Source organism: Capra hircus, chromosome 2 (assembly GCF_001704415.2).
Source record: "Capra hircus breed San Clemente chromosome 2, ASM170441v1, whole genome shotgun sequence".
Lineage (NCBI taxonomy): Eukaryota > Metazoa > Chordata > Mammalia > Artiodactyla > Bovidae > Capra > Capra hircus.
In genome coordinates, this window is record NC_030809.1 from 14,416,272 (window position 1) to 14,541,643 (window position 125,372).

Consider the following 125,372-nt stretch of genomic DNA (forward strand, 5'->3'; position numbering starts at 1 on the left):
GCCGGCACCGGGGGCCTGGGCAGGAGTGTTTGTTCTGCCTCCCACCTGTTGCAGGAGGTGGTGTCAGGCCTTCGCCTCTGACAGAGGCTGTGGCCTTGTCTCTACCTGGGTTAGAAGGGTTGCCCTACTCTCCAACCATAATTAGGGGGTGTTGTCCTGCCCTCTGCCCACAAAAGAGGCTGTGACTCTGCTCCCTTAAAGACACCGGGTTGTCCTGTCTGCTTCCTTGAACAGCCTGTTGTCCAGCAGACTGTCTGTAGGAGGGGTCTTAGCCTCCCCTCTGCAAATAATAAAGCTGTTCCCCATGCCCTGAGATGGCATGGCTGTGGTTCCATTGTGTGGCTAGCAGCTGTGTGCCCCTGGTATCTATCTATCATCGTATCTGCCCTCCAGTGATTTTACAGGGATGTTGTTCCCCCTGACTCTGAGGGGATGTTACTTTTGCCCTCTGACTGTAGTGCAAGGATCACCTGGCTCTCAGACTGATAGCCGTGCAGCTTGCCCTTCACTGAAAGCTGAGTGGGTGTCTCCTTGCCTCCTGCTCACTGGGGCTTCAAGGCGGCCCTTGAATCTCTGGTCCAGGTGCTCCCTGGACGGGGGGCGGAGGAAGTTCCATCCAATATTCTCCTCTACCTCCGGGTGCCACCTTCGGGGTGAATGGGGCCTGGACTGGGGTGAAAGGACCCTAGAGGGCTGAGAGGCAGGGGGCGATGGCAGCAGGAAGCTTGGGGTGCTGGAGGCTTGCGGTTGGGCTGCTGGGGCCCGGTTGGCTGCGGAGCCCTCAGGAGGAGGCAGGAAGTCAGGGTGGGACGTGGGCGCGGGGAGACAGCCGGTGGCTACGACGGTGAGGGGAGCCGAAGCTGTGTCTGGGCAGCCGGGCTGGGCCAGGAAGACCATGTGAATGGGGCCAGGGGGCTCCTGGGCTGGGCAGGTAAGGAGTACCGGGAACAGGGGCCTAAGGGCTGGGAGTGGGACCTTCGAGCAGAAGGCTGCAGCTGGGCCTAGGGTCAGGCTCCCCTGGGATGCGCAGCCTATCAGGCTGGGGTCAGAAACACCTGGAGGTCAGGTGGGAGGCAGGCTGAACAGCCAGATCGCCTCTTTCCTGTGTAGTTGTTGCCTCCTGCCTCCACCACACTGCCTGCCATCAGAGCCCACCTCACTGGGAGCCTTTTCCTTGGGGATCTGTTAAGTACTGAAAAGGCCTTCAGAAATCCCTGCATCCAGCCCCTCATCCCATGATGGATAAGCCTCCTAAGCCCCGGACTGGGCAAAGTGCTCCCTCCCCATAGTCCGTCAGCAACGCAGAGGCAGAGAGGGTGATGGCCCTGGGAGAGGTGATGGCCTAGGATGTGATTCCCCACTGGAGCAAGGTGATAGACAGGCTTGAGTCAAGGGTCCCAGGAGTCCTTCCACTTGCTGGTGTAGACCCCAGTGACAAGACTCTCTTGAGAGAGCGAGGGGAATCACCCAGAGCATCCGGACAGACACGTGAGGAGTGACTTTAGCCTCGACCCACACTGCTTGAGAGAAGGAGGGGGTCTTCCTTTGGGAATGGATGGGCATGCAAGGGAATATTTATCATCTGGGATGAGGACTGGGGCGGAAGTGTCTGACAGGACTCCGGGATGTTGGGGGGTGAGAGGATGATGGGAGAAGGGAAGAGGAAGGGCTATTTTTATCCTGGACAAGGGTGCTGTTGACCCTGGGCAAGGACCGTCAGGATTTCCATCTGGAAAATTGCCACGCCTGCCCCTGCCAAGTGTCCACAGGATGTCCTTTCCTCTTCCCTTTGCTCCTTCCTGCCCCCTACCCCCGCCCCTGCCACTGCCTGATTAGGGCCAGTGGGTCCTGCTGGTTCCTGCTTCAGACCCCAGGAAGGTGGAGGCCCAGGGAGGCAGAATCAGCTCCTTGTCCATCCCCTCAATTTTAGCTCTCAGCCTGTAGTTTATGAGGGTAAATCCCCACCTGAGCCACACTTTCCAGGTTTCCCCTGCCTCCCCCACCGCCACTGGAGTTTTTCTTGAAACAGTTTCCACTGTCTCAGCCATGTCGCAGTCTTTCTTTCGTCCCCAGCTCCAAGGCCTGCAACCTCTCGTGGGGTCTGGAAAACAAGCTGGGTCTTCCCTAGACTCATCCAGACCCTGGACTGGCATCAGCCGTCCCCCACCCTAGCCTGTGCTGAAGGATGATTCAGGGTCCCTCGCCCTCAAGGCTCTGGGACAGAGGCTCTTCTCAAAGGGAAAAAGGGCCAAGTGATGGAGCAAGAGAATGAGCGGAAGCTCCAGAAGTCGAGAGGAGGCCTTGCTTGGGTGATCGGAAGGCTTCCTGGAAGAGTCAGGCGGCTATGAGAACAAAGGCCCATTTTGCAGAGTACCTAGGATATGCAGCTAAGGTCACTGTCTCTGGGTTGTTCCTTGGATCCTAGGAGGGCAGAAACTTCAGGGCAAGACCAAACACAAGAGAGCCAGAGGGTTTGGTGTAGCGCAAAGGACATGCATTTCACAGTCAGGCTGACCCAGGCACAATTCTGGTTCTGCCATTTCCTTGAACAAATGACTTCACCTCTCCAAACTCCAGTTCCTTTATTGGTAAAGAGGCAATAATAAATCCCTCCTTACAGAGTGCTGGTGGGAAATCAAAGAGAAAATGGCTGTGATGTGCTGTGGGTAGTAACTGGCATGCCGAAGGTGCTTAACAGAGGTTAGGCAACCACTTCTCCTGCAAATGGTGCACCCAAGGGTGTGAGTGTGGTGGGGGTGTTGGGGGGTGCTGTCCGTACCCGGAATTACTCCTACTCAGCACCTTGGTAGGCCAGTGGGCAGCCCATTCCTTCACACTTGTGGTGTAGCTTTGCAAATGAGCTTGTTTCCTGTGTGTTCTAGTGGGTGTGAGAATTTTAGGCTGGGCCACAGGGTCTATATTGGAGGAGAGTCCCACACATACCTTCCTACAGACACATAGATACACACACACACACACACACACACACACACACACACACACATACACATGATCCTTCCCTTCCTAGCCCAAATACCATTCATATCATCACTGGAAAATGTAGGTGTGCATGGATGTTCAGAGGCAGAGGCAGGGACCACATATATATCACACATCAGTTCAGTTCAGTTCAGTTCAGTCACTTACGACTCAGCAACCCCATGGACTGCAACACACCAGGCCTCCCTGTCCATCACTAACTCCCGGAGCTTGCTCAAACTCATGTCCATTGAGCTGGTGATGCCATCCAACCATTTCATCCTCTGTCACCACCTTCTCCTCCCACCTTCAATCATTCCCAGCATCAGGGTCTTTTCCAATGACTCAGTTCTTTGCATCAGGTGGCCAAAGTATTGGAGTTTCAGCTTCAACATCAGTCCTTCCAATGAACACTCAGGACTAATTTCCTTTAGAATGGACTGGTTGGATCTCCTTGCAGTCCAAGGGACTCTCAAGAGTCTTCTCCAACACCACAGTGGGATCCTATAAATCCATGCACACACCCACAGACTGATGGCTTCAAGGCCAAGCTCAATTCAGTGAAAGCAATACTGAGGGGAGCTGAGTTTGTGGGTGGGATGGAGGCAAGTGGGGCCTCCATCTGGGTGTTAGTTGGAAGGTATCTGAGCTATATTTCCAACGCTTGGTCTAAAGAATGCTAGTCCCACGAGGCGCCCAGAAAGGAAACACTTCTGGGTCCAAATCAACACTGCCTCAGCTATGAAGTGTCCCATGTGAAATTTACCATCAGTGTTGGCTTGTGGAAACTCTGAAAGTCTCCCCAGAGAAGGCGGCTGTTTGCTTTTGTCTAACCCGGTGTTCCTCAGACTTCGGTGGTTGCAGAACCTTTTTTCTCGTATCCCTAGTTCCTCGCCTGCATCTCTGGAGAAAAGGGGAGCAGTGGAAGGACAGCTGTAAGGTTGATTCTTCTCAAAGGACTATGTCTCTTACCAGAGTTTTTGCGTTGGTGGGGATTTGGTTGTTTCTGTTTTTCAATTATAAAATTAGCACATGGCTGCTTCTAAAAATTCAAACAGTAGGGACTTTCCTGGTGGTCCAGTGGCTAAGGCTATATGCTCCCAGTGCATGGGGCCCAGGTTCAATCCCTGGTCAGGGAACTAGATCCCACATGCCACAACTAAAGATCCTGCATGCTGCAACTAAGATTCTGTGCCATTAAATAAAATTAATAAATATTTTTTAAAAAAGTTTAAACAGTACGGAGACATATACAGAAATATAAGAAATGCAGCTCCCTTCAATCTCACCCATGGGCTATGCTCACTGTGAACAGTTTGGTGTACAACCGTCCAGATTTTCCCCTACGTGGCCATTAAAAAGTGTATTAGTTAAGAACTTAATCCCTAGAGGCAGATAGCCTGAGGTTCAGCCACTTATTTCTATCACTTATTTGTTATGAAGCCTCAGACAAATAGCTTTACCCCATTTGGGCCTCAGTTTTTGCATCTGTGAAATGGAGATAATAATAGCACTTACTTGATAGGATTATTATGAGAATAACATGAAGTCATGCAAATGAAGGCTTAGCACAGAATCTGGCTGAAAAGAATCCCCTAGGTATCCATATTCAAATGCAAATAGGAGGATTCCCTGGTGGTCCAGTGGTTAAGAATCAGCCTGCCAATGCAGGGACACAGGTTCTATCCCTGTGCCCCCATACACATTTGCTTTCACATGCTGCTGGGCAATTGGACAGCAGCCCCCACTCTCCATAACTAGAGAAAGTTTGCACACAGCAACAGAGATCCAGTGCAGCCGAGAATAAACACACAAGTAAATAAGTGTAATATTAAGAAATGAATGCAAACAGGCTTATACTCTACTTTCTGTTCTGTGACTTACTTGTCATGTTATCTCTGGAACATCTTTCTATGTCTATGTGGAGATCTTCCTCACCTTTTCAGTGAAAGTGAAAGTGAAAGTGAAGTTGCTCAGTCGTGTCCGACTCTTCGCGACCCCATGGACTGCAGCCCACCAGGCTCCTCTGTCCGTGGGATTTTCTAGGCAAGAGTACTGGAGTGGGATGCCATTGCCTTCTCCAAAAACCACCTTTTCAGTGGTTTTAGCTAAATATCGTTAACTTGGTTAGTGGGCAATGTGGTGATTTTAAGATGCTGCTCCCTGGACAGTATTGCTGTTTGGCGTTGTTAGTGTTGTCAGGAGTCCCAGACATTACTGATCAGTGAGCTAAAGACAGGCCTTACTGCCTCCTGTGAAAATAGAATGACCCACCAGAGGGGCACCCACCTCTGTCACAGAGGGCAGAGTCAAATGGACAGGAACCTCTGACTATTCACCTGTGTGTCCCCAACTCTAGATCAGAGCCTGGCACATAAGATATACCCATTAAATTGTAATTGGTAGGCTGGCCAAGTAAGAAAGTCGTGCCTCCTCTAACCTACCAAGCGAGGCCTAAGCTCAGAGCTCTGTTTCACAGTGCGGCATTTCCCCAAATACCTCATCATTGATGCAGGTGAGTGATCTTAGGGGGTCATGAATGAACATGTGCAAATGTGAATTTAGGTATCATACCATGTGTTTATTTTAATATACACTGATTTCCATTTATAGATGGTGATACTAATTTTCCATTTTTTTAAAAAAAAGTACATTTGATTTACCGTGTTCTGTACTCGTTTTCCATTTATGGTAGCAAAGTTTTCATTTGAGGTAAATATATTAAACGTGAAAAATGGTCTGTGGAAGTGCCAAAAATCAAAAAGGAAAATGAATATGTTTAAGGCTGGGGTCATGAAATACCCATGCTGGCCTCAAATAACAATTTTCACTTACTTAGTCCTTACTGTGTACCATGTTAAGTACTTTATTATATGAGGTCATCTATAGACCACATATTATGTTCACAACAGCCCTGGACTCAGGTCCATTTTTAATTTACATTTTGAAGATAAAGGAACTGAGGGAGGTTTACGTTCTTTTTCTTTTTGGCCACTCTGCGAGGCATGCAGGATCTTAGTCCCCTGGCCAGGGTCCAGGGATTGAACCTGTGCCCCCTGCAAAGGAAGCACAGAGTCCTAACCACTGGACCACCCAGGAATTCTCTGAGGGAGGCTTAGACAGGTGTAGTAACCTGCCCAGAGGCCCTCTATCAGTGAGTGACTGGGAGGCCTTGGGAATGAACTTGGGTGACTGACACGGACATGGTGAGCTGAACCTCTCTGATCGGCAGACTCCCAGAAACTTTAATAGAGTGGTGCAGATTGCCAAATTTTAAGTAACACTTCGTCCTGATAAAACCCACATGATGCAAAATACAGACAGAGGTACATAAGGAAGGGGACTCAATAAGAAGAATTACTCAATATTTACAAGTTACTAGTTGGAGGACCTCTACCCAAAATACAAGCTTTAGAATAATCACTCTATTGCCCTTGTTTATGGCAAAAACTAACTAGGAGAATCAGTTTTGTGTTCAAACCACTACCAGTTTGTGAGACTAAATCCATCTTATTTGCATATAAGAAAAGACCCATCCTTTTGTTCTCCGTTTTTGTGAACTCTGTGAACTCACAGGGTTTATTCCAAACCAGTATTATATCAAAGAGGAACACGTGAAAAAGGAAGGAATTCAGGATGCATCCCTGTTTTACCCACTAGAAATTACTTGCCATGCCTGTCAACCCTGATTCTCAAGTACCATGCTAAGGGTTCGGCAAGAGCATCCACAGCCCAGGCTCTTCACTGAACATATGCATCTTCGCCAATAATCAAATCTTGACCAAAGAAAAAGGCCAAGAAAATGCTTTAAATTATTCCCAACAGATTTTGCCACAATGTGGCCCAGAGTACGGCAGTAGCCTGGGTCAGTGAAATAGCTTGCCTGCTCTTGACATACGCATTGCCCTAGCAAGAAGCTGGCACACATTTTGGACAGAATGTTCAATAAATGAATAGGTTTACAGTTCAGGGGAGGGAAAGTCTCGTATTTTTTTTTTTAAGGGGACAAAACACATTCTAGGCCCAGTCAGGTGAGACAATGTCTATGGAGCTGGTAAAAGTGAACGAGCTGGCAAGAATCAGAGCTTGTTATGGTTTTTTGTTGTTGTTGTTTTAATACTGATGCTTTATTATTAACTAAAGTTCATACTATATTCAGGTTTAAAAAGTAATGAATTAATTTGGCTGAGTCGGGTCTTGGTTGCCACACGAGGGATCTTTAGTTGCAGCGAGTGCGATCTACTTCCCTGACCAGGGATCAAACCCAAGCCCTCTGCCTTGACTGCTAAGTGGAGTCTTAACCACTGGACCACCAGGGAAGTGCAAAATAGAGCTCATTGTGGTATGATTCGTAAACAACCCTAGGATCGGAAAATTTGGTCCAGGAACTTCATGAAGTCTGGGATTTCTGATCAGTTCTACACAGAGTATGAGCAGGGAGATTACATGGGTGGAGGAGCCTGGCAGCCTGTAGTCCATGGGGCCACAAAGAGTCAGACACCACAGGGACGAAACAACAACAATGATGAGCAGGGCACTGTGTGTGTCGGGCTCTGTGAAGAGAGACAAGAAAGATGGGACCTGAAATCCAGCCCTCGCTCCACTCTCCAAGTTTGAAACCCCCGGGAGGGCTGGCCCTTTATAACTGGCACAAAGCCCTCTGTGGACCGTGGACAGATCTTGAATTTGACCAAGAACATTACAAACACCAGTCAGAGAAGGTCTAGAATCTACAAAGTTCCTCCTATTGACCTTGAATTCTTGAGTTGGGAGAAAAGAATGTCCTGTTTCATTCACCCCAGAATCTGCCTTTGTTACTGATTCTGGGAGTCCCGGTGATTCTCTGGATCTGCTTCCTCTTCCTTTTTCTTTCTTTCTTCATTCCTCTCCTCTCTTACTTTCAATGAGAAATTTATATTAAGCTTTAATTTTTATTTTCTTTTTGCTAACCTCATTTATTAACCTGGTTTGATCAGACTAGAATGGGACCCATATTTTGTACGAAGAAATATATGCATATACAACCTCACAATTACATAGGGACCTGTACAAACCATATACGCCCCCATTTCATTGTACAGCCATCTGCATACATGGACTCCTACACACCCATGGGTATGTACACATGACATGATGCTCAATGATTAATGTGCCTCGGTAGGCACAAACTTGTATTCACCAGCCAGAGAAATGTATACTCAAAAACATGCATTTTAGGGGACTTACCTGGTGGAGCAGTGGATAAGAATTTGCCTGCCAATGCAAGGGACATGGGTTCAATCCCTGGTCCCAGAAGACCCCGCATGCCGAGGTGTGACTGAGCGCATGAGCCGCAACCGCTGAGCCCACTCGCCTAGAACCTGTGCTCTGCCACAAGAGAGGCCACTGCAGCGAGAAGACCACACATCGAAGCGAAGAATAGCCCCCACTCACCGCAACCCAGAGAAAACCCGAGCAAAAAGCAACGAAGACCCGGCACAGCCAAATACCTGAGAAATAAATAAACCAAAAACATGCATTCGAGATAGATGGAGAACTGTCTTGGAGGGAAAGGCCTCTTGACAGCGCAATGTCACATTTCTGATGGAGAGTAGACTCTATTCCGTCAGACCTCCTTCCCTGCTCCTTTTTCTCCATCACCTCTCAGGATTCCCTACACTCTTTAGATTTTCCAGGAAGTGAAGAACAGAGCAGAGTACCTGAACAGAGGAGGTAGGGGACTGATTGGAATTCTGCCTCTGCCAAGAGCCCTCATGTGCTTTGGGAAAAACCACTTAGCTCCTCTGCTCTGACACCATCTCCATCTTTAAAATGAGGCTGATGAATTACACTAGTGCCTCTTCTTTTATTTATTTATTTATTTTGGCTGCGCTGGATCTTAGTTGCAACTCTTGGGAGTTTAGTTGCAGCATGTGAACTCTTAGTTGCGTCGTGTAGGATCTAGTTCCCTGACCAGGGATGGAACCCAGGACCCCTGCATTGGTAGCAGGGAGTCTTAACCACTGAACCACCAGGGAAGTCCCTACACTCTTACTTCTAAACTCTTCCCTCTAAGGAGTTACTTGCCCTTCCCCTGTCTTACTTTTCCCTCTTCCCCATGGCTCTCATGATTTTGAGGGTTTTGCTGACTAAATTACCTCATTTAGGTACTAATTTTGTTGTTTCTAGTTCAAATGTTAATGAGAGACTTAACTAAGTATGCACTGTGTGTGTGTGTTCAATGACTCAGCCGAGTCCGACCTGCATCCGACTCTGTGGGACTCCACAGACTGTAGCCTGCCATGCTTCTCTGTCCGTAGGATTTTTCCCAACTGGAGTGGGTTGCCATTTCCTCCTCCAGGCAATCTTTCCAACCCAGGGATCAAACCCATGTCTCCTGCATCTCCTGCATTGGCAGGCAGATTCTTAACCACTAAGCCACCTGGGAACCAAGTGGCTAAGCCACCAAGTATGCATTGAAGAAGCAATAATGCAATTTGTCAAACTGAGAAGCAAATCACCTGCAAGCCTTCAGTGTTATTCTGGGGCCTCATCGGCGCATGTGGCTGAGCCACTCAGCAGAATTATGTCTGACACTGCCAGGTCTTGGGGTCTTCTGATTGCTGCCAGGTCTTATACCCCAAGACTCACAGTTCTGTATAGGGCAGGGCCTGAAACCTGAAGCCAGGGCTCCGTGGGCACTAAGCAAGTCACAGAAGAAACACTAAGGGTCAGCTACCCAACAGAGTTACCAAGTACCATTTTCCTTTATTTAACACAGCTTGGCTTTGTCTCACTCCCGGCCCCAGTCTTTTATTTAATCGACGTATAGTTGATTTACAATATTGTGTGAGTTTCAGGTATATAGCAAAGTGATTCAGTTATGCATATATCTATTTTTCCGGTTCTTTTCCATTATAGGTTATACAAGATACTAAATATAGTTCCCTCTGCTATACAGTAGTCTTTGTTATTTATTTTATATGGAGTGGTGTGTATCTGTTAATCTCATATTCTTAATTTATCCCTCCCCTCCCCCACCCCTTTCCCCTTTCGGTAGCCACAAGATCGTTTTCTGAGTCTGTTTCTGTTTTGTAATAAGTTTATTTGCATTGGTTTTTAGATTCTGTATATAAGTGATATCATGAAATATTTGTTTCTCTATTCCTGGCTTACGTCACTCAGTATGATAATCGTAGGTCTATCCATGTTGCTGCAAATGGCAATATTTCATTCTTTTTCACCTGGTCCCAGTCTTCAGGGACGTCATCATGTCCTTTCTGGCAGGTCCAGATTTACCCAGGGTATAGGTCCTGCCTGCATGTTTTCCTGGCCCCTCGCCCAAGGCCAGGTGGCTCCTCTTCTCCCCTCGTGTGACCCCAGCCTGGACCACGTGCAGTATTCAGCCCTAGATTCATCATAGATTTCTTCTGCAGGTCTGCCAGCCTCTCCTCACTGCTGCACCCCAGTTCATCCCATTTTCTCAACCCCAATCTTTTCTCATCTTGCTCTTACCCTTTCCAAAGCCCCTGAGAATGTCAGGCCTAGAAGGGACTTACTGATCCAAGTTGACATCTTATCTGGTGTTGGTGTTCTCTGTATAGTATAGCCAACTGGTGGTTTTCCAAGGGCTGTTTGACTATCACAAAAAACAGGTTGCTCAGGACCTCAGACCCTAGACAGTCAGCTCAACTAAGGCTGGTTCCAGAACATAAACAGTTCTTTTCTGGAGGCTTTTGCTGTTAATCAGTTCTAAGCCATAATAAAAGTAGCAATCGAAAAAATAAAAAAGCCATTTGCAGCCACAGAGCTGAGCAAGATTTCTCAAATGGCTCCCCAGGACTCCTAAAGTAGGAGGGGAAGAGTATATGTGCGAACACCTTTCCTTGAAAGTCTCTTGATTTGGCTTAAAATTTCGTGTACACTTTGTATTTTCCTCTATTTGTAATAGATCTTTTTGTTTAACTATGTGAATAAGGTTTAACTATGTGTTTAACACTCATGCTTTGAGAGGTATACACCCTTGACTTCCGGTACCCATGAAAGGTTATAAGTATCTCAGTTCGAAGAGACATGAGCTTATCAACTATACTCCAATATAAAATAAAAATTATATATATATTAAAAAAGAAATGTGAGCTTAAAGCCAAGAGGATTATTTACCAGTCATATTCTTCCACTTTCCAAAGCAGGGCTTGGTAGGGCAGAATGAGCACTCGTGGAAATCTTTCTAAGCTCTAAATCAAGCCAGCATTTATCTAAGCTTCTGAGGAAGGGATGACAATTCCCGGCTGACAGAGAAGGCAGAATGAAACTAGAAAATGATTTCAGCAAAGTGACACATGAGTATTATTCCCAGAATTTGAACATAACTCCAGGGACTATCCTTGAATCTTTTTTTTTTTCTTTTTTTCTTTAATTGCATTCTAATTGAATAGGTCCTTAAGTCTTACTAACTAAAAAACCACCACTGCTCCCTACTTCCAGTTGACCTCAGCATGGATTAGCAGCTCTAGCTTTGTTCTTCCCGTAACAGTTGTCTGAGTTTGAGCAGAACTTTCTGGTCCTCTGTTTGCTCATCTAAAATCTGAGGTTAGACTTGGTGGTTTCTAAGACCTTTGCAAATGGGAGAATCTGTGCATTAACCCTCCACATACCAGTCAACATTTATTAACAAGAATCGTCCTGGGTGATGGGACATTCAGGCAAATAACACACAACCTCTGCTCTTGCTGAATCCCTAATCTCACCAAGCAGGTAGGAAAGGCACATAAATTAGTGTCATCTTGGCACTTGGTGGAAGTTGATGATTGTGGCTGGTGAGAGTGGAATGTCGTAGTACCAAAGAGCAGTGGGGATTGGGGAGGTTTCACAGAGAAGATGATGTCTGAGCTGAACCTTGAAGACTGAGCTAGAGTTCAATAGATGGGCAAGAGTATTCCCTGGCAGGTGAACCACACATGCAAGGCATGTTGTAGGAACAGTGTGAGCTTTTTGGAGAAGAGAGATTCTGCGTGCGTGTGTGTGTACACGTGTGTGTGTGTTGCAGAACAGACTGAGGAGATGGATTTGATCTTGATATTAAAGGTTCTTGAATGCATAAATTAATTTATCTGAGGACTGGTATTTCCAGGCAGTCCAGAGGACCAGCCCTGGGGGAGGAGGTACTGTAGGGACTCCTGGGGACTTCGGGGTGAGATCCCCACTCTGCTTCAGGCAGAACAGCTTCACTTTTACCTGCTTTATCTACGGGTTCCGCTCGATTTCATCTGACAAAAAGTTTCCACTGCTAAAGCAAGCAAACAAATACAAAAAAAATATGTATGGCCAATAGAGCCATTGAGGGGTTTTCTGCTAGGGAGAAGCAGAAAGAAGCCTCTGAAGCAGACTTTGTGGGGCTTTGGGGGAGCAGAGGCCTGATGGCTGACATTCAGCAGAGAGGGTCCCTCATTCAGCGTCCTTGGCAGCAGGGGGTACTTGTAATTAGGAGATGAGGCACACACCCCTGACTGGTAGGGGAGGATCAAAACTCAGGTCTTCCCTAGGGCTGGGGGAAGTGTGTGTGATCTCTAGTAGGTAGTCCCCCAACTTGGGGGATGGGCTGAGAGAGTGAGAGAGGGGAGAGGCAGGAAGTGGGCAACTAGACTAACAAAGGTGCCTGTGGCGGTTTACCCAGCCCAGGTGGGAGGGCGGGGCCTAGGTCTCAGCAGGGGGCCACGTGTGACTTTATGGGGAGCTAGGACCCCATTTCAGCTTTTCTGCGCTGGAGAATGGCGGCTGGGGGGCTGACAATCTCGGGCACTTCTGGAAGTTCCCAGGGCTAGGCCCTAGCATGTCTGATGTTCGGGGAGCCTTTTCAGCCCCCTCTCCATTCCCCCAGGGACCATGGGCTGTAGCTGCAGCTCAAACCCAGAAGATGACTGGATGGAAAACATCGATGTTTGTGAAAACTGCCACTACCCCATAGTCCCACTGGATGGCAAGACCACGGTAAGAGGCAAGACAGGGGGCTTGGTGAGGGAGTCGGGTGGGATGCAGGCGTGGGGAGAAAGGAACAGATCATCCCTACAGGTCCTGGAGATGACAGCGAGCCCCCTGCCACACAGAAAGGAAAAGAACCCCAGAGAGGGAAAGCGACTCTTCTAAGGTCCTACAGCAAGTAGTGGGCAAATTCAGTGAAAAGATCCAGCCAAGCTGAAGTGAGGGAGAGCAGGAGAGTGGGGAGGCAAGCCAGGGTCTCACCCAGTCTTCAGCTCTCGGACTTCTCTCATCCCACACCCACAGCTGCCCATGCGGAATGGCTCTGAAGTGCGTGATCCACTGGTCACCTACGAGGGATCCAACCCCCCAGCTTCTCCACTGCAAGGTGACCTCAACCAGCAGGGCCTGAAAGACAAGGCCTGTGGATCCTTGGTTGTCAGGGTCCATATCCTCCCCCATCCCCAACTTATAACTCCTGAACTCACCCTCCCAGTCTGCTCCAGAAGTCTTCTCCCTGACTGCCCCTGTCTTTACAGACAACCTGGTTATCGCCCTGCACAGCTATGTGCCTTCTCACGACGGAGACCTGGGCTTCGAGAAGGATGAACAGCTCCGTATCCTGGAGCAGTGAGTGACCCCCTTCGCCTGCCCATCCTGGGTTATCTCCAGTACCGCAAACCCCTGCGGTCCCGGCTTGCAGTGGGAGCTCTGCAGACAAAAATGGGAGGCTCCGGGGTGCTGAGCTGGAGGGTGGGGTGGCATGGCCTAACTGGGGGCTCCGACGGAGGGTTTCCAGCCGAGTCCCAGGCTGTGCAGACCATGCTAAGTGCCGCCGTCGCGCAGGAACGGCGAGTGGTGGAAGGCGCAGTCCCTGACCACCGGCCAGGAAGGTTTCATCCCCTTCAACTTCGTGGCCAAAGCGAACAGCCTGGAGCCCGAACCGTGAGTGGGGACGCGTCGTGGGAATGGTGGGACGCAGATCCAGGGATCTCGGAGCAGAGGAGAGGTGCTAGGGGTGGTGGCCGTGAATGCTTGAGGGTAATGGGGGAAGACCGGACCAGAGGACCCATGAAGACTTCGCTTCTGCCTTGAGCAGCTGGTTCTTCAAGACCCTGAGCCGCAAGGACGCTGAGAGGCAGCTCCTGGCGCCGGGGAACACGCACGGCTCTTTCCTGATCCGGGAGAGCGAGAGCACTGCGGGTGAGCGAAGGGGGCTGCTGCGGGGCGTCGGGAGGGGGCCGCGGGCTGGGGCCGCTAGCCGAGGTCCGGGGTGCGAGGAGCCCGCGGGGATGGGGGGCGTGGGAACCGCGTTGGCGGAGGGGCGACTCGCTGGAGGCCACCCCTCCCCGTCTTTTGCGTTCCTTCATCCCTTCTTTCGTTCAGGATCGTTTTCACTGTCGGTCCGGGACTTCGACCAGACCCAGGGAGAAGTGGTGAAACATTACAAGATCCGGAACCTGGACAAAGGCGGCTTCTACATCTCGCCCCGCGTCACTTTTCCCGGCTTGCACGAGCTGGTCCGCCATTACATGAGTGAGCACGCACGGCAGGACTCTTCACCTGGGCCCTACCCTATCAGCCTGTCTCCCCCACTTCCTCTCGGGGTCCCCCTCCTCTCCCCCCACCCCGCCCATCTCTCAGCATGCTCCTTCATTCCCCCCACCCCCACTCAAGTGGGTGAGGGGCGGTACCTTGTAGCCTCAGGGGTCAGGTGACAGCCCCTGCCTGTCCATTTCCCCCGGTGGGGACTGAGTGAGCCCCCCACCTCCCAGTTCCGCCTTATTGACAGCCCTTCGCCCCTCCCTCGACCTCATAGATACTTCGGACGGGCTGTGCACACGGTTGAGCCGCCCCTGCCAGACCCAGAAGCCCCAGAAGCCGTGGTGGGAGGATGAGTGGGAGGTTCCCAGGGAGACTCTGAAGCTGGTGGAGCGGCTGGGGGCTGGCCAGTTCGGAGAGGTGTGGATGGGTGAGTGAGGCCCTCCAGGACTGTGGGCAGGGGGGGAGGGGAGGCGTCTACCGAAGACCTGAGAGTTCTACGACAGTACCTTGTTTCAGGGCAGCTGCCTGGCTCTGGGTACACGGGCTGCGAGTGACCCTCCCAACCCTTTCCTGCCCTAGGGTACTACAACGGGCACACGAAGGTGGCAGTCAAGAGCCTGAAGCAGGGCAGCATGTCCCCCGATGCCTTCCTGGCCGAGGCCAACCTCATGAAGCAGCTGCAACACCAGCGGCTGGTCCGGCTCTACGCGGTGGTCACCCAGGAGCCAATCTACATCATCACGGAATATATGGAGAACGGTGGGCGCCGCCGCCGTGCGCGGCCGCTGGGGGGCGCTGCCGTGTCCTCTGCCCCCTCCCGGAGTTGGGAGGAGATATGCGAGGCTCTGCACTGAGGTTTTTCTAGAGGAATTTTGCTGAGCCCTCAAAGACTCACCTTCAGGGGCGACCAGAGGGTGTGTGGAGAAGAGGGTGTGCTGTTTGAACCGTATCTGGGAGCCCAGCTTGAGGTGGCAGGCTCTGGTTGTTCAGCCGCTCAGTCGTGGCCCTCTCTTTGCAACCCCATGGACTGCAGCATGCGAGGCCTTCCTCTCAGGTTGTGGAAGAGGACTTAACGCCCATTTTCTCTCACCTGCAGTACTGTTTGCCTTCTTCAAAGCCTTATCTTGATCTAAGGATGCTTGATCTCAGGAGATGAGTAGCCCCTTTTCTATATATTCTCCCCCCAGCCTTGGGAGGTCTGATCTGTTCCAAGGCCCTCTTTTTCAGTTCTTGGTGAGCTTCTCCCTGACCCTTCTCCCACTGTTGGACAGATTGAGAGCCCAAGGAAGGGGAGTTTAAATAAATAGGAATTTCTAGGCCCAGCTTTGGGCCAAGTCTCTGTCCCGCCTCTGGAGCTCAGTTCCCCCAAGAATACCACCAGAAATCTAAACAGGTTTATCCAGAAAATAGTAGTCATTGAGGGCTCTGACTTCTTGGGTTGGAATCCTGGCTTGAGGCCTGTGTGGCCTTGGGCTGATCACCACTTCTCTCTGCCATGGTTTCCTCGTCTGTAAAAATGGTGATAATAATGCAATAGTAACTTTCTTATAGGATCTTTGTGAGGATGAAAGCTAATGCATATAGAGCAGTTAGACAATGTCTGCTGTATAGTAATGGCTCAGTAAGTTTGTTGTTATCTGGCTCTGATTCTTTGGGAATATAAGATCTATCCTTCTTTCAGGAAGGGAAAAAAGCTAATTGGTTAATGGATTCTGAAGATGGCAAATAGCAGGCCACCTTCGATTGGTAGTTGCTTGGAGCTCTGTGTTGAGAAGGATTCTGAGGTTCATTGGGAGTGAGCACTGGGATTGATTAGCAATATCTGCCATGGACACAGTGGAGGAATGACAGTGTCTGTCCACATATTCGCTGCCTTTGGGTGAGGTTTTGTCTCAGTGACTAACTCAGCACTCAAATGGGGACATTCAGGTTGTTGTCATCTTCACACAGGGTTTTAATCTCTTGAGAAGGGCCAGTGGTTACTAGCTCTGTTCCAGCCACTCTAATCCCTGGTCTTCTCCTAGTTATCCTCTGCTACCAGAAAGATGGTCCCTCACTCCCTCATGATACCTATTTTCATACTCCTCTTTTCATATATTCAGCATACATTTATTGCTGTTTACTGTGGGCTAGGAGGAGCTTCCCACATGCTTCAGTGGTAAAGAATCCTCCTGCCAATGCAGAAGACGCAATTTTGGTCTCTGGGTCAGAAAGATCCCCTGGAGGAGAAAATGGCAACCCACTCCAGTATTCTTGTCTGGAAAATCCCACAGAAAAAAGGAGCCTGGTGGGCTACAGTCCATGGGGTCCCAAAGAGCCAATACAGCTCAGTGACTGAGCATGCAAGCACTGTAGGCTGGGAATATTGATGGACAAAATAAGAATCTTGCTATCAGAGAAAACTTGCTTTAATTATGCACCCTAGGAAAACCAGTTCATGCCATAGGAAAGTCTTAGCAGGTAGATGATGATGATGATACAATTTATTATTCTTAGTACAATCTAGAGAGGGTTTTTAAAGGAAGAGTCCAGCTGAGCCATGGCCAAAAAGAAACTGTAGCAAAAGAAATTTGACAAAGAGACTTTGGAGTGGGAACCCAGTGGTCTATGAGGAAAATCTCACAATTATCTAGGATAGATGGAGTGAAAGAAGCAGGAGTGGAGGGCAGAGAAGAAACTGCAGATGTGGACTATGCAGGGCTTGGATGCCTGGCTGAGTTCAGGTTCCACCCCACTGGTGACAAGAAGCTTGCAGACCCCTCCAAGTGGCATCTTAGTCCCCAAGAAAAGGGCATCACACATCTTAGGCACCCTTACTCTGAACACACACTCCTCCATTTTCAGCTCTTACTCTTCCTTTTCACACATCAGACATGGCTTCTAGACCCCTAGTTAGGGGAGAAGGGTCTGGGAGCTTTCCCCTGGGGCAATTTGAGTCAGCAACTCTTGCTTCTGTCCACAGGAAGCCTGGTGGATTTTCTCAAGACCTCCGAAGGCATCAAGCTGACTATCAACAAACTCTTGGACATGGCAGCCCAAGTAAGGAGACTGGGGAGGGGCTGAGCATGGGCACAGGGCGATGGGATCCAGATGTCTGGCCTAGGACTGCTGACCTGTACCTGGTCTGCAGATTGCAGAGGGTATGGCATTCATTGAAGAGCGGAATTATATCCACCGTGACTTGAGGGCTGCCAACATCCTGGTGTCCCATAGCCTGAGCTGCAAGATCGCAGACTTTGGTCTAGCACGCCTCATTGAGGACAACGAGTACACAGCCAGGGAGGGTAGGTATGGGATATGAGGGAAGTCAGGGGTCTCCGGGGTCTGGCCTGGCAGACCCAGTGACCTCACTGCCCTCCCTCCAGGTGCCAAGTTTCCCATTAAGTGGACAGCACCAGAAGCCATTAACTATGGGACATTCACCATCAAGTCGGACGTGTGGTCTTTCGGGATCCTGCTGACGGAGATTGTCACTCATGGTCGCATCCCTTACCCAGGTCGGGGTCCAGGCAGGAGCTGAAAGGGTGATGGCAAAGGGCAGCAAATTCATGTCCTTCTACTTCCTCCTGGGCTCAGAATATGAACCTTTCCAGCTGCTTCCCCTCTATCCTCCTAGGGGTGGCACTTGTGCACCCCCGATCGGGTGCCACATCTCCTAGGTCTGGCTTCCATTTCTATCCCTGAATCTCTCTTCCTTGAATAATCCCAGCTCTTTTCTTTAACTCTAACACAGGCAGCCTAGTAGGTAGAAGAGGATCTGGTCTGAGAGGCAAGAGGCCTGCTTTCTTTTTGCATTTTTTCCCAAGTTTTATTTCTTTATTTTTTGGCCACACCTTGCAGCATGTGGGCTCTTAGTTCCCCAGCTGGGGATCAAACCTGCACCTGCTGCATTGGAAGGCAAAGTCTTAACCACTAGACTACTGCGGAAGTTCCCGGAGGCCTGCTTTTTATTACCATCTGCCACTGATGGTTTCTGTTTGACTTTGATCAGATTATTGCTTCTTTCTCCACTTGTAAAACGTGAGGTTAGAACAATATTTGACCCATATGAAACACTCAAGAGTGTTAGGTTTTATTATTAATCACTTTGGGCAAGTGACTTTGGGCAGGTGACTTTACCTTTCTGAGCCTCAGTTTCATGATATGAGAAGCAAGATTATTTTTGAAAGAGCTTGACTCATAGTAGATGCTCACGAAACACTGACTTCCTTTCCCTCTGAAGCCTTCCATGTAGAGTGAGAGAGATGTGTAAGCAGCCAATTCCCACTCTCTCCCACTCCTCCCTCTATCTCCTCGACAAAGTTCTTTACTGCTGAATTCAGCCAGGACAGGAATGGAATTTTTTTGGAAGGAACTTGCTAGGAAACGCTGGGGAAAGGAAACAGAACACAAAGACAGGGTCGGGAGCTCGTGCAGCCCGGTGGCCAGACTTGGCAGAAGCTTCCCACATCCTGAGCAGTGTGCACAGAACTTTGCTCCTGGGAAGGTAAAAACACCTTAGAATTAGGTGTGAGTATGTGAGTATGCAGGCCTTCCCTGGTCTGGACTTGCCCCATCGAAGAGTTCAAGGGCAGCACTGGGGCTAGAAACATGTTCTTGTCATCCTGCCAAGAGCTCACACTGCTCCCTTAGAGAATTTTTCTACCAGAAGAATAAAGGCAATGAAAGCACGATGATAAATGGCAACTGACGCACAGTTTCAGGGTCAGGGAGACTATGGGGAGTAATGGGGACCTGGGTAAACTTGCGTCTGCGCCAGCAGATGGTTGCTATTAAGACACAGGGGCCCAAAAAGCAGAGCTGTGTTTTTTCAAGAGAAGTCAAAGCTTGGAGTTTTAGGAAAATTTGCCCATTTCCAAATATTGGTGATGATTCAGATTGTTTAAAAACACAATAAGGGGCCAAGTCAAAGTAGGTCTGTCTGTGGGCTATATTTAGGCTGGGTGTAGCCAATCGGTTTGCACCCTTGACTCTATCCATCAGTGTTGTTTCCTAGCCTGTCTTTCCATGCCCTGATTTTTAAATGTGAGGGCCACATAGCTAGAGGCTCCCCAGGGGCAAGGCCTGAGGAAGAGAGGTCTCTATCGACTAGGTTCCAGTTTGAAGCTTTGTAGGAATAAAACTACTATTTTGCTAGGACATCTAGGAGTTAGGCTTCTCTTCTCAGGAGAATGAAGGAGAAACCAGAGGCCACACAGGTAATTTAGAAACAGGGGGCCTATTTCTGCTGTGACCATTCAGTTCTCCAGAGCAGCATCTCTTGGGGTCCACATGTAATGGGCCTTGCTGGTGGGGCCAGGATCAGTACAAAGGGAAGGAACTGGTCCAAAGATGACTTCATCTGGGTCATAGAGGGGCCTAGTGAATCTTCTGTGCCCAATGAAGGGTCTGCCTTGCTGAGGCCCAGGATCCACCTGGCTTCCTGATGTAGCATCTCATGTGCCTGTTTCCAAAGCTGGAGAAACTTCTTCATTGTCCTGGCTGTGGGCCCTCATCCTGCGCTAGGCCCTGATGGCTTCATCCTTCCCCACCAAATAATAATCATCACAGGTGTTCTTTATGCTCCATCTCCTCCTCCAGGCACCATCCTCAGGGCTGTGTACACACTTTCTCATTCAATCCTCACAACATCTCTAGGAGGTAGGAGCTCCTATTATCCCATCTTCCAAATAAGGAAACTGAGGCTCAAAGAGGTTCAGTGAGTCACTCAAGGACTCACAGCCAAACACGTCTGTGTTACTGCATGTTTAAGCCATAGCAGACACTCCAAGTGGCATGACTGACCTTTCGCAGGTACTGCCAGTATAGCCTTACTATCCTTACCATCGATGAAGACCAAGATCCCTTTGGATTGGTGCTCACACCATACCTGTTGTCAAATATCTTCTTAACCATCACCCCTGCCTCTGGGCTTCCGAAGCCTGGAGCCTTGACGTCAGTTCTCCCATCAACCTCTAGGGATGACCAATCCTGAGGTGATTCAGAACCTGGAGCGAGGCTACCGCATGGTACGACCTGACAACTGCCCGGAGGAGTTGTACCAGCTTATGATGCTGTGCTGGAAGGAGCGCCCGGAGGACCGGCCCACCTTTGACTACCTGCGCAGCGTGTTGGAGGACTTCTTCACGGCCACGGAGGGCCAGTACCAACCCCAACCCTGAGGGGCCTAGGTGACTGGGGCTTGCAGCCCTCCCACCGTCTAGCCAGCCTGGCTGGGGGAGGCGCAGTTCCTGTGTCACAGCCATGTGGCCTGTGCACATTTGGACTCAGCATGTGAGTCCCGCCCACGTGCGACACATACGCTTCTCATGTCTTGTACATGGGATCTGTAGCTGGGTGGGCTCTGCACATGTGTCTTGTACCTGTGTGGCCTGTGCATATATGTCTTGGACACTTGTCCAAGTTGTCCCTTTCTGGGCGCCCCCCTGACTTCCAAGACCACCAAAGAGAGGAGAGAGGCCTGTGATTAGCACCTGCTTCTCCCTGTCCCCCTTTCTGTTCCCCTGGTCATCAAGATGCTCTCTGAGAGCTGAGACCTTATCTAAAATACCTCTGTGTGCTCCTCTTTCGTGTTGGCACACATAAGGAGCTCAATAAATACCTGTTGGTGAAGATTGTACATCTTTCTGCTCCCCATTCCAGTCTCCTCTTCCTTGCTGGGGGGAGTGGACATTCAGAAGATAGAAACTGAGGCACCCCGAATTGGGGTGAAAGGTGGGAGGGATGAAGGGATGTCTGAACTTTTTCCAGCCCTGCTGATGTTGGGTGCCAAGAGGAGGTCCTTATACTTTGCTGTATGTGTTCTTTGAACCCCTTCAAACCTCCACCCCAAAGAATTATGGGCACCCTACCCAGAACCTCCTAGAGAGTAAATGTGTCCCAAGACCCTTCCTTTCCCATTGTATAAGGGTGACTGCCTTTTCCTTTTTACAGCTACTGATTCAAGAGCTATATGTTCTGATTCACCTTTAAGGTGTTTTTAAACACTGAGTTAATCCACTCACTTAACAAATATTTATTGAACATTGTGCACTAGGCCTGGAAAATCCCATGGACAGAGGAACCTGGTGGGCTGCAGTCCATGGGGTCACGAAGAGTCGGACAGGACTGAGCGGCTTCACTTTCACTTTTCACTTTTATGCATTGGAGCAGGAAATGGCAACCCACTCCAGTATTCTTGCCTGGAGGATCCCAGGGATGGGGGAGCCTGGTGGGCTGCTGTCTATGGGGTCACACAGAGTCGGACACGACTGAAGCGACTTAGTAGCAGCAGCAGCAGCATACTTCTCCCTTCATGTCTAACAAATCATTGGTAAAATTTACTAGGTTATAGATTTGTAGTTTACTAGATTATAGATCTGGAGAAGACAATGGCACCCCACTCCAGTACTCTGGCCTGGAAAATCCCATGGATGGAGGAGCCTGGTGGGCTGCAGTCCATGGGGTCGCTAAGGGTCGGACATGACTGAGCGACTTCACTTTCCTTTTCAGTTTCATGCATTGGAGAAGGAAATGGCAACCCACCCTAGTGTTCTTGCCTGGAGAATCCCAGGGACGGGGGAAGCCTGGTGGGCTGACGTCTATGGTGTCGCACAGAGTCGGACACGACTGAGGCGACTTAGCAGCAGCAGCAGCAGCAGGCAGTGGATAAGGTCTCTGGGGAGCTCACAGGGAAGATAGACAGTAAGCATCACAAAGAAATAAATGGCATGGTATGCTGCAAGGTGATAGCACTAAGGGGAAAATAGAGCAACAAAAGGGGAATTAGGAGTGTCATATTTGGGGGAGGTTTGTAGCTTTAAAGGGGATACACTAGGAAGGTCTCATAGAGAAGGTGAATTTTGAGCAAAGATTTGAAGGAGTTGAGGGAGTAAGTGGTATAGGGGAGGAGCAGTCAGGCAGAGGGAACAGCCTGAGGCAGAAACTTGAGACAAAGGGCAAGAAACTTGCAAAGGGCAAGCTCTTGAGACATAAAGGCTGCCTGAGGGAGGAGGATAGATCCCATGAGGCTTTAGGGCCTGTGGCTTCTGCAGGAGCCATTTTGAGACTCACATTTTAAAAGTATGGCTCTTACTGCTGTCTTAAAAATAGATTGAGGGCCTTCCCTGATGGTCCAGTGGAAGACTCCATGCTTCCACTGCCGGGGGCATGGGTTCAATTGCTCTTCTGGGAATTAAGATCTTGCATGCCAAGGCACAGCCAAAAAGTAAACGTGTGCTGTGTGCTAAGTCGATGCTGTCGTGTCCAACTCTTTGTGACTCACGGGTTGTAGCCTACCAGGCTCCTGTCTCTATGGGATTCTCCAGGCAAGGACACTGGAGTGGGTTGCCATTTCCTTCTCCAGGGGATCTTCCCGACCCAGGGATCAAACTCCAGTCTCTTATGTCTCCTGCATTAGCAGGCGGGTTCTTTACTTAAATTAATTAAGTAGAGTTTCTCTGGTGGCTCCATGGTAAAGAATCCGCCTGCCAGTGCAGGAGACACGGGTTCCATCCTTGATCTGGAAAGATTCTACGTGGTGCAGAGCAACTAAGCCTGTGCTCCATAACTACTGAACCTGTGCTCTAGAGCCTGGGAGCTGCAACTGCAGGCCCTGCGCCTTAGAGCCCGTACTCTGAAACAAGGAAGCCATTGCAATGAGCAGCCTGAGCACTGCAACTAGACAGTAGTCTCCGCTCGCCAAAATTAGAGAAAAGCCTGCACAGCCGTGAAGACCCAACACAACCAAAAAATTAAATTTATTAAAAAATTAATTAATTAAAAAAGAAAATAGACTGCGTTAGCAGTCAGTTTATAAAACTGGGGCGGTTTTGCAAAAAACTCCAGATTTCTGTCTTCTCTTGAGAAAAGAGGAAGATTTGGCTCCTTTGGGTTTACCTGGCCTCATGGAGCTGAGTAATGGCCACCGCCTTTAGGTGGGGCATGAGCTTTGCCTTTCACACCCTATTGCTCTCAGATTATGCACCTAAGTGTTAGTGGCTATTTATCATCATGCTTGTGCTATGGTTTTTATAATAAAGAGGCAAATGAAAAATTTTTGCATACCATATTTCTCTTACAAAGTGTGAAAATTAAAGATGCCTGAAGATGGCAGTGTGTTTGAAGAAAGATGGGAGGACATATTTCTTTATGAAAGTAAAAAAAAGAATCCAGTTTTAAAAACAAGCAAAGTACCTGACTCAAACCAATATAACTATAATACACATCCACTCATTTACACCACCTTCCTGACCTCTGTAGGCATCCGAGTTGGTGATTCCTGTTCAGCATTTTATAAAATGCTGCCACACCCACGACCTCATCTGATCCCACCTTCCTCCTTTTTTGGACATGGCTGCAGCCACAGAGTTGATGAACTTTGTTTTCTTACATTCTCCATTTTACTAAGCGGGAAATGGGGACACAGAAATGTTCCTGGCTGGGAAGCAGCAACACAGAACTGGGAATAGTTTTTTGGTCCTTTGCTGTTTCTATAATAGAAGAGCCCAACAACACACCTAAAGGTTGGACAAAACCCCTAAGCCAACCCTCTGACCGGACCCCTGGACACAACCCTACCCTCACCCCATATAAGGAACAAGCTTCACCCCCTCACCCCGGGGCGGTGGGGGGTGGGGGCGGGGGAGCTAGCAAGCAAGAAAGGAAACCTGTTGTTTGTTCTTGCTCCCTGATGTTGTCGGCTGCTGCCCTAGGGGCCCCAATAAAGCCTTGCCTGAAAAAAAAGTACCCAGTCTTAGATCTCCTGTTACTTTTATAATTAAAGGCTCAAATGCAGTTCCCCTGTGAGGAATACAAGTGCCCAGGCTGTCTTTAGACTAAGTCATGTCTGACTGTTTTGCAGCCCCTCTCCTCCACCAGCCTGCTCCTCTGTCCAGGAGACTTCCCAGACAAAAATACTGGAGTGCGTTGCCATTTCCTTCTCCAGGGGATCTTCCTACCCAGGGATCGAATTTGTGTCTCCTGCACTGGCAGGCAGATTCTACTGTAAAGAGGCATAAAAATGTATCTTATTGACTGTAGAACCATAAGTAACTTACTTGGCACACAGTAAGCACTCACTAAATATTAATGTTGTAGTTGCCTCTTTAATAGCCCACCATAGTGCTTTTCAGCCTTTAGCTTTCAATAACGATTGACTGATTGATCTAGTGCAGTGGTTCTCAAGGATTGGGTTGGGGGCACTTTTATACTTCCTCAATCCTCTCCTCCTTGCCCTGGCGACATTTTGCCATGTCTAAGTACAATATTTGTTGTCACAGCTGCAGAGGGCTGGGGGAGTGCTACTGGCATCTAAGAGTAGTGGCCAAAGTGAAAATGTTAGTCACTCAGTCGTGTCCCACTCTTTGGGACCCCGTGGACTGTAGCCCGCCAGGCTCCTCTGTCCACGGAATTCTCCAGTATCCTTATACCGGAGTGGGTAGCCATTCCTTTCTCCAGGGAATCTTCTCCACTCAGGGACTGAACCTGTGTCTCCAGCATTGTAGGCAGATTCTTTACTGTCTGAGCCACTAGGGAAGCCCACAGTGCACAGGATGGCCCCCCACAACATATTTGGGTATTATCCAAAATGTTAATAGCTTCAGTATCTTTAGAAACTCTGCTCTGGTGTAAGCGACAGTTTCCTCCCATCTAAAGGCACTCCTTAGCCCGCCTAGGAATTGCATCAGGAGTAAGAAAGGACTGCATTTGAAAAGAAAGACCGCATTTGGAATAAGAAAGGCTGGGTTCTGCCACTCTGATTTGTGCTTCTGGAGTCGAGTAAGCGTTTTAAAAAATCTGTGGTTGAAAATTGAACGTGATTATTGTGTGACTCCGAGGAAGTCACAAAGTTCTCAACTTCGTTATCCTTGTCTGTAAAATGCGGATGAAAGGCCCCCACTCCAAAGCCGCCAATAGGAACAACAGAGATGACCGAGATAATGTCGGTAAAGCTATGGCACAGTCCTTCGTCTACAGCAGTTTCCTGTCGTTTGTCAATTTATTTCTCCTCCTCCAAACTTAGCTGAGTGACCTTGCGCAAGTCACTTTCCATCGTAGGCCTCTGTCAAATGAAAGTTGGCCTCTGATCGCCAAGCAGTCTCCCAAAATGGAATGGGACACCCAAGTTAGCAGGCCCACTTTCTTCCCCCGGGACGAATGGTACGATCCCGGGGCAGCCCCACCCCCCCCCTGTCGCGGACCTTGGTACAGGCCCAGGGGGCCCTCTGAGGCCTCGCCGGGCTGCCCTTGCCCCCCGCCGAGTTCCGGGCCGTCCCAGCGCCGCTGATTGGCTGGAGCCGTGCCCGGGCTGCGCGGCTATAGGTGAGCCCGGGCGGGGATGGGCGGAGCACGCTGGAGGCCCGCCCCCTGCCCGCGGGTCGGACGCTGAGCGGAGCCACCGGCGGGAGGGCGGACGGACCGATTGACGGGAGGGACGGGAGGCGAGCAAGATGGCGCAGACTCAGGGCACCAAGAGGAAAGTCTGTTACTATTACGACGGTGAGCACAGTCCTCGCGCCGGGGGCGGGGCCGGGCCCGAGCCGGGCGGGATCCGGGAGAGGGAGCCGAGGAGGTCTGAGGGGGGGAGGCTGAGGCGTTTGGGAAAGGCTGAGGGAGGAGGCTGAGAGAAGGAGGCTGAGGCTGAGAGAAGGAGGTCGAGGCTGAGGGCAGAGGCTTGGAAAGGTTGGGGTTGAGGGAGGAGGCTAAGAGGAAAGGAGGTGGAGCTTGAGGGAGAAGGCTGAGGGGAAGGGGGTCGAGGCTTAGAGGGGAGGCGGGGGCGGGGGCGGGGGGGGTCCGAGGTCAGGAGGGTCGCCTGGGGAAGCGTGAGGTCACCTTGGTGGGGAATTCTGAAGTCTGATGTGGAGTTTACGGCGGCCTCCTAGAGAGGAGGCTGAGTCCGAGGCAGGAGGCAGAATCTGGTGAAGAAGATTGCCGGGTGACATGTTCTGCTGAGAATCCTAAGATCTCTCACTGCCCCTTTCCTTCCTCATCTCTTCTGGTGAGAGGCCTGCAGGGCTCAGCACCTAGAGGTCACCAGCTCCCCTCCCCCTGTCTCCCAGCGGGCCCTGCGGTTGCTGCTGGGAAATGGGACTCCTGGGGTTGGAAGAAGAAGGATGCAACTTGTTAAAACAAACTTTTTCGTTGAACAGAAATCTGTGGAGCAGCAGCTTCTTCTGTTCTAGGTATCGTTTAGGGGCTGAGGCCAGGAGATGATCTTGCCACCTTCCTTTCACTCAGTCTGGAGGAGCATATAGACCATGACAGAAAAATTGCTCTACACTGTCAGGTTGGGAGGAAGGACAGCTCAGAGTTTGCTGGAAGCACAGCGAAGTATCTGCCCAGCCTGAGAAGTCAGGCAAGGAGGTGCCATCTCAGTTAGGACCTGAAAAGCAGGAGTTATTAACTAGGCCCAGGAAGGATAAAGATAACAACAAGTTGAGAGGTAAGAGAGAGGCGAGCACCTTTGAAAAATGGCTGGATGTACAGTATGTTGGAGGCATAAATTTGAAGGCACAGTGTTAGAAGGTGTAGAGCAGGGGTGAGAAAAGGGTTGCAAGTGATGAGGCTAGTAAATGGGGACTAGATCACGAAAGGCTGGGCGCACCACCCTAAGAAAGTTGGATTATATTCGCAAGTTGGGCATTGGTGAATCACTGAAGTCATATTCAGGTTAGTGACATCATCAGATTTATTGTACCTTAGAACTATCACTCTGGGACAGAAGTTAAACGCATGAATGGAGAAGTAAGGAAAAAGGCAAGGATCCCAAGTATCTAGTTTGGGCAGTTTCATGCTGAATGTAGAAGGCCATTTCAGTTGATAATGTTGGGTTTTGTTTTTTAAAGAAACATTCGTTGAGATGTCTGGGGGATATCCCAAGTAGAGGTGTCCAGTAGGCAGTGGCCATTCAGGTCTGCAGTTTAGAAGACAAATGAGAAAATAGAAAATTTTGATGATTGTCAGCATACATACATACAGCTGATAATTTTAGTTACAGAAGAGGATGCAGTTACCCTTGTATCCCATATAAGAAGTTGTACAGGGTGAAAAAAGAGGGTCCAGGGTGGGATTCTAAGGAGGTGGACTGAGAAAAAGTCTAGTGTTCTTCATGCTTTGTACTCCCGGGTGTGTAGAGTACATTTGTACATTAGTCACTGTGTATTGGAATTGCCCATTTACTTATTCATACTTCTTACAGACAGTGAACTCCTTAGGGAAAAGGATCATGTTTTGTCTACCTTTGTATACTCAGGCCCCCAAAACAGTGCCTAGCTCATAGTAGATTCTCAAAAAATACTGTTCATAAAGTGAATAAAGATACAGAGGGAATGACTTGAGATGTAAGTGAACCAGAGAGTGTTGGGTTACAGTAGCCGAAAGAGGGAGGGAGTGGCCAATTGTCGGCAAGAACTGTTTCCTGTGCAGCATTTAGAACTGAAGTTAAATTGCTGTAGACTGAAGGGTTGAGTGAAGAGGAGGCATTAGATTGAACTTTTTTTAAAATCATACCACTCTGTGTGTAGGGTCTTTGTTCCCGAACCAGGGATTGAACCTGTGCCCCCTGCAGTGGAAGCACGGAATCTTAACCACTGGACCACCAACGAAGTCCCTTTGAAAGGAAGCTTGTTGAGACAGGGAGAGGCTTGTTGATAAAGAAGAGATGTAGTGGCTAAGAGTTAAGTATGTGCAAATTTTTATGGAAATTAGGGAGAGGTTGAAGATACTGGGGAGAGGGGCTAGTAACGATGGAGGTCCCTGAGGAGAGATCAGGTCAGATGGAAACCAGAGCACACGTAGGGACACCCCTCTTTCAAGAGGCAGTTCCTTTGGGATGAGAGGTTAAGTGGCAAGAAAAAACATGTTTGAAGGAGAGAAGATGGAAAGCGGAGGGGGCTTTTAGAATGAAGTAAGAAAATATTCCTTTTCGTGAGAGTGGGGGAGGGCAGTTGGATAGAATAGGCATCTTGAAGAGAGATAGCTGTTATGAAAGAGGGAGCAGGTAAAAACATTTGAAGCCTTGCTGGGCAGTGGTGAGGGCCCATTTGAAGCTGGAGTCTGTGACTTCATAGCTTTATCAGTTTGCACAGTTTTGTGATCTCCACATTCTCAGTTTAAAAAGAGAAAAAGTGGAAAGGCCTCCATCTTTAGAGAAGGGTGATCTCTTCCTTTCTGAGAAACTACTTGTGAGTTTCTCAGTGAGGTCACTAGTTGGGGGTTGAAATTTGGCTCTGCTGCTCAAAAGCTTTGAAGTATTGGGCAAGTCATTTTACGTTTCCAGGCCTCAGGCCTCTCCCCTATAAAATGGAGAAACTATGAGAACAGTGTAGAAAGCCCTTTTTAGTAAAGTTTTAAAAAGTTTGAAACAGCTGGACTGGTTCCAGGACCCCAGCACAGGTATCAGAAGGATGCTCAGGTTCCTTAAATAAAATGACATAGTACAGTAGGCCCTCCTTAGCCTGGGTTAGTGGATGGGGAGGGCCAACTCTTATCTATAAGGATTTTTTTTTTTTTTAAGTCTCTCAGCAATCTGATTAAAAACTGTTAAAGACAGGATAATGTGTTTGGGCCCCACCCTCAGGTACTCCCTTAGCTTTCTAGATAAGTTATCTCAATTCCCCAAGTCTAAACCTTGGCTGGATTCTGGGTTGATAGGCAGGGGAGTTACTAGGGATCAAGACCTATACCAGAGAAATGGGTAAGCAGGAATCCAATTTGTATAACATAGCAATGACCTTGTGACTCTTGACTGCCCACAAATTGGGTCTGCATCCAAGACTTGGATTTACCTGGTGGCTCGGATGGTAAAGAATCTGCCTGCCATGTAGGAGACTCAGTTTCAATCCTTGGGTCAGGAAGATCCCCTGGAGAAGGGAATAGCTACCCACTCCAGTATTCTTGCCTGGAAGACTCCATGGACAGAGGAGCCTGACAGGCTCTGGTTCATGGGGGTCACAAAGAGTGGGACACAACTGAGCCACTGACACTTTCACTTTCTGAAAGTCTCAGCCAGTGCCTTGAGAACATGTTCTACCCAACCCCATAGTGGTAAGCTTGTCTGAGGAGCCCTGGGAACAGACATCTCTGACTGCCTTCCCTCCTACTGTATCTAAAAGTCTGTCTGTATGGGACTGTTGGATGCCGCTACATGCTGTGCTCTGGCTTGTGACTGTCTCAGAACACAGGCCTCACTAAAATGAAGAGGGTGAACACTAAGGAAATCTAAATAAAGTATGGACTTTTAGTAAATAATTATCAATATTGCTTCATTAATTGTAACAGATACTTTCTGTTTCACTAATGTAAAATGTTAATAGAGGAAATAGTATAGTATCTAAGAACTTTGTACTTTGCAATTTTTCTGTAAACCTAAAATTGTTCTAAAGAATAAGATTTATTTAAAAAGAGAAAGGGACTTCCCTGGTGGTCCAGTGGCTGGGACTCTGCACTCCCAAGGCAGGGGGCCTGAATTCAGTCCCTGGTAGGGGAACTAGATCCCACATGCCGAAACTGAAGGTCCAGTGCTGCAATAAAGATCTAGGATCCTGGGTGCCAAAACCAAGAAGACCTGGTGCAGCCAAATAAATATTTTTAAAAATAGAGAAAAGGATGAGATCCTAAATATTCAACTGTTTAAAAGTTTCCTATTATCACAGGCCATGTCTGTGGTAAAGAGAAATGGAGTACAGCTTGGATGCTCTTGGTGGCATTCCCCACAGTGCATTGATCCCTGGAATGAAGCCTATTTCTGGCACTACTAAATTGTTGATTAAGAGGTTGGGACCCTTTGTTTCACTGGTAATGCAAGATCTGCCTCATCCTAGTGAACTTCCAAGGAGAGAACTTTGGATGTGCAATTCACATGATTTTGAAATATTTTCCCAGGAACTTGGTACCACCTAGACTACAGAGCCCTTTAGGTTAATTGCAAACTGAAGTAGGTACAAAGGTTTTGGTTTTGTTTTTTTAAATTTTGAAAATTTTGACCACCCCACTTGGGCATGTCTCAGTTCCCCAACTAGGGATCAAATTCATGCCTCCTGCATTGGAAGCCCAGAGGCTTAACCACTGGAACACCAGGGAAGTCCTGCTGATACAGTTTTTAACATCCTGGATTTGGAGTTAGAAGGGTCGACACTCAGATCATTCATTAGCTGTGTGATCTTGAGGAGGCACATAACTTCTCTGAGTCTCAGTTCATTTCCTTGAATCTTTATTCAGCCTGTGTGATGTACAGGGTACATTTGTCCTTGCCTTCAAGGAGCAGTCTTGGAGATATAACACGGATATGTAAATAATTGAGATACAAAATTAAGTGCCATGTATAAATTGCATGCAGAGGAAAAGACCATTTATTCTGATTAGGACTATGGCTGGAGCTTTAGCTAACCTTTGTAGTGTGAGGAGGATGCTCAGAGAAGGAATGACATTCCAAGTCAAAGAAACAGTCTGAACAAAGGATACTTTGGTGTGAAGGTGCATGCGTTCAAGAAGCTGATAATAATCTAGTGTGTTCATAACAGAGATTGGCAGTTCAACTCAGTTCAGTTCAGTCGCATCTGACTCATTATGACCCCATGGACTGGACTGTAGCACGCCAGGCTTCCCTGTCCATTACCAACTCCCAGAGCTTGCTCAGACTCCTGTCTGTTGAGTCGGTGATGCCATCTAACCATCTCATCCTCTCATCCCCTTCACCTCCTACCTTCAACCATTCCCAGCATCAGGGTCTTTTCCAATGAGTCAGTTCTTCGCATCAGGTGGCCAAACTATGGGAATTTCAGCTTTAGCATCAGTCCAATGAATATTCAGGACTGATTTCCTTTAGGCTGGACTGGTTGGATCTCTTCACAGTCCAAGGGACTCTCAAGAGTCTACTCCAGCACTACAGTTCAAAAGCATCAATTTTTCAGCGCTCAGCTTTCTTTATAGTCCAACTCTCATGTCCATGCATGACTACTGGAAAAACCATAGCTTTGACTAGATGGACCTTTTTTGGCAGAGTAATGTCTCTGCTTTTTAATACGCTATCTAGGTTGGTCATAGCTTTTCTTCCAAGAGATTGGCAGACTTTCCGTAAAGGGTCAGATAGTAAGTATTTTAGGCTTTGTGTGCCTGGGAGGGCTTCCCAAGTGCAGTAGTGGTAAAGAACCCACCTGCCAATGCAGGAGACTTATGAGATGTGGGTTTGATCCCTCGGACGGGAGGATCCCCTGGAGAAGGAGTTGGCAGCCCACTCCAGTGTTCTTGCCTGGAGAATCCCATGGACAGAGGAGCCTGGCAGGTCAGACATGACCAAAGTGACTTAGCATGCATGTGCCATATGGGTGAGTCTCTGTAGAAACTATTTAGCTACTCAACTCTGCCATTATAATGTAAAAGTAGTCACAGATAATAAAACTAATGGGCATTGTTGTATTCCAATAACATCTTATTTAGAAAAATCAAGCAACCAGTTAAATAACCCAAATTTGCCTGCTAACACCTAGAGCAGAATGTGTGTGTGTATGTGTATGTGGTGTGTGTGTTGGGGTAGGGTGGTTGTGGTAAGAAGTTGGAAAAATAGATTAAGAAAGTCCTATTGAAGTTGTTCTTTATGCTTTATCCTATAGAAAATGGGGAACCATTAAGGATTTTTGAATAGGGGAGTGATGTTATCAAAGCTGTATATTAGGAAAATAACTGGTATGGCAGATAGTTTGAACTGACAGCAGAGGGACCAGTGGAAGGTTATTGCTATGGATAAATGAAGAGATGGTGAGTTTATGGGGCTTCCCTGGTGGCTCTGCTATGGACAGAGGAGCCTGGCAGGCTACAGTCCGTGGGGTTGCAAGAGTCGGACACAACTTAGCGACTAAACAACCAACCAACCTCGTGGCTCAGTGGTAATCTGCCTGCCAGTGCAGGAGACATGCGTTCAGTCCCTGATTTGGGAAGATCCCACATGCCTCGGAGCAACTAAGCCCATGTGCCACAGTCATTGAGACCGTGCTCTGTAGAGCTGGGAAACCACAGCTGCTGAGCCCACGTGCTGCATACCTTAAAGCTTGTGGCCCGCAGCAGAAGGCACTGCAATAAGAAGCCTGAGCACCACAGCTAGAGAGTAGCCCCCATTCTCAGCTAGAGAAAAGCCTGAGCAGCAGTGAAGACCAGCACAGCCAAATAGAAAAAGAAAATTAATGGATAAGCTAATTTTTACAGAGATGATGAGTTTAGTCTTTAATCTATAAAATGGGAATAATACTCCCTGTCTTAACTATTTTCCAGGGTATTTGTGAGAATCCAGTAAGAAAGTGATTGCAAAAGTGCTTTGACATCATAAAGTGTTCTGATGTGCAGGAGGTGAACTGTGACTTACAGTAATTCTGAGTAGTGATGATTATTCTTTCTGTTGTGGGAGTGAATTCCTTGGAGACAGTGAGGTGAGTCACCTCACTGGCCGCTGTTCCCCAGTAGCTTTGGACTGACCCCCTCACATTGTCTAATGTCTTTGGGTTCTAAGGGAAAAAACTGGGCCAGACAGACATCCTTAAGTGCTCATCTCACTACAGTCCCCTGCTTTTTGTTTTCTTTTGGAGTTACCCTTCCTTGATGTGGGAGAGAATCTTGGAGCCTAGAATGAACCAGACAGAATTTGCCTAGAAATTTGTTGTAAAAATCTGTGGGTTCTCCTGGGAGTATGTGTCTAACTGTGTCACTGAAGCTGTCACTCTTTCTTCTTCAGGGGATGTTGGAAATTACTATTATGGACAAGGCCACCCAATGAAGCCTCACCGAATTCGTATGACTCACAATTTACTCCTTAACTATGGTCTCTACCGGAAGATGGAAATCTATGTGAGTTACTGGGAACTTCACCCCTCCCTAGCCTCTTCAGCTCTGGTTCCCCATATATCATTTATTATCTCATTTTTTTCAATTACTCATTTATGAATTGTGTTGAGTGACTGTTACGTGGCAGACATTGTAAATGGTAGAGATTCTTTGTTTTTTAAGGTGCTCACTCTAGTGCTGGTGAACAACATGTACACAAATTGTACTAGAGTGTGTAAGGGCAACGACTTAAAAATGTGTAAGATTCAGAGATATTGAGGTGGAATGTGGAAGGGAGCCTTGGAATGTTTCCTAGAAGTGATAGCTAAGCGGTGTTTTAAAGATTAAATAGAAATTAGCCTGGAGTTCAGGAGGGGACTAGCATTCTAGGCTGAGGGAAGAGCATATACAAAAAGGCAGAAAGGTAGGAACAATACGATGTGTTTAGGGAAATGTAAGTAGTTTAGTGTGAAGTATTGCTGCAGTATAAAGTTGGCAAGTGTGAGAGAGGGGAGCTAGAGCTGGAGAGGTCAGCAAGAGTTGGATGTGCTATATTAAGCAGTTTTGCTGGGCCAGGGTAAAAAAATCTAGTCCCTAAAAACTAAGTGATTGGAACTGTGCTGAACTAGATACCAAGTCTCTATAGTTACTGGAGAGTATGGACTTTCTAGCCATTTGGCCTGGCTCCAGCTGATGTCTTTTGCCACATCTTCCAGTTTTCCCTGGTGGCTCAGCAGGTAAAGAAATCTGCTTGCAATGCAGGAGACGCAGGAGACATGGATTCCATCCCTGGATTGGAAAGATCCCCTGGAGGAGGAAAATGGCAACCCGCTCCAGTATTGTTAACTGAAAAATCCCATGGGCAGAGGAGCCTGGTGGTCTGTAGCCCAAAGGGTCACAAAGAGTCGGACACTACTGAGTGACCAAGCACATAGCGGTTTTTAAAGAGAAGCCAGAACTCTGGATTATTACATAGAGTCTTCAAGGTTTAAAATGTTGGCCCAAGTTTGTTGGAAACATGTAGGAACAAAAGTACATGAACATATCTGTGAGCCAAATTTGGTCCAGAGTTTCCCAATTTGAACTTTTCTGGAGGCTGTAAAAAACAAAAGAAGTGTTTATTCAAAACGTTCTGTTTATTTGTTCGGCTGTGCGGCTCTTAGCTATGGCCCACAGCATCTTCCGTCCGCGTGGTGGTGTGCTGGCTCTTCAGGTGCAGCATTCAGGGCCTTTCACTGCGGCATGCAGGACCTACTTCCTAACCCCGGGATTGAACCCAGGCCCACTGCATTGGGAACGTGACGTATTAGTCACTGAATCACTAGGGAAGTCCCAAATGAAGTATTTTGAATGAGAAATAGGAATAGGCATGCATTTTAGAAGCAGGGAGGCTAAGTTAGGAGGCTGTTGCAAGAGTCCAAATGAGAAAATAAGGAGGGGCTAGGGGCCTGTGTTGCCTTATGGTTAGAATGTAAGAGTTCTTGAAGTTTGTGCTGACAGCTTACGTAACCTAGCAGCAGCAGCATCCTTCCCCACCATTCCAGAGACTGAAAGGAGAGGAATCTTCTGTCCCAGGGGACCGTGTCATGTCTCTGGAGCCCCTGGAGGCAGCTGGGGAAGCAAGGAGGGAAGGTAGACGGAGGAGCAGATGGAACTTGGGACCAGAGAGCATTTTCAGGTGTGAAGGGCATCTGGGAGTGAAAAACATAAAAGATAGCAGAGGTTTTCAGGGACTCCAGGGAACAGACTAGTATTCAGATACAGAGAGGGTACCTGAATGTGGAATAGTAAGCACCAGGGCTCCACGGGGCTGCCTGTTGCACATCTCAGCCATGCTCACCTGGCCTCAGTTTGCCTCCCTCCCTGCCACGCCACCCTCAGAACCCTCCATTTCAGCCAGATCAGATTCTGCCTCTTTCCACCCCATTCTGATGGGGAGGATTATTTACTCCACCTGGTCATATGTTTCTCATTTTCAAGAGTTGCGTTAAGCACTGTTTCTTTTTTTCATTCAACAGATTTTTGTTGAGTACTTGTTATAACCCAGGGACTTTATTAACCTCCATGAGTGATACTGATATATTAATAATAAAAAAAGGGTCATATCTTTAAGTGAGAGGAGAAATTAACTAACATTTATTGAAGATTGCTAGGTACCAAGCCAGGGCTACTGTTATTTACTTAATCTTTATAGCAACCTTGATTTTAATCACTCTCCACTGTGCCTACCCTACACTCTATTTTTATTAAAGAAGAAAGCCCTTCCTAGCAACTTCCTAACAGTTTTCCCTTTAAGTCTCATTGGGTCATTTGCCCTACTTAGACCATTCACCAGCAATTTGATCCTTGGGGCTGGGTATACCCAACCAAATTGAGATCTGTTAAAAAGAGGGAAGGGAGAGAATAGCTCTTTGGGAAGTAACCAACCATGGCTGTCATAGGAGATAATAATACCTTATTGGAGATTACTTCATCTGTGTGGTATTCTTATTGTAAACTAAAGCAAAAGCCCAGTGTAATCTCTTGCTGAAATCGCTAGACCATGTTCTCTTTCATGTGATCTTTTTCCTTTTCTGGTTCTATCTTTTTTTTTTTTCCCCTCAAAGAAAAATTTTTTTAAAAAATCTTTCGAAAAAAAAAATAAATAAATAAATAAATAAAAAATAAAAATCTTTCGACCATACTGCAAAGCTTGTGGAATCTTAGTTCCCCGACCAGGGATCGAACCTGTACCCGGAGCACAGAGTCTTTACCACTGGACCACCAGGGAAGTCCCTGGTTCTAGGTCTTTATTGAGTATGAATCTTTAGTCCTCTTCTCGCAACAGCGTTTCTCTGTTGATCTCTTCTTTCTTCTCCTTTCTCTGGGCTATGATCCTAGCATCCCTTTCCCAAAGGACAAATAGCCATTTATTTTAGTGTCTGTCCTGAAATTAATGGCTTTTGAGAGTTAACTCCTGAAAGAAATTCCCTAGACTTCTCATAGAAGTTTCTATACCTGAAGGAGACAGATTGAAGTCTTTTTCACACAATTTCACCTTCTTGGGTTCCTTCTCCAGTTCTTTCTCTGCCCATCTAATTAATCTCTCCCAGAATCAAATCCTCACTTTTCAACCAGGCATCTTCCTATTGACATAATTAAGAATCCTGCTCTCTTCCTTGCCTTGGATACTGATTTTGTATATTCCCAGGCTTCTTACTCATTGCCTTCTGTTCCTTTTTTTAAATGTTTTTATAAAATATTGCGTAGATCTGAAAGAATTTTTATAAAATATATGTAAAGTATAAAGAATCACATTATTATTAATAGTACCTTGTTTAAGAAAAGGAATATTTCCATGACTGTTAGAACTCCTGTCTGTCCTTCCCTGATTCTGTCTTCCCCAGACTTAACCTTTGCCCTGAATTTGGGATTTATTATTTCCTTGCTTTTCTTTATAATTTTACCAGTGTATCCTTAAATGATACATATTTTACTTTTACATGTTTGAATGTTACATAAATGGAGCCATTCAGCATTTATTATGTGACTTGCCTTTTTTGCTCAGTGTGTTCCTAAGTCATTCATGTTGATGATACATATATTTATTTTCACTGTATTTCTAAAGACTATACCACAGGTTGTCTATTTTATTGGTATTGGTGGGCTTTTGGTTTGTTTCTAGTTTTGAGCTATTACAAACACTGCTGCTATGAACATTCTTTTTAAAATATTTATTATTTCTGGCTACACTAGATATTAGTTGCTGCACGCAGGCTTCCTCTAGTTGTGGCAAGCAGGGTCACTCTTCTTTGTGGTGCATCAGCTTCTCACTGCAGTGGCTTCTCTTGCGGTGGAGCATCGGCTTTAGGTGTATGGGCTCAGTAGTTGCGGCCCTCAGGCTCTCCTGGGTTCACCAATTGTGGTGCATGGGCTTTGCTGCCCGGTAGCACATGGACTCTCCCTGGACCAGGGATCAAACTTGTGTCCCCTGCATTGGCAGGCAGATTCCTAGCCACTGGACCAACAGGTAAGTCCTGAAGACTCTGGAACATGTCTCGTGGTGCACATATGCTTGAGTTTCACCAGGTGGTGTGCTCGGAGGATATAGGCACACAGTCGTCCTTATTGCTATTCGGCATGCAGATAATGCCAAGATGGTATTTCTCTTGTTACTAGTGAGGTTGAGGATCTTTTTACAGATTTCCCTACTGAAGTTCCCATTCAGGCCTTCTGCCCATTTTTCTTTTTGATTGTCTGGTTATTCTTGTGTTTCTATTGTAATTGGCTCTTCAGGTTAATTGTTTTTCTTGGCTTATGAACATCCAAAGATTCATGCTTGGCCATCTTTTTTAAGAATTTACTTTGTTTATTCATTCACTTTACTTAAATATTTTTTTAATTTATTTTTTCCTAATACTTAAATATTTTAATAATGCAATGAACATCCATATTCCTACAACCCGATCTTCTAAATTTTGTGATTACTATTCTTTTGCTTATATTATGTTTATCGTATATATATATGTGCCTAAATGATATATAGTATTTATGTACTTGTTCTTGAAATTTTTTTTTTAATTTTTAAATTTATTTATTTATTTATATATTTTTTTGTTCTTGAATTTTTTAAAAAGGGTTAGCATGCTATGTGTAGTCTTCTGGGACTTGCTTTTGTCTCACAATATATATAATTACTAAAATCTATCCAACTTGTTGCATATAGCTATAATCCTTTCCTTTTTCTCTGCTGAATAATAGTTTATCATTTCAGTATATCATAATCTTAATTTGTATCTCTGTTTTTTTAAATTAATTTATTGTTTTGGCTGTGCTGGGTCCTCATTGTTGTGTATGGGCTTTCTCCAGGTGCTGTGAGCAGGGGCTACTCTTTCTTGTGGTGTATGGACTTGTCTTGTTTCAGAGCATAGGCGCTAGGTGCCCGGGCTTCAGTAGTTGTGGCATAGGGGCTTAGTTGCCCCTCAGCATGTGGGGTCTTCCCAGGCCAGGGATTAAACCTATGTCCCCTGTGTCTCTACCACTGGACTACCAGGTAAGTCCTGTATCTAGGTTTTTAATGTTAGGACCAGTTTTTCTGTGATACTCTTAGACATGTCTCTAAGTATATATATGCAAAATTTTCTTATGGCTCTTTATCTGGGGGCAGAATTTCTGGACTATAGGATTTGTGAATATTAAATGCCAAGTTTTTCATTGTGGTTGAATGAATTGGCAATATATAACAGATACCTTGATTTACATCCTCTCTTATGCTTGGAATTAGACTTTAAATTTTGCCAATCAAATGGGTGAAAAAAAAAAAAACTATAATTATGGTCTTGATTTGGTTTTTTTGGGGGCTGTACCACATGGCACATGGGATCCTCGTTCCCCAGTTCCCTGACCAGGAATTGAACTTGTGTTCCCTGCATTGGAAGCATAGAATCTTAGCCTTTCGACTGCTAGAAGTCCCATTGTTGATTTGCATTTTGCTAGTGACCAGTAAAACTGTATGTCCTTTGCTATAAGTATCTTCATTTCTTTTGCCCATTTTCCTCTGGGGTCATTTGGCTTTCTTTTTCTTACCAATTTATAGTAGTTTTACCTCTCTCTTTTTTATTTTTGGACCACGTGGCACATGGGATCTTAGTTCCCCTACCAGGGATTGAACTTAAGCCCTCTAAATTGAAAGTGGGGGATCTTAATCACTGAACCTTTTCCACCAAGAAAGTCCCCTGTAGTAGTTTTTTGTTTTTTTCAATGTATTTTGGTATATGTAGTTCATTGTCAGTGTACTGTTATAAATATTTTCTACTCTGGTTTTGCTTTTTCAATCTAATGTATCCTTAATAAGCAGATTCTTGATTGTAACATAGTCATATTTATTGTTTCTTTTAAAAGAACTTTTATGTCTTAAGAAATGCTTCCCAACCCATAAGGTGTTCTCTCATGTTAATTTTTAAAAAATCTTCATAGGTTTGCCTTTCACATACAGATATTCACTTATCTAGCGTTGACGTTTTAACATGATTTGAAGTAAAGAAACCACTGAAATTTTTCCCCTATATTCTCCAGCTGATTGATTGAAAAGTCTGTTGTTTCCCCACTGAGCTAAGTGCCACCACTTTTATATCTGAAATGTCAATATTTATTAATTTATTCCACAAATACTTATTAAGTACCTACTTTGTGCCAGATCCTACGTTGGAGTCTGTTTCTGGGCCCTGTGTGCTCTTGACTTTGCCTCTCTTGCCCTGGCCAGGCTCCTCTGTCCATGGGATTTCCCAGGCTGCTGCTGCTGCTGCTGCTGCTGCTGCTAAGTCGCTTCAGTCGTGTCCGACTCTGTGCGACCCCATAGACGGCAGCCCACCAGGCTCCCCTGTCCCTGGGATTCTCCAGGCAAGAACACTGGAGTGGGTTGCCATTTCCCTCTCCAAGGCATGAAAATGAAAAGTGAAAGTGAAGTCGTGTCTGACTCTTAGTGACCCCACGGACTGCAGCCCACCAGGCCTCTCCATCCATGGGATTCTCCAAGCAAGAGCACTGGAGTGGGGTGCCATAATAGCTTTTTATGAAGTCTTGATAGCCAGTATTAAGTCCTCCCACTTTGTTTATCTTTTTAAAAAAAAGTGACTTGCTACTTGCTTTTTGTACTCTGAACAAATTTTAGAGACCTGGGTTTGATCCCTAGGTTGGAAAGATCCCGCAGAGAAGGGAATGGCAACCCACTCCAGTATTCTTGCTTGGAGAATTCCTTGGACAGAAGAGCCTGGCAGGCTATAGTCCATGGTATTGCAAAGAGTCGGACACAACCGAGCAACTGACATTCCCTCTTGCACTTGTCATAAATTTTAGAATTAACTCATCAGTGATACAAACAAATCTCCTAGGATTTTGGTTGAAATTTCAGTGACTGTACATCAGCTTAGGGAGAATTGATATCTTGAGAATAGTAAGTTTTTGAATCCATGAACATTGTATATGTATATCTCCATTTAATTACGTCTTTTTAGATTTCCTTTAACTTCTTTATTATGAAATATTAACACAGAAAACTGCATAAAACAAATATGCAATTTAACAAATTGATGTAAACATACGCATGAACACCGGCTAGTTCAAGAAATAATAAAGCATTGCTGGTACCTCAGAAACCTGTTCCTTCCTGATTGTAGCCTCTTCTTTTCCCCCAGAGGTAACTAGAATTCTGACTTTTCTGTTAATTGCTTCCTTGCTGTTGATCATAATTCAACTACCTAATTATCCATTTTAAAATAATATAGCTTAATTTTGCTGAATTTAATATAAATGGAATTATATATGTATTTTTTGTGTATAGTTGTAGCTTGTTCATATTACTGTATAGTAATTAATTGTAGAATATACCATAATCTATCCATTCCACTGTTGAGAGGGAGTTGAGAATTAGGCTATCAATATAAAGTTTTATAATTTTCTCCATAAAGATGATGTACCTCTTTTACTAGATTTTTTTCCCCATTACTTCATTTTTTTAATGCTATCATAAACTGTATCTTTTGAACTTTTTATTTATTTATTTTTAGAATTTAACACATGACTTTTCCTTTTATTCATAAGTTCTGAGTATACATTTTGGTGTCACAAAGTGAACTTTTTTATTTTTTAATTGTTTTCAGTTCAGTTCAGTTCAGTTCAGTCGCTCAGTCATGTCTGACTCTTTGCAACCCTATGAATTGCGGCACGCCAGGCCCCCCTGTCCATCACCAACTCCGAGTTCACTCAGACTCACGTCCATCGAGTCCGTGATGCCATCCAGCCGTCTCATCCTCTGTCGTCCCCTTCTCCTCCTGCCCCCAATCCCTCCCAACATCAGAGTCTTTTCCAATGAGTCAACTCTTCGAATGAGGTGGCCAAAGTACTGGAACAGCTTTAGCATCACTCCTTCCAAAGTAATCCCAGGGTTGATCTCCTTCAGAATGGATTGGCTGGATCTCCTTGCAGTCCAAGGGACTCTCAAGAGTCTTCTCTAACACCACAGTTCAAAACCATCAATTCTTTGGTGCTCAGCTTTCTTCACAGTCCAACTCTCACATCCATACATGACCACAGGAAAAACCATAGCCTTGACTAGACGGACCTTTGTTGGCAAAGTAATGTCTCTGCTTTTTAATATGCTATTTAGGTTGGTCATAACTTTTCTTCCAAGGAGTAAGCGTCTTCTAATTTCATGGCTGCAGTCACCATCTGCAGTGATTTTGGAGCCCCCCAAAAATAAAGCCTGACACTGTTTCCACTGTTTCTCCATCTATTTCCCATGAAGTGATGGGACTGGATGCCATGATCTTCATTTACTGGTATATAAATACTACCAGCTCAGCTGGTAGAAATCCACCTGCAATTCAGGAGACCCTGGTTCGATTCCTGGGTCGGGAAGATCCCCTGGAGAAGGGATAGGCTGCCCACTCCCATATTCTTGGCTTCCCTGGTGGCTCAGACTGTAAAAAATTCACCTGACATGCAGGAGCCACTTGTTCAGTCCCTGGGTTGGAAAGGTCCCCTGGAGAAGGGAATGGCAACCTCCTTCAGTATTCTTGCCTGGAGAATGCCATGGATTGAGGAGCCTGGCAGGTTACAGTCCATAGGGTTGCAAAGAGTCAGACACAACTGAGTGACTTTCACTTTACGTCACATAAAAATTCAATCCTTTTCTCTTTTTTAATTATTACTATTATTTATTATTATTGTTTTGGCCACACCCCATAGCATGCAGGCTTAGTTCCCGATAAGGGATCTGACCCATTCCCCCTGAAGTGAGGGTGCTGGCATCCTAACACTGGACTGCCAGGGGATTCTCAGTGCCGTTCTTTTCTATTTCAGCGTATGTCCAAGGTCCCTGAGGATCTGATTCTGCTATTAGTTGTTTCTATGACTTCTTACCTCTGGTGCTTTGTTTCCTTGTGTTTTGTGATTTTTTTTTTTAAATATTTATTTATTTGGCTGCGTTAGGTCTTTGTTGCAGCGTTCGGAATCTTCTGTTGTGGCGCGCAGGCTCCCTAGTTGTGGCCTGTGGGCTCAGTGGTTGTGGCATGTGAGGTGAGTTGCTCCATGGCGTGTGGAGTATTAGGTCCCTGACCAGGGATTGAACCTGCATCCCCTGCATTTCAAGGGGGATTCTTAACCATCGGACCGCCAGGGAAGTCCTCTTTTGTGATTTTTGATTATGAGGTCATATTCCTTGAAACTTTGTGGCCTGGGATGAGATAGGTTCTTAGGCTGAGATTTGCTTTTACTTTGTAAAAGAGGCAGCTTTTGAGATTGGCTTTGTCCTTCAGAGGTATGGGATAGGGATGAATTTCAAATAGTAGAAAGGCTTAATCAGAGTCACTGTGCTGGGAAGCTCTGTAGGTCTTGTTGAAGAAGAGTTATTTTCTGGATGATTATGTTTATGAAAGAGGGTAGCAGGGAGGATTAGCTTGGGAAAGGAACCCTGTGAAGTTCCTTGATTACTGTTGTTGTTCAGTCGCTCAGTCATGTCTGATTCTTTGGGACCCCATGGACTGCAGCACGCCACACCCTGTCCTTCAGCATCTCCTGGACCTTGCTCAAACTCATGTCCATTGAGCCAATGATGCCATCCAACCATCTCGTCCTCTGTCAACCCCTTCTCCTCCTATGCTGGCCTTTAAAATTGAGTTTAAAGTCACCTTGATTACTGTGCTAGACTTTAAAATCTTTTCTTTTGTCATTGAATGTTCTAGAAGAGGGCATTGACTTTTTAAATATTTTTGTGACACCATTATGGAAAATGGATCGGAAGAGGGTTAGACTGGATATAAATGGAACTGATTAGGAGACCAAAAAATAATCCAAATGAGAGTTAATTTATTGTGACAACAGATTTTTATTGAGCACTTGCACAAGCTGTACAGCGTCTTAGTTCCCTGACCAGGGATTGAACTTGGGTCATGGCAGTGAAAGCTTGGAGTCCTAACCACTAGGCCACCGGTGAACTCCTCCCCTGTCCTGTGTTTGTAGAATACAGTCAGACCTGCTTCTGGCCTCCCAGAGTAAAATAAGCAGCTCAGTTTCTATACAGGGTGAATGTGATGACAAAGAAGTACAGGGTTCTCAGGGGAGCACTTCAGAGAGTTACTTAACTGAGACTCTGGGGGTCAAGGACAGCTTTCTGGGGAAATTAACTTTTCAGTTGCAACCTGAAGGTTGCATAGAAGGATGTGAAGAGAACAGTATTCTAGACCATCGCATGTGCAGAGGCCTAAAGATGGGAGAGAATTTCCTTAGAGAATCGCTAGTAGAGTTGTACTCAGCAGATTGGTACAGTCATTTCATGAGAAAAATTCCGCCCCTCAAACATTCTTGTTTAAGTCACGAAGTATTTTTAAGAACTTTATGTTAGCATCCATCCTTTGAAATAAATGGAATTTAACCCAGAAGACCCTGGCATTTAGGCCCAGATTTCCTCACTAGTTTTTATTTGTTTGTCAAGTTAGCTAAACTGCCTGGCTCTTACAAGTGCTTTGAATTTGGTATTCCCTAGGCTAGAGCATAAAATATTTTAGGAGGATTCTAGAGAGGTGAGCAGGGACCCAATTATTTTGTTTTTTCAAGCCAAACTAAAGAATTTGAGCTTGATCTTGTGAATAATGAAGCCACTGAAGGGATTTTAGAGGGTAGTGACAGGATTCAGTTTGAATTTTAGATTACTCTGGCTGTACAATTGAGAATAGATTCACAATTGTTAAGGTTAAGGGTGTGATACCAGTTAGAAGAATGTTGCCAGTGACCTGGGGATGGAAGTGGACAGGTTTGACAGAGACATTGGCAGTAGTTTCAAGAGAAGTTGAATGTTGCAGATGAGGAGTCAAGGGTGATGCTCTGACTTTCGTCTGGAGCAACTGAATGGGTGGTAGGGAGAATAGGAAACCTGGGAAAGAGGAGCATAGGAGAAATAAGGTGGTGGATGCAGTCAATATTATGGAGGCGGGGGAAGAACCATTGTGGAGGTATAATGACTGGCAATGGATCGAAATGGAAGGCAAGAAGGACAGGGTTAAAGATGACACTTGACTAACAAAAACAGCATCAGAGTAGTTCTGGAAGTTAAGTTTGAATGCCTCTAGGCTCTCAACAAGTTGTTATGTCCAGTAGAATTTGAAGTCCCTGTAGGATTTGTGAGCAGAACTGGCTGGGAAGCTATTGGAGTTGTGAATCTGAAGCTTAGAACATCAAGACGGAGTGAAAGTCTGGGCGGTCAGCTATCTAGAAGGTGATCACCAAAGCAAAGCTTTGACATTGTCAAGAGTGGAAAGGGCTTAGTATAGTGAAAACAACTTAGTATTTGGAACTAGTACTTGCTTCTTTCACTATGGGTTTGTTTTGTTTTTTAGTAAAAGATTTATTAAAAAAAAAAAGATTTATTTATTTATGTCTGAGCTTGGTCTTCCCTGCTGCTTTTGGGCTTTCTCTAGTTGTAGTGAGCAGGGGCTACTCTTCATTGCAGCGCACGGGCTTCTCATTGTGGTGGCTTCTCATGTTGCTGAGCATAGCCCTAGGCTCGAAGGCTTCAGTAGCCGCGGAGCTCAGGCTTAATTGCTTTGTGGCATGTGGGATCTTCATAGACCAGGAATCGAACCTGAGTCCCCTGCATTGGAAGCAGATTCTTAACTACTGGACCACCAGGAAAGCCCGTTTTTCATTCTTAATATTCATCAATAAAGGAGGATTAAATGAGAGTCGGATATCTCTCTATCAGTATCTAGAGCCAGACCTCTGGGTTTTTATTCCAGCTTACTAGCTGTGTAACCTTGGGCAAATTATGTTTAACCCTTCTCTGCTATAGTTTCCTTACTGCAGAGTGAAGATAATAATAGTATGAACTTTAAAAGGTTGTCTCATACTGGGTAGCAATAAAGTGCCTGAAACAGTGGCTGGCACAGAGTAAACAATTACTGTTAGCTGTTTTGAGAATGCTTTATAAACTGTAAAAATATGGGTTATTAGAAAAGAAGAGGGTTATCTTTGAAGGAGACCCACCTTTAAGGGATGAGAGGAAGAGAACTTTTATTTTTATTAAATTTTTTGGCTGTACCAACACAGCATGTGGAACTTCCCCACTCGGAGATTGAACCCACGCTCCCTGCAGTGGAAATTCAGAATCTTAACCATTGGACCACCAGGGAAGTCTTTTTCTTTTTTTTTTTAAGTAAAAATTTCTTTGGGAGAATTTTTAAAAAGAGGACAGGCTGAATCAGAATCTTGGGATAACCAGGAAATTACTATGTCAAAGAAGTTTCTTTTTTTTTTAATATTTATTTATTTGGCCTCCCCCAGGCCCAGTTACAGCATGCTGGATCTGCATTGTGGCAGGTGGGATCTTTAGTTCAGGCATGCGAACTCTTATTTGCAGCATGTGGGATCTAGTTCCCCAACCAGGGATCGAACCTAGGCCCCATGTCTTGGGAACAGAGTCTTAGCCTCTGGACCCCCAGGAACGTCCCTCAAAGAAGTTTTTATCGGGAGGATGTGATCAGAATTATTGGTATGATGATGAGTTATAAAGGATTTGCCATCTATTTCACTCAGTACTAGTCACCTCTCCTTCTTGAACTCTTAGAGCTGTTTGGCCCATAGTTGTATATTGTTACATTTAATATTGAAGTAATAATTTGTAAAACAATTTGCAAAGAGATTTAATGATCTCATCTACTTCTCACAACTCTCCTGTGAAGTAGATGTTGTTCTCTCTATTTGGTAAATGAGGAAATTGAGGCCCAAGCAATAGACTTGCCACCGCAGTTAAAAACTTAAAACAGTTTTTTAGATTTAAAAAATGGGGGAAAAAAAATAGACTTGCCTAAGCAATAGAATTTGAATTGCAGTCTAAGTTGTGAGATACTGACTATCTTTTGATAATCATGTTTGCTTAACTAGCCTGTGAGTGTCCTGAGGCCTGAATCTCATCAGTGAGTTCTTTTTGTTCTGTGTAGCTCAGTGCCCAGTGAAGACTGGCCATGCTCAAGGCTAACACGCTTCTCTCCCCTCTGTCTTCCAGCGCCCTCACAAAGCCAATGCTGAGGAGATGACCAAGTACCACAGTGATGACTACATTAAATTCTTACGCTCCATCCGCCCAGATAACATGTCCGAGTACAGCAAGCAGATGCAGAGATGTAAGTGCATTCTGCTCCCTCTCTACTCTCAAACCCCCATTAGGCCCCCCTTCTAGTTGGAGAGACTCACCCTCCCTTCGCTTGTATTCCCCCATTCAGGTGATACCTGATTTCCCCTGCTTCCTAAGGGCACCACAGTGCTTCTTTTGTCTCAGGACTGGCTTTGTTTCCTGATTGTAAGGAATAGAGACTGAACATTGTCCAGTTAGGTTCACAACACCATCCCCCTCAAACCATGATTGTTGTAATGGAAAAAGCACTGGTCTGGGAGAGGGAGACAGGTGATACAGGTCCCAGCTCTGACTCCTGACTGACTGTCAAGTCACTTCTCCTCAGATTTTTCTTTTGTAAAGTGGACTGGATGGCATCCCATGCAGCTGTAACTGCTCTGACTATGTGAGTGTTAGTTGAGAATTTAGCAGCTACTTAGGACAGACTCTAGATGATGTTATCTTTGAGTTGAGGTGATTCTGCCCCTGCCCCCTGGAACTTAAAACCAGATCATTTCAGAAGCCACACTCAGCTTGTAGGAATTATGGTGATTGAATTAGTTGTGGGGAAAAATATGTTCAAATTTGGGAAGAAACTATCATACATGATTTCTCCCTTGTGTTATTTTATAAATTATCATGTAGCACCTAAGATCTCGTAATAAAACAGTATAGCGGTATTGTCTAGAAGAAGTTTTGAGTAGTTTATGATAGTTTATTTTGGAATACCAGGAAACCTATGACACTTTCTTGTTAACTACTGGCCACAAGGTAGTCTGATTCCTAAGGCAGAAATTTATTTGTTACAATAATTGTGCACTGCTAATGATTACAGAACTACAGAGACCTTTTTGGAAGCATTAAGCTTCTTTGCCACCCACAACTCCAGGACCAGCTGCCCCATCTAAGGTATTTACTATCTAAATTGGCATGGTCTTACTTCATTTCAGTCTGTCTCAAGGTGAGACAGATTCATTCCTTTGCTCCTGATGCCTTTAGGGGGTTCCAAAACTTATTTAGGCCGGTGACCAGGCTCTGTTCTCAGCAGAGAGGGCTCTCATTAGTGAAGCAGCTTGGTTTTGCAGCAGAAGAATGAGCTCTGATGTCTTAGTTTGAAACCTGTGGCTCTCCCACTTAGCTATGTGTTCTTGAGGAAGTCCCCTAGCCTCTTTGAGCCTTGTTTTCTCCTCTTTAAAAGGAAGACGGTAGTGCCTGTTTTATAATGGAGTTTGGGGGGATAAGTAAGATAATGTATTTAAAGCACCAACTGTCAGTGAAAGTAAATAGTAGCTTTTGCTCTTATGACTTACTGCTTTTATTATTTTCAAATCTTCCAAGGCAGATAGCATATTAGGCCCTTGGGTGTACAGTAGTTTGGTTCTGGCTCCCAGTTTACTCCATTTTTCCCAAAACCAGCATTCTAAAGTTGTACATTAAAAAAATTAGATCTGAGATTTTCTATCATTGGAGGTGGAGGTAAGAAGGTTGAGGCTTTCTAAGGACTTCAGGGTACTTACTGACAAGAGCCAGAGAGATGCCACTTAGTGCAGTGCTTTATAACCAGAGGTGTCTGTACAGAGAGAACAACAGGGATGACGAGCTGAGCTCTGTTTCAGTATTTTCCAACACCTAGCCTAGGAAGTTGGACTTCCTGGTGGCTCAGTGGTGAAGAATCCACCTGCCAACACAGGGGGCCTGGGGTTCAGTCCTTAGGTTGGAAAGATCCCTTGAGAAGGAAATGGCTACCCACTGCAGTGTTCTTGCCAGGGAAATCATGTCCCAAGGACATGGGAGCCTGGAGGACCACAGTCCATGTGGTCCCAAGAGTGTGACACGGCATAGCAACTAAACTACCGCCATGAACCTGAGAAGTCATACCTCTAAGAAGACCAAATAAGTCAGATTTCCTTGCTCTTGGCTAGAATGTAATTTAAATGCTTTGTGTTCACTTTGAGACTTTGAGAATCTAAATTAGAAGTTCTGGTCTAATATTGAATAATGGGAACATAAATGCATTTTGGTGGAGGGCAGATGGTCTATCAAAATATGAGGCTCATGGTAGAAACATGATGAAAGGAGCTTGTGCTAATAAAATGTGGAGGCATGCTTTTCCATTTTGTAAACCTACAGAGGTAAAATGACTTTCCCAGCAAGATAGTGCTGGAATAGAGAGTGGAACTCGAGTTTCCTGACTCTGGAGTATTTTAATTTATCTATTTATTTTGGCTGCGCTATGTGGCATGTGGGATTTTAGTTTCCGGACCAGGGATCGAACCCACATCCTCCACATTGGAAGCATGGAGTCTTAACTGCTGGATGCCAGGGAAGTCCCTGGAGTATTTTAAAATATGTTGCAAATAAAATATTTCAGGCACACAAAAAAGTATAAAAATAATGTAATGAACATCCATGTTCCTGTAATCAGCCTAAGAAAGAAAATATTACCAATATTGAAACCCCTGGACACCTCTATGATCACATGCCCTTTTCTTCTACTCCCCTCTCCACCCCGTTACCGCTCCCGCCACCACTAAAGGAGTAAGCACTATCCTGAAGGCAGTGTTTAATCCCATATATCTCTCTGCGGTATGTTTTTTACTGCCTTCTCAACCTACATCTGCTCCCATATCTCTCACCCAGTATTGCTCCCCGTCAGTCTAAAGCCAGGCTAAGAATGAGAAAAGTATAGTGGGAAGAGAGAAAACCCATAGAAAAGTTCTCCCTGGTCTCACAGATTAGTCCAGGTGAGGGTCTGCTCTCCCGTTTTACCCCTTTTCTGTCTGTAATCACACAGCTCCTGGGAATAATGGACTGGCCATTTGAGCTGCATATTGATGTGGGGCCTGAAGGAAAATATTTTTTCTCATTTCTAAAAGACCAATTTCTTCCCACGGGGGCTCCACATCAAACAGGAGTATAAGCAAAGCTAGAAACCCAGACAGGCCAAACCCACCGAAGGAGGAAGCCGCCAGAGAGGGAAATCAATTGCCAATGGATAAATAAATAGCCTGGCCTCAGGGACCAAAGTTCTTATTGACACAGCCTCCCAATGTTTACCTGGGAAGTGAGCGAGAGGGCCACCTTCTGCTTGCCCCCTTATGCACACCATCCTTCCTCATAGCACGGCTCTTGGCAGGGCTCCAGATCAGAGCACCCTCCCAAGTTTAGGGCAGTACTAGGATTGGTAACTCTGGTGGCTGTTGCCAACCTTGAGCTTCAGCTGTGTCTCAACAGGTCACCACAGTCTAAGCTGGGCTCTCCTACCCTCCTCACCCTAGGGCTCCCTCTCTTTGCTCCAATTTTATTGATAATAGTGGATGCAGTGTGAAGGCTGAGGCAAGCAGCCTTGCCTCTAACTTCTGGGTATCATTGATATCTCAGCAGTTTCCTTTTTTGTGAGCGGAGACTTGGAGCTGTAAAGTTCCTCTCTAGCTCTGAGTCTGTAGACTTCAAATGCGCTTCCCTTCCTGTCATTTTCATTTTATTTGCATTATTGTTTGCATGTGTTTCCACATTATGTGTTAGTTTGTACTTTTACCCTTTTAGGCCTGAAATAACTTTCCTCCAATTGTCACTTGTAGTAGAAAGAGCACTGAATTATGGGAGTCAAGACACCTGGACTCTGGTTCTACCACTCACTGCCTGGTTATATAGCCTTGGGCAAGTCAGTTAACTTCACATCTGCACTGTTCCTCTGCACAGTGGGGTTGATATTGGTCCTGTCCATCTTTTATGGAGTTGTTAGGCAGATTCGAGATTATGTATGTGAAATTACTGGGGAAAAGACCAGATATTTTCGTGGGCTTTTAGGACGGACAGACCAATCCTTGAATACTGCCTCTGCCATTTACTGGCAGTTACCTCTTTGAGCCTGTTTCCCCACTTATAAAACAGGACCGAAAAAAAAAAAAAAACAGGACCAAATCCTACCTCAGAAAGTTGTGTGAGCATAGATGACACCAAGTATTTAAGGCACTTAGCATGGTGACCAGCATGTTGTTAAGCATCAATGGAGGATAGTATAGCCCTCTGTTCTTTGCTTGCTTGTTGACCCGCTGGAGTAAGATCCAGGAACAAACCCAGGCTGGAATAAGAGGCTAAATTTTTCTCCCTCAGGAGTGAAACAACATTTTCCAAGTACTTACTTGCTGAATGCTTCCCCATGTATGGTTTCTATTTTCTCAAGAATTAGGTGAGGTGGATATCATTGTTGCTTGTTAAAGATAATGAGCCAAAGCTCAAGGAAATTAAATGACTAGACCCAGTCCCACAGTCAGTAAGCAGGAGGGCCTGGACAAGAACCCAAGCCTTCTGAATCCAAATGCTGTGTTTTTTCCATCAGCTCATAAATAATGTAAACAAAACCAAAAGGAAATTGTGGAAACTAACCTTTTCGTGTTTTTTCAAGTCAACGTCGGTGAGGACTGTCCGGTATTTGATGGCCTGTTTGAGTTCTGTCAGCTGTCTACTGGTGGCTCTGTGGGTAAGGACTATACCCTTCATTAAGGGCTATTCTGGGCTGTACCAATGAGGTCTGTCTTTTAGGCCACTGTCCTAGTGAGGCTGACCTGTGACCATGTAAAATGGTCCTGTGGGTTTTTACGTTAGGTCCTTAAAATGTTATTCTGCTTCAGTCTGAGGCCAGGTTCAATCTGACATGGTATAGATATGTGTCCTAGCCTGTCCTTTCCTACTAAGACATCCTGTATACAGGAACTCCCTGCAGACCTCATGGGGTTGTTGAGATGCTGAACATAAAAGTAATTTGTGAACTGCAAAGTGCTGTAAAAATAGGAAGTGTCATCATCTGTGTCTTACAAAAGAGCATGGTAATTACATTTAGAGGTCAGAAACACTTCCCGCGTATCTCCCACTTCCATTAATATCTATGTTATCTCTGGGATCACTCTACCATTTCTTAACAAATATTTATTTTTCTGTGATCATTGTTTTTTCTCCTCGCCTCTGCCTACCACCTCACAATATAATCTCAGAAAACAAAGAAGTATACAGAGGAAAAAAACTGACTGCAATCAGACTGTCATGGATAACCATCATTATCATTTTGGTGTTTGTACAGCTATGCTTTTTTCTTTGTGCACGTATCCAGACAAAACATATACTCACCTATATTTTACAAAAATGTGTATGTATAGTTTTGTGCCTCCCTACTACATTTTTTACTTAGTAAATCTTTTTTTTTTTTTTTTTTTCCGGTCATGCCATGTGGCTTGCAGTATCTTAGTTCCTGAACTAGAGATTGAACCTGGGCCCGTGGCAGTGAAAGTGCGGAGTCTAACCACTGAGCTGCCAGGGAAGTCCCTACTTAGTAAATCTTTGAAATTTAGCTGTAATAAGGTTTAGCATGATATCTAGTGGCTACATGATTATTGTATGTTATGGACCAACCTCAGTTGATATAATTAGTCCACTCAAGTTGCTCTGTGTTGGTGTTTTTTTGGTTTTTGTTTTTTCTACACCATGCAGCTTGAAGGATCTATCTTAGTTCCCTGGCCAGGGACTGAACTTGAGCCCTTGGCAGTGGAAGCATGGAGTCCTAACCACTGCACTGCCAGGGGATCCCTCATGTTCTTATTGCTCTTAAAGTCATACTGCCGCAAAGGCATTTGCACACATGGTGTGTATTTTTCTCGCACTTCTTCTTGGACCTATTTGTACTTCAAGCCTCTGTCTGCTACATTTGGTATCTTCAAAATATTTTGACCATGAACCACAGTAAGAAATACATTTACACTTAAAATCCTGGTTATGGACGCACTCGCACACACACATCCTCTCTTGCTCTGCAGCTAGTTTCACAAAAGAGTGGTTACCTTTACTGTTACTCTGCTATTTTTATTCTATAGTCTATCTCATTAAAAAAAAATATATATATATACACACTAACCATAGCCCACTAAACCAATTTTAAGGCCTATTAGTGAGTTTTACCACTTTCAGTTTGGAAAACAGGTTTTTTAGAGTAGCCAATATTGTGTTTATTCCCATTGGAGTAGACAGAGGGAGAGGGCTAGCTGGTGAATTGTACAGTTCACCTGTTAAATAGGCAGGTCCTATCTCTCACTGGGTTCCCATGGTTTTTTGGGGAAAGGAGAGAGAGGGACTTTGTGACAGGCTTGTGTTCTTTCTTCCGGTGCCCAGCAAGTGCCGTGAAACTTAATAAGCAGCAGACGGACATCGCTGTGAATTGGGCTGGGGGCCTACACCATGCAAAGAAGTCCGAGGCATCTGGCTTCTGTTACGTCAATGATATCGTCTTGGCCATCCTGGAACTGCTAAAGTATGCCTGCCTGGCCTTGTCTCGGAGGAGCACCTTAGGCCAGGTCCCCACTCCCTCTCCCCCGGGCTTGCCTCCCTAGTTTGCCTTTCCTAGCGGCGTGCCGGCTAGGATGTGTTTGGTGAGTGTCTCTGGCCATCCTCTCCTTGACGAGGCCTTGATTGGATCTGAGCCCACGGCAAGATCAGGGGCAGGTGCTGCTCAGATCATGCCTCCAGAATGTCCCTGTGTGGCTGGAGTTGACCCTGGCTGTAGAGTAGGAAGATCGGACTTGGTCGGCTTGGTCAGGCCTCTGGAGACACCCTGCCGCTCTTCCACCTTCCTTCAGCCAGTTTCCACGTCTCTGGTGCTTAGAGATACCTGAGGGAGGCAGCCAGCCCGGTAAGCTGGGCCCTGGCGCCCTTGGCGCGTCCCATTCCCAAAGAGCCCCCAGAACCCCCTGACCCCCTTCTGATCCTAGGTATCACCAGAGGGTGCTGTATATTGACATTGATATTCACCACGGCGATGGCGTGGAAGAGGCCTTCTATACCACAGACCGAGTCATGACTGTGTCCTTTCATAAATATGGAGAGTACTTCCCAGGAACTGGGGACCTACGGGTGAGAACTCCCTTCAGGGGCCAGCCAGCTCACCCTCAGCTGCCAGCTCTAACTCTCCTGTCTCATACCACCAAAAACCACTTCCTGCCTCTTCTGCCATTCGGAGACCACACACCTGCCACGTTCTCTTTCCCTTTCTTGTTCTGGAGGAAGGGAATGATGGAGCATACAGGGTTGTGAGGGATGGGCGCCTCCTGACTCATTGCACTTCCTCCTGGCCACAGCTGAGTTGCATTACACTGTTCAGATGTCCTAGACAGCTTAAATTTTAGGCTAGAAACATCAGGTACTCTCCCATGGGCTAGGAATTGGGACCTTTGTGAACCAATATAAGGGTTCTTGGTATTTTTAGGTTACCTTCCCCTTTAACCATCTGACTGAAAGCTGCTCTCTCCCCAGAAATGTACATGAAATTTTATGTTTGATATTGAATAGTTAATAGACACCTCCTCCTACTGAAGCCCATCCATGGACCTCAGGATAAGAATCCCTGGAAGCTAATTCATTAAACTCTTCTGCTTGTGTTAGCATGGATACAATGAAACCATCCACTTTGTCATGCCAGTGGCCCTTGGGTAAAAAAGTGGCGTTAAGTCAGTTTGCTATGGCAAGCGTTAGAATAACTGAGCATTTACCATTTTGAAGAATTCTTCCCTTGCGCTTGCTTTCCACACCTCCCTAGAGCTGAGGGTAGGGGAGCAGAGGAGTGAGCAATAAAATGTTTGGAAAAGGGTTGCTGTGGGGTGGGTGTTAATTCTGTGGTCCAGCCCCCACCTTTAACCCAGTCATGCTGTGGGGGTGGGATATTCAGCCTCTGGCCCCATAAATGATTCTCAGCCTGAGTGCAGACTCAGTGGTTTGTCCAGAGACGTGAGCTAGAGTTGTCCCACCAGTGAGGGAATGGTGCTAACTTGCTCTGTCCCTGGCCCACCTCATGGACCCAGCTTCTGTCTCTTAGAACCACTGCCTCTTTCCTTAGCCTTCCAGCCCCTACCCTTGAGCTTCCTCCTAGCTTCATCTTTCAGTTTTACTTTAATGTCCTTCTTGATTAGGATATTGGAGCTGGCAAAGGCAAGTATTATGCTGTTAACTACCCTCTCCGAGATGGGATTGACGACGAGTCCTATGAGGCCATTTTCAAGCCGGTAAGTGGCGTTTCCACCACTGGGCTGTAAATGGGATTGGTCTAAGGGAGGGGTAGCAAAAGCACCTCAGGGGTCCTCTCCCCAACGAGAGGCTGGCTGGAAATGAGACGGGTTTGAACCCTGGATTGCCTGCTGTATGGCCAGTTGAGAGGACAAAATTTCTCCAAGTATATATCTGAATCTTTTATCCAACACTGTTGTTATACAGGAATGTCTAAGGCATCATCTGTGTCTTTGAAGACCTCACAGTCCATGGTGTAGTCCATGGTGTGGGAGGCAGGCACATCCCCAGTACATGTGGTTAGTGCTGTTTTTGAGGGAGGAACGGAGGAACGAGAGAGAAAAACTGCTGCCTGAGCTGGGGAAAGGGTAGTCAGAGGTGATTTCACAGAGGTGGTGACATTTGAGCAGGACTCTGAGAAACGAGGAGTTACTCATGTGAAGAAGAAGGAGGGGGTCTGGAGGCCGGGGGCAGGTGGCAGAGGGAACGGCTCCAGCAGAGGCGCCAATATGTAGCATGTAGGCCTGTATGATGCGGGGAGGGGTCTTGAAGGATGTGGTAGAAAATATTTGTTGGGTTAGTATTTCAAAGGGAGCTTTGAAGGCCATGCTGAGGAGTTAAATCTTCACCTGTGAGCAACAAGAGTAGTAACTACTAGAGTAGTAACCTGGTTAGGTCACGTAGTAGTTTAGCAAACACCAGGTGCCCACTATTGATGCATACCTTGTAGTAAGGGTGGCAGAGAGGCCTGAGTTGCAGCCTCTGTCCTCAGTCACATTGGAATCTAGTTGTGAGAATGAGATATACAAAAGTGAGGCAACTCTTTGTAGTGTGAGGCTCAAAGTCTGTAGGACCAAATGCATGAGCAGATGCAGCTAAGGGTCAGAAGAGCTTCTTGGAGCCAGTGGTCTTGGACCTGGAGAGCAGGGAAGGATGTAGGGAATTAATAAGGAGGCTGTTTTAGGCTCAGGATTACTAGTGCTAGAAGACCTGGAAAACTAAACAAAGTAGGGAAACAGTAAGCCCAGATTGGCTCTCCATTTTCTCTGCTCAGCCTGGGGAAGAGTGAAAAGGCAGGAGTGGCAAATAAGGAACAGAAGAAAGTGTTGCACCCACACTTTTCAGCCTGAACCCCAAAAGCTTTTCTTGAGGCTGGTGGTGACCAGGTTGTGTCCTTTCAGGTCATGTCCAAAGTAATGGAGATGTTCCAGCCCAGTGCAGTTGTCTTGCAGTGTGGCTCTGACTCCCTGTCTGGGGACCGGTTAGGTTGCTTCAATTTGACCATCAAAGGTGAGTCCAGGTAGCATAGAGATGGGCGGGCAGGGTCCTGCTGGGTGCTCCTGTAACTTGGCACCCCTTCTCCCACCAAAGGGCATGCCAAGTGTGTGGAATTTGTGAAGAGCTTCAACCTGCCTATGCTGATGCTGGGAGGAGGTGGCTACACAATTCGTAATGTCGCCCGGTGCTGGACATATGAAACAGCTGTGGCCCTGGACACGGAGATCCCTAATGGTAATGGCTCCGGGGCCAGACTGGTCCGGGCAGTGCGTGAGCTCCTGTGTCCTTGAGCTCACACCCCCTTCCCGCTGGCTCTGCAGCGTCTCCTTTTCAGACTCTGATTCTGTTGCTAGCCTCTTGTGATTTTCAGACTATAGCCATCAGTTTTTTTCCGAGTCCTTTAGCTGCCCCTGTCCATCCTCCCTTGACTTTCGGTCTGGACAGAATTATCAGTAGTTATAGCTTTGGAATTCATACTCTATAGGGTAATTGGGGTAGTGAGGGAGAGAGTACTCTCAGTGAATATTGCCTAAATTTTTCTAAACCAGGGGCTTCAGCCTTTTCCTTATACATAGGCACTCACATATACACACCCAGACACCACTGGTGTGGACTCTGGAGAATGGCTTTGGCTTTTAAACCCTTGAAATCCTATAGGATTTCCCAAGTCTCACCCCATCTTAAAGGCATGCTTCTGTTTGATAGCTGGGCTGACAGGCCCAGATAAACCTGCAAATGCTTTTCTCAGGGTTCCATGGTGGCCAGATCTCTTAACTCTCTCACCCGCCCCCACCCCAATTAGAGCTTCCATACAACGACTACTTTGAATACTTTGGACCAGATTTCAAACTTCATATCAGTCCTTCCAATATGACTAACCAGAACACTAATGAGTACCTGGAAAAGATCAAGTGAGTATACCCCTGCCCCACACACCCCTAATTGAACATTTCAAGCTCCGGTTGGTCCCTGATCAGAGCTCAGCCAACCTCTCTACCATTGGCCATAGACAGCGGCTGTTTGAGAACCTGAGAATGCTGCCCCACGCACCTGGGGTCCAAATGCAGGCCATCCCTGAGGACGCCATTCCAGAGGAGAGTGGCGATGAGGATGAAGAAGACCCTGACAAACGCATCTCAAGTAAGACCCAAACTTCGGGGGCCTTTGCCTCCCTACTCCATAGGCCCTTGTCCAAGCTGCCCAGCTGTTGAGAACCCCAGTGCTCGTACCTGTAGGGATAATTTAATTTAGAGTCCAGGTCCCTTTCCCTCGGTGTCTTTTGCGGGAACGTGCAGAAAAGCATTGTTTGTTGAGAGAAAGAATCTGCTCTCTCACTGGAATGTCCCATTCATTACCTCCCAGTCTGTTCCTCGGACAAACGAATTGCCTGTGAGGAAGAGTTCTCCGACTCTGACGAAGAGGGAGAAGGCGGGCGCAAGAACTCTTCCAACTTCAAGAAAGCCAAGAGAGTCAAAACAGAGGATGAGAAAGAGAAAGATCTGGAAGAGAAGAAAGGTGAGTTTGGGTCTTGAGCCCCAGGCCCTGGAAGATGAATTTATGTAGGGCATTGTGGGGGTGGGGAGCCGACTTGGCACTGTCAGCTCCTTGGGGTACTCCCTCAGCTACATAGGCCTTCCTATGGTTCCTTGAAGTGGCCCACAACAGCTAGGTGGGCCTTCTGTAGTTCCTAGAAGTGGCCCACAGAAGAATGAAACTCAATTCGTCATCCTCACTGGCTGATAGAGCCCTGCCAGGTTCCAGAGCCAGGGACATGCCTGGGCTCCCCCTTGGTCAGGCGGGGCTCTCACATACCACCCAAGCCTCCCAGTGCTTCACCCGTTTCCCAGGGGGCTGCCTCCACCCACTGGGTTTAGGCTCCAGCAGGCTGGGAAACCGGTCCAACCTGTTCTCTACAGGTCTAGCTGGGAGGGCTTGGGACTTACTTTTCTCTCCACTGAGCTGTGATGTTGGGAAGGGGTTTCAGATCCCATAAGTCTTTCCCTTGACCATCCCTGCATTCTTATGTTCTAGAAGTCACAGAAGAGGAGAAAACAAAGGAAGAGAAGCAAGAAGCCAAAGGGTGAGGAAAGAACTGTCTGTCTGCTCCCTGGCATTGGAGCACCAGCCCCTTTGTCCCACCACACCAAGAGGGAAAGCACAGGGACAGCTGGTCCAGCTTACAAAGGCCTCTTTCAGGGACCAGTCTGTCAGTTTCTGCAGTTCTAGGCAGAGCTAGGAAGCTCCAGCCTTCAGCAGTCACCTGGGCAGCCAAGGGCCTTAGGAAGTCATTGTGCCCTTCCTTTTTCCGAGGTCTCTAGGGTGGGTTATCTAATGCCAGTCTCTGCTCTCTCCGCAGGGTCAAGGAAGAGGTCAAGTTGGCCTGAAGAGACCTCTCCAGTTCTGGCTTCTTGCCAAATCCCCACCTTTATCCCACAACCCTTCAGATTTTATATTTTCTATTTCTCTGTGTATTTATATAAAAATATATTAAATATAAATATCCCCAGGGACTAGACAGGAACCAGGGCCCTGAGGTCAGGGCACACATTACTTTTCTAGTAGCTGCCTTGCAACCCATCCCTCCCAAACTCTTGAACCCTAATGGGTACTGGGTAAAAGGGATCTGCTTAAGCAGCCATAGGACAAAATCTTGAAGTGCCTGCTTCATAGCTTTGAAAAGGTGCCCTTGCTGACCATTTGAGAAGGGTGGCTGGGTCTTCAGGGACTCTGTTGTTTTTAGGCTCTTAAGGTAACATCAGCCATTTTTAGATTGGTTTTGTTCTCATGCCTGCCCTCTCTGTCTTCCCCCAATTCTGCAGGTGAAGATCGGTAGTCTAGTTTCCATTTTGAGATACTATATTCATTTTTGTGAGAATCTTTGTAATAAAATGGTACATTTCTATACCCTCTTGAGCTCATCTCTACTCTGTAGTATCCCCTGGGTTCATGTCTCTGCCCTTCTGGTGTCCATGAGAACCTGGGCAAGCCTTCAACAAAACCCCAGACTTACCTGTCTTAATCCCCCCAAAGCTTGAGGTTGGCCAGTCTTCTCACCTTCACCCCCAGAAGACCACTCATGAAAAAGCACCACTAAAGGGACAACATTTATTCCTTTTTCAAATGTTACAGTAAAACCAGGTGGAAGAGAATGGTTTTAGCAGTTAGAAAAAAAAAAAAAAGTACAAATCTGGGGTTTGGCCATTAAAAGTTATTTACAACAATGGGAGGGGGAAAAAAAGACAACAAGAAGTTGTTTCACATTACAGACCTCCCGCCCACCCCAAAGCTTAATACTTGCTTACCAAGTCAAAAAAGGAGACACGGGTTGATTCACAAGCTGGAGGTTTGAACTTGAGTAAGACATTTATAAAAACCTAGACCGGGGCAGTGTTCTCCCCAGCCCAGGTGCCACTAGGCACAGCACAAGAGACTAAAAACTCAACGGGAAGGCTGGACACTCAGGGTTTTGGGAGTGTAGGCACCCCCACATCTGGCTCAGGGATTTGGGGAGTAAACAAAACCTACTTGGAAAAGAATCGGGGAAGAAAACCAGCAATTGCCTTCGGCACAGGTGGGGATAGGGAAGGAGGTAGGGCCAAGGGCAGGAGCATTTCACATCACTAACCTAACTTGGGAAAACTGCAAGGGACCATCTTCAACTGGCCTTAAGAGGAAGACCAGATGGATGATGGGAGAATCCACAGGAGGGAGAGAAGGAGAGGAAACGTGGCTAGGGGGCAACAGCCCCTTCCTTTCTGGGCACAGGAAGGCAGCCGGGGCACCAGGTCCAGGCAGTGACCTCACAAGGACAGCACAGTTTTTGCAGCTTAGAGATCACCCACCTGCCCCCACCCAGCTACTCATTCTGCTCGCTGGCTGGTGCAGGGTCACTCTCTGGCCCCGAGGGAGTGGATGGCTCTGCGGCCTGGGGCCCTGCCTCTTCTGTGTCTCCTCCCTTGGCGGCAGCGCTGGCCTCTGCCCCTTTGGCCTGGGGCTCCTGGCTCTCGGGGGTGGCAGCAGCCTTCCCTTCCTGGGCAGTGCCCTCCTCGCCGCAGGCACTGATCTCCCCCTGCTCCTGCTCTTCCTCTGTGGGTGAGGAGGCAGACGAATCACCCCCACCCTCCTTCCGATTTCTCTTGAAGGACAGGCCACTCAACTTGAAAGGCTTCTTGAAAGAGAATTTCTTCTTCTTCTTGGGGGTCTCCTTGGGGGGCACCTCCCCCTTAGCCTCAGCGCCCTGGCCAGGGGGTGCTGGCTCGATGGCATCACCAGTGGCCCCTGCTGCCTCCTCTGTTCCGTTCACGGGGGGCGACTCCCCTTCACCTTTGGGGGATAAGTCTCCATTGCTTTTCACGTGGCCGTTCTCCTGCAGGGCAGAGAAGACCGCAGTGAGGGTCGGAGCTCTAACTCCCCTCCCCCAGCCCACCCAGACATCGGGGTCCCGAGTCATGCCACCGCACCCCCAGAGCCTAGTTGTAGCCTCACCCCAGCGGCATCCAGTCAAACCTCTCCCTCCTGCCCCGCACAGGGATACAGAAGCCGCGACCGGCAGGAGGCGCTTGGGGTCTCGGGGCCCCCCACCCACCTCTCCCGGGGCGCGCTCTCTATTCCGCGCAGGACCGCCCGAGGCCGCGGATCCCGGATGGGCGGGGGAGCCGTGCAGCCAATATTGGGCGGGAAGCCGCCCCGGGGCGCTGTTCCCTGCACCTGGACGGCCTATTTTCCCAGCCGCAGGCTTTGTGTAAAAGGCCCCCACCCACCGCAGGCTCTCCTCACATCGCGGCTCCTCCCTTAAAAAAGGCCTTGGGATATTGAGGTCGGGTCTGCGGGGGGAGTGCCCTCGCCTCTGGGCACCCGCCCCGCGGCCCCCGGGCGCCCCCTTGGCGCGGCCCAGCAGCGCCTTTGTTCCCCGCGCGGCACTCGGGGCGGCCGGGGGGCAGCGCCGGGGGCCGGGGCCGCGAACAAAGGAGGCGGCGGGGCCCGGCCGGCGCCCCCTCCCCGCCCCTCCCCTCGCTTCGCCCGCGGGGGCTGCGGCGCCGAGAACAAAGGGACCGGGCGGGGGAGGGGGCGCCGCGTGTCCCGCGCCGGACAAAGCGCGCGGCCCCGGACCGGGGCCCTAGAGGGGGCGAGGTACGGGAGGAGGGGGCCGGGTCGGACCGTGCCGAGCGCACCCACCTGTCCGTTGACCTTGGCGGGGGAAGCGCCTGCTGCCTCCTCGGCGGTCACGTCGCCCCGGGGAGCCTTGGAGCTCTGGCTGCCCATGGTGGGGGGTTCTGCTGGGGGGGCGCCCGGAGCCGCCCCGGGCTCGCGCCGCAGGGGATAGTTCGGTCGGGTGGGCCTGGCCGGCGGAGGGGTGGGGCTCGCGTCTGAGGGGGAGGGGTGTCGGGGGTAAACCAAGCTGACCCCCGCTCCGCGCCCGACCCACTAGCTGCGCCCACCGCCGTTCCGCTCCGCTCCGCGCCAGAATGCCGCCTGCCGCCCGCCGAGTCTCCTATATATATGCGCCCGGAGCTCGGGGCGGGGCCGGACATTTAAATGAGCGCCCAATCAAGGGGCGGAGGCGGACCCAGGCCGCGGGCCCCACTTGCACGGTGGGCGACGCTGGCGGTCTGGTCCCCCAACCCACGCGGCTCCCGGGGGCAGGTGGGGTCCAGGGCGGGAAGAAGGGAGGCGGGTTCCTACGCGAGCTGGGCAGAGAGGGGGCTCCTAGAGGAAAGAGAAGGGAACTGTCGTCCCCTCCTCTCACCGCCCACCTCTCAGGGTGGACGCCCTAGCTCCTGGAGTGGCCCCCATCGTCTTGGTCCCGCATTGGCAAGCTCTGTCAGTCTCCCCCTAGAACTGATCGAAGGACTCACATGCCCAGACTCGTCAGCCGGCGGGCTCCAGAGAATGTGGTCATGGCAGCCGCAGGGCCCTAGCTGGGTTCTGTGCCCCCTCAGGCCTGGAGATGGGTCCGAGGTCCCGCCCACGTGCTGCCTGCCCCACCAGCCTGGGAGGTCTGCCCGGCCACAGGGTTAGTCTGGTGAGTCTGGTGAAGTCGTCCCTCATCCCTCCTGTCAGTCCATCGGTGGCCCGTCACACTAAGCCCCCACAGACAAACTCACCTTTCGTCCATCTTTTCTCAGACCCATGACGAAGTCCCACCTGGGTTATCTTAGTGGGTATCTCCATCCCCATTAGAAAGCTGAGGAGCCTGAGGCTCAGAGACCTGGACAGAACCTGTCTGACTTTAGCACTCCCCAGTCACATCCACTCCCCTACATCAGGGTTCCCCCCAAGACAGCAGAGGAAGCCCAGGAGGGGGCTCAACAACCTTTAAAACACTCCAGTTTCTCAGGAGGAGGGGCCTTGGATGGTCCCTTGAGGCCAGCCCCCAAGCTGCCAGTCCAGCCTTCAGCCCTGCCTGAGTAAGGGAGCCTGGAGACAGGGGCAGGGTGGAGGTGACTGGAAACTACAGCTGGAGCCTCTTGCCACTAGTCCAGGCCAGGGGGAACCCCAGAGTCCTGGCTGGCCCCGGATGTGTGCGTCCGGCTGCTGCCTCAGCTCCCAGGAGGAAGGAGATGGGGGCTGGCGGAAGCCAAGTGTTGCAAAAGCAAGGCTGTGTGTCCTGGACAGCTCAGCACGGCCCTCCCCTGTTCCCTCCCTCCTACGAGTAAGGTCTCCTGGGAGGCCTGAGGCTGTGAGGTGTGGAGACACCCCAGGGCCTGAGAAATCAGGAACTCCCACAGATCTGACGACAGGGCTGAGATGACTTCTACCTGCAGCGCTCACTCCTGTGGCTTCCACCCCCACCCCTACTCAGAGACTACAGAATGCTCTCGGCTTCATTAACGCCCTGTTTTTCAGAGTGGACAGATTCAGAAAGGGAAAATGACATGTCCAAGGGTACACAGCAAATACCAGTAACAGGGTAAGACAGAGTTAGAGAGACCTGTAAAAATGGGCTGCGGGCTATAAGGAAAGTCCCGGAAGCAGTCTCTCTTGAGATCTGGGGCTGCCTGGTCAGAGTGGGAGGCAAGAAGAGCCAGCTCTTGGGACGGGAAGGCGCACCATGCCCTACGGCAACTCACTGACAGGACAGTGACTTCTCCACCCCTGCCAGTAAGGGATGGACATCGTGACCCGCATTTCTGTCTTGACCACAATAGGGGACCCACAATGCTGCCAGGCGCTGCCAGCTCCGGCTGGCAGAGCTCAGATGAAGGCTGTGTGAGTCCCGGACGGGTTGGAGTCAGAGGTTAAGATCCCAAGGCCCCCAATTTCCAGGCTCTGCTCTGGGGGGGATGAATGGCACATTGTCAGGATGATCCCAGGAGGAGAGGGGAGCTATCAGGGGCTGAAGGATCCCGAGTCCCCAGAGCCCCAGAAGGAGGCTGGTCCACAAGGGAGCCCTGCATCCCCCACCAAACATGGAAGGAGGCTGAGGAGGGGGCACCTGAGAGCTGAATCCCTCAGCAAATCCAGGGCCCAGCTGAATTCAGCTTCTGGAAGGGGGAAGAGGCTTGGGATGCTGCGGGGGTGAGTGGGGGTGGTACGGCAGCCCCCACAGCCCCCTCCATCCACACTGCGGCTCCTTTCTCCCCAGCTGCTGCCAGCCCAGACAATGCGCCCATTGTTCTGTATCTCCAGGGGCCTGTGTGCAACTGTGTGTGTCTGTTTCTCTCTGTGTGTGACTGTGTATTGCTCTGTATCTATCTGTGTGTGAGAGAGACTTTGTGACTCTGTGTGTGTGTGTGTGTGACCAGGTGTGTACTTTTGTAGTTGTGTGAGTACACATCTTTGTTTGGCAGTGTGTATTAAGGGTCAGAGAGAGGCTTGGTGACTCTTGATGACTTTCTGAGACTTTCTGGGTGTGTGTGCCTGTCTGTCCTTGAGGTTGGGTTGGTGACTGGCTGTGACTGGGTGTGTGACTATGAGTGTATGTGCATGAGAGAGTGGCTGCTTTGTGTTTGTGTGAGTGGCTGTGTGTGCCTCCGTGGGTCAGATCATGGTGATCAGGACCTTTGAGATGTGAGCTTTTGCCAGGACAGAGTGGCAGGGGCAGGAGGAGTGGGCACTCTGAGATGGACAGGGGAAGGGAAGGTGAGAGACCAGACTTTTCCCACATCTTCCCTCTGCTCCAGTTCTCCCGTGAAGGCTCAGACCCTGGTCCTGGCCTGAGATGCTCCTTGTCCCCATGGACAGAAGGGAGTGGGACCCCAGGAGAGCCCTGAAGTGGGGTGGGGAAGGACAAAAGAGAACACCACCTCATAAAGACGGCTGTGGGGGCATGGGAGGGTCCTGTGGTGGAGATCAGATTAGACGCTAGGTGAGATGTGATTGGGCAGGATCTTATCAGGAATGGAGGACGGGACTTCCAAGGGGAGGGACCAGCATATGCCAAGGCCTGGAGAAGGGAAGAGATACCAGAGGACGGCTAGGTCCCAGTGGAGACCTCAGGAATGGTGACTTGGAGCAGCCCATTTCCCAGCCCCAGGGTCCCCATCTCCTTCCAGGGAGGATCACCTGGACCCAGAGACTTTATAGTTCTAGCCCCAGCTCTGCCTTCCGCTTTACCTATCAGCCAGCCCTCTCTCCTCTTGGGCCTCGGCCTACTCATCTGTGCAGTGACAGCTTGGCCTCTGTGATTCAAGTGCACAGAGCCTGGAGTTCCTCCTTTTGCTCCTACGTGGCAGAGTATCAGCTGTGAGTCACGCCGGGCCCCTGCCCACAGGGGTTTCCCATTGGGGAGGCTGGCAATGCCTTAAGAGGAGAAGAAAGAGCCAGAGCAGGGTCAGATGAGAGACCTGTGGGTTGCATGGAAGAGGGCCCTCTGGGAGGGCCAAGGGATGGAGGAAAAGCTTCCAGTAGCACAAGGGAACAGCAAATGGTCTGTGTGGAGTGGGGATGAAGGCAGAAGCCTGTTCTAGAGCAAAAAAGAGACAGAGTTCTAGGATCTGGGGACTGGCTGGTACAGGGATGGAGTGGAGACATGGGAGTGAAGATTTCTGAATTTTCTGTTTGGGGTCCATGATCCCATGACTGAGAGAGGGAATCAGAGGAAAATAAAGCTGGCAGGGGGTTGTGGATTTAACCTTGTTGAGTCTGAGGTGCCCAGAGAAAATTTGGGGGGCCATCCAGGAGGTAGCCTGTACGCTTCAGCACATAGGCATGTGATCATGTTTCCTGAGCCAAAGGCCAAGCCCCAAAGGCCAGGGTCTGGCTTGTGACCCTAAAGGAATAAAAGACAGAAGGTTTTAAGTCAGAACTGACCCCAGGAAATCTGGATCTCTGGTTGCTGCTAGTAAGAGGGTGACTGGAGCCAAGCAGTGCATGAGGTCACCCAGGAAGTCCTGGGGCAGTGGGAGCTCTGCCATTAGCCAGGCCAGCAGCAGGAGAGGGCCCCAGGGAGGGAGTCAATGGGAGGGGGAGGAGAAACCCTGGAGCGCAGAATCATGGGGATCCTTGACCACTCGGGAGAGTTTTGAAAAGGCAGGAATGACCAACGGTAATAATCAAAGCTGCTACCAATACATGCCTGCTACACCACTGCATGGTATATTACTGCGTGACTGTGTTTCCCCTCTATAGAGGCAGACTCTGAAGCCCAGCCAGGTGGAGTGTTCATTAAGCAGAAGAGGAGGAGGTCAGGTCTAAGAGAAAGTGGAGCTCTGAGGAGCAGCCTCCACAAAGGGTCTCGCTGCTTCTGGTTTGGGAGGAGCCTTTAGGGATGTCAGCAGGGAGCGCATGGCAGCTGCAGGACCAGGATCCCTGGAACTGGACTCCCCAGCACCCTGGGTACGCTGGGTTCTGGCTGGGTTGTTAGCAGGCCAGTCCTGGGGCTGGAACCTGAGTCTGGACACTGGGCACCTCTGGGACCCTTCCCTGGGACCACCATCCAACCAGTCACCACATCACAGAGACAAGAGATCTGGAAAGTTCCCTTTCAGGATTTTAGGCCACTCAGCCCTTTTATTTCTCCCTTTTGCTCCCTCTTCCCCTGGTGTGTGTGTGTGTGTGTGTGTGTGTGTGTGTGTGTGTGTGTGTGTGTGTGTTGGCAGTGGTTGTGCAAACTGGACAGGATCCAGCCACTATCTAATAGAGCTGTCTCTCTGGGGCTCAATTTCTCCAATAGCTAAGAGGTGTGTAATCCCAGCTCACCTGCCTATCTCCCCCAGGCTCAATGAGGTCACCAGAAATTCAACCCAGTTCTGGGCTGCCCTCGGCCTCGCCCTTGCCCCTGCCCCTCCCCTTTTCCCAACTTTCAGTTTCTTTTCAGATCCTCAACACCTTTTGGGGGAAGAGGTGGCCAAACCAGTGGAATGTGGATTGCTAACAAGTTTCCAGCAAAAATCCCCCATTTAGGGGAAGTCCTTTTAAAAGGGAAACTGAAATTCTCTCCTAGTCCAGGGCCAAGTCCCACCCCTTCCTCTCCACAGATCTTGCCCCATCACCTCTCCCATTCAGCCTCCTCCCAAAAATGATTTGGATCCAAACTCCAACCACCTTCCAGTTTTGTGACTCTGGACAAGTCCCTTCCCCTTACTGAGCCTCAAAATGCCCACTCCATACAGCAAGGACATCCGGCGCCACTTCGGGTTGTGGCAAGGGTTCAGTCTCTGACTAGACGAACCTTCAAAGTCAACAATGCAGTGTAGGAGAAGACTCTTGAGAGTCCCTTGGACTGCAAGGAGATCCAACCAGTCCCTCCTAAAGGAAATCAGTCCTGAATATTCATTGGAAAGACTGATGCTGAAGCTGAAACTCCAATACTTTGGCCACCTGATGCAAATAACTGACTCATTGGAAAAGACCCTGATGCTGAGAAAGGTTGAAGGTGGGAGGAGAAGGGGATGACAGAGGATGAGATGGTTGGATGGCATCACTGACTTGATGGACATGAATTTGAGTAAGTTCTGGGAGTTGGTGATGGACAGGGAAGCCTGGCATGCTGCAGTCCATGGGGTCTCAAAGAGTTGGACACAACTGAGCAACTGAACCGAACTGAACTAAAGGGTTCAGTAGGTATTGTTGTGTTGAGGCAATGGTAGTGGTAAAGAACTGGCTCCATCACGTCCCAGCTATGCGGCTTTAGGCCTGCTCTGAGCCTCAGTCTACATATCTGTAAAATAGGAAGTGATGATTATACCCACTTCTCAGGGTTATTGTGAGATGAACGACCTAGTATCATGACATAAAGCTCTAAGAACTAAGCACCTGAGGTGCCCAGCACATGGGAAAAGTTGACAATGTTCCTAAGTGTGATTACGTGAAATCCTGGGCCAGGGCCATTCTCTTCCCTTCCTTCCCTAGAGAGAGGAGGTCGGTGTCTAGGACCACCCTGGGATAATCTTGTATCCCCTCCATCAACTTTCTTCCTGGGCAGGTGGTGGAGGGACTGTTCTAAGGATGCTGAAGTGTTCAGAGGGAAATTTACTGGGCTCAATCAGTTCCTTAAATGGTAAAGGAATCTGCCTCTCCCCAGAACCCTGAGGATTCCCTTCCTTTTCTCTCACACTCCAGAAGTATCCCCCAGGGACCTTCTTTTAGTGATTTTTCCCAGAAAAGACATACTCTGGACACCCCTTGATGTGCACATCATCTGTCTCCTCACAGCTCCTCCTCACACTCTCCTTCCCTCCCATCTGTCTGCATAGGGGTGTCTGGCATCTCTGGGGACCAGCCTGCAATGCTCCAGGTTGTGCCTCAGAGATGGGACTCCCAGCCTTACTTCCCTCCTCTTTCTTCTTGGCCTATTGATCTTCAACTCTCTTGGGTTTTTAGGTCCTCAGGGCTGATCTTCTCCTACCTCAGGGCCTTTGAACAGTCTGTTCCCTCCACATAGAATGCCTCTTTCCACTTCTCTACTTGCTGAATTTCTGTTCTTCTCTTTCTCTCTCTCTTTTTCTTGCCATGTGGCATATGGGATCTTAGTTCCCTGACCAGGGATCAAACTTGTGCCTCCTGGAGTGGAAGCATAGGGTCTTATTACCCACTGGATCACCAGGGAAGTTCCTCTGCTTTCTCTTAAACCACTCCCAAGGACTTTCCAGATTCCCCAGGAGGAAGAGATGGCTCTCCCACCACACATTCCATACTCCTGGGCTGAGAGTTCCCACTACTCAGCTGCCCAAACCAGGAACCTGTGCTGCATAACCAGGCCACCACCATCAGCTCATCCTCCCCTGTCTCCATCTCCACAATTGGCCCTTCTCACCTGGACCTGGGTCATTTCATCAGCCTTCTCACTTGTCTGTCTGCACAAGTCCAGCCCCTCCATTCATTCTCCTCTACCTGAGAATTACTTTCGAATAGGGGGTGCTCACTGAATAATCTGTTGACAGATGGAATAAATGAGTGAAGGAATGAATGAAAGAAATGTAGAATCAAACACATCCCGCTTGGCTTCAAACCTTTCTGTGGCTCCTTATTGCCCTCAGAGGAAAGTCTGTGCCTTACCTTTGAGATCCTCACTGATTCCCCATAGCACACTCTGGGCTTTCCCCCAAGCCTAGCCTGCTCTCCTTCCTGTATTCATGTGCAATTGTCCTTCTTCTCTGCTGTGCAAGAAGGGATGTTGAAACAAGCCATGATGGGAAGAGATGGTAGGAACCTGCGCTAAAGAGAGAGGGGAGAGTGAGCCAACACCAACACTTCCAGGGTTAGACTAGACTCTGTCCTCGGGGCTGCAGACTACGAGCAGGGCCTTGGAGCTTCAGTTTGAGATGTCTATTAGCGTCCCCGTGGAGACATCAGGCTGGCAGTTAATAGATCTATGAGCCTGGACTCCAAAGGTGAGTTTTTGCAGCCTCCCAGAGTTGAAGCCACAGGACTGGACGGGATCCACTGAGAGAAGCGGCTCAAGAAGACACCGCCAGGGCCTCTCCAGCATTGAGACTCTGGACGGGGAGCCAGCAGGTGGATTCAGCTCATGGGCAGAGAAAGGAAGAGAACCAGGAGCAGGGTATCCTGAAGACCGAGGGAGGAAATGGCTTCTAGAAGGAATGTGTGATCTGCCAGGTCAGATGCTGCTGAAGGTGGAGGAAGACAGAGGAGGAGAGGTATAGGAGGGGTTTAGGGGGCAGAAGTGACAAGTCTTAACAAAATACAGGATGATGGGAGTCAGGAGGCAGGGCCAAGGATGGTGCCTGAGGGTCTGGCTTGGGAAATGGGGGGAAAGAGGTGCCCAGTCACACATAGGAGGTCTAGAGGAGGAGCAGTGGGGCACCATAGAAATGGAGAGGTCAGCTTTGGAAAAGGTTAAGTCGAGGTGCCTTTGGAATGCTGTTAGGATCTAGGCATCTGGAGTGAAATCTGTGTTGGAGAGAAGATCCCTGTATGTGTGTGTCTATCTGTGTCTGTCTCTCTTCTCTGTCCTTCTGTATGTGTATCTATAGGACAATCTGTATGCTGACCATTATGAAATCTCTATCTTCAGCCAGATCTCTCCAGAACTCTGGCTCCCTTGGAGACCACCCTGGATGTCTAAAGGGACCTAAAGACACAGAACAACAGGCTCAGGACACAGATCAAAAAAGGACAGAGTTGGAGGCCATATAAACCAGGGAACAGTTGGTCAGACTGGTCCAGACAACGTGAAGGTGGCCTGAACTAGGCAAGAGCAGAGGGCAGAAGTAGAGAGAAAGTGCAGAGACATTCAGGGAGTGGAGAACACCAGAGATGGGGACGAGGTTCCGTTGGAGGGAGGGGGGCTAGAGGAGGAAGGGAGCCGACTCTGGGGGCCCACTGGGTATGGGAAGTGGGGGCTACTGTCCTGCAGTTACCTGCTAATATGACTGAGACATCCCCCCAAAAGGACAGGGGATGGGTCACAAGTGGGTCTTATGAAGTGGGAGAGGGATGCTGTTGACCACAGAGCAGTTGAGTCAGGGTACCTGCCCAAAGATGGCTCAAGCCATCAGCCCCCTCTGCCGGATCCCTGCAGGGGGGCTTGAGCTGATCCACTCCCAGCCTCAGTCCCAGGTAGGCCCTGCAAGAGAGTCCACAGAGGACAGGGACAGGTGCCTGGGGCCTTGGACCTAGCTGAGGGCCGGAGACCACTCATTGCCCACCAGAGTGGACTCTGAGACCCTGGGAGGGCTGTAGGCCTAGAGATGCCACGAGGGGATCATGTTCCTCCCTTGCTTTAAACCTTTCCAAGGCTTTCTACTTCCTCCCAGTGCATGTCCAGCCCCTCGTCCTGGTTTTCAAGGTCCTAGAAGCTCCAGGCCCAGCTAGCTCCACCTTAGGCAGAGAGCCCTGGCTGCCAGACTCATGGTTCCCTCAGCGGGATGACAGCTTCAACGACACCACTGCAGCCTGCAAATCACCAAACCTTTCTCCATGCTGCCAGTTCTGCTTGGATTGCTTCCTCCTGTGTAGCTACACCCAGGGCCTGCCCATCTGTGGAGACTCAACTCAAGGAACTCCTCCAGAAGGCTTTCCTGGGGGTCTTCCCTGGCAGCCCAGTGGTTAAGACTCTGAGCTTCCACTGAAGGGGGCATGGGTTTGACCCCTGATCTCTAGTCAGGGAATTAAGATCCCACATGCCATGTAGTACGGTTAAAAAAAGGGGTGGTGGGGGTTTCCTGACCTCACAGAGGAGTCACTGCCCCAAACAAACTAATGTCACTCTCCTGTGGCACCTTACTGAGCTAGCGTATGCCTCTGCCTTTTTCTATGACCTGTGAGAGTCTGGGGAGCTGGAACATGTTGGGTTCACCCAGCGTACCCCATGGCGGGTCATGGGTGCAGCAGGACATTCAAGGGTGGCTGCAAAGGTCCTCCCAGCTCTGTGGGTTCGATCTAACTCAGTGTGTGTGGCTGGGGAGGACACAGATCATTACCCCCCAAAGTAGGGAGAGTCAGAGAGTGGTGAAAGCTGCTTTATTTGGTCAGTGAAGGGTGGGAACACAGAGATCCAGGAGAGGACGAAGGGACAATCTTCACCCACAGAAAGGGGACAGAGGACTGTGCAGTACTCCTGGGCCATCTTCCTGCTCATCCTGGCTTGGCACAAGTCAGCCTCGGGACCATCATGTGATGAACCTGAGGCTATCTCCCCAGATTCCTGGAAAACAGGCATCAGTGACACTCCTCTGGGACCTGGGGCACAGGGTGTGCAGCTGAGCGCACCGGACTGTCCTGGCTCCTGTGCAGCTCTGCTGCGAACTTGTGGGTGTCCTTGGACAAATCACTTAATGGCTCTGAGCCTCAGTCTCCTTATATGAGGATAATGGGAACATCAATGGTAACTACCTCAAAGGTTGTAATGAAGCATGAAAAATTTTAGCATAATAACTGGCTGAAAGTAAATGTGGAATAAATATTAAGTGTTATGATTATAACTATTTTATCAAGAGACCTGGGTTGTGGTCCCAGTTCTGCCCCGTTTTCCTCTCTGGACCTGCCTGAATTTCCATCTATAAAATGGAATGTTGAAGGATTAAAAGAAATAATGGATGTGGCAGAGGCTCCTGAGATGCGTGATCGTCTTTGCCCCTCTGAGGTTCCCCTCCCTGTGGTTGCAGAGGGGTTGCCACTTTCACTCTGTCAGGTCCTTACTGGGCTGTCTGTCCAGGCAGGATCTGCTGCCACAGGGCCAGCCCATCTCCTCCCCTCTGTCCGTGGGGCAGAATGAGAGGAAAGGGCTGTGGTTGCCCCAGCAGGGACTGTGGTTACACAGGACGAAGGACTTCCTTCCGGACTGCAGGATGCTATCCTGGGAAGGAGCCAGAGATCGTGGGACTGAGGCTGCCGAGGGGAGGGGTTGCTTCCAGGGGAATGTCCAGACCAGGCAGGTTAGGCCAGAGTGGGCTAGTGGAGTGAATCAACTCGGCAGTGACCTCATTTCCAGAGACCTTGGAGGGCCCTGTTGAAACCCATCTCATCCCCATCCCCCTACCCCCACCCACCACCCCCGACTCCCAACATCAGAGGGACAACAGAGAGACATAGCCAAAGGGGTATTACAAGATAGATAGCTAAAGCCAAAGGGCCACCCAAGAGACAAACATGCAGGCTGTTCCCTCAAGCCAGAACATTCTTCCCAGAGTCTGGAGGGGCTGCTCTCTCACCCTTCAAGCCTTGATCTACAGTTACCTCCTCAGATAGGACCTCCTGGCCAACCCATCCATTCATGCACCCTTTAGTAAGCCCCTGTTATGAGTCAGGCATTGTTCTAGATCTGTGAACAAGACACAGGCTGTGCCCTCTCCATACAACATAGCACTTGGCCCACTTCATCCTTCTCAAACACAGCACACTGTTTATCTCTGACTTCTCTTTATTGTTGTTTCCCCATCAGAATGTAAGCTCCATGAGGGAGCCTCAACTATTCTTTTCACCAACTTGAACTCAGTGAGTCAGAATATAAATCTGACACAACCCTCTAAAACAGGCCCTGATAAATAACTTGCTGAATAAATGAATGGACACAGAGACCAGAGACAGACAGACACAGAGAAACAGAACCATGTTCTGAAGTGATGCAACATTCAGAGATGCCCCCAAATGTGAAGCACACACAGACACACACGGGAGAGTGTCCTTCAAGCAGACCAGTTCACTTTGGTCATTCAGCTTGGTCACCAAGCCTGGGGCTGGGGTCACTCTTGTCCTGAAACTGACCCAGTTGATGGCCAAGGGCATGATCTATTCTGGCTTCCACACTCCCTGCGCTGGGTTCAAGTTGGCATTGTGTTTGAAGAGCCCTCTTTGAAACTCTATTCTACCTCTTTAGTCGTCTTTTGATGAACAGAATTTTAATAGAGACCAATCTGTCAATCTCCTAAAAAAATGTCTGTGGTGGTTTGAAAAGGGCAGGGATGAATAACCTCGCAGAAACCCACGCCGAGCCTTTCTCACTGCGGCTCATTCCCTCTGGGTCCTCGAGTCTGGAAGGCAAGGCGGACTGACCTCGTGTCGGGGCATCACCCTTCCCCACCCTTACCTCCGCCAGGCCCCGCCTCTAGGCCCGCCCCTCCAAGGTCGCGCCCTCTACGGGCCCCGCCCTTCACCGGCTCTCGGGCGTGCCGGGGAGCTAGATCTCCCTTCCTCCCGCCCAGGTATTGGTAGTTAATATTCTGCCACCGGTGCTTCCACCAAGGGAGGGAAAACTGGGCCGCCAGGACGGGGGGAAATCCCACTCGCTCTGAGATTACGCCCACTGCCTTCCGTGGACAGCCGCTTCAGGCCCCACCCTTAACCACCCAGTTCCGCTCCCTCCTCTCCCTCCCAGGTACAGTCAAGCCAGCCTATCCAACCCCTGACCGACCCTCGGGTCTGGGGATCCGCCCCTTCCACAGACCCCGCCCCCGCCGTAGGCCCCGCCCCTCCCCTCTCGGGGCCTCCGCCCCGCCCTCCCGGGGGCCTCCGCCTCCGCCCCGCCCCGCCCCGCGCGTTCATAGGAGGCGCGGGCGCGCGCCGTAGCAGCTGGGCCAGTGAACCTGGGGCACGTCCGCCACCCCAGTGGCCCCCGGCAGCGGTAGCAGGTTGTGCGCAGGCCAGTGCCAGGCGGAGCCCGAGGGGCGGCTGCGCTGCGGGCTCATTCAGTAGTCGCCCAGGCCTCGGCGGGCGGCGGGCGCCGGCAAGACCGTGCTCCGGCAGCCCTAGAAACATAACTCCTAGTCCAGGCAGTGCCGGGGCGTGGCCTGGGGGCGCCCGTAGGGGAGACCGGGCAGCGGTCACCCCAGGAGGCGCGATGCGCTGGGAGGAGGGAGATTGGAGGCCCCTCTCGGGGTCTTCCCAAGGACCTGTGCTCCTCCTCCCTCCTAGCTGCCAGACCGGGGGCCTTTATCTCGCCGGCACCCTATTCTGGACCCCTTCACCAGGACACAAGAAAATTCACCACCAAGTGGGCAGTCTCGGTGAATAGCATAGTGTCCAGGCTGTCTGGTCCTCTTCGGCCTCTTTTAGTACCTGCTGGGACGTGGAGGGGGAGGCCTGAAAGACCATATTCCCCTCGGGCCCCGCTGTTTTTAGCAGGAGGCCTCAGCTGTCCCAGCGGACTGGGGCAGCACCAGGCCTTCTGGCGGGGTCTAGTAGGTGGTCTTTCTTCACCAGCCACTTCAGGGGGAGGGGGTTGATCACCACTGCTGGGGGATTTCCTGAGACGCTAGTCCTGCAGGGTCAGGGACAGAAAGACAAGGACAGAGGCAGCAAGAGGGGCCCAGGAAAGGTCAGCTGCTGTTTGGATTAACCCTTCCTTTTATTTCAACCAGGGGCCTCCATCTTCTGCTTACACATCCCTGATGGTGTGCTCAGGAAGACGCCACACCTCAAAAGGCCTCACTGTTTCCAGGCTTCAGAGCTCCCCACCTCTGCCCCGCTGGCCCTTACAGGAGCCTTTCCCTTGCTTCAGGAAACTCTTAAATCAGAGGCAGAAAACTCCTCAGCCAACTCTAGTTCAGAATTCTTATCTGGAAGCCAGGGATGAGTCTGTGGGTCTTCACTAAACTGTCTGCCAAGTTCAAATACACATATATTTCTGAAAGGAATCTAGAAATCTAGAAAGGGTCCCTGATACCTGTCCCACCCTCCTGCCCCCCAAAAAAGTTAAAAACCCTAACCTAAGTTTTTTTGCAGAAAGGGAAACTGATTCAGAGAGGGACAGCGAAAAGCCAGTTTACTCTACCTGCCCCTACAAAGGGTGAGACAACTTCCCTGTGCCCTTGTCCTACTCAGGGCATGGGGTTCAGGGCTCATAGCCCAGGCTGGGCCCTTCTCCCCTACCCCCTGGGGAACATGTTGGCCTTGTGCCCTTTCCTACACTGCCAGTTTGGGCTGTTTCCCCCAGTGACTCACACTGGCTGCTGGGAAGAGTGGGCAGCTATTCGGAGTCCCCGGAGTCCTGTACAGGCTTGTCCCCCCACCCCATTGTGTGGCCATATTTGGGGATTTCACCTTCTCTTTTCTCTCCTTGGGGAATTTCCCTCCTCTCTTCCCTTCCTCCTTTCCCTGTCTCCAGCCTCTGACTCCCTGATGCCTCTTTCCCAGCAGCAAACAAACAGGCTCTAGTCTTTCCTATCTTTGAAAAAGAAGAAATCCTTCCTTCGACCCTGGGTCCTTCTCCAACTCCCCTTCACAGCCAAGATTCCTGAAAGAGTTGTGGGCACATGTTGTTTCTACTTCCTCATCCTACCCCTGCAATCTGGCTCGCTCCCTCACCATTCTCAAGGTCACCACTGACCTCCTTGTTGCTAAATCCCAGGGATGCTCATGAGTTATTATCTGACTTGACCGTTTAGCAGTGACCGACTTTGACACACTCTTTCCTATTTGAAATATTTTTGGGCCGTTGTTTTTCTAAACACTGCAGTCTTGACTTATTTACTATCTTACAGGTTGCCACCACGTGGCAAATTTCTCATCTGTTTCTCACTGCCTAACCATGGGTGTTCTTGGGTCTTGTAGTATGTCCCGGGGATCTTGTCGGTTCCTGTGCCTTTAATGCCCACCTTTGTCAGAGACTCACTTCTCTCTCTCAGCCCAGACCCCTCTTCCCTGCCCAAGACCTGTCTCCTGGCCCCCTTCTTCTTGATGTCCCACTTCACAGCAGACATGCCCCATACCTGTCCCTCCCATGTTCCCCAGCTTGGCTGTTTCCTCTGTTGCCTGAACTGGAAATCTGGGCTTGGTTCTAGACTCTTCCCTGCCTCTCCATTTTCATAGTCAAGCAGTTACCAAATCCTGTCCTCTCCAGGATGTCTAAAATGCAGTTGCTTTTCTCCATCTCTGCACACACCTGGTCCAAGGCCCCATTGCCTTTTACCTGGGAGGCTGCAGCAGCTTCCTGAATGAGCTCTCTGCTGCTACTTGCCATCTCTTCCATGGTCTGTTCTTACAGAGCAGCCAGGGCTGTCTTTCCAAGACTTGAATGTTTCCCTCTTCACAGTGTCATCAGCACCATGTTCATCGTGGCACAGACCAGTCTCAGGGTTGGGGATATTTCCCACCGCCTTGTCCTTGTGTGGGTAACCGCTTCTCATTTTCGTTTCAGGGTCAGTTCCTTAGGGAGGCCATTCCAGATCCCCCAACTGCCTCTGCTATTCCTTCACCTCACCACGCTCGGCCTCCCCTCTGTGGACCCATCAAGCCATTGTTCAGTAGCCAGTCTAATTGACAGACATTCTACCAATACCTGAGCCCTTCCATTCTCGGCCCCAGGATGTCAGGATGAATACGACACATCCTCCGCCCTCAGTGAGTCTGTAGTGTATGGGTAAATAGGCATTCAGCAGGGATCGGGGAAGAAGTGAGTACACAGTGGGACAAGCAGCTGCTCTGGGAGGGAACGGACAGGTGGTCAGATGAGCCGTCTTTGAGGACTGACAATTGATGGAGATCTGAGGGGTAAGGGGAGTGGGAGGAGGCTATTCCAGGCAGAAGGAACAGCGTGCTGAAAGGTGGAAAGAAGGTTTTGTGAACTCAGGGGTGTCCTTGTGGTTGGGCAAGTGATGTAAAGGAGCCATTTAAATAGAGATTTAAATAGAATTACATGGCTGGGTTGTGGTCTTTATAGAATAATTCGGGGCTGGAGGAATCAAGCAAGGAAGGAAGTACAAGACCATAAGACCAGTTAGGAGGAGACTTCCTTGCAGAGGCTGTGGGTTTGATCCCTGGTCAGGGAACCAAGATCCCACAGGCTGCAGAGCAACTGAGCCTCTGTGCCACAAATAGTGAGCCCACGTGCCACAGTGAAAGATCTCACATGACACAGTGAGGATCCCAGGGGCCACAATGAAGACCCAACTCAGTCAAATAAATCAATAAAAAGTATTTTTTAAAAAAGGAAAAACAGGTTGGGGGGCCACTGGAGTAATCCAGATGAATATCAGTTGGAGTCTGATTCAGGGCAATACTGTAGAATCAGAGAATCGACTGTGGGCACCTGGACTGGGGCCTGGGGAAAAGAGAGGGAGTGAGAATGATTCCAGTGTCTTCACCCCAAGGGAGGGTGGGGAGAGGCCCCTGGATCCCTGTGGGGTCCAACCCACTGATCTACCTGATGTCAGATTGCCTGCTGTCTCCCAATGGCCCTCATCCATGCTTTTTCCTGGAGGAGCAGATGGAGTCTCAAGAGGTAGATGGCTGCTAAGAAGGCCTAGGAGGAGGAGGCAGATGGGAGGAGGAAAGGGAAGTTGGGTCAGGGTTCGGATGTGATGAGGTTTCAAAGAAAGTGGCATCTGGGGTTTCCTCAGAGTCCGGAAATTCCACTGTCTCTGGATTCACCTCCCCCATTCCTTCTTTAATTAATCAATTAATTTTTACTTTTGGCTGCCCTGGGTCTTTGTTGCTGCATGTGGGTTTTCTCTAGTTGCAGTACGCGGGCTTCTCGTTGTGGTGGCTTTTGTCTTGTGGAGCACAGGTTTTAGGGTGTGTGGGCTTCAGTAAGTGTGTTCAGACTTAGTTGCTCCGTGGCAGGTGGGATCGTCCCAGACCAGGGATTGAACCCGTGTCCTCTGCACTGGCAGGTGGATTCTTATCCACTATCCTGCCAAGGAAATACCCGCCCTCTGCTCCCGGCCGCCGGTTCTGAGATGCTCACACTCAGGGCCAGTCCTTAGGAATGCTGGAAGCTTTTAGGGGCTGTGAGTCTATATCTGAAAAGCCACAATGCCCTGAAAGGTCCCCAGGACTCTAGAGAGTCACTAACATCAGTGTGCACTTCCCATAAACTGGCCTAATGCCCGTCACCTGCATGATCCCCTGCAGTCCTCACATTAACCGTTGGAGGCATGTAGCTTTCTATCCCCATTGTACATACTAGTCTTCCAGGGTTAAGGGACTTGCTCAAATTCAAACAGCTAAAACCATGCAAAAAGAGGATTTGAACCAAGGTTGGACTGACATCAGAGTCTGTGCTTTTAACTCCCGTGCTATATTAAGCCTGTCGACCCCTTGGTTGATTGGCTCAGTAAAGGGAGGAGGCTTTGTGGGGGATTTGCTTGCGGTTGGGGTGGCTGCCCCCCTCTCATATCAAGCAATGAGAAAGGGTAGTGCTGACGTCAATTGTTGCCATGGCGATACAGCAACCCTTTCCCTGCCATCTCCATGGTAACCTAAGGGGGGGGGTCCATCTGTACTTCGCCCCCTCCTTCTAAAAGAGGGTCCCTTAGGGAGGGGCTGGCTAATAAGGTGTTTGAGAGAGAAGTCGGGAAGGCAGGGATTTGAGTATCCTTCTTTAACTGGGCCCCTCCCCATTCCTCAGGCAGAAAATGAGGCTGGGATGTGGGGGTCCTGCTTTGGGGTCTGCATGCATGCTAAGTCACTTCAGTCATGTCTAACTCTTTGCAACCCCATGGATTGTAGCCCACCAGGATCCTCTGTCCATTGGGATTCTCCAGGCAAGAATACTGAAGTGTGTTGCCATTCCTTTCTCCAGGATATCTTCCAGACCCAGGGATCGAACTCAGATCTCTTACGTCTCCTGAATTGGTAGATTGGTTCTTTACCACTAGCGCCACCTGGGTAGCTTTGGGGTCTGGGGACAGCTTTCTCCTCTAGGGTAAGGAAGGCAGTTTTGCTTTTCCTACCTGGGGATTCCCCTGAAAATGCCCTCTGCTCCCAAGTTCCTTAGCTTCTGAGCAGGACTGATAGGAACTTGACAAAGGGAAGCAAGAGAGATTCCAGATATCCAGCCCTTGGGGAGATGGCTAGCTGGCTCTCTGCTGCCCCTTGAAGCCAAAGGCAGTATCCTCTTTTGGTCAGGGCTAGCTGTGCCTGAGATTCCTGCCTGGTGCATGACTACTGAAACCTTCCACCAGACGTTATTAGCCCCATTTTACAGATTTGGAAATAGAGACTCAGAGAGGCTAAGTAATTAGCCCAAGGTTGCACAGCTAAGTAAATGACAATCAGGACTCAAATCTAGGACTAGCGTTTAGGCCAGTGGCTTTTCCTGGGGGAAAAAGGAAGAAGCAACAGAGAACATGATGGAAAAAGAAAAGAAAAATAGAGTCAAGTGACCCAGGTTGGAGCCTGTCACTCTCCCTGTCACCTACAGAACAAGTTCAAACACAAGGTCTCCCTGATGCAGCTTCTCTTCTGTTAACTCATCCCTGAGTCCCTTGAATTCTGAGCTCTCCAAGGGGTAGGGACCTGTCACCACCTGGTGTGGCCCAGGTAGTTGTTGGTGTAAGTTGATTGAACTGAATTCCTTAAACTTCCCTGCCTCCAGGCCTTTGCCCACTGTATTCCTTCCTCCTGGGATGCCCTTTCCTCTTGCTCCTGGCCATTCTAGAACTATCTAGCTCCAGAGTCTGGCCCATTGGCAAGGTGTTTGTCCGTATTTTTTGTTATCTCTCACTAACCAAACATATGAAAGTGGCAGTAAGTTTTTGATTTTCCCTTTTCTTTCTTGGCCACGTCTCACAGCTTGTGAGATCTCAGTCCCCTGACCAGGGATTGAACCAGGGCCATGGGAATGAAATTCCGTTATCCTAACCACTAAGCCACCAGGAAACTCCCAGGCAGTAAATCTGTTTTTTTTTTTTTTTGAAGGAAAGGAGGGTTCCAGAAGCCTAGAGAAAGGAAATGAGGGAGATAAGGGAGAAAGGAAGAATGGGAAGAATTCTGCATCTGTGGGCTGGGAAGGTCCATAGAGATCAGCTGGTGCTTTTCTTTTTTTTAAGCTAGTGAGGAAATGGGCCCAGAAGGGCCCCTGAAGGGCCCTGCCCCCCATCAGGTCATTGCCAGGCCATGTGAGTTTCATGAGAGTTAAGGCTCATGTTTGTCAGTTTCATGGCTGAGGTCCTGCAGGGGCCTGGCTAGCAGACCTGTATTGACTGAGACAGGGACAAAACCTGAAAGAGAACCCAGTGGCCTGACTCCTCGTCACACTTTCCAAGGCTCCTCATTGCCATGGAGCTGTATTGTTCCCTGGCCCCTGTCAAACTCTCTATCCATTTTTTTTCAGGCTTCTTTTCCTCCCAGGGGTACTTGAGCATTGCATAAGCAGTCTCTGCTCCTGAAATGTTTTTTCTCCATGATCACCCGTTATTTTCTAGTCTAGTGATACTGTCAATCACCTGACTGTGCTTGCAGCTCAAGGGTAGGTTTACCTGTGGCTCAGCCTGGTCAGTTGTAGTCTTCCATCTCCCTGACAGTGGTAACTGGCCCAAAGAACATGCTTGTGATTTGGGCCAAACACAGGCCAATCACTGCCCTTCCCAGGAATAGACAGATCGTGTTGGGGGAAGCAGCTCTCCCCTCCTGGGATGTATTTTTAGGTGGTGGGGGGCTGTGCTGTGTGGTGTGTGGGATCGTCACTCCCCACTCGGGCATTGAACTTGTGCCCCCTGCAGTGGAAGTGCAGAGCCCTAACCACTGGCCTGCCAGGGAATGCTGACTTCCCAGGACTTCGAAGCTGAGGCAGCCATGTTCCCTGCCCAGAGGAGATAATCAGGGATGTATGTGCGTGCTCAGTCGCTTCAGTCGTGTCCAACTCTTTGCGACCCTATGGACTGTAGCCTGCCAGGCTCCTCTGTCCATGGGATTCTCCAGGTAAGGATACTGGAGTAGGTTGCCATGACCTCCTCCAGGGGATCTTCCTGACCCAGGGATCCAACCTGCATCTCCTGCATTTGCAGACGGGTTCTTTACCACTAGCACCACCTGGGAAACCCCACGTTGAGTAAAGTGTCCTTAAATCTAAGGGGACAGGAGACAGCTTGACCTTTGGGTTACATTTTTTTTTTTCTGATATTAAAATAATACAAAAAAATAAAATAAAATAATACAGGTTCATTAAAGCAAAATTAGAAAGTGGGAAATACTCATTCAGCTTCCAGGCAGCCCTCCTGTCATGGGCCCCTCCTAGGGATGCATTTTGCTGCCTTAAGTCTGAGGCCACTGAGGAGTGCACTAGCATCACCTGCCACCTGGGGGGCCCTGGCCAAGGGGCCAAGTGGCTTAAGGCTCAGTTCCCTCAACTGTAAAATAGGAATAAGAAATCAGTTTTTCAAACGACTTCTTCCCCAGTCTTTCTCTGACCCCACCAGTCCTTAGGAGAAACCAGGGGTGGAGATGGTGGGGGCAGCCCCTAATCCCTCCAACAAAGCCAGAGAGGCCCAGGGTCACAAAACAGAAGGCAGCAAAAACCAAACCCCATCTTTGGAGAATTAAATGGGCCCGGGGTAGGTGGCCATTCTCTTTATTCTGAGTTGTCTGTACATCTCCTCCAGTCTCAAGCTTTTCTGGGCCCCCAGAGTCCAGCACAGTAATGCTGATTTTCCCGGAGAGACAAAGGGGAGTGTCGGGGAGAAGGATGAGGGCAGCGCCCAAGCAGAAGCACGGCCCTGGAGGGGGTCGTGACCAGTAAAAAAAAAAAAGAGGGGAGGGTTTGGTGCCCAGCCAGAAGCAAGCCGACCCGGAGGGAAGGGCGGGCCCCTGGGGCTGGGCCCAAGGGAGGAAGCAGCGGAGGGAAAGGTGATATTGGATGGGGCGGAGCAGCCGGCGGGCCCGAGCCGACGGGATAAGACAGACACGGCCAGCCGGAGTGGAAAGAACAGTTTATGCTGTGATTTATTAAAATGTGCATCATTCTTTTATTTTAAAATGTGCATCATTGTCTCGTGCTCGGCGCGCGCGCGACCTCAGCGTGGTGGCCCGCGGCGGGCCCCGTCCCCGCCCGGCTCCCGCGGAGCCGCCGTGCGCAGGCGCGCTCAGGTGGCGCGGGCCCGGGGGCTCCCGCCCATGGCCAGGTAGACGTCGATGGGCACGTGCAGCAGCGTCAGGCAGTGGCAGCCGGGGCAGCGTCGAAGCGGCCTGCGGAAAGCGGGGCGCGACAGGGGGCGTTGAGGCGGCGGCCGGCCCCATCCTGTAGGGGGCGCATCAGTCCCAGAGGTTCGGCCGCGGGTGCGGGTTGGTCTGGGGACGGAGAGCCGGCAGGGGTGGGGCCGCGGGCAGGGGCGCTGGCCTCACCTGACCGGGTTGTGCTCCGTAGCTACCGGCTCCGGGCTGTCCTGGGACTCGGGGGCGGCGGCAAGGCCAGGGGAGTCTCCGGCCTCAATGGGGAATCTCCGACCCTGCGGGGGCTCCTGGGCACTCATGTCCAGGCCCCGGGGCGCTCTGCGCGGGGAGTGGCGGTCAGGCCGCTCCCGGGCCGCCGGGAGCCCCCTCCCCGCGCCCGCCCCCCGGGCCGTTGCTCACCTGCCGGAGGCCGAGGCCGGTCCCAGGCTGGAAGCAGCTGCCCGAGCCCTGGCCGCGGGAGGACGCTCCGGTCCAGGCGGAGCCGGGCAGGTGTCTGCGGCGCGTCCCGGCCCAGGCGTCGAGGGGAAGGGCTGCATTGTGACCCGGGCTGCGGCGCGCTGACCTCACAGAACCCGTTCCTCCAGCCGGGGAACCCCGCGCCGCCCGGGCACTTAGCGCGGCGGCGAGCCGGGAGCTGGAGGGCTCTGGCCATGGGTCGCGCAGACCCCCTGCTGCCCGATGGGGGCGTCCACGGAACAGAGCCTGGCATCCCAGGCCGAGCGCAGACATCGCAGCAACCCCTACAGGCGGGGCTGCGACCCACTGCCTGGCGCGGGGGCGGGGCACGGAGGTGACTTAACCCATGCTGGGTTTTGCGGTGGTAGTGGTGGTGGTGGTGAGGGCAGATAGGGGCATTGCCCATTTTGGCCCAGGGTCACACAGCATTTACATCACAATTGGGCCAGAGTTTTAAAATGTCTGACCCTCTCCCTCCCCACCATCCGCGGCTCCTGTGTCCGGACGGAGAATGTTGTAGCGCTGGGGGCGGCTGCGGATGAAGTCCTTGGGGGGAAAAGAAGCGGGCCGAGGGCGATGGTGGAGTAGCGCTGCCTCGCAGAGGCAGCATGAGCTGAGAGGGTGATAGGAAGGAAGGAGGTGCTAGACAGCATGGAGGACTTTCTGCTCTCCAATGGGTACCAGCTGGGCAAGACCATTGGGGAAGGGACCTACTCAAAAGTCAAAGAAGCAGTTTCCAAAAAACACCAAAGAAAAGTGGCAATTAAAATTATAGACAAGATGGGAGGGCCAGAAGGTGAGCTGGGGCCCCTTTGGAGGAAGGGAGGGCTGGCTGAGGTGGGTGGGTGCTTCCTCCAGTCAGAAGGATCAATTCCCTCCTCCCCTTTAGTTTTAAACTAAAGAAAGCAAGAGAGGCTGTGGCTCTGGGGTCAGTCAGTGGGGAACAGAGGAAGTCCAGGAAAATCACACCTTCTGAAAGTCCAAAATGAATGTGGCAGGCAGTGAGTGAAGTCGCTCAGTCGTGTCCGACTCTTTGCGACCCCTTGGCCTGTAGCCTGCCAGGCTCCTCTGTCCATGGGATTTTCCAGGCAATAGTACTGGAGTGGATTGCCATGGCAGGCAGTGAAGGACCCTCAGAAGCAGAGTCAGAGCCTACTAGGCCTTTCTTATTCTAGGAGGTCAACTGATTGGCCAGGCCATGGCCAGGGCTAGCAGAGGGCAGGAACTGATGCAAGGGAGAGAGATGGGGAAAAGACAGGGCTCATGGAAAGAACTGCAGCTCAGGGGGCACAGGTGAGAGGGGCTAGCTTACCACACTGTGGGCAGATCAGGCCTCATAACTGAGTTCAATAGATTTGCCTAAAAGTTCCCACAGGACTTTGCTATCCATGGTCTCACAGGCTGCTCACAACAGTCCCTAAGGCTGACGGACTAGTTCCTTTGAATAATATATTAACTACAAAGACAGAAGTGAACGCTCTGCAGTGTCCAGGCGGTTTGACACTGAAGGCTGTTAAAGGGAACCAAGGCCCACAACCCAGACATGGTGGGCAGACAGAAGTTGGAAGACAAGAGACAGAGGGAGGAGTTAGGCTCTTCTGGACTTGATTCTCCATCTCTTTTTTTTCCTTAGAGTTTATCCAGAGATTCCTGCCTCGGGAGCTCCAGATTGTCCGTACCCTGGACCACAAGAACATCATCCAAGTGTATGAGATGCTGGAGTCTGCCGACGGGAAAATCTACCTGGTGATGGAGCTGGCTGAAGGAGGGGATGTCTTTGACTGTGTGCTGAATGGGGGGCCACTGCCCGAGAGCCGGGCCAAGGCCCTCTTCCGTCAGATGGTCGAGGCCATCCGCTACTGCCACGGCTGTGGTGTGGCCCACCGGGACCTCAAGTGTGAGAACGCCTTGTTGCAGGGCTTCAGCCTGAAGCTGACAGACTTTGGCTTTGCCAAGGTGTTGCCCAAATCGCGCCGGGAGTTGAGCCAGACCTTCTGCGGTAGCACCGCCTATGCCGCCCCCGAAGTGCTGCAGGGTATCCCGCACGACAGCACGAAGGGTGACATCTGGAGCATGGGCGTGGTCCTGCACGTCATGCTCTGTGCCAGCCTGCCTTTTGACGACACAGACATCCCCAAGATGCTGTGGCAGCAGCAGAAGGGGGTGTCCTTCCCCACTCATCTGGGCATCTCGGCCGAATGCCAGGACTTGCTCAAGCGGCTCCTGGAACCAGACATGACTCTCCGGCCTTCAATTGAAGAAGTTAGTTGGCATCCATGGCTAGCAAGCACTTCATAAAAGCAATGGCAAGTCCTCCCCAATAAAGTAGGGGGAGAAAGCAAACCCAAAAACCCGCTTCTAAGATGGTGATATCTATATTTTACACTTTAAGTCTACTTATCCTAAAATTACCTACACCCTCCCCAGTCTTACTTCTCTTTCCCTTTAAAGATCTTCATGGAACCAGAGGGCCTCATTCAGACTTCCCTTTTATTATGGCTGACAAGTGATTTTCATACAGGTGTTTAACTAAAGTTACTTAAAAATAGACCCCAGAATCATACACATACAGGGGGAGGAGAGGAAAATAACCAAGAACAGTTGGAACCACTGTTGTTGCACCTTCCTTTCCAAATAAAAGCAGAAGCGTTGGGAATGCAGAAACGGCCTCTTGACTCCTTGTCTTGGTGAGAGGCCTTCTGGGGGCCCTCCCTGTCCCTTCCTCACCCCAAAGGCCAAGGTGAGTCTGGGATGAAGACAAGGGACCTCCTTGGAATGCAGGCTACTACCTCCCATCCTGACCCCTCCCCCAGGCTCCAAGCAGGAGGGCACCCTGCACACCCTGTCCTGCCCTGGCTCTGGGGCAGCTGCTGTAAGGGAAAAGAACAGAGCCCCAGACACCTTCCAGCTTCTGTTGAATCTCTTTAATAGCTGTTAACGGCAAGTCTGGAAAAGGTTCAGGACAAAGTTCTTTTTTCTTTCTTTTTTAATTACAAAACTAACAGCTGTTAGAGTCTTTTTTTTTTTTTTTTTCCTTTTTTCTTATCCCAGCTACAAAATACTCTGGGGAGATACATTATAATTTAAAATATATAATATTGCACAAACAACCAAAAGGTTAATTAAACTAAAGAAATAATTACAAAGAGAAAAATCCTATCCCATGAAAAAGAAAAGAAAAAAAAAAGATTCAGCATTCTCTCCATCCCACCCCCTCATTGAAGGTTTGAAGTGGAAGTGATCACCACTCTCTTGGCGTCCCTGACCACGATCCCTTTAAATCATTGGTGAACACACCAGATTATGTACAAGAATCACCGGAGCAGCATCGTGAAGCACCAGGGTCTCCAGGGATTCCTGCAGCCCCTCGTCCCCCCAAGAGAGGTGCAGCTTTACCAGCGTGGAGGGTGAGAGCCACCAAGACTGGATCTGCCTTCAGGAGGGAAGAGCTTTTGCAGAAGCCTGTCGAGAATCTCAAGCAGCTCACCCCCAGCGTATCCCTCCAAGAGGCAGAAGGGTTGAGGCGGAGAAGTTGGGCTTACCAGAGTTGTAAGTACTCGGCTTTGATCACTGCTCTGTACCGCTGGTAGCTGGCTTGTGTCCTAAGCTACGGGGGAGTCAAAGTGGGTGGCTGGCTGGACAAGGTACCCCGCCAGACAACACACGGAAGGGCCTGAAGTGGCCCCCTCCCTTCTTGGGGAGGGGAAGAAGGGCAAGAGCAGACTCTTGCAGGTGGCACAGCTGGGCTAAGGACTCGGGTGCATCTGACATGAAGACGGCTTGGGAAAGGTGCTGGGGACATACCAGCCTGGACTGGGGGAAAGGAGTGAGTTTGGTCTCTAGATTCTGAACCACAAGGAGCCCTTCCTGGAATGGAAAATGCCTGGGAGGGACAGATTCCTAAGGGAGGCAACTTTCCCAAAAATGAATGCCTCTTACCCGCTGGGATAGGAACCAAAGTGTGTCTGCCATCTCTGTCAAGCCAAGGGCAGGTGGCACGGCCTTCCTTGCCGGCTCATGGGTGACACAGTGTTGTCTCGGCATCCTCCATGAGACCGGTGGTTTAGCCTCTGTCTACACAGGCACATGGGCGAGGGCTATCCCTTGGGACACCTCAGCAGGAGTCCCCAGGAACAGTGGGTATTCAGCAGAGAAATGTAGGCTCTTCTTTGGGGGGTGGGGTGGGTGGGGGAAGTTTCCTCCCCCTCAGGTCATCCTATGGTTGGCACAAGTCAGAGTTCCTGGTTTGGATTAAGCGAGCCCCTTCCCAGACGTGAGCAGAGGCCCGAAGGGCCAACAAGGAACAACCCAGAATCTGCCAAGAGCTCTGGTTGACAGAGGCCATTTGGGGGACATTCTTAGTCAGTGTCTTCCGGGGCCGGGCTGAGACGGGCGAGGGAAGTGGGAAGTGCTGTGGGTGGGGGAGCTGCTTGCTCTGGCTCCCCTCAGTCCCAGTCCTCCCACTCTACGTCTTCCAGCTGCAAAGGGGGGACAATGGAGATAATGGAGAGCACGAACACATATTTACTCCTCTGAGTCAAGTCCAGACCCAAGCTCCCTCGCTGCCCCATTTCAGAATAGCCCTCCCTGCAACCCCAAGCCCCACTCTCCTGGGCTGGACCCTGCCTCCTATGAAAATGAACTACTAGTTTCAAGGAGTGTCTGGGGAGCAGAGCTGCCCTCTGCCTAAAGGGTGGGTCTGATGGTTCTAGACTCAAAGGAAATGCTTCTACCAGCCAACTCTGGACACCACGAGGGGATGCCCTGCCTGCAAGAACCCAGTCAGTCAGTCCCTTAAGGAGAGCTTGTCTCCTGCTGAGCAGAGAAGAACACAGCTCCAAGAGGCAGCGACCTTGAGCGTGGCACTCTGATCAGAAGCCAGCGTGGCACAGGACTAGAGGGGCTCACCAGGCCTTCACTGGGGCTCTAACACCCTGATCCCCTGCTGAAGTCTCCCAGGCAACTCTCTTGGCCCGTTGCCAGTGGATCCCCTGGTATAATGGGTTACAGAATGACTCTGTTCAGTATGTTTCATGTCAGGTTTAAAGAGGGCTACAAAGACACCAGCGCTAAGAAAGCCCCGTGGCATGAGGGCACCATGAGCCTTCTTTCCTCTGGGTATACTGAGGTTACAGGTGGCCCCCAGCCTTCAGTCTCCCAATATGAAAAATAAGGCCCTTCCCATCTCTCTAATCTGTTCCCTCCTTATAGGAGGTTCCCTGAGCTATGTGATGGAAGGAATCATGGGGTTGTTGTGTGACAGTTCTTGATATAACACTGATGTGAATCAGAGGTGTGGGCTGGAGCCTCAGTCCTGTCCCTTACTAGCTGTGAGAGCTTTTTGCCCAGCCTCTCCTTCGTATCAGTTTCCATTTGGAGAGGTAGTGAAGCGTAAGAGCAGCAGGGCTCTGAGCGTCTATGCGGTGGTTTTAGGAACACCCGTCAGCGCTCCCATGTCCCAGGCTCTGTGCCTAACGGGTGCACACGCATCGCCCACCACAACGTGTGAGGTTATAGTGGCCAAGGCCATGTTTGGATGGGGCAGCAGAGTCTCAGGTCAAGTGATCACACAGTCTTTTGTCTCCAAGGCCAGGGTCTTACGGTCCCACACCTGGAGACCATGAGTCACAAGATCTGGGGCAGCGTCTGGTATCTGAATTTTTTTGGTGGTTCCTCAGGTGATGCTGATAGGAACTAATGTCAAGAACTGCCCCTCTCCGCCCCCCTGGAACTCAGGGGACCCAGAACCTGAGCCTGCTGATGACTGTCCAGGGCCTGAGCGGGAGGCCCTGGCTCCCTTCCCACAGTCGGCCACCTCAGATAGGAAGGGATCCACTGTGAGGGGCCAGTAGGGCTGGGTGGAGAGAGTCCTCAGACCTGGGGTCACTGGGCTCGCTTCCCTGTGGCCCACCGTCAGCAGGCGCACTCACCTCACCGGAGGCGTCCGCTTTGGAAAGCGCCATCTGCACTTCTTCTTCAGTCATGTCCAAGTCAAAGTCCTTCTCCCAGTCCTCACTGATGTCTGTACTCGAGCCTAGAACCATGATCCACAGCATGAGACAGGAAGGGGCATGTGAAGAGGCTGTAGCTGGGGCTGATGGAACTCTCTCGCAGGGCCTGACAAATACACACCAAAGGGCTTACACCCTGCTATCTCTGGCTCAGTGATCTCACTTTTACGGATCTATTTTAAGGAAAAATACTGGATTCAGTAAAAAAAAAAAATTTAACCAAAAGGATGTTCACTATAGTGCTGTTACAGTGATAAGAACTTAGAAAACCACCTAAAAGTCCTCTGCTAGGGAATTATAAAAGTAAAGGGTATAGTCCTATGATGGAAAGTTATGTGGCTTTTAAAGGTTAGGCTATAGAACATTTGTATGCATGGAAAATGATCTTACACTATTAAGTGAGACAAAGTAAGTTACTGAGTAGCGGAGAAACACTTTGGTCCAGAAACTCCCTGGAGCCATGGAAATCTCTCAGAAGAAATAAACAATGAACCTCCTCTGCCTTAGTCACTCCATTTTACCTACACTGATCCTGCTGCTACTGAATCATACCAGGCACATTCCCACGTAAGGCCTTTGCAAGGACTGTTCCCTGTACCTGGAACTCTTCTTCAGATACCCACAGGCCAACCTGCTCACTTCCTTCACACCTTTGCTCATATCTGACCATCTAAATGTGGCTTGCCCTGATTGTCCTATTTTCAATTGCAACCCTGTCCCCCTCACTCTGCTCGGGATGGTCTTTTCCATTGTATTTATCACTTTCTAGTGTATTACATAATGAGGTTCCCTGTGCTTGTTGTCTAATAATACAGAAACTAGAATGTGAACTCCTGGAGGACAGGGATCTTCTATTTTCTTATGTATTCCAAGTGACAAGAACAAATAGTTTGTACTCAATAAACATCCATGGACTCTTTCTCTAAATCAAGGGTTGGCAAACTATGGCCTGTGGACCAAATCCAGCCGACCATCTGCTTCAGGAAATAAAATTCTGGAACACAGCCATGGCCATTCGTTGACATATTGCCTATGATTGCCTTCATGTTGAAAAGACAGAGTTGTGAAGCTGGGACAGAAACTGCATGTCCCCTGAGGCCTAAATATGTGTGACCTTGCTCTGTACAGAAATCACTTGCTCCTCCCAGTTCTAGGTGATTCTGATGCCTGCTAAGGTTTGACAGCCACTGCTCCAAACATTCATATTTGGGTATGCCTTCTTACAGGCAACATAAAAAAAAAGTACATGTGAAAGTTATTACTGAGAAGATAATGACAAAAATAGTTCCTGTAAAAAAAATACATGCAGTAGGATTTCATTAAAAAAAATATGCTCACAGATGCACGCACACACACACACAAAGGAAGAGCAAAACACCCATAAGAATCCAACAATCGTTATCACTAGGCGAGGAGGTCAGGGGGTAATTTTTCTTTTTTTCTAAAATGATACATTACTTTGTAATCATTTTTTTTTAAAGCATCTTTTAAAAAAGTAAGCTCTGATCCCCCAAGGGCACCACCTGTAAATACCTTGTTTCTTCTTGTCTAGCTTGCTCCTTAACATGCACACAGGCTCTGAGCCCCCCCCAAGCCTGGGCCTCACATTCCTTCTTAGGGTTCTTGCACTGTTCTCTCTAGTCACCCATCTAGCCATAGGCAGTGTGGTAGTGTCTCTGCACTTCTCTGGTGGCTCAGATGGTAAACAATCTGCCTCTAATGCAGGAGACCTAGGTTCGATCCCTGGGTTGAGAAGATCCCCTGGAAAAGGGAATGGTAACCCACTCCAGTATTCTTGCCTTAAGAATACCCATGGACAAAGGAGCCTGGCGGGCTGCAGTCCATGGGGTTGCAAAGAGTCGGACGCAACTGAGTGCCTGAGGGACTGAGCACATAGCACACAGTATCTCTAGAGTCGAGCGAACCTGGGTGGAACCCTCTTTTTTCTACTGTGTAGTCCTGGGCAAATTATTCTGGGCTTCAGTTTATTTATACTGATAAAATGAGAATAAAACCATCCTCTTTGCAGAGAACCACCGGAGGAGCTTATTAGAAAGCAGATTCCTCCCTGCCCATTCCCCTCATTCAGATTTAGCAGGTGTAGGTGGTGGCTCAGAAATCTGGATGGAAAAAAAAAAGAAATCTGGATGATTCTGTATAGATCTTGGCCTGCAGTTTGAGATACAAGTGTTACAAATAGCAGCATCATGTAAAGTGCCTGTAACATACACCAGTTCAGTTCAGTCACTCAGTTGTGTCCGACTCTTTGAGACCCCACGGACTGCAGCACGCCAGTCCTCCCTGTCCATCACCAACTCCTGTTTACTCAAACTCATGTCCATTGAGTCGGTTGTAACATATGTACACAGTGGATATTCAACAAATGGACCTGTAAAAGGCTGGTTCTATAGCTAAGTAATTTTGCACATCGTCCCTGAGCCAGTCAGGATCAGATCTCAAACAAAGACCCAGTTCTTCTGACTCCGCGTGCAAGGTTCCCCGTGCTTTCAGGACACTCTGGCGGCTCATGCCTGGTTCTCTGTCAGTGCAGGCTTCCTGTGGGTTAGAAGCCAGACTCCCAGCTGATTTCTCCCTTTAGAGCTGTGGCTGTGGTCATGACAGCTCTTCCTAACCTCAGGTTTCCCTCCAGGGATTTGAAACTCTCTTCAGGGCTTAAATGCTAGGGCAAACCCGTTGGGTAGAAGAGAGTCTCAGGTAACATTTTTGGAGCACTTCATACCTATCTCAGAGGGTGGATGTGAACAGTCCCAGTTTACAGATGAGGAGATAAAGGCTTCGAGTGGCACAGAGGTGAATCTGGGCTTTCTCTGCCACCTGCCTCCTCCCCATCCTGTCCTGTCACACAACAAGAGTACTAGTAAGATCGCCATTACCCTGGGCACGTGGCAGAGATCTGATCTATGCAACAATTTAAGACATCTCCATGGAATGTTACTGTTTTCTTTTGTTTGTAAGGAATGGGGAGTTTTCGGGTGATTACTAACATCATAGTGCTGTCACTCACAGCTCATCTTATTCTGTTTAATTGGATCTTTGCTTCTCCAAAGAAGAAACGGAGGCCAAAATCCCTCCCAGGTGGTCAGTCAGTGGTGAAGCAGGGCCGTAAGCCCCAGGCTCTTTCCAGTCCTCAGTCCACAGGGCCCGCTCCAATCCCCTCTCCCTGCTCCCTGCTGAGGGTGCCTGAGCAGGCTAAGTCTAGTCTCCTCAATCAACTGGACCTCGGCACAAAATGCAGGAGGGAAGCAGTTCTGCAATGACAGGCATCACCCTGGGACCTCAGGAGTCCCTTTGGCTTGGCCACCCCGAAGACTGCTGTGCCCACAGACCAAGCCTCGCTCATGTCATCTTTGGATGTGGACACAGGAAAGAAAAGGAGTCACTCTGCCTCCAGGACAAAAAATCTATTCTTTTAAGATTTTACTCTCTCTACTCTGTTCCCACTGTCCCCTCTCAGTCCAAGACCCCAGCTTTGCCCCACCAAGCGTGTGAGATGCAGTAGGGCAAACGGTTAGGACCTTCCACTGCACTTCTCCATGATCTCATTTCTTCCAGTCTCTACCCGTCACACTCTCCAGTAGCCCGCTTCCAAATGGAACCAATAATTCTTAAACCTTCCAACTGTGTCACTGTTATCCCCACCCTTATCCAGCTCAGACTCTATGAACCATCATTCTGATCACTTCCTGCGTACACTCCACTTTTGTCCTTTTGAGTTCACCTGGATAAACTTCAACCCTGATTCAGTCCAACTCCCCACCTGCTCTGTGCCTGCACCTGAGCGACTGAACACGGCGGGACAAAAATACAACAGCGGTGACTGGTCTCTCTCAAAATTCATGACCATTATCTCAAAAGGACCCTTCATACCATCTGCCCAGCAACCCCACAGCGTCTGCTGAGTCCACCACCTACTCTGCACTCTCCCAAAGGTTATTTCACATTTATCTAAATGCCTACTGGGTGGGTGATTTATCTTAGTTTCCTACCAGTAAAAAAGAAAAAAAAGGAAAACCTCACAGCTCTCATAGGATTTTTGGTGAGGACTGAGTGGTATGCATATCAAGTGCTCAGCACAGAGCTATATAAATATACAGGAAGTGTCCAGAGACTGGTTGGTACCTCTTATTATCTTGATCATCTCCCCAAAGCAGGGCTCTACCCCAATTTCTTCCCTGACTGAGGCTCTATCATGAAACAATGACTCTCAACTTACAGAGAAAACGGAAGCTGACAGAAGATCAGTAACATTTCTGAAGTCACATGGCTTATGAGCAAAGTTGGGATTTGAACCCAGAACTGTCTGCATCCCCAAGGCTGAGCCCCTAGCTTAGCCTCTACATGTAAAGCTCCTAGTGCAGGCTGGGCATGTAATACACGCAGCACGACCTGCTGCTTTGTGGCACCATGTTCAACTTTCTGAATTTGGCTTAAGATTTTAAGTTCTATTTCTGAGCCAACCCCACCTCTCTTCTTATTCCTCCCTCTCCTGGGAACAATACAGAAAAGTGGGCTTTGGTCACCACCTTCAACATGCCCCATGCCCTCTGCTTTTTGGACTCTGCAGGACCCTGCAGCCTGGACTACTGCTCCCCGCCCACACCTGCCCCAACCTCTCCAACCTGTCTATACAATGCCTGTCTCCTCGTTGATACACCTGCTCATGCCCAGGGGTTCCTTCTTTCTCTGAACTCCTCCGGTACCAAGCCTGCCCCGTACTGCTTCGTGCTTCATCATAAAAGACTACAGCCTTTGCCCCTCCCTCCTCAGTGTCTCATAAAGAGCAGGTAGGAGCTCAATGGATGACCTCACCGAATCAGAGTCAGAAGGAAAGCACTGTGTTGGAAACTAGAAATCTTGCAGTTTCCGTCGGGGAGCAGAGCAGGACAGGGTGTGAGGGGCCCGTTCCCATCCACGGCAGCAAGCCAGTCACTCACTGCCAGCAGCCCAGGGCGCACCTGCTGGGCAAGCTGGGTGGCTGACTGGTGCTGGGTGTGGGCAGACAGGATGCCTGTGGGTGAGGAGCTGACGGGAGGTCTTGCTGACAATCGGCTGCCTCTGCAGAGGTATTCTGGATGGTACAAAACAGGCTGACACCAGCGATACCACCGTTCTCTAACTGCAGGAGTTAGAGAGGTTCCTCCCCGACACAAAGTCAAAGTGTCTCCTGTCTAAAATTTCACTAAGCAGATAAGAAACTAAAGCTCTGTTACTTAAGCTAGGTCACTGCAAGTTCATGAGTATTCATTTTACTCTTCTTTAAACTGTACACGTAAGCTTTGTTCATGTATTTTATAATAATAATTAAAGGAGGCCTGGGGAAGCTAAATGACTTTCCTGAGGTCATCCAGGGGAGAAGACCCTTGGCAGCAATCAGTGTCATAGGAGTTCCCACCCCGAAACTGAATTGTCCAAAAGGATAGGAACTGGCACACTGTGGTAGTTAAGGGCATGGGTTTCAGGTCAGACAGACCGAGGTCTGAATCTGGCCTTGCTACTCTCTGGCTGTGTGAATTTGAGCAAGTTACTTAACATCTGAGGCTCACTTTCTTCAACTATAAAATGAGGACAGTAATATAGGGAAATGAGATGTAAATTAGAAATTAACAAGCTCCCCTGGGAACTGAGAAATTAACTGCAATGTTACATCCTTAACCCATGATCTGACATAAATCTTATTTTGTTGACTCTAAAACGCCAACAGTTATAAGATGCATCCTAAGTTCAGAGAAGAACGCATGTTCGAATTGATGGAATACAGTAACACTCAACCTACAGCAGCTGTCACCATTATCAGTAACACAAACGAAGGCCATCTCTCCTAGGATCCTCACAAGGGACAAGGAGACAAGTCTGCCTTGTGAAGTGGCAACTCTCACCTGCCCTGCCCCCACATGCTCCCTGGGCTTTGGCCTTGACTTACCTTTTTTCCCATTGTTGGAGGGTGTAGACTTCCCACTGTCCGAGTTCAGCTCAAACACCCGTAAGTCTGTGAGGACCTCTTCCCTGAGAGTCTCTACTCTGGCTGGAGGCCGGGGCTCTGGACCGCTGGGGCGGCAAGCAGGGGTGTGGGGCTTAGACTGAGCTCGGGGTGGGGGTCCAGTCTCGCCCGTATCCACAGCCAGGTCCTGTTCCTCCAAAGATGCCTCTAGAAGCTTCTGGGACAGGTCCTTGGGCAGTGCTGGGGCCTCAGAGGCAGGGGGCGGTTTGGCAATCTGTGTCACCAGGGAGATGCTCTCACTGCTCTCCGAGGGGGTCACCTCTGTTGGAGGTTCAACGGGGGTCACCAGATTCTCTTCGCAGGGGCTCTGGGGACCAGGTCCTCCTTCAGGCGATGTGGAAGGTCTGGCCACAGGAATCTTTGCCTCTTTCAGGGATGTGGGTGAAACGCCCGCAAGCTCCTCTGTCAAGAGAGAAAGGAAGGAGAGTGATGTACTCTGGTCAGCCCCAAGACCATCATGGAGACCACCAGACAGAGCTCAGGTCCTCATCAAAGTCTGTTCCAGTCAAACCTATGGGTGTCGGTTTCCTCACCCCCTCTCCATGGTAGTTCTGTAGGTACTCCCTGCTGGTCAAAGTATCTCCTACCTGTGAGGCCTAGTGCATGTCTGGTAGGCACTCAGCTTCTACAAGTGCCGCCCAAGGTAACATGACAGCTTAGAAAGCCAAGACCTGAAAGTCAGTCGGGATGAGGTTCAGGTTGAGCTCTGCTACATCCCGGATGCATGACCTTGGGCAAGCCACTTAACTCTCCGTTGACCTGCCTGCCTCATTCGCAAAAGAGGGATAATAAAGTTGTGGTTAAGGCCCATACGTGTGGAGCTTTTAGTACAGGTTGGGCATATAATATAAGCACTTAATAACTCTGTTAACATATCACACAGGTGGCTCTAACACACTCCTAATAAGCTGAGCTACCAGGCAGAGGAAGCTCAGCTCTGTCCCTAAGCCAGCGCTTCCCAAGTCTGGCTGAGCATTAACATTACCAGCAAAGCTTGTTAAAAATACAAGTCTGGGATGCCCCTGGAGGTCCAATGGTTAAGACTCCATGCTTCCACTGTAGGGGGGCGTGCATGTTTGGTCCTTGGTTAGGGAATGAAGACTCCCCCCATGCCGCATGCTGAGGCCAAAAATTAATTCAAAAAATTTTAAAAATATGTAAGTTTGGCCACATGCCCAGAGTCTTAGTTAGAAGAAGAAAGAAATCTGGAATTTCAATAAGCACCTCCTACTCTGAAGTAGCTGCTCCATGGGCTGGCAACTGGCACATGCAATCTCTATACCTAAACCTGGGGCCACCAGACTTGGTAAACACTCCCTTGTTAGCTCAGACTATCCTTGGCACCTGCAAATACTGTCTTCAATCCCTCCTCTTTCCTGAGGTGCCATGTCCCTCCAGGCTTCAGAGAGAATGGCCCAGAGAGCCCCCCACAGGCAGGACCTGGTACTTGCTCATCACCTCTCAATACCTCTTACCTTCTTCCTCCTCCCAGCCAGGCTCTTCAGAGATGCTCTGTTCTGCCCGCTGCTTCAGGGCATCCCTCCGGGCCTGCTCCTGAAAGTGGGGGAGGAGTAGATGGCCAGGAGCAGTCTGGGAACCCCCTTTCCCAGACTCTGGTTCTGACTCCAGAACTCTTGGTACTCTCTGTCCCCTTCTTCCCTCAACAAAACCCAGCCCCCTACCCAAGGCTGAGTGGAGTACCTCCCCTGGTTAGGCCAGCATACCTGCTCTAGTTGATGGACTTTATAGAAATACCGATGCCAGAATTCTGAATGGGAAACAGCTGCAGGCACCTGGCGGGAGGGGACAGTGGAGATGGGACTTCAGAAGTGGTTGTGTGGGGTCCATGTCCCGAGCCTTATCAGCCAGCTCCCAGTCATTCTGGATTTCAGAGGGTCTAAGCAGCTGAGCTGTGATTCTCACAGCCCTTTCAACTACCAGACCCACCTTTCTGGCCCAGGAGGTGAAGAGAACTCCCATCAGGCTTTGCTGGCCCTTCCATTTCTCACCGTGATTGCCAGAAGCCTGGTGACTTAGATTCCCCCACATGGATTCTTGGCTCAGGAGCTGGCTGGTTAGGCTCCACAGGACCTCCTGTTGTGCTCTAGGCCAGAGGACTCCACAATGACTCTGGACATGACCCTCCCACCTCCCCACACCTTCAGCCAGGAGCTGGCAAGGCCCTCACCATCTTGGTGTAGAGGGCCCGGATGGAGGGGCTGCCTACAAGGAGCTCTGAGATCTCCCCCTTCTTCTCCTCCAAGCAGAACTCGGAAAGCCAGGCATCAAACAACTCTGGAGGCCCTGCAGAGAGAGAGATACTGATGGTCAGTTCTGTGGGGCTGAAGAAAGAACCCTGGGCTTAGAGAAAACACACCAAAGCCTGGACATGGACAATGAGGAAAGCATAAGGGTTTTTCCAAAGCCACATGGCCCAAGGTGGGGGATCAGGCAGGGTGAAGGGATGGGTGGGCCTGCTATCAGGGCATGGCCCCTCAGTGATCTCCAGGGGCTGCAGTCTCCTCTCTCTCCGGGGCCTGCGTGGTTTGTAGCTCACTACACTTGGCTACCGAAGCCTCTCCTCTGGAACAGCTGCTCTCAGCTCACCAGTGATGCCATGCTGCCAGATCCAATGGCAACTTCTCCGTCCTCGGTCATGCGGCCATCCTACAGCTCCTGCCTGGGAATGACTACCTTCCTCTTAAAGCCCTCTTCTCTCCTGGCTTCTCATTCTTGCCTCTATTTCCTCCCACTGCTCTAGTAGTTCCATCTGAGTCTTCGGTGGGCTCCTCTTTCTCCTTTCCTTATCTCTTCTCATTCTCCATTTTCTCCCAAGATGACCTCCACTAAACCATGAGTTTTAACCTCCTTCTCCCACTGACAGTTCCTCGGTCTGGCAGCTGAGGCCACCTTTCTGGGCTCCAGATCCAGAGGTCCAGGAGCCAGGACACACCCACCTGCCCAGATGCTGCAAATACAGCGTACGCTCACCTTCTTCCCTCCCGCACCTGTCCCACCCAGCTGTCCACCGGAGACCTGGGGGCCCTCCTAGGCTCCTCCCTTTGCAGTCGCTCTGGGTTCCACTTCCTCAGTGTCTCTTATATGCACACCTTCCTCGTCAGTCTACCTGGCCCTTCCCTGGTTCTGGCTTTACCTCTGACATGAGGATTCCTACCCAGCTTCCTAACTGGTCTTCCTGTCTTGTCTCTCCCTCTCTATTTCATCCTTAACAAAACATTGCCTGAAGGCTCTTTTATAAAATGCAAAATCTGATCACATCAGGTCTTAAGACTTTTCAACAGTTCTCTACAGTACGGCTTTTTAGACTATGGTCCAAGGATAGGGTTCAAAGGGTTAAAGAATTCCCATACTGCATATACAATTCTATTGAAAGAGGGCTTATGATTTTCAACTGAGTTTTAAAGGCCTTTGTGATGCAAAAAATGGTTAAGACCCACTACTTTGGGGACAAAATTCCAACTTCTTAGTCTGGTACCCAAAGCCCTTCAGTCCAGTGCCCCTGGCAGCTCTCACTGCCCTCATTTCGTCATACGTACTCTCTGTCTGGTATTCTCGAATGCCTAGGTTTTTCTAGACCTTCAAATGACCTGTTGTCATGCTTCAACATTGTTCTCCCACTTCTACAAGTAAAATTAGTTTACTTCTAATTCATTGTTAAAACCTCAATTCAGGCATCACATCCTAGGATTTCCAGGCTGGGTTATGTGCCATCCTCTGGGTTCCCACTGCTCCCCTCTTTCCGTGGAAGCAATAATTCCATCTCTAGTTATCTTTGCTTTATTCCGTTTCTCTCTCCTAAAGGCAGGCAGGTATCTGGAGGTCTGGGCAGGGTTGATTCAGCGTTCCACTCATTTCTGGTGTCTAATTCCCACCTAGATACCAGTTCCCCTCTCTAGATGTGGAGCTTGCTGTACATCAGGAGCTTAGCAAACAGGCCAGAGGGAAGGCAGGCAGGGCAGCAGGGCTGGGAGGAAACCTGACTGAAGATAAGGGATGAGAGGAGCAAAGCCTCTGTAGATGGGGATGAAGACAGTTTGCGTCCAGGGAGGAAAGGCAACCATCAACCCATCCCACCAGATGCAGGGTTCAAAGTAGCCCCGGCTCTGGTCCTTTACACAGAGGCTACCTGGCCACTGCTACAGAGACAAACAGGGTGTACGATCCAGACTCCCTTGGCCTCCCTGCCCAGCAAGCCTGCCCCCTCACCACAACCCCCTCACCATCTGGTTCATTGCAGTAGGTTGCTGGGTCTGACTGCAGGCTATAGAGGCGAGCCTATAAAAAAAGAGAAAAAAGAAGAGAAATTCTGGGGTACTGGGGACAGAAAGCAATGCCTCTCTGACAATCAACCATGACCCAGCTTCGCCCCTGTTGGCTACCATACCAACAGGGGCCCTGGTAACTAACAGTATGGGTTATGGGTGGAGCACTGGGCTAGGAATCTAAATCTGGGGCTCCTAGAAAAATGGTCTTGCATCCAGTATTCCACCCCTGGAAACTAAGAAAATAAAGCAAGCAGGCCACAGAATCATATATATAAAATAGTTTTGAATTATATGATATACAAGAAACATTAGTGCAAGTATATTAATAAAGTCCAAAATTCCCTGGCAAATTTTAAAATATTTAACTCAAGTTAAACCAATTCATCAAGAATTTCTTAATTTCACAGCCAGTCTGCCAAATGAGCTGCAAGCTGTGTTCCCATTAGGGCCACAGGCGTTGTGAACTTTAGCTGGTACATGGAAAGCCCCTCCTTCCTTCCTTGTTATTACAGGAAGCATGGGTGGGCTGCATCAGAACTTTAGCAAGTGATTCTGGTTGATTCACTGTTATAATTTAAACTTCTGTAATTAAAAAATTTTCACAATCCACTTAAATGTGTACTAAGTGGTGGTGCTAATACTAGGGCTGAAAAACATGCTTGAAAACCCATGTTTGGGGCAGAAATTCAATGCGGTAAAATGCTGGCCAGACTGGTGTGACACCACACCCCGAGTGTGGGAGAAAATACTCCAGGGAATGTGAGAAATAATGGTGAGAAAATAAAATGTAGCAGAAATACACTACTGCTGATGGTATAATTGCTTTGAAGACGTACTCCTCCTGTACATTTACTCCAATTGGAAATCAGTCTTAAACAACACAAATGTGGAACTCATGCATGCCTGTAAAGACGCTCTCGAGCACTCCTTGTTATGGATGAAAAGAATCTACATGTGCAACACCAGAGAAATGACTGAATAAATTATGCTATACACACCTGCAAGAATTTAAAGACACTAAAAATGATGGTCACAAGGAAAGATGCTAACAGTTATAAATTTTTTAAAAGTGGGTTAGAAAACTGCATATATAAAGTGCTTTTCTGTTAAAAAGAAAAACCCGAACTATCTTCACCAGTGTTCGCGAGCCAAAAGAAATGGGAGGTTATACACCAAGGAGAAATCAGTGGTTCTCTTTGAGTGATGGGATTATGGGTTTAGAAATAATTATCTTCTTGCTTATTGGTATTCTCCAACTTAATTACATACACGTATTTATTTCTTATGAACATGTACTGCTTTTGTGAGCTCAGGTTGGAAGCTAGAGCCCGGGGCCGCTAGTGAATACCTTGGTGCCATCATAGGGCTCAGCCGTGCCAGAAGGTGTGCCCATCAGGGTGATGACGTCACAGTCGATGGTTTTGTCTGGTGAGGGAGCAAAGGTATCGGAGATCACCCCCAAGAAGTCAGACAGCCCTTTCTTCATTTTCTCTGTCGCTCCAGAGGAGCCTTCAGTCTGCAGAGAGAAGCCAACAGAGGACGTGAAGTGGCTCAGGAGCAGGCTACGATCTGGGGTTTGGGGTAGAGAGGGGTGAAGCATCAGGGGTCAAAGTGTACTGTGTAGGGGGACCAGGGAAATATTCACAATGGTTCACTCCATCTCTGGGCCTGGAGACGGAGAGAGGGGCAGCCAGGGTCCCCATCCCTCAGATGGGGGTGCACATTAGGGCTGCCGTAGGCCTGTGTAGGTCAGAGCAGAGCTCCTTCACTGGCTGTTTCACCAAAATTTCAAGGTCAGTCAAGCTGATCAAAGATTGACAGGAGAGGATCCATGGCACAGACATTCAGCAGGGAAAAGGGACTTAGAGGGAGAGAGATGGGAAAGGTACCAGCTTTTCGGGTCAATCTGGGATCTGAATCCCAGCTCTACTACTTGTTAGTGAAAGTGAAAGTGACGTCGCTCAGTCATGTCCGACTCTTTGCGACCCCGTGGACTATAGCCCACCAGGCTCCTCTGTCCATGGGATTCTCCAGGCAAGAACACTGGAATTGGTTACCATTTTCTTCTCCATTACTACTTGTTAGTAATGAGACCTAAACCTCTCAGAGTCTGTTTCCTTATCTATAAAATGCAGCTAAATATACTGCCTGCAGGGGGTTACTTCGGAGATTTTTTAAGAGATAAGGCAGGCACAATGTCTGGCACACAGCAAACATTTAATAACTAGCAGTACTGTAATATTACAATCTCATCATCATCATTGCTCAGGAGGTATTTTGTATGAAAGATTGAGGAAATATGGGCAGGATGAGGACCGACAGCCTTGCCTAGAGACAAGCCTGGGACCAGCTGAGGGCCAATGCATGGACCCCCTAGAAGGGGCAAATGGGCCACCCATCTGGAGCCACGCTGGTCAGAATGCCCTTGAGCAAGAAGGGACGGTGTGCTGAGAGATAGGACCAGGCTCCACAAACCTTGCAGCAAAGTGTCATATTTACTACCGATGAGGCTGCCAGGCATTTTATTCCTTGAGCCTATCAACTGTGCCTGGCACATGTTGGCATAGGTATATAATTGTATTTGTTGAATGAAAAAAGGAATAAATAAATGAAGGAAACAAGTCGTGTCTCTGCTACTGGCTGGACATGCCGCGGTTCAGCTGGGTGACTACTTGTCATTTGTGCTCATCAGTGGCTGTGGTCAGCAGGCAGACAGTAGTTTCTAAGATTCAACAAAAGAAGCTTGGCTGAAAACACTCCACAATATGTTTTTCATAACATGGCCTCTAATTACGAGGCAACTGATTCCACTGGTGATCAAAGAAACTGAAGTCTGTTCCGCTACTAAAGGGGAAGTTGTCATACAAAACCAGTACCCTATACTTCCTCGGAAATTTGAGCTCTGCGGGGGTATCTCTGACCGTATACAATTTTCACTTTTCATGCTGACTTGAGAATCTAATTCCTATCTCAGAGGAGAATTCCAGTATACATCTCAGACTGGTAAAACCTGGATGAGTAAAAATACAGCTGGCAAAAACTTTTTGGAGGTAGTTCTACAGTAGATATTAAAAGGTCTAAAACTATATTCATCTTATATCCTTTTCAATACCTTATTTGGAAGAAAATATTAAAGGCAAAGATTAAGCAATCAGAATGTTCACTGTACCTCTGCTTACAATATTGGAAAAAACTGAATCAGGAAACTAGGCAGTGGTCAAATCCACATAATGGAATACCATGCCGTGGGCTTCCCTGATGGCTCAATGGTGAAGACTCTGCCTGCCAATCCAGGAGACACAGGTTCAACCCCTGGTCCGGGAAAATCCCACACGTGGCGGGGCAAATAGGCAGCGCACCGCAACTCCTGAGCCTGTGCGCCAGAGCCTGGGAGCCGCGACCACTGAAGCCTGCGCGCCCCAGAGCCGGTGCTCGACAGGAGAAGCCGCCACAGTAAGAAGGCCACGCGGCACAGCTAGAGAGCAGTCCCCGCTCGCCGCCACCAGAGGAAAGCCTGGGCAGCAGCAAAGACCCAGCACAGCCAAAAAGAAGAACGAAGAGACAAAATGTCAGAGACAAAAAAGAATACCATGCCATCTCTGATGCTGCAGAACTGGGTCTGCGGTGATTAATTAAAAAAGTAGGTTATGAAACATGGCGCTCAGGCTCTGGGGGGTGGAGGCGGCACTCACAGTCAGCTTCTCCTTGACCACGCTGGCGGTGGCCGCAATGGTGCAGGCCGTGTCGCGCTGCACCACCTGGGTGAACTCCGTCAGGTCCCGCTTCATGAACTCCAGGGCTTCGGAGGACTAAGGGGAGACAGAAAGAGCTGACAGCCAGCGGCCCCACCACCCTTTGTTCCTGTTTCCTGCGCTTCAGTACCAGACAGAAACATGGAAAACAATGGACATGGGCACCTGGGCTCAGAAACAATGCTTCCCTGTCCCAATCCCACGACATTACCCAACAGCAGAGAGCACAGAATGTCCTGCTGCTCTGAGAACAGGGGACTGAGCTCAGCCCAGGTACTGAGAAGCTCTGTGGCCAGGAGGAACTCTCACCAAGTCCTCGGTTTTCTCCTAGGTAACGAGGGAGGTGGCCTAGAGCGGTGGTTCTCGTGAGCAGACTGGGCTAGGGGGCACGTGCAGTCTGAAAACAAGACCGACTGCATCACGTCGCTATGCTGTAAGCCATGACCTTTGTTTCCAACTGCAAACAGGAAGAGAAAGGATGTTTTTTTTAAATCAAAGGAAAATGTTCTCTATTTCTACTTCTTTTTTTGGTTACAAGGAAATTCAGTTGAAATACGAGACAGCAGGTGAAATTACTTGTGTGAAAGATTTCACAAATAGGCTGTATTCATAACATCAATAGTTTAGAAAGCTTTTATAAGCAATTTTTGACAATACCAGTAAAAAGGTGTGCCATTTTTCTATATTCAACAAAAGGGGTGTTAAGAGAAACATTGGATCAGAGTGTCTCCTAGACTGCCTTGGTTCCAGCATCTAAAAGCTCTGTTCATCCATAGAGCTCCTTTGGGCAGAACTGACACTTGCTTCTGTCGGACAGTTTGCCTCTCACTCTGTGCTCAGACCCAGTGGGCAACAGCAACCCCTCAGCTCTTGTCTAAGTCTTACGTTGTCTTCATCCTCACCCACTCTAAGACATCTTCCTGGACTATCTCTGTGCTCACCTCTGCAAGCCCTTTCATTTTATAAGGGATAGCTACCTGCATTTTTAAAGTGTCTTTTTGAGTGTTCTGGTGATTTTTTTCTTTGGGGAAGGGTCTGCCGCATTCTCCTCAGCCTGGGAAGTCTCATCTGTCAGCCAGAGGCTTCTCTGCAAGTGGGAAAGCCTCCATTTCAGATCTGGGACTCCTTAACTGGGCTGGAAGAGTCATTTAGTAATTCTTTCTCCATGCACACTACTGCCACCTTAGTCCAGGCTAACCTGCTCTTTCATCTGGACTCTTCTCCTAGGTTGCATGAAAGTGAAATTCTCTCAGTTGTGTCCAACTCTTTGAGACCCCATGGAATTCTCCAGGCCAGAATACTGGAGTGGGTAGCCTTTCCATTCTCCAGGGGATCTTCCCAACCCAAGGATCAAACCCAGGTCTCCTGCACTGCACGTGGATTCCTTACCACCTGAGCCACAAGGAAAGCCCAAGAATACTGGAGTGGGTAGCCTATCCCTTCTCCAGGGTATCTACCCGACCTAGGAATTGAACCAGGGTCTCCTGCATTGCAGGCGGACTCTTTACCAACTGAGCTATGAGGGAAACCCCCCAGGTTGCATAAGATGCCTTTAACATATTTTCCTCGTGGCAATGGGGGAGCTCTCTAAGTCAGAGCACACAGAGATGCCCCTGCTTTACAGCCTTCAGTGGTTACATGGTAGCCAATGGCAAACATAAAAGTATAAAATCTTCCCCTTCGCTTACAAGGTGCATATAATCTCACCTCTGGGAGACTCTCCCACTATGCCCCTCACCGAGCTCCAGCTGGCCATGCTCAAAATCTCCCAAATGTTCCAGTATCTTTCCTACTTCAGGGTATCTGAATATATCATTCCCTCTCCCTGACACATAGTTCTAACCTTTCAAGCGAACAAACACAGTGAACGAACCCCCTCAGCTGGATAACTCCCGTTCCTGCTTCAGAGCTGTGCCTACATGTCACTCCCCTGGGGGGCTTCCCTGATGCCGCCTCAGACCAGGCTGGCTTCTGCTCATGGCACCTGCATGTTCTCTTCTTTAACATTTCCTCTACTTTAGATTTCTGATTACCTGTTCAGTGTCTATCTTCCTGGGTAAACAGCGAGTTCTGTGAACACAAAGCCTTTGTTTTTTATTCACGGATACTCTTCCAGTGTCTGACATAGAGCCTGGCATAGAGTTAGACTGGCATGTACCAGGGCAGTTTTAATTACTAACCATTTACATGATTATCCAACAAATGGCTGTCTCCCTCACTTGCCTGTGAGCTCTGAGGGGACCAATATGAACAGACATGGTGCCAGCCCTCTGGAAGGCCACAGTTTCCTGGGGAAAATGCTCACGTAACAGTGCTGAGGTGCAAGGGCAGAGCAGTGACCAGTGTATTGTGGGCAGGCTGGAGCGACTTGGTGAAGGGAAGCCTGGACGGAACCTTCAAGAATCAGCAGGAGTTACTAAGGAAGCCTGGGCACGGCGGCACCTGGGGTTTACTGAGGCCTACAAGCATCGGTCCTGGGGGAAACGAAAATAAAGAGCAAAGCAGAAGCGGTGAGGGAGAAACCCTGACAGGGCGGCCACGGAGAGCCTGGTCAGCCCTGCTGGTGACAGGGAACCACCACCATCTGGAGGAGGACACGATGAGATCTGTGGTTTTGACATGTCACTCCTAAGACTGGGAAGGACGACAGGTCCAAGACTTGAGTAGATCAGAAATGGAGGAAGACCAGTCAGGAGGCTGTTGCAATAGTCCAGGAAAGAAAGCAGAAAAATATGAATAAGGACAGCCCTGGGAAGGATGACAGGATGGAACTGGTTCAAGAAATATTAGGCAAAAAAGATGGATTTGGTGATTAAATAGATGTGTTGACTGAGGGAAACAAAGAGTCAGGAAGAGCTACTGGCAACTAAACTAAGTGACTGGGTGGTTGCAGGGCTGCTAGCCAACGGAGGAAATGCTGAAGGGGGAGCAAGTGTAGAGAGAAGCTATATAGCTATATATATATATTCCATAGTCTCTACATAGTACTATATAGAAGCTATATAGTATCTGTAGTGACTGGGGGATATTTGGGTCAATTGTCCAACAGGAGCTATTCTCAAATACTAAAGCTCCAAGGAAAGGACTAGGAGTTACCCTGAAATGAAAATGGAAGAGCTCACCCAGGAAGAGTCCGTTGAGTGAACAGCACAAGGCACTGAGGACCAGGTTCCTCAAACACCGCCTTTAAGAGGCAGGCAGAGGAACCCATGAAACAGGAAAGCTGGAGAACTGAGAGAGAATCAAGCCATAAAACCCAAGGGAGTAGATGTTCAGGAAAGAGAGAGCGACCGCTAGAGTCTAAAGCAGCAGAAAGGTCCAGAAGATAAGGGCTGAAAAACACCCGCTGGATTTGGCAAGTGGCAGGTGAAGCTGAGTGTTTACAAAGATAAGTCTGTACGTAGTGGCTTCAGGGGTGGGGAGTCAAGAGACATGATGTTGTTGACTTCAAATTTTAAAAAGGAGGAGGTTGAGGCTGTCACCTTCAAGTAAAAAAGGAAGTGGTTGGACAGGGAATGTGAGGGGACAGTTAGGTTTGGGGAAAGTTACAGAAGGCAAGGGGAGGAGCAAATATGAGACTGAAAACACTTGCTAGGGTGGCGGTGGAGGCCGAGAGGCCCAAGACCAGGCCCAGATGAGTTTGGGGAATCCGTGGTAGAGGCAAAGAGCAATGTAACTTTTCCCACCAGTGTTCATGGGCAAGTGCGAGCACACACACGCATACACACACACACAATAGGGGGAAATAAGAGGAAGAGGAATGCAGGTTATAGCACCATCTCAAAGCTGTAGTTTCTAGGGCAGCATATGCTATGGGGTGCAAGAAAACTGGGGGGTGGGGGTGCTGGGAACTGAGTGGTCCAGACACAGCCAGGATAGTCAGGGAAGGAAAGCACTGAAAGGCCAAGAACAAAATTAGCAGAAAACGGTAGCTGGTATTTAAGAGGTTTCCCCATCACTCTCAGTACTTAAAAAAGAAAAGTCCTTATTTAATACTTAGTGTGTGCTAGATACTGTTTTGGTGCTTTACATGTATCATCATTTAATCATGACAACAATTCTGTCAGGTAGGTATTATTAGTATTCCCACTTTACAGATGAGGAACTGCGGCTTTAAGAGGTTAAATATCTTGCCAAAGTTCATATAAGTGTAGGAAATTAAGTCTCTTCTTTTCAAATGGGGAACTGTCAAAGGCAGAAACAGTACCCATTCCCCCTGCTTCAAATGAGAGAACAAAGACGGAAGCTAATCAACGACCTGTTTTTCATGTTATGGGAAGACTAACCTTGACAGTAATACATAGGAGGCCCTCACACAACATTTGCTAAATGAATGTCAGACTCTCCTTCCAGAAGACTGCTCAACAAGAAGCAAGCTACTCCGAGGTCTCTTCTATTAGAACTCAGTTTGAAATTCCCCCTCAACTTCAAACTCAGTTTGAAATTGAGTCTTCATTAACAACATAAACAGCTCAGGCCATTCTCAGATTTTCTGGGCTGTAGCTGAAAGGCTAGTATGTAGGCCAGGCGAGGCTAAAAATGCTCACAGAGTAGAGCATTGATTTAACTGAAGCCAGAAGCCTCCTGGAGTTGCCCTGAAGCAGGACTCACCCCAGATGCTTGAGGTAAATGGTAATTAACTTTTTCCAGAATTCAGATGAGCTGGTTTTGACAAACCAGCGCGGAATGGAACAGGAACACACATTGGCATTTTCCACGGGCAGAGCCAAGCCTCACTCACCCCACAGGGCTTTCTGTCTCCTCACTAGACCATGAGTTTGGGGAGGCCCACGACTGCAACTGTTGGGCTAATGTCAGTATCCTGAGGGCCAGAGAGTCAGAGTGCTGGCTATGGCATACACGCTACTATTTGCATGACTATAGGAGGAAGTTTCTATGGCAGAATCCTTTTTCTTCAAGGCCTAGATCAAATGTTCTCTCTTTTACAAAGCTGAATTTCCCAAGTGGGAATACACCACTCTTTCCCACGGATTCCGACGACACGGTCGCTCCAGTCTTTAAGACCATCTTTGTTTCACTGTAGGTAGAGTCACACTGGTCTAAGTCGGGGGTCTTTCCTCCCAGAGGGCCCAAGTGAGCCTGGTCCCTGAGGCGCGGAGCCCACAAGGTTCAGCGGGATACGCTCGGAACAGGGGGCAGGGAGGTGCCTTGGGGCCCTACTGGAGGAAGGGCGCTGGCCCAGCTTACCTTCTCTTTGACTGCCTGGTAGCTCTGCTGCAGCCAGCTCCGCCACCATCCCACGTCCTCCCTGCGGAAGACAGACACATCTGGAGGCCCCGCGGTGCGACTCGGGCCCGCGCAATGATCGGGTCTCAGTACCCCTCTCAGATGTGGCCCGTGGGTTGGGGCATCGCAGGCCGCTTCCCCACCCCCTCACGCTGTGATTCCACCCCGCCCTTTCAGCTCCGTCAGGCCCGCGCTGGCCTCCCGTTCCCCCGGGGGACCCTGGCCCAGCACCCCAGCCATGGGGAGAATTCGGGGCCCAACGCCCAGAGAACTGGATGACGGGCTCACCCTTCCGCCATCTTGCCCGCATGACATCACCACTATTTACTGACCTTTGACTTCCGACACGGCACCGCCCCCTCAAGCACCACCCCGGAGGGGGCGGCCCAATCCCCGCGCCGACATCGTCCTCAGCCCCATATCCGCCGGGCTCCATCATTAGACTCCGCCTCCTTAAACTCGGTCCAGACTCGGGCCAGGGTTCGGACTTAAAACTCCGCTCCTGAAAGCTCGGTCCAATCCGCTCTCAGGATTGTCTCCAGGCCCCACCCCAAATGTTAGCCCCGCCCCCCAACATCGAATCCAAGTTGGTATCCGCTGACATAGGATACGGTGGCCGTTTTGGGTCAAGATTGGCCGGTGGCTGGGGGTTCGAATTGTAACCCGGGTAGAGAAGAGGCAGAGGGTGAGCCAGCCTGGAGCTCGAACGTCTGTAACCCTGAGCGCAGGGCTAGGACCGCCCCCCTTTATGAAACCTGCCGCGTAGCAGCAGCCTGGGGTCTCTTCGGGCTAATTGAGCAAGCTCAGTCCGTGGAGGTCTGGGCGTTGTTTGGAGGAAAATTCAGAGATGTCTTCGATGCAACCTTTGGGGGAGGCACTCTCAGGAGATTGGGGAGACAGACACATTTAGTTAGCTCAATTTTTGGCGACCCAGCTCAAAACTACGTGAATGTGTGTGTGTTTGTGAGTGTGTGAGGTGAGTCTGGAGTTGATAATCTGGAGAAAGACTCTGTGTGTGTGTGTGTGTGTGTGTGGGGTCTGGAGTTGAAAGATTGTGTCTGTGTTTGTGTGTGTGTGTGTCTGGAGGAGGAAGATTTTGTGTGTGTGGTAACTTTCCGAATGAGGCCTCCGTTGTGTGTGTGTGTGGTCTGGAGTTGAAAGATTTGTCTGTGTGTTTGTGTGTGTGTGTGTCTGAAGATTTTGTGTGTGTGGTAACTTTCCGAATGAGGCCTCCGTTGCTCTTACCGCCTCATCTGCTACCTGCCTGCATCTGCACCCTCATGCTTTGACCTCGATCCCGTCCTCTCTTTAATTTTTTAAAAATTTTACTGGAGTATAGTTGATTTATAATCTTGTGTTAGTTTCTGCTGTACAGCAAAGTGAATAAGTTATACATTTGTGTTCAGTTGCTCAGTCGTGTGACCCCATGGAATGTAGCCTGCCAGGGTGTTCTGTCCATGGAATTTTCCAGGCAAGAATGGGCTGGGATCCAACCCACATCTCTTGGGTCTCCTGCACTGGCAGGTAGATTCTTTGCCATTATGCCACCTGGAAGGCCTCATATATATACATACATGTCCACTCTGTTTTTGGATTCTTTCCCATATGGGTCATTTCCGAGTGCTGAGTAGAGTTCCCTGCGCTCTTCGGTAGGTGCCTATATATTGTCTCTTGTCTGTGGGTGTAGCTGTAATAATTCTTTGCCCCCACTCCATTTTGTTTCCCTTCTTACAAGATTATTTCTGTCATCATGCATGCTGTTACTTCTCCCATCTTAATATCCAGCAAACAAAAAACTAACCCTCTCCTGACCCATCACCATTTCCCTACTCCCCTTTAAAGCAAAACTCCTGGAAGTATTCCCTATACTCACGTCTCCATTTTCTCTTGATCTCACTTCAGTGAGGTTTTTGCCTCTCCACAGTTATTTGAATTACTTTTGTTAGGGTACAAAGAGCAGTGGCCAATTTGCAATTCTTATCTTGTTTGAACCATCAGTATCTTATTGAACACAATTGATCACTTTCCTTCTTCAGACGTTCTCTTCACGCGGCTTCCAGGACATCTTGCCTTTCTGAATTTCCTCCTACTTTGGTGTCTCCTTCTAGGTGTTTTTTGCTGTTTTGTTTTCACACCTACTTCTTGTCCCTAGAATGTCCTAGGGCTCAGTCCTTGACCCTCTCATTTTCGATCTCTGTCATCATTTCCCCAGATGATGTCATCAGGCCACATAATTTTAAATCCCATCTATACACTGACAGTTCTCTGAATTTTCTCTCCAACCCACATGTATTCTCTGAACACCAGGATCGTTATCTGTGTTTGGTTGTATAATAGGCATATTAACTTAACGTGTTCCCAAACTCCCGATGTATCTGCCTCAACTTCCTGCAAACTTCTCCAAAGCTGTCAGTAGCAGCCATATCCCTCCACTTGCTCAAACCAAAGACCTGGGAGACAATTTAATTTCTCACTTTTTTCATGCTCAAAAGATAATTCCTTGGCAAATCTAGTTGGTGCTACCTTTAAATAAAAATAAAAATCCAGTAGCTTCTCACCACCTCCATTGCCACTATGTAGGTCCAAACCACCATCATCTCACACCTGGATTACTGGTATCTCTGTGTCCACTCTTGCCTTCTATTCATCTGGTCTTAGTTTATCCTGCAGGCAATCTTTTAAAAAGCGTACGACAGTGGTAGTGTAAAGTGGTCCCGCTGCTGTGGAAAACAGTATAATGATTCTGCAAAAAATTAAACATAGAAACACCGTGTGATCTAGCAATTCCGTTTCTAGGTATATACCCCAGAGAATTGAAAGCAGAAATTCAAGCAGATACCTGTGCACCCGTGTTCACGGCTGCATTGTTCACAATAGCTAAGAAGTGAAAGCAATCCAAGTGTTCCTTGACATATGAATGGATAAAATGTGCTACACACATATACATGTTGGAGTATTATTTAGCTTTAAAAAGGAAGGAAATTCTGACACATGCTATAAGAGGGAAGAACCATGAAGACGTTATACCAAATGAAATAAACCAGCCACAAAAGGACAGATATTGTAATATTCTACTTATATGAGATGCTTTGAATAGTCAAACTCATAGAGACAGGTTATAGAATGGTGGTTACCAGGGCCCAGGGGGAGATGGGAATGGGGTGTTATTGTTTAATGGATTCAGAGTTTGAATCTGAAAAGGCCACAGTCTTCTTCTACTCAGAAATCTCCAATGTCTTATTTCACTCAGAGGAAAAGCCGCTACAGCCTCACAGTTTCCTTGAAGTTGACCTGACTTTGACCTACTAGGCCTCTCATTCCTTCTGTTCCAGACTCCGTGGCCTTGAAAATTCCCAGCACTCTCCTGACGCAGGGCCTTTGAACTTGCTGTTCCCTCTGCTTAGAATGCTCTTCCCCCAGACATTCGAGTGCCTAGAACAGTGCGTGGAGTGGAATATTGGTAGGGCAAGTGAAATAGAACATGTAAGGAGAGTAGGGACAAAGACAAGTCTAATTGGGAGCAAGCTGGAGTGGCTAAAAAGAAAATTTAAAAAAGAAGATGGAGATGAGGTTGTAAATATCATTAACTCCTTTACTCCTGAGAACGTTGGATGAACAGCTAAAAATTCAAACCTAATCCATGGATAGAGGAGAGTTACCAGAGCTTTAAAGATTTAGTTTTATTGTTTTAAAACATTTTTTTGACCACACCATGCAGCATGTGGGACCTTAATTCCCCAGGGATCAAACGGGCATCCTCTGCAGTGGAAGCATGGAGTATTAACCACTAGACCACCAGGGGTGTCCCCACCAGAGGTTTTAGAATAAGGAAATGACTTGTGCCGTGAAGGCAAAGTGATTTGGTGACCACACAATAATGGTGCTATTTATTAATCATCTTACACAGTGTACCTTGTGTTATCTTCCCAATTGTCCTATGAGGTAGGAAATATTTTTGATCTCTGTTTTGTAGTGGAAGAAGATGAGATTCAGAGGGATGGAGAGAGATTAATGTTTTCCCAGGTCATACAGCTGGGAAATGGCAGAACTCTGATTTGAACTCAAGGCTTTATGATAAAATCAAGTTTCTGACCATAGCATATTCCTTCACTTTGTCCAGGTTCATGTCCTGCCTCCCCACCCAGCCACGAGCTGCAGACAGACGAGGACTGTGTCCTCCACTCTCACCCTCCCACCCCCAGGCCTAGCACAGCACTCGCGCGTGAGGCCCTCAGTGTGTGTGGACCGAGTGGGACCTTCTTGGATCTCTTTGGTCTTCCCCATCTGTCCTTCCCTGCACCCTGAACCCTGGCTCCCTTGAATGACATCAAGGAGATCTGGATTCAAATCCCAGCCCAGCCACTTCCCAGCAACATGGCCTTGGGTGAGTTAACTTTCCCTCACTTGAGTGCCTTCATCATTAGAATGGGGATACAACTTCTGGTTGTTGTGAGAATTAAGTAAAAGAAGTAAAGTACAGGGAATCCCCTGGCAGTCCAGTGATTAGGACTCTGTGCTATCAGTACTGTAGGGCTCTGTTCAACCCCTGATTGGGGAACTAAGTTCCCACAAGCCTTGGGGCTTGGCTAAAAAAAACAAACAAACCCATAAAAACAAAACAAAAAAAGCCCCTAACATATTGTATGAAGGCCCTTAATATGGCAATTATTATTGTCTTAGTCCTTCACCCTTGTCCTAGGCACTGTTAGAGGACTCATAAGCATCTGTTGAACTAAAATGGTATGTTAAAGATCACGACATTGAGAGCCAGAAGTAGATTTTAATTCTGGGTTATGGGCATTGGTCGCTTTTTTCTTTTTGGCATTGTTTTTTCACCAGTCTAGGGACATCTGAGTTTTCTTCTAATTCTAAGGTGAAGTATGAATGCATCATTTCACCCTGTCCCTGACCCTCAGAACCTCCTTTGACCCACATCTCCTCTCCTGCATTGCTGGATCCTTCTTAGTGGATGATTCTTGTCCCAGGAGCCTCCCAGCTTTGGTTCCCAGGGAGCCCTAACACCCAGCTGCCACCAGATGGTGCTGTGGGCTCATTCAAGTGAAGTTGGCTTCCCGTCTCCAGCAGGGCTAACGGGAGTGGTACTAGGATGCCCTTCTGGTTGGTTCCTCTAGACAGTCTGGGCTTCCCCAGTGGAAGGCAGCCAGGCCCAGGATGACCCTTGGAAGTGAAGTTTCCAAAGCCTGCCCTGGTTCTGCTCTGGAAATCCAGCACGGAGCTGGCTGCAGGACTAGCTGCATAAATTGTGGGACGCAGTACAAAATGAAAATGCCTAAGCTGTTGGTGGAGTTCCTTGGTGGCTCAGACGGTAAAGCATCTGCCTACAATGCGGGAGACCTGGATTCAATCCCTGGATTGGGAAGATCTCCTGGAGAAGGAAATGGCACCCCACTCCAGTATTCTTGCTTGGAAAATCCCATGGATGGAGGAACCTGGTAGGCTACAGTCCATGGGGTCACAAAGAGTCAGACACGACTGAGAGACTTTACTTTCACTTCACTTTCAAGCTGCTGGTGGAAGAATCACAGGGCATGTCTAAAAGCCAGCAGGAAGTTTCTGATTCAGCCTTCTAGCGCTGAGTATGCTGGTTGTTGAACACAGCCATGGTTGTTGTTTAATCACCAGGTCATGTCTGGCTGTTTGCGACCCCATGGACTGTAGCCTGCCAGGCTCCTCTGTCCATGAGATTTCCCAGGCAAGAATCCTGGAGTGGGTTACCATTTCATTCTCCAGGGGATCTTCCCAACCCAGAGGCTGAAACTTCATCTGCATTGGTAGGAGGATTCTTAACTGCTGAGCCCAAACACAACCATTACAAAGATGTAAATTATAGAAACTTAAGATTAAATAAATGATATAGAAAATAAAATGTTATAAAAACAAAGGCAATAAATGCCCCAAACTCATATTTTTATACATTTTGCTATCATCTATGTCTTTGAAATAACTTACATTTTTTGTATATATGTGGAGAAAATGCCAAGTAATGGTGTGTGACTTACTGTAATCTCTTCCTAACTCTGCATTACGTGATGTCACACTGGTAGTTTAAAATCAACGAAGGTGGGAGCGTTTGCATCATCAAATCTACAGACATTGCAAGCTATGTGCCCTGCCCCTAAGCCAGTTGTTAAACTTTTCCTGGTACCCCTCTGGTCCTAGTTGTACTCCTAACATGTTGTGTTGTGTGATCTTGGGCAGAACCCTGTTCCTTCCAGCCTCTGATAAGTCTAGGCACCACTTTATAATTCACAAAAGGAGACTTCCCTGTTGGTCCAATGGTTAAGAATCTGTCTGCCAGTGCAGGAGACAAGGGTTTGATCCCTGGTCTGTGAAGATTCCACATGCCTTGGGGCAGCTAAGCCCATGTGCCACAACTATTGAGCCTGTGCTCTTGAGCCCTGGAACTACAGCTACTGACCCTTGCACCACAGCTACTGGAACCTGGTTCTCTAGAGCCCACACTCTCCAGCAAGAGCAGCAACCACAATGAGAAGCCTGCCTACTGCAACTAGAGATTAGCCCCCACTTGTTCACAGCTAGAGAAAGCCCCTGCTCAGCAACCAAGACCCAAGCAACCAAAAATAAATACATAAAATTAATTTTTAGAAAGTAAATTAAGAGAAAAAACAAAACAGGGCCAATGTTTCTGCGAAAGGGTTGATTGACGACTTTGTCTACCAGGGTGGCTGTCACCAAGGCTTCCAGAAGGTGGCGCTGTGGACTGACTCAGGGAAGCAAGCTGTATTACCTGCTCCTCTTTCTTGTGTTTAAAAACAGTAACTACAGTAATAATATATTCCAGCTGCTTTCAGCACTGTTCTTGGGACTTGGTACATCATAAACTTGCTCCATGGCTGTATCTGAAAGTGGGCAGAAGAAAGAGCTAGCCCACTCTACTTCTGTAGAAGGACACAGCAGTGGGAGGTGAGAACTGGTGTTTTCTCCCTACTGTGACTGTAACAGACATTGAGGGTTTTTCCCCAAATGGAGACCGGGGTTGGACGCTGAAGGAGTTCAGGAAATGTCAGCCTCAAATATGTTGCCTTGGAATATTATTTTGCACTGAAGGCACTTGAAAAAAGACAGATTCAGGAAACAGTTTTTTCTCTGAACTTCATCTGCTTAAGGACAAATCCTCCTAAAGGAACTCAGTTATCATAAATCCCAGGGAAGAGACTAGAAGTCGACCCCACTCCCAGACAAACTGTCCCAAACTATCATATCTATTGGTATCATATATTCTTCTGAGGGCCCATTCATCTTTTCCCCCAAATCATTTACTCTCTCCGCTAAGTATCTCCTTATTAAGTGAGCGTATAATATTTTAAAGTTTTGTTTTTTTGTTTTTGGCTGTGCTGGGTCATTGTTGCTGCCAGGCTTTTCTCTAGTTGCGGCGACTGGGGGCTACTCTCCAGGTGTGGCACACGGGCTTCTCGTTGCAGGAGCTTCTCCTGCGGAGCACTGGCTCTAGGGTGTGTGGGCTTCCGAAGTTGAGGCGCGTGGGCTCAGCAGTTGCAGCTGCCAGGCTCTAGAGCACGGGTTCAGTAGTCGTGGCACACAGGTTTACTTGCTCCACGGCATGTGGGATCTTCCCTGATCAGCAATTGAACCAGTGTCTCTCCTGCATTGGCAGGTGGATTCTTTACCACTGAGCTACTGGGAAAACCCTAAGTCAGTGTATAATCTTTTAACTCCCACCCCCCCTTTTTTTTTGGTATTTACTGTTTTTTTTTCCTACTATGTCCATGTACCCAATATTAAAAATGAATAAATTTGTATACCTTTTCTCCTGTTAATCCACCTGTTATCAGTTTATTTCATAGACCTAGCTATGGAACCTGGGAGGTAGAGGGAGTCTTTTCCTCTCTACAGTGTGGATGGCCCAAACATTAACAGTCTATGAACCCCATTTGCTGCGAAACATATATCCCTGTGTCCCAAACTGGGACTTGCTCCCCAAGGAGTAGAAAGCAGTTGTTATTCCTGTAATTAAAAACACTCTTAACCCTCCAGGAAAGGCACCCCACTGCCTGGATGTCCCCCCTCTAGCTTTTTCTCAATCCCATCTTGAAAATCTGTGATCTATGACTGGATGGTGTAGGTAATCTCCATATTCAATCACAAAGAGACAGAAGTGGGGAAAAGAGAGAAGAAAGACGAAAATGTATGTAAAAAATGTTAACTATGTACACTGAGGAAGGAAGATCAAGCAGAGGCTATAATCTTCACCTCCTTGATTAATTTATTAATATTATTATTTTTGGCTATGCTGTGCTGTATGTGGAATCTTAGTTCTCTGGCCAGGAACGGAACACGCGCCCTCTGCCTTGGAAGCACAGAGTCTTAACCACTGAGCCACCAGGGAAGTCCCTCTTTGACTTATTCAAAAGTTGATCTTTATGATTTTCCTTCTTTATTCCAGGTCCCTTCTGCCTTTGGTCAGTAAGATAGTCAAGTTCTGCGCCCACAGAACAGACAGATTCTCTTGTATAGAATTGCAGCGGTCTTGCAGTAACTTTGATCACAGGGTTTGCAGTAGGAATAGGATTCTTAGGGAATACAGGTGAGTCTGTCCCTAGGCCTCTGGCCCCTGTCGTGTGGTAACAACTTATTTCCCCTTGAGAGCCAGAGTTCTGAACCCTGCACAATACCTTGATTTCTTTTTCTGCTTGTCCGTTCAGCAGTATGAGGTACTCAAAATGGCTGAGTCAGGACTTCCCTGGTGGTCTAGTGGTTAAGAAATCCACCTTTCAATGCGGGGAGCGTGGGTTCGATCCCTGGTGGAGATCACACCCCACATGGTGCAGGGCAACGAGCCCACACGCCACTACTGAGCATATGCGCCTCAACTAGAGAGAAGCCCAGAAGCTGCAACTAAGACCTGACGCAGCCAAAAATTAAATAAATAAATATTTAAAAAATTATTTAAAAATGGCTGAGTGGCAGTTACAACTTCCGGTTTGGTGGAAAAAATTGTCTCACTTGGTGGAGGATTCCCCTCCTTGGACTCTAGAAGCTTTTAACATACCTTGCTTCCCTGCAGTCAAGAAACAGATCATTTTTTAAAAAATAATTATATTTATTTATTGTTGACTGTGCTGGGTCTTCGTTGCTGCTTGGGCTCTTCTCTAGTTGTGGTGAGAGGGGACTGCTCGCTGGTTGCGGTGGGAAGACGTCTAACTACGGTGCCTTCTCTTGCTGCAGAACACGGGCTCGGTGTGGGGGGGGCGGTGTGAGCTTGCGTAGTTGCAGCACGTGGGCTCAGTAGTTGCATCTCCCCGGCTCCGGAGCGCAGGCTCAGTAGTTGTGGCACATAAGCTCAGTTGCTCCTCAGTGTATGGGATCATCCTGGATCAGGTATTGAACTCGTGTCCCCTGCGTTGGCAGGGGGGATTCTTTACCACTGAGCCACCAGGGAAGCCCAAGAAACAGATACTTTTTGAGTGAGTAACAGATTTCATTGTTAGAAGAAGCCACTCCTGCATCCAGCCCCTTGGTTCTCGAACTCTGTGACTGGCTACAGGAAAGACAGTACCCTGGTTCGGAGGATTACTCTATCTTGCAGATGGTACCCTACCTCCCAAAGTGTTATCTAACAGTTGGTATTTTATCTGGGCCTTTAATAGGCCTTTCTACCATTCTAGACTGGCTAATGGTGCACATAGCAAGGCCAGTGAATCCTGTCTCATTTCTTTTCTTGTGAAGTGAGTTCCATGGTCAGAAAACAATACTGTATGGGATATCAAGACTGCATTTAGTCCACAGGTGGAGGTTCTGGCAGAGGCGTTTGAGGCAAGGAAAGCAGATCCATATCCAGAATAAGTGCCTCTTCTAGTGAGACAAAGTCCTGCCTCCATCACAGAGTCCTCTGTAATCAATCCGCCCAAGTAGTTGGCTGCTCCCCTTAAGGTGTGATACCAGTTCAAGGGTCCAGGTGGCGCTAGTGGTAAAGAACCTGCCTGCCAATGCTGGAGCTAGAAGAGATGTGGGTTTGATCCCTGGGTCGGGAAGATGCCCTGGAGAAGGAAATGACAACCCACTCCAGTATTCTTGCCTGGAGAATCCCATGGATAGAGGAGCCTGGCGGGCTATAGTCCATGGGGTGGCAAAGAGTCGGACATGACTGAAGCGACTTACCATGCATGCATGCAAGGGTCCAGTGCTGTTAGCTGCTTTGCACAAGTGAAATGAAGTTGCTCAGTCATGTCTGACTCTTTGTGACCCCATGGACTGTAGCCTACCAGACTTCTCCATCCATGGGATTTTCCAGGCAAGAATACTGGAGTGGGTTGCCATTTCCTTCTCCAGGGGATCTTCCCGACCCAGGGATTGAACCCGGGTCTCCTGCATTGTAGGCAGACACTTTACCCTCTGAGCCACCAGGGAAGCCCTTAAACTGGGTATCAATCCTGTTGGTTGTCTCACCACCCTTGGTGAGGAATATTCCTATTCTTGAGCCCATGGCTAATCTCCACCCCTGTCATCATGGTCCTTTGTGTGTGAACCCACTGAACAAGAGCTGGACTGGCTGGGGGAAAAGGTCATCGGTTAACATCCAGTTAACACCCACAGAGCATCCTATTTTCTGGCTAATAAAAACTTCCCCTCAGTGGGGGCCCATGGTGAGCATTCATATGGCATACTCCTGTCTTATGATGTTGGATATTTGTAGAAATCTATCTTTTGCAAGCTTCTTTCTCATGAACTTCTAATTTTTAAAACTTAGAGCTCCTCATATCATTAGTCCATGAGCTGGTACAGATCTTGAGCTCAGGTCTTCTCTGCCTACAGGCAAAGTGGACAGTGAGGCATACTTCTTATAGTTCTACCTGGGGAGAGATTTTCTTCTCCACTAGACTTTGGGGCCACATAACCATTTCTATAAAACCATTTCTTGCTCTTTCACAATCTGCCATCTGAAAGCCAACCTCTAATAGTTTTTCCCATATAGGGAGCCTTGTTGCAATCACACCCACAGCTGTGAACATACGGTCTGGGCCTATTTCAGCAGGTCTATACTTGTTCCTCTGTCCCCAGCTTTGGTTCCCAAGACTCTCATTTTGTTCTCTTCAGTAGCCATCGCCTGGGATTCAGTATCGATCCTGATTTCAGGCCATCTCTCCTTCAAGTTGTGGTTGTTGTTCAGCTGCTAAGTTGTGTCTGACTCTTTGAGACCCCATGAGCTGCAGCACGCCAGGCTTCCCTGTCCTTCACTATCTCCCAGAGTTTGCTCAAATTCATGTGCCTTGTCGATGATGCTATCTAACCATCTCATCCTGTGCAGCCATCCTCTCCTTTTGCCTTCAATCTTTCCCAGCATCAGGGTCTTTTCCAATGAGTCGACTCTTTGCATCAGGTGGCCAAAGTATTGGAGCTTCAGCTGCAGTATCAATCCTTCTAATGAACATTCAGGGTTGATTTCCTTTAGCATTGATTGGTTTGATCTCCTTGCTGTCTAAGGGGCTTTCAAGGGTCTTGTCCAGTACCGCGATTCAAAAGCATCAGTTCTTTGGTGCTCAGCCTTCTTTATGGTCCAATGTCTCCTTCGAGACAAAGTAGAAGCAACCACACGCTCTACGCCATGTTCTGCCACCAGGACATTTCCTTCCTCTGCCCTCCAGGGTCATCTTGAACGGGGTGCTCCAGCCGCAGCAGCCCGCATTTCTGGCTGACACCTGCATGTTTTACAGAGCCGCACATACAGCAGTTCTGCATTTTTCCTTCTCAGTCTCCTGGGTTGAAGCTATCGTAACAATGTGGCAGGAATGGGTACGCTGGGAGGAGGACAACCTACACACTGCCCCTTCAGGTCTGTTTGGGCCAGGTTTTACATGGACCATTTCCCCTGAAGAATTGCAGGCATAAGAATTAATCAGAGAACAACCAGTTCACAATGGGCAGCTCAGGTCGCAAGGTCATCTGGAGCCCTGTGGTCAGGTGCACAGTCTATTAGAGCCCATTAAAACTCCAGGAGCTAGCTCACAAAAGAGAAATACTCTCTTATGAATAAAGCATGTTGTTTAGTCGCTCAGCTGATGGCAGTTTCCAGGCAAGAATACTAGAGTGGGTTACCATTTCCTTCTCCAGGGGATCTTCCTGACCCAGGGATTGAACCCACATCTCCTGAATTGCCGGTGGGTTTTTCTTTATTTTACTGCTGAACCACTAGGGTAGTCCGAATGAAACATGGCTTTACCCCCTAAACCCCAAGGATCTGGCTACAGAGTTTCCTCTATCATTGTTTGCAATAGGCTCCATAGAGCATCCTAATTTACCTGGCACTTTGAGCTGTGGATCTGTTTGGTCATCAGGATGCAAAGGCTGAACTACTTACACTGCAGCCTGGATCAGCTGGAGAGGCCTCTCTTACTTTGCTTTCTCTGTACCTTCCTCAAAGCTGGAAACTTGTAGACGGGTAGGAATAGTTTACCAGTCATGCTGTGTGTTGTTGTTCAGTTGCCTGGTCGTGTCTGACTCTTTGCTACCCCGTGGACAGCAGCACGCCAGGCTTTCCTGTCTCACCATCTCCCGGAGTTTGCCCGAGTTCATATCCATTGCATCAGTAATGCCATCCAGCCATTTCATCCTCTGATGCCCTCTTCTCCTTCTACTTTCAATTTTTCCCAGCATGAGGGACTTTTCCAATGATTCAGCTGTTTGCATCAGGTGATCAAAATACTGGAGTTTCAGTTTCAGCATCAGTCCTTCCAGTGAATGAATATTCAGGGTTGATTTCCTTTAAGATTGACTGATCTGATCTTGCTGTCCAAGGGACTCTCAAGAGTCTTCTCCAACACCACAGTTGGAAGGCATCAAATCATTGGTGCTCTGTCCTCTTTACGGTCCAGTTCTCACAGCCATACATGACCACTGGGAAGACCATAACCCTGACTATTCAGACCTTTGTCGGCACGAATCATGATGTATGTTTCCTCCCAAATCCAAAGAGACCTGTCAAATGCTGGGCTCCTTCTGTGAGGAAGGAAGTCTAAAGTGCAGCAACCTCGCCCTTTGCTTTGGAGTAAGTGTCCTGATGTGTTCAGGCATATGCTCTAGGATTTTAACGTAGTGTCAGGCTATTATATTTTCACTGGATTCTTCTCACCCTTTGGCACCTGCTGTTTTCCATGTTTTGTGTTCTGCCCATATGGGGCCTCCAGTGTGACTGCCTGTGGGATGAAGTGACAGATATGTGGATCGACTCTTGGAAGTCTTAACCACTGGACTGCCAGGAAAGTCCGCCTGGTTACATTTGAAGGTAGAAGGGAGAAAGTCTTCTGCTTCAGAAGGTGCCTTATCTTTGGCAGCAGCGGGTTCTCTGGCATTGTCAATAGTGAGTGTGGGGTTGTAGGCATCAGCCTAAGAGTGAAAGCAGCTTCCTGGGTTCCAGAGACTTCCATCTTTTGCCACTAGCTTCCAGCATTTCCAATATCTTTGTGACCAATCCATGCATTAAATTCCTCTCTGCTTGAAATATGTAGGGTAGTTTCTGTTTTCCGACTGGTACTGATTCACACATTTCCATAAGCCCACACTCTTGTGCAGCACAGGGGACTTATAGGTGTCTAGAAATACGTGGCCAGTGTCTGAGCACAAGTTCTTTGGATCAGGCAGGAAAAAGACTCGCAGTATGATCTTATGGTGTTTTTGTTGTATCTTTCCTTAAGGGTCCTAGATTTTCTTTTTTCTTAGTGGTCAGAACATTTGTAAATTGATTTGGATATGCGGATTGGATGAAAGATCAAATTTGTTTATTATGTCAATAGAAGCCTTTGTTCATTGGACACAGAAGTATTTTTTCTTGTTATTGTTATAAAAACTAAATGGGGGAAAAGCCTAAATGGGAACTGTTTATGATTGGTCAATTACTTTCAAAGACTTCTGTGGGTCAAACCACTGTGATTTCATGCCTGTTCTGCTCCTTATTAGTAATCTTTCCCATTTGGTATTTGATGGATAACTGCTACCACCTGACTACACCACCCCAGAATCCTCCCATCTTCCCTGAGATGAGAGTCTATTTCAAATGTAGACCAAACTCCACCATTCCTGACTTACAGAGGATGGTCAGAAGAGTACTTTTTAATGATCTGGGCACTTCCTTCATCAATTGTCCTTCAGCTTTGTTAAAGGAGGTAAAATGTGGATCTTTTCAAAGAAGATAATATAGGCTTGGTCAGCAAGATGCATATGTATAGATTCAACAAATCATCCTGCCTCTTGAAATCTTTGAATTTCTTCCTCTGGTTTATGCCAAGAGATTTCGACTGTCATACAAATTAATGACGGGGCAGTATTGTATCCACATTTGCATAAACCAACACTTCAAATTGCTAGAATAACAGCTGCCAGCTGTCAGAGGGAGCACACTGAATGCAGACTCTCCAGTAAGCACACTGAGATCGATACATTCATTTTGATCTGAGATTATATTCAGGCTTTCCTTAAGGACCCTCCAAATCCACCTCCACAAATAGTCTCCTGCTTTTTCATTATATAAAGTAGCAAATTGCTGTAACTTTTTCTTTCAGCAGACCTCCTCTTGCCTATTTTTTTTTGTTTTTGGTCTGCTTTTTATCCTGTAAGATACGCTAGTTTTGGGCTTTGGTTCTGGCCAGCGGGCAACAAGGGCCTTAAGTTTTCTACAGCAGTGAGGGTTCAATCTTACCGATTAAGAGAGGATCAGAATCTTCAGACAAGGGAGGAGAGAACACTTCCTTGTGGCTTGGTAGGCGACCCTCTACATTCTTGCTAAGAAATTTAGTGCAGTCTTACTACTTAGATTAAATGTATTAGAAGAACCTCTCTTAATTGACCTACACTTAACTGATTTGCTTGATTAACTATACTGTCCATAACCACTTTTTCCTCCATGCATTTAAACAAAGTTGAGGTGCCAGCATTGCTCATCATTAGAGAAATGCAAATCAAAACCACAATGAGGTATCATCTCACACCAGTCAGAATGTCCATCATCAAAAAGTCTACAAACAATAAATGCTGGAGAGGGTATGGAGAAAAGGGAACCCTCTTACACTGTTGAAATGCAAACTGATGCAACCACTATGGAGAATAGCACAGAGATTCTTTAAAAAGCTAGGAATAGAACTACCATATGATCCAGCTATCCCACTGATGGGCATGTACCCTGAGGAAACCATAATTGAAAAAGACATGTATACTCCAATGTTCATTGCAGCACTATTTACAATAGCTAGGACATGGAAGTAACCTATATGTCCATCGGCAGATGAATGGATAAGGAAGTTGTGGTACGTATACACAATGGAATATTGCTCAGCTATAAAAGGGAATGCATTTGAGTCAGTTCTAATGAGGTGGATGAACCTAGAGCCTATTATACAGAGTGAAGTAAGTCAGAAAGAGAAAGACAAACACCATATATTAAGGCATATGTATGGAATCTAGAAAGATGGTACTGGCGATCCAATGTGCATGGCAGCAAAGGAGACAGAGATGTAAAGAACAGACTTCTGGACTCTGAGGCTGTACCATAATGAAATGTCTCTCATGATATAACAATGAAGACCTGATGCAGCCAAAACAAATTTTTTAAAGTTTTTTTTAAGAAGTTTATAATTCAGTGGCATTTAGTGTTTGTACAATGTTGTACAACTACCATCGCTCTAGTTTCAACGTTTTTTTTATCACTCCAGAAAATTACCTCATATTCTTATTTTCCCCTCCCCCATTCCCTGGTAAGTGCTAACCTACTTTCTGTATCTACAGGTTTGTCTATTCCCGGTATGTTATATAAAAGGAATCAAACAAAATATGGCCTTTTGTGTCTGGCTTTTTCACTTGGCATGTTTCTGAGGTTCATGCAACTTGTGGAGAAGGCAATGGCAACCCACTCCAGTACTCTTGCCTGGAAAATCCCATGGACAGAGGAGCCTGGTAGGCTGCGGTCCATACGGCTGCGAAGAGTCAGACACGACTGAGCGACTTCACTCTCACTTTTCACTTTCCTGCACTGGAGAAGGAAATGGCAATCCACTCCAGTCTTCTTGCCTGGAGAATCCCAGGGACGGGGGAGCCTGGTGGGCTGCCATCTATGGGGTCGCACAGAGTTGGACATGACTGAAATGATTTAACAGCAGCAGCAACAGCAGCAGCAGCAGCATGCAACTGTGTCAATACTTTGTTCTTTCTTATGCTTGAATAGTATTCCATTGAGTGTTTATACCACATTTTGCTTATCCATGTATCTGTTGCTGGGCTTTGTGTTTTTTTCTAACTTTTGTCCATTATGAATAGGGCTGATAAATATATTTGTGGTTAAGTTTCTCTGTGAATATATGTTTTCGTTTTCTTGGGTATATACCTAAGAATAAATGTATTACTATATTTCTGGGTCATACTGTAATCCTATCCAACTTTTTGAGGAACTCATCAAAACTTTCTGTAGTAGATGTACCATTTTACATTCTCTCAACAATGTACAGGAGTTTCTGTCTCTCCATAGCCTTGTGATCTTTGTTATTATATTATCTGTCCTTTTGTTTAAAGCCATATTAGTGGATGTAAAGTGGTATCTCATTGTGGTTTTGATTTGCATTTCCTTAATTGCCAATGATGTTGACATCATTGTATGTACTAGACATACATGTATGTACTGGACATGTGTATATCTTCTTTGAAGAAACATCTATTCAAGTCCTTTGCTCATTTTAAATGGGGTTGTTTGTCTATTTATTGTTCAGTCGTAAGAGTTCTTTATATATTCTGAAACCTTATCAGATATATAATTTGGACATATTTTCTCTCATTCTGTAAGTTGCTTTCACATCTTTGAGAAAACAAAATTTTTAATTTTTTGAAGTCCAAATTATCTATTTTCTCTTTTGTTTGGGCTTTTGTTGTGAAATCCAAGAATCCATTGCCAAATATGAGGTTGTGAAGATTTACCTCTATGTTCTCTTTCCTAAGGGTTTTATAGTTTTAGATCTTATACTCAGGTCAATGATTCATTTTCATTAATTTTTGTATGTGGGGTGAGGTAGGGATCCAACTTCCTTCTTTTGTATATGGTTATCCAGTTGTTCCAGCACCATTTATTGAAAAGACTATTCTTCCCTTATTGGTCTTGGCCACTTACTGAAAGTCAATAGACGTTTGGGTTTATTTCTGGACTCTCAATTCTATTCCTTGGTCTATATATTTATTCTTATATAAGTACCACACTGTATTGATGATTGTAGCTTTGTAGTAAGTTTTGAAATCAGAAAGTCTGAGCTTTCCAGCCCTATTTTTCTTTTTCAATATTGCTTTGGCTATTCAGAGTCCCTTGCAATTCCCCATGAATTTGAGAATCAGTTTTTCTATTTCTGAAAGAAAAAAAAAAGGCTGTTGGAGTTTTACTAGGGATGGTGTTGAATCTGTAGATTGCGGAGTGGAGTATTGTTCTCTTAATAATATTGTCTTCTAATCTGTAAACATGAAATGTCTTCCCCTTTATTTAAACCTTTTTAAATTTCAACAATGTTTTCTAGTTTTCAGTACACAAGTTTTTTACCTCCTTGATTACATTCATTCCTAGGTATTTTATTCTCTTGGATGCTATCGTAAATGGAATTGTTTTCTTGATTTCCTTTTCAGATTATTCACTGCTGGAATATAGAATCAAAACTGATTTTTGTGTGTTGCCCATGCTCTCTTTAAATATACTGACTGATGCCCATGGCATGTGGGATGCTCATGGCTAATGGGTTACACTCTAACCCATGCTGATCCAAACAGCTAAGATGTACTTATCAAGATTTATTTCCCACTTTCTTATAAACATAATCCTGAGACAGCAATATTCCCAGCTAAGAAATTACATTCTCTCACAGGCAGGAGTGGTCATGTGACTACATTCTGGCTAACAAAATATAAGTAGGAATTATTGGGTAGGGCTTCCAGGAAAGCTCTTTAAAAAGATGAGCTAGTTCAGTTGGTATATATCTTTTGTCCTTTTATGTTCCCTTCCTTCCTTCCTGGAGCTTGACTTTAATGACTGGAGCTCCAGTAGTTATCCTATGACCCAGAAGGAATCTTAAATATGAAAGCTGTGTGCTAGATGACAGACAGGATAACAAAAGGACCTAAGTC

General features: G+C 48.3%; 6 protein-coding genes across 10 annotated transcripts; 3 read left to right on the plus strand and 3 right to left on the minus strand.

The window, feature by feature from the left end:
• On the plus strand, positions 803-21,100 carry LCK (LCK proto-oncogene, Src family tyrosine kinase). Its single transcript, XM_018057753.1, has 13 exons — positions 803-931; positions 12,839-12,948; positions 13,243-13,324; positions 13,476-13,566; positions 13,783-13,881; positions 14,036-14,139; positions 14,323-14,472; positions 14,756-14,908; positions 15,061-15,240; positions 17,444-17,520; positions 17,612-17,765; positions 17,847-17,978; positions 20,440-21,100. The coding sequence occupies exons 2-13, from the start codon at positions 12,844-12,846 to the stop codon at positions 20,640-20,642; spliced, it is 1,530 nt and encodes a 509-aa protein (XP_017913242.1). The 5' UTR covers positions 803-931; positions 12,839-12,843; the 3' UTR covers positions 20,643-21,100.
• Positions 25,825-58,639, plus strand: HDAC1 (histone deacetylase 1). Of its 2 annotated transcripts, XM_018057766.1 has the most exons (15): positions 25,847-25,959; positions 32,725-32,879; positions 33,182-33,294; positions 46,304-46,421; positions 50,820-50,894; positions 52,574-52,712; positions 53,170-53,311; positions 54,364-54,456; positions 55,639-55,747; positions 55,829-55,969; positions 56,538-56,646; positions 56,745-56,875; positions 57,098-57,250; positions 57,767-57,815; positions 58,092-58,439. In XM_018057766.1, the coding sequence occupies exons 3-15, from the start codon at positions 33,220-33,222 to the stop codon at positions 58,117-58,119; spliced, it is 1,362 nt and encodes a 453-aa protein (XP_017913255.1). In that variant the 5' UTR covers positions 25,847-25,959; positions 32,725-32,879; positions 33,182-33,219; the 3' UTR covers positions 58,120-58,439. The 2 variants fall into 2 exon arrangements, with proteins under 2 accessions (XP_017913248.1, XP_017913255.1); XM_018057759.1 differs by lacking the exon at positions 32,725-32,879 and having other exon boundaries at positions 25,825-25,959; positions 58,092-58,639.
• Positions 58,827-61,189, minus strand: MARCKSL1 (MARCKS like 1). Its single transcript, XM_018057780.1, has 2 exons — positions 60,911-61,189; positions 58,827-60,101 (listed from the first exon to the last, which is right to left on the minus strand). The coding sequence occupies exons 1-2, from the start codon at positions 60,995-60,997 to the stop codon at positions 59,592-59,594; spliced, it is 597 nt and encodes a 198-aa protein (XP_017913269.1). The 5' UTR covers positions 60,998-61,189; the 3' UTR covers positions 58,827-59,591.
• FAM229A (family with sequence similarity 229 member A) lies at positions 81,214-83,556 on the minus strand. Its single transcript, XM_018057825.1, has 3 exons — positions 81,866-83,556; positions 81,638-81,784; positions 81,214-81,481 (listed from the first exon to the last, which is right to left on the minus strand). Exons 1-3 carry the CDS (start codon positions 82,000-82,002, stop codon positions 81,379-81,381), a joined length of 387 nt encoding a protein of 128 aa, XP_017913314.1. The 5' UTR covers positions 82,003-83,556; the 3' UTR covers positions 81,214-81,378.
• Positions 81,416-84,284, plus strand: TSSK3 (testis specific serine kinase 3). Its single transcript, XM_018057817.1, has 2 exons — positions 81,416-81,559; positions 83,556-84,284. Exon 2 carries the CDS (start codon positions 83,636-83,638, stop codon positions 84,218-84,220), a length of 585 nt encoding a protein of 194 aa, XP_017913306.1. The 5' UTR covers positions 81,416-81,559; positions 83,556-83,635; the 3' UTR covers positions 84,221-84,284.
• BSDC1 (BSD domain containing 1) lies at positions 84,395-107,688 on the minus strand. 4 transcript variants are annotated; one of them, XM_005676702.3, is made up of 12 exons: positions 107,526-107,542; positions 107,199-107,259; positions 102,300-102,447; positions 101,931-102,047; positions 99,587-99,754; positions 98,194-98,248; positions 96,141-96,256; positions 95,677-95,745; positions 95,428-95,506; positions 93,875-94,354; positions 87,853-87,956; positions 84,395-86,400 (listed from the first exon to the last, which is right to left on the minus strand). In XM_005676702.3, exons 4-12 carry the CDS (start codon positions 102,024-102,026, stop codon positions 86,368-86,370), a joined length of 1,200 nt encoding a protein of 399 aa, XP_005676759.1. In that variant the 5' UTR covers positions 102,027-102,047; positions 102,300-102,447; positions 107,199-107,259; positions 107,526-107,542; the 3' UTR covers positions 84,395-86,367. The 4 variants fall into 4 exon arrangements, with proteins under 4 accessions (XP_005676759.1, XP_017913298.1, XP_005676758.1 ...); XM_018057809.1 differs by lacking the exons at positions 102,300-102,447; positions 107,526-107,542 and adding an exon at positions 107,570-107,688; XM_005676701.3 differs by lacking the exon at positions 102,300-102,447 and having other exon boundaries at positions 107,526-107,583.

Coding starts and splice junctions, on each gene's coding strand:
- LCK (XM_018057753.1), top strand. CDS start 12,844: ATGGGCTGTAGCTGCAGCTCAAACCCAGAAGATGACTGGATGGAAAAC. Junction 13,882..14,035: donor AACAGCCTGGAGCCCGAACC/GTGAGTGGGGAC, acceptor TGCCTTGAGCAG/CTGGTTCTTCAAGACCCTGA. Junction 14,473..14,755: donor GCTGGTCCGCCATTACATGA/GTGAGCACGCAC, acceptor TCGACCTCATAG/ATACTTCGGACGGGCTGTGC.
- HDAC1 (XM_018057759.1), top strand. CDS start 25,911: ATGGCGCAGACTCAGGGCACCAAGAGGAAAGTCTGTTACTATTACGAC. Junction 52,713..53,169: donor GCCATCCTGGAACTGCTAAA/GTATGCCTGCCT, acceptor TTCTGATCCTAG/GTATCACCAGAGGGTGCTGT. Junction 57,816..58,091: donor GAGAAGCAAGAAGCCAAAGG/GTGAGGAAAGAA, acceptor CTCTCTCCGCAG/GGTCAAGGAAGAGGTCAAGT.
- MARCKSL1 (XM_018057780.1), bottom strand. CDS start 60,997: ATGGGCAGCCAGAGCTCCAAGGCTCCCCGGGGCGACGTGACCGCCGAG. Junction 60,102..60,910: donor CCGCCAAGGTCAACGGACAG/GTGGGTGCGCTC, acceptor TCTGCCCTGCAG/GAGAACGGCCACGTGAAAAG.
- FAM229A (XM_018057825.1), bottom strand. CDS start 82,002: ATGCAGCCCTTCCCCTCGACGCCTGGGCCGGGACGCGCCGCAGACACC. Junction 81,785..81,865: donor CCGGCCTCGGCCTCCGGCAG/GTGAGCAACGGC, acceptor CTCCCCGCGCAG/AGCGCCCCGGGGCCTGGACA. Junction 81,482..81,637: donor ACGGAGCACAACCCGGTCAG/GTGAGGCCAGCG, acceptor CGCTTTCCGCAG/GCCGCTTCGACGCTGCCCCG.
- TSSK3 (XM_018057817.1), top strand. CDS start 83,636: ATGCTGGAGTCTGCCGACGGGAAAATCTACCTGGTGATGGAGCTGGCT.
- BSDC1 (XM_018057809.1), bottom strand. CDS start 107,676: ATGATGGAGCCCGGCGGATATGGGGCTGAGGACGATGTCGGCGCGGGG. Junction 96,257..98,193: donor CTACTGCAATGAACCAGATG/GTGAGGGGGTTG, acceptor CTCTCTCTGCAG/GGCCTCCAGAGTTGTTTGAT. Junction 87,957..93,874: donor CTCCAACAATGGGAAAAAAG/GTAAGTCAAGGC, acceptor TCATGGTTCTAG/GCTCGAGTACAGACATCAGT.